At 44.5% G+C, this 144179-nt stretch overlaps 1 long non-coding RNA gene across 3 annotated transcripts; it reads right to left on the minus strand.

Moving 5' to 3' along the window:
• Positions 1–44057: 44057 nt before the first annotated feature.
• Positions 44058–90145, minus strand: LOC109286441 (uncharacterized). Of its 3 annotated transcripts, XR_002094479.2 has the most exons (6): positions 89856–90145; positions 79520–79582; positions 51454–51533; positions 46825–47063; positions 46683–46745; positions 44058–45573 (listed from the first exon to the last, which is right to left on the minus strand). It is a non-coding gene; the product is annotated as an uncharacterized LOC109286441 (long non-coding RNA). The 3 variants fall into 3 exon arrangements; XR_002094478.2 differs by lacking the exon at positions 46683–46745 and having other exon boundaries at positions 89856–90133; XR_002094477.2 differs by lacking the exons at positions 46683–46745; positions 46825–47063 and having other exon boundaries at positions 89856–90084.
• Positions 90146–144179: the final 54034 nt, after the last annotated feature.

Below are 144179 nucleotides of genomic sequence, written 5' to 3' on the forward strand. Positions count from 1 at the left end.
AATATGTCCCTATGATATGTCTCAATAATCTGAACAAGTGTCTGCTTTAGACTGTTGTCTAATTTGATTGAAACTTGGTGTATTTCACTTGTACCTGTAAAGCTAACAGCATTATGTCAAGAAAAGAGAATATTAGTAGAAAAGCCTTCTTTGCAGAGAATAACATACAAAGAATGCCTCACGACTTCTTGAAGTGCTTCAATTGTGCATTGAACTGTGATGTTTATTTGGCAAAAGCTCTGGTAGTTTTTCAACTCTAATTCTGGGTCTGGAAACTTAGACAAAGTTATTCACATGTTGACTACATAATATTACTCTAGAATTCTGCATAAGACTATATAATATAGGGGGGACAACTTCACATACAGAGAACTAACAGCCTGTAGTAGGACTTAAGTACCTGGCTCCTGTCTACTTTCCAATGCACAGAGATGAGATAGGAACCTGAAAACAGCTAGGAGGCTGAGAAGAGAGGTACTTAGAGCTAGCTAACAGGAAATGCCAAGAACAGGGGTACGCTGGATATCGACCCCATCTCTGGGGTTTTGACACCTCATCCATGGCATCAGGGAGTCACTATTGTCCACATGTGATGCAGGCCAAGAGCCTTCTCATGGACCTGGCACCTATTCTGTCAAAGAAAGGTACCTTGTATAATTTTCTTTTAAATTTGTTGCAGAGCACTTTAACTTTTCTCAGCAATCCATCACTGACCTCAGAGTGGCTGTTCTTTAACAACAAAGCTTTGAAAACCAAACTTGAAATTACAGAACAAGAAAGAACCCACAGCCTGGACTGTGTTAAGTATGGCCTTAACAAAGTTTTCTAGGATAGCTTTTATATCCCCTATGTCCCTAGGGTTTTATGCTTGGTTTATCAGCTTTACTCTCACTAGTGCCTCCCCTTCTGCATCCTTTGTATTTACAGCCTGTCCTGGCTATCTCTACTTTTATACGTTAATTTAAGGCTTCTTATCTTTGTACTAGCCAATTGTCCATCATGAATGATGGAGTGTTTCAGGGACTATTTACATGCCCCCCACCCCACCCTTTGGGGCTGGCCAGGTAAACAGTCCCTCTGGCATGGCAGCTCCCTCCCCACTGCCCACCTCCACTCCACTGTGCCTGAGGTGGTGGTGATGGCTCCCTTCCACCCACCCACCTCTGCCTTCGCCTGCCTGCGCCTCTGCTTCCATTTCCGCCTCTGCTTTCCTGCCTGAGGCAGAGGTGGTGGCATTGATAGCAATGGCTCCCCCCCGCCCACCTTCACCTCTGCCTCCTCCCTCCCTCTCTGCCTGAGGCAGCAATGACGGGGATGGCAGTGGCGGTGGCAGTGGCAGCAGAAGCTCCCTCTTTCCCCACCACCCACCTCTGCTTCCTCCCCTGCCTCCCTGCCTGAGGCAGAGGCAGTGGTAGCGGTGGTGGCGGCTCCCTGCCCGCTTGCCTGCCTCCTCCCCCAGGGCAGTGGGGCTTCCAACTGCCTCCCTGCCTGAGGAGGTGGAGCTCACTCAGCCAATAGCTGCCCGCCCTCTCAGCAGTGCATGTGCAAGTGGCCAAAAGCATTAGGAACAGACAGATATACAGACAAACACACTAAGCCCTTTATTATATTAGAATTAGAATAATAGATTTTAAAAAATGAGGGTTGGAAGGGACCTCAGTAGGTCATCTAGTCCAACCCCCTGCTCAAAGCAGGACCATCCCCCAATGAAATCACTCCAGCCAGGTCTTTGTTAAGCTGGACCTTAAAAACCTCCAAGGGTGGTGTCACTGGTAGGTGTTGTAAGGCTTCAGCCCCTTTTTGGTCGGTGCCTTGTTCCCTAGCAATGTCAGGGTGAGACCTCACCCTGGGGCCACCTAGATGGTTTCAGGTGCTGCCCCTACTCACTTGCCAAGTCTTTGATGTTAATTGATGGGGAGGCAGTTCCTTGTCGGTGGTCCCAAAGGGGCCTTGACCCTGGTCTTTCTTCATGGGGCTCCAAACCTCTCCTTTATTCCACCCTTAACACATCCATGGCCTGGGAAGACACTGCTCCCTGTAGTCTTCCCTGGGATGATCTCTTCTCATCCACGTTACCTGCCTCGACCGGGGTCGGGTCTTTCCAGCCATCAATCTCTCCCAAGTTGATCCCTGGTCTTTGGATCAACTTTTGGGCAACTAAACCTGCCCTGACTTGGGGTAACTTTAACTTAGGAAAATTCTTAACTGAAAAAGGTGTTCGGCATCTGCCAATGGGCGCCTGGGATTCTGGGTTTTGCCATCACTCATTGCCTCTCCCCGCCACAATACATGAGCTCTTCCATGCATCTTTGGCTTTGCCCATGCTTGCAAGGAAGAACTTCTCCCCACCAGGGCTCTCTGGGGATCCTTGGCTCCCAGAGTCTAGACTCCCTGTTCCAGCACCCAGGCTTCCTTTGCTGATGCTGGAGCCTCCTGCCCTGTGCTTGGTTCCACCACTGCCTGGCTCCACTGCTGCCTGGCTCCACTGCCTGCGTCTCCTGGCCGGCATGCCGCTCCTCTCCTCCCGGCCAGCTGATTCTCTCCCCAGCTGCTCTTTGAGCAGCCCGCGCTTCTCCAAGGCCCTGACCCTGGGGATCACCGATTTGCAGTCTCAGGCAGCTACAGAACTGCTGAGCCTGCGTTGGCGTTTCCCCCCAGCTGCCACTTGTCTCCTTCCCTGTGGTAAGTACCGAGTGCCACTTGTCTCCTTCCCTGTGGTAAGTACCGAGGCTCATCGGGAGGGGTCCTTGGACATTTTTTTTTTTTTGGGGGGGGGGGGGGTTTACTTCCCTCTCACAGGTGGAGATTCTACAACCTCTCCAGTTTTCCAGTGCTTCACCACTTTCCTAGTGAGAAAGATTTTTTTCTAGTATCCACCCTAAACCTCCTTTGCTGCAACTTGAGACCATTGCTACTTGTTTTGTCATCTGTCACCACTGAGAGCAGTACAGCTCCATTGTCTTTGGAACCACTCTGCAGGTAGTTGAAAGCTGCTATCAAATCCTCCCTCAGTTTCCTTTTCTGCAGACTAAATAAGCCCAGTTCCCTCAGCCTCTCCTCAAAAATCAACTGCCCCAAACTCCTAACCATTTTCATTGCCCTGTGCTGGACTCCCTTCAACTTGTCCACATCCTTTCTGTAGTGGGGTGGGAGGGGCAAAAATGGACACAGTACTCCAGATGTGGCTTCACAGGTGCCGAATAGGGGAGAAGAATCATTTCCCTTGATCCGCCGGAAATGCTCCTACTAATGCTGCACAGAATGCTGTTAACTTTCTTGGCATCAAGGGCATGCTGTTGACTCATATCCAACTTATTTTCCACTCTAACCCCCAGATCCTTTTGTGCATAACTGCTGCTTTGCCAGTTGGTCCTAAGCCTGTAGCAGTGCATGGGATCTTTCCTTCCTAAGTGGTGAACTTTGCATTTATCTGTGTTGAACCTCCTGAAATTTCTTTTGGTCCAATTCTCCAATTTGTCTAGGCCACTCTGGTCATGCCTACACAAAACACTTTACTCAGGATTAGAGCAAATTACTGTTTAGTAAGTATCACAGTCTACATGTGCAGATGCTTACTGAGCAGCAATTTACTCTAATCACATGTACATTTGTTACCTGTAAATACAAGTAACAAATCTACTCATGATTAGTTACAGTACAGTAGAGCATGTGGGCTGGAGCAAACTTGCTCCTGGTCAGCAGGGGGCAGGAGATTTCTCCCTGCCCCCAGTGTTGGCTCTGGATTTACGACCCAGATACCTTGATACACAGTGATAGCAGATATGAACAATTCAAACAATTCTTTATCTACCAGTCCTAGGATTCAAAGTACATCTGGCCAGTATGCAAGCTTCACTCTGAGGTTCTCTCTTGAATGTCAGATGTCAGCAGCCTGGAGATTAGAGGCCGAGCCTCCCCCCTGCCATGGGGTGGGTGAGACAGACTGGTGGTGTGCTCCCCTCTTGCGGGGAAACTGAGGGCACCATAGACAGAGAGCACACCACCAGCCCATTTCACCCCCGCCCCCACTTGGGAAAGGGGAGTGGGCCTTGGCCTCCAACCTCTAGGCTGCTGACATCTCACATTTAAGAGAGAACCTCAGAATGAAGCTTGCGTACTAACCACATGTACCTTGATTGTGGGAACCCTGGAACTAGTAGATATAGAATTTTTTGCATTATTCTTATCTGCTATCATTGTGTACTAGTAAAATTCACCTATTATCAAATGGAGAGGTTGTGGTAGGTCTGAGGGTTTGGGTCCACCCAGAACAAGGTATCTGGGTCATAAATCCAGTGCTAACTATGGGTGATTCTGCCAGGACTGTGATGATTACTTTGACTCAGGGACTGGGATCAGGTCCAGTGACAACATTTGGGGACTTGCACTCTGGGACTGGTACTTGAGGGCAGTAACCTAACTGATCAGGGAATTTGTTGATACAGAGTGAACATCTGTAGATGGGTCATCCAAGACTCATAGTAGGTAAGACTATGGAACTATGGGTGGAGATCTGTTTCCAATTAGGGTTGTAGTCTAAGTAACCATGTTTGTGTCATAATCTTTGGTGCAGGAGGTTGGTTTGCTGCACTGCTGACCAAGGGGACATTGTTTGTCTGGGTCAGGCAAAGTAGTGTACAGAGGTACAGGTGTGATGGTGGCAGAAGCAGCAATTTTGAAGAAGACAGATTCATAGATTCATAGACTGTAGAGTCGGAAGGGACCACAAAGGATCATTGTGTCCAACCCCCTGCCCCTGGCAGGAAAGAGGACCGAGGTCAGATAACCCCAGGCATGTGTCTGTCTATCAAGCCTCCTCTTGAAAACCTCCAAGTTAGGTGATAGTACCACCTCTCTTGGTAGCCCATTCCAGATTCCGGCCACACTTACTGTAAAAAAATTCTTCCTAATGTCTATCCTGAATCTATTCTCCACTAGTTTGCACCCATTATTCCTAGTTACTCCTAGGGGTGTTCTGGTAAACAGTGCATCCCCAATTCCCTGTTGTCCTCCCTTGATAAACTAATAGGTGGCTACAAGGTCTCCCCTCAGATGTCTCTTGTGAAGGCTGAAGAGATCCAGATCCCTCAACCTCCCCTCATAGGGTCTTTCACGGAGGCTACTAATTATGTGAATGGACCTCCTCTGAACCCTCTCCAGATTCTCTATGTCCTTCCTGAAGTGCGGTGCCCAAAACTGGACACAGTACTCCAACTGCGGCCTGACCAATGCTGTATAGAGGGAGTGCATCATCTCCCTTGATCTGTTGGTCATGCATCTGCTAATGCACGACAAGGGGCAATTGGCCTCGTTGATGACTTTGTTACACTGCCGGCTCATGTTCATTTTGGAGTCAACTATGACTCCAAGATCCCTCTCAGCCGCTGAGCTGCTGAGGAGGTGACCCCCCAACCTATAGGTGTGCTGGGGATTCCTCCTCCCTAGGTGGAATACCTTGCATTTATCTTTGTTGAATTGCAGTCTGATCTCAGAGTGTGCCTGTGGTCCATGGTTTGGACAAGGGTACATGCTGTAGTCCACTTGAGTAACTGTGTGAATGAGCAGAAAAGGAGTCCTTGGGACTCTGTGGCATTGGTTCAAGGCTGTGTTTGTGACATGAGCAGAGCCCAAAGGAGAGGGTTGCTTTACAGGGATTGTTAATGGCATGTGTAGCAGTGGTTACTGGTGTAGGTTACTGGCAAGCCAGAACATTATCCAGGCAACACAGCTTCAGGGAGAGCTTGGACACAGTTAAAGGAAAGCAGGAAGGGTCCAGCTCCACCCCAAGATTGGGGACGAGGGATGTGAAACAGATACCTTGTGATCCTGTTTGCCCCTGGGAATAGCTAGCACCACATAAATTTTATTTTTGGAGGTGTTTGATAATCCTAGAGGGCTAGGGATATGGGGGTAGACAAGCAATGTTATTGGACACCTGCTGGTTCACTTTGGTTATTGGACACCTGCTGGTTCATTCATTGTGTTAACATGTGTTTGTGTGTTGCAAAGCAGTAGCAAAGTATTTGTGCATTGGTAATAAAGATGAGGGATGTCCCTGTTGGCCCACCCCTACTCCTCACCACCACCCCAGGAATAGTGTGAAGTTCCTAAAAGGGAAAAGCATTAACAGCTTCTTAAACCAGGAAGGTGTTTACAAAACTCAGAGTACAGCTGTGTAAACAAAGGGTGTTTTTTTCTCCTGACAATTTTGAGGCAGAATTTAAAAAAAAGGGCATTATTAGAGGTTCCTGCTTTTTTGCAGACACATGGAGCACTTGTACACATGCGCTGCAGCACCAGGTGTTTTCAAAAACGCCCAGTGCATACATTTGTATAAACAGCAAAATTCACGTCAGCACTGAGAAAATGGTGGTGGCATGCTTTTGAACTAAAACACATTGAAGGTGTTTTAGTTCAAAAGTGTACCACCGCCATTTTCTGCACATTGATGCACATTTCATCATTTATACAAATGCATGCAACGCAGTGCCAGGCACATCAGCTTGCATGCTCCGCAGATTTGAGTAATTGAGACTGCTCTGATGCGCTTGATTTCTTGTGTGTTGGAGCAAATAAAGTTACATGTATAAATGCCCATGTTTTTGAAGTTCTCTTTAGAACTGCAGGGTTTTTGAAAGATTGCATGTGGTAAATGTACCCAGGCTGGAGAAGGAAAGTAGCTTTGCTGTCAGAGAGAGAAAGAGACAGAGCTTTGTTGGTTTGCATAAAGCAAGGCCAGAAGGGTCACTGACAAGCACAGATTGTGAAGTCTGTAGCCCAGGAAGGATATGGTTAAAACACTGCCATCAGAGTTATAAGGGCTGTCAAGGAAAAGAAAGACTGAAAGTTAAGGGAGACCCATAGAGTGAACCTTGAGACCCAGAAGAGAGTATAGGGACTTCAGAGATCTGATGAGAGGTCTGACAGCCTGAGAGAGGCCAAGTATCAGTAGGGCTAGAGATCCAGAGGTCTGCGGCTCAGAAGAGGCAAGTGTTAGCAGGGCCAGGTGCCAAGGTCTCACTGGTCCAGTAGGGAAGTTAGGACCCAGAGAGGGGTTAATGCCTGGGGCACAGCTGGAGACTGAAGTAGCCCAAGATCCCATAGCCTAGAGGGGTCTGGAAAAGATAGACCAAGGGATCTGGCAATCCAGAGGTGGGGCCCTAGAGAGGTCAAAAGGTTAAAAGAGACCACTGCTAAGACTGCCAAAGCTGACAGCCTTAGATCTTGAATAGCCTGAGTAGGGGCCAGGGATCCCAGAAGTGAAAGAATGTGTCCATGAGGGGTGAAGATGACCAGGGCAGGAGAGACCTAAAAACTATACCCTCCTGGGACTGGTTAATGTGGTGGAGCTACTTATAGTGGGGTAGTCTCTACAAAATGCCACATGGTGCCACCCAGGGAAAGGTAAATATAGGGTGCTTGTAAAATGTAGCTCCCACTGCCTTGTGGATCACCCTTTGATGGGAAAAGGCTAGGGGGAGCATACCCCTCCAAAAAAAAAAAATCCTTGGTGGATGCCAAGGAGAGAAGATGTGTGGCAGAGCACACCTTGGAACACCTCTGACTTTGAGAAGAAAAGACTGCTGAAGAAGCAGCCTCTGCAAGGAGCTAGGAGCTTGTCTCTAGATAAGCTCCAGTATGGCAAGGGCTAGGGCAAAGCCAGCTGATGTCAGAAGTGATTCCATGAAGTAAACTAACCTAAAGGGGATTGAACCCCTCCCTGTTTGTCTTTGTATTTTGCAGGATGTGAGCCACCACTGAATCATCAAGAAGTTTCCTTGGTATACAGAAAGGAATCGAGCTTGACTGTATTATGCATACAAATTATGTTTTGCTCTGTTTATGCAATGCTATTGATGTCAGTGATTGTGATATTAACTATGCTAAACATTGAAAATGTAAGCAAAACTTTTTGATAGGCCATGTAATATCTGTAGAGTGGATACAGGAAATGTTGCATCACATGGAGCATCACCTCCAGGGCCTCAAAGAGTACAGCCATGCCAAAGATCAAGAAGGCTGGATTCCCATTTGTTTTTATTGCCATCCTTTTGTTTGTTTGTTATTTTTTGTCTGTTTGTGATAGATATGTATTTTAAGCCTTTTATAGTAAAAATAGTAATGTAATATGGAACAAGGAGTAGAATGGTGAGATCCTGATGAAAACCAGGCATGATGTTTGCAAAGGAAGTCCTGACCCTTGGCATTTCTCCAGCTTCTTGCAGGATGGAGAGGCACTGGTAGTACTATGACAACACCAAGAGGTCCAGTTGGGATGACAAGAAAAGCGTTGCTCATTGTACAGGAAGGATAAAATTGCCAGGAATATGTCCAGTCCCCAAGGATTCTGATAAGGGGATGTCCCTCCCTCCACAGCTCTTTCCCCCCAGTTGGGGAACAGGGCTGGTACTGCCCCTGATTGGGATAGTTCCTATCCAGCCTCAGGCTGCAAAGGGAAGTCTACACATGCAGACCAGAGCTGGCTGGGGACTGCCTAAAATGGGACAATACTCAGCCACCTTCAGGCTTCACATGCAGACTTCCCTGCACAGCCCAGGGCTGCCCAAAACCCTGAGGTAAGTGGGGAAGCAGGAGACATGGAGAAAGAGCAGGCAGTGGGGAGCAACAGAGGAGGTGCGCTCATACTTCCTGAGAAATTAGGGCAATCAACTAATTACCTTAGGTGCCTGTACACAAATGCACTGACTCTGGGAAACAGGCAGGATGAATTGGAAGTCCTTGCACAGTCATGGAACTATGATGTGATTGGAAACACAGAGACTTGATGGGAGCTCGCATGACTGGAGCACTGTCATGGATGGGTATGAACTGCTCAGGAAGTACAGAAAGGGGAGAAGAGGAGGAGGAGTTGGACTTTATGTAAAAGAGCTGTATGATTGCTCAGAACTCCAGTATGAAGCTGGAGATAGTAGTAGTGTACTGTATCTATATTTATCTATACCCGATTTAGAGTGTCTGCTCCTTGCAAAGGACATCTTTTATTATGGGTGCTTACATAGGCAGAGGGAGAAAATATTATTGGGGGGGGAGGGGGAGCTGAGTAAAACTTAAACTTAAAACATACTTACACACACACACACTACCCAACAGGTAAGCCTGTGAAGGGACATGGGGAGGGCAGATCGAGGCCCCCATGGGGAAGGAGGGAGTAAGGTAGAGACAGGTGAAAAGGCTGGGGCAAATGGGGTTCTGGTGCTGGGGCAGGTTGTGGGACAGTTGCAGCCAGTGGGAGCTCATCCAGGGCCATGGGAGTCTCCTGCCACTGTGCTCACCCTGGGGGAGGCACAGGGATCACATGCTTCCCAGATTTGTGTGCAGGGCATCACAGAGGCAGACTACCACTGTGGGATGGGTTTTGCACTCCGCTGCCACCGCCTGGGAGCCACGCAGAATGCCATGTGCCTTCCACATGCTAGCTGTGCCTGCACTGTGTCCCCTGACCCCCTGGTGGTGGCAGGCATATGGCGTCATGTGCGGCCCCTAGGCAGTGGGGTACAGAGCCTGCCCACATCAGGAGCCCTCTTCCAGGATCTCCTGTGCACAAATCTAAGGGGCACATGTCCCCCGTGCCTCCCCTGGGGTGCACTCAATTGTGGGAGCCCCCCCACACCCCTGGAAAAACTGCCCATGGCTGTGACCATCCCATAACCCACCCCAGCCTTGAGGCCCCATTTGCCACAGTCCCTGCCTCTGCCCCACTCCCTCCCTCACTGAGAGGACTTTGATCTGTTCCCCCCCACTCCTCCGCCTCTTCACCTTCACTGACTTACTTGCTGACCAGTGCATTCCTGGACACCTCTGTAGGCTGCGGCTACATGTCTGTCTGTGCATGGCCCTCCCCCCACTGCTGCAGCCACCTGGAGCCTGCAGCCAGGCTGCCCTGTGGTCCTCTGTGCTGCCACCATTGCCCCACATTTGGGGGGCAGGGAGGTTAAGCCCCATTAGCCCCAGCCTTCTGCCATCTATGGGTGCTTAATACATAATAATATGCATGTGTATATGATACATAATCCATGAAGATATTTTTAATTATTGATATAGTTAACATATCATCATTTTAAAAAATGAATGTGTACTTTAGGAATAGGCAGACAAGGTTCCTTGGGTGAATTTGAATTTGATATCTTTTATTAGACCAACCCAACTTTAGGAATATTAATTCACATCTTGCCAAAAATTATCAGCCTTCAGTTTCTTCCATGACAGCTCTTCTTAGCACATAGCAAACTCAATAATTAAAACCAATGAGAAAATAGGCATTTCCCTCCTTCCTTTTTCAGGGTAAAGTTAGGACTTTCTAAATAATTTTAACTACTCCCACTAGACTTCACAGACAGAATCAATGAAAATAGGTTTTCCACCCATGTCCCCATCCATCTGTTCTTTTGTTTCCAGCTGTTCTTATTCCACTGAAATCAGCCTCTTTTGATGGTTTCTGTTAATAGATAATAAGAACCATAATTTAACTCACTGATTATTCTTCTTTGGCTTTTAAACTGCTCTAGTATATTCACGGTGAGAATAATAATTCTGGCTATAAGTATATGAGAGAGAATGGTAAAGTCACAATTTAATGCAAATTGAGTTTCTTACGTTTATATGGGTTCCAGCAGTAGGAGAAAATGAATCTAATGAGGAAACATACTATCCACTATATTATACAATGTTTCATTAAAAATTAACACTATTATTCAGATATTATTGCTGGGGAGTTTGGATTGAGGTAAAAAAAAGTCATCCCTTGGCTAAATAACTCTAAAATTAATAAATTGGGAAGCTCTGAGTTTCAGAAATTCACTCCGGTTTGCCTGTTGAAAGTTAAAAGATCTTGCTCAAACTTTGAATATTTCTTTTTAAATTGTATATTTTTCTTTTCTCTCCTCCTGTTAGGTCACAGGAAAACCTTACATTTTTAGTTTTTTGTAATTTTTTAAACTATCTTTATTATCATTTATGACTATTTGGTCTGTCTTTGGTTCACACCACAAACAAATCACAGGTGAGTACAGTCAGGAAACTCATCAGGGAATTTTGAGACAGGTTTTATAGTAAGGAGAGGGTTCAAACTTTGAGCAGAGGACTGACAGTTAGCTACATCCATAAAGAACTGTGCCTGTGTGAATTATAACTTGTTCCTGGTGTTGATGATTCCCCCATTAGGCAAGATACATCTCAGTATAAGATACGATAGTGGAAGGTGTTTTATTTTTGTGAGCTGGAGAGTGAATACATAGGGAGCATATAAGCTTTCAGTCTTGTGAGAGAGTTTCTTTCACAAGCAAGTTCTTTCAGGTTGACACATGGAAGATCTTTCTCCCGAGGGTGCATGTTACTCCCTGGGAAAACTGAATGAATGTTTGTACACTTGTAATTTCTATTAGGAGACCTGAGATGCTCCTGTAGAACTGTAACACCAACATGTGGCCCTAGTGCCTGAAACAATAGATTTTTTAAAAATCTTTAAAAAAAAATCCAGATGGATTTGTTCCCGGATGACTGAAAATAAGTTTTCTTTTCTTTTCGTTTATCAGGCCTCTCCTGAGGCAGATTTACCTTTGCTTTCTGGGGTCTGGCACAATGAACTTTTAGTTGTAATTCTATGGTTCTAGCTACAGAATCTCTGGCTTTAGGGCTTTACAGACTCCAGCTACAGGAAAACCTGTGTGATTTTTTTTCTCTTTCTTTCTTCTTCCTTCCTATCCCTTTGTAAATGAGGGTAACTCTGATGTAGTGGTATATAACTGATATCAGTAAAGGACAACCAGGATTTTGTTTTAAAACAGCCGATTAGTAATGATGGGCTACTCCTTTCCAGTTATATTTTGACAGAGATTAGCTGTCTTGCAAGGCTGATGTAGAAAGTGTTTTAAGCTATACTGTACTGCCATCAGACTCTGGTGTTAGGTAGCAACCTGAGTTTTTATTCAGAAATAGGAAGTAGCTGATTACATGAATAGCTCCTGCATCTCTAGGTACCAACACAACACAAACAGAGTAAAAAAAAATAGAAAAGAACTCACAAGATTAATAAAAGCAATTAGAGAGTAAGAGAGTGCTGCACTGTTGCCCAGTAATTATGACCAGGTAAGAAGCCAACAGTTAGAGAAAATAATCTGTTTTTTACCTTCACATTTGTTTAAAAATCTAGATTGTGGGGTTTTGTACTGCTTATTTTTTCCCTCTCTCAGCTTTATAAAAACTGAGTATTAATAGGGCTTTTTGTTTAAGAAGCCAGAAAATATTACAAATTCTATGAATTAGATATACCATGGTGAAGTCACTTCCTGCAGTTCAGTACGCATTTCCATTGCTTTAAGTTTACATTAAGAAATACCAGTGGTGTTCTCACTTTCAGAGGCTGTAATGGCAGAGAAATTGGGAGTTATTTCTGATATAAACTATCTGTAATACACTATGCTCCAACAATAGAAGGCAATTGTGACTTAATTTCATGACCCTTGACTAGCTCATCTTGAACCTCAATGAAGCAGTAACTGCTTCAAAATGAAAATTGTCCCCCCATTTTGGAAGCAGGTAAAGGTTAATATGATATCTGTAAATGAGTTCACAGTACAGTGAAACTTGACTCTCTCTCATACTATATTTGCAGTTCTCAAAGACTTGAACTTTCACATTCAAAGTTAAAAATTGCAGAACCAACTGCGTCTCAAAATGGCTAGAAAAAAAGGAGGCTTCAAATATCAAAGGAATTATTTGTATACACAGAAAGGAAATGCAAAACAGAGCAGAAACATTTTTTTTAAAGTGCAGAATAAGTTGTCCCAGTTGGAACAATAACAAAAAGTAAAGCTTCCTTGTACTTGTGGTACATTCCCCCCCCCCCCCAAAAAAACAAAACAAAACAAAACAAAACAAACTTATGCTGATACAGATTTCTGTAGATTCTTAAAATGCAATATATACATTGTTGTAACAAGGGACCTGAGCCCTGTTACCCAGACACATTGGGGCAGGGGAGTTGGGGAGAGAAAGACTTAATCAGAGCACTGGATGCCTGTACAAAAGCAGGCTATAGTCACGGGGGAGCTCTGACCTGTGGGATCAAAGGGGAAGACGGAGAGAAACTCCAGTGAGAGAGATGGTGATTGAAATCCCAATGAGAGAAACAGTCCAAGTGGAAGGGACCTGTGCCAGTTAGCATGGGACTCCTACTGATTTAAGAAGATGGAGCAGCAGGAGTGCCAGCTGCCCTTTGATTAAGAGATTAAAAATCCCTGTGCTGGACTGATGAGGCGGCAGGCAATCGGATGGCAGGAGGGATTCCCAGACACTTAAGCACCATCCCAAAGCTGGCACAGAGTCTGGCTCTGAGGGCAGCAGGAGGAGGAGTTCCCAATGAGAAGCAGATTGTGGGAAGTAGCCCTGGGGAGACAAGCCTGCTCACAGAACAGTATGCATGTGTTTTGGTTGTATGGTTAATTTTATTTGTTGTAATTAAATATGTTAATATGGCTTGTTGTATTATTGCTGGTCCAGATATGGCTATAAGGGGCGAAGCAGAGGCCACAGAAGTGCTATTGGTTCACCCAGCCTAGAGACTTACTGATATTACGGACCCAATAGGCAGTGTGGGGATGAAGCCCAACTGCAGTGGAGGGAGACAGGGCTGAAGGATGCTATGCCCTGAACCCAGGATGCCTAAGAGGACTGGGCTGAACCAAGAGCAGTCTTGCCTGGGACAGGGATGCTTGGGGGTGGAAGCAGGATGAGACAGGGCCAAAAGGTCCTGGAAAGAGACAATGAATGTTTTGGAGACTAAAAAGTCTGGGCCAGGGACAGTGGTCCTAGGCCAGCAGTCAACAGCCACGACAACCCTTAGGCTGAAACTAATAAAGTTGAGACCTGACAAGGGATCAAGAGTGGCAACGGAATAAGACCGGCAAGGCATGGGCTTGGCTATAGGAAGAGAGGAGATCACAAATTTAGCCCTTAAGGTGAGTAGGACTGTGACAACTTTGCTGAAAGTCAAACCCAATTAGCATGTTCTTCCCCAGTTACCTGGGGGATGTGGCCTGCTGTCCCAATTCCCTTCCTCTGGCTTTGCCACCTTTTTTACCTGCCATGCTTTGGTTTTTTTCTTTAGGTTTGGGAGGCAGATGGCAGGGTCAGGGGCTGCCCTTCCTGAATGTGTTGTTCACTGGGTTTTCTCTCTCAAACTTCTCCACCTTAGTGCTGGGATGTGCGTCCTGCTCTGTTACTTGTCTTCTTCTCTGCTCAGTCGCTGGGCTTTTCTGCAGAAGCCAAGCCTGGCCAGGGGCTCTTCTTATATGTATGGCTCTTTATTCTAAGGACGGAGCCTCTACTTTAAAGTCTATGAGCTCCAATCCCATAATCTGGGGCCCTTGTCCTTTTTACCACCCCTCACAGGCAATCGGGTTCGAAGTCTACACCCCTGGCTATTCTGGGACTTCCTTCCCCCCCTCACAGTCCCGCCACAAACTACTGGATTAGTCTCCAAAAATACCTGAATGAAAATGAAATAAATGTCCACTTAACAACAAAAACACTCCCATCTCCAATATGGCAGCAACAAAAAAAATTAAAAATAAATAAATAAATAAGGATTCACAAAATAGTATCCTTCTAATTAGTATCATTTCCTTCAAAATCTCCCCAGTGGCTGCTTTGCCCCTTTTTTCCTGTCTCTTCCAATTCCTCTGCACCTCTGTCCTCCCACTCTGGCATCAGGAGCTCCTTCCTGCTGCTCTGCATACCTTCATCCCTGGAAGCTAATAGTCAATCTTGAAAACTCTTCCCTCTCCCCTTCTGAGTCCTCTGGCAGGAGTTTAAGTAGTTGGATAACTCTCCCCAGCCCACTTCCCAACATCTGTGAAGGAGCCACTGATCACTTAATTGGTGAGTCATTAAACCTCTGTGACAATACCAGCCCTCTTTATTCCTACCTGTGGTTCCTTTCTATTCCTCCCTTCTCTTTAACCCCTGTCTAGTACCTGGTCCAGGGTTCTCTGTTACAAGGACCTAGGAAAGTGCATACAGAGAGAGCGAGAGACAGAACACCTGAGACTCACTGGTCTCTGAGGGCAGCCTCCCTTCATCACTTTTAAAAACAAGATGTGGCAGATGAGGAAACACAGGTCTTGCCCTGGGAGGCAAGGGCAAGAGCCAGGCAGGATAGAGCCAGCCACTAGAGGGTGTCACAGCAACCCCCAGATGCCAGACGTGTCAGAGTTGTATATAAACAAACAACAAACCTCTAATTAATTTAGATCATGATCAGAAGTAAATAGTGTGCTTTTCTGAACTGGCCTGTTTCATACTGCCTCAGCCTCTGGCTGTTTCCCTACTCCATCCAGGAAGCCCACAGAACATCTGCAGATATTTCCTCAGCCTGACAAACGGTGTTGGTGCCCAAAAGCTTGCTAAGAAGAATTTTTCCAACTATTTTAGTCTAATAAATGATATTGGATTTACCCAAAGAACCTTGTCTGTCTGGACTGGACATTAATAAGGGCTGTGCCTCTGAATACGGTCTCCTATTGATTGCATAACATATACCATTTGGGGTATTGTTCTTTCCTAGATGTATCCTGTACTGTGAGTTTCATAGTTGGTAGGTTGGAAGGGACCTGAGGAGATCATCTAGTCCGACCCCCTGCCGAGTATTTTTACACTTTTGAGTTAATAAAATTACTTCTTATTTGCACTCTGCTTCATATAATTTTGTGTGCACGCAGGACCAGAACAGAGAGGGGCACTGATCAGAGAAATGATCCGTGCATGAGAAAAAACATGTATTTTCATGAATGCTCTGCTCCCCACTCTGCTTTTTGCATCATGAAGAATAAAGTTAGAAGATAATATCAGTCTGGAAAAGTGGAAACAACCTGAACTATCCCTTTTCACTACATCAGGGAAATGACATAATAAGATAGGGGTCAAAGTAACAGGAGTGGAGGAAGCAGAGAACAATGCAACAAAGAACAAAGGCTTAAAAGAGGAGGAAGAGAAGTAACAGAAGAGAATTGCTGTTTCATATATTGTATCATCTGTTTTTCTTTAGAAGCTGAGAGATTTTCAAGTGATCACCCCAAATCCTGTGATTACCTTCAGGCATTGTACTTCCAAGCATTTCTAAAGGAGATCAAAATTCAAAACTAGACCAAAAGTTTTCTAACAAAACATTCCAGGAATGCCAAGTTGTTTAATTATAAACTTTCTGAAAAAGGCTGTTACCAACTGGACAGTAATTATATCCACAGCTGGAGGTGGTTTCTTGGTCCAGGAAGCTGTAATAATAATTTGTTTTAGAGATGTTGGCACCTCTGGCCCCCAAGAGAGAGACAGAGACAATCTCCACTAATGACCAAGTCATTTTTCCCTGCAAGTTTGCACAGGCTTGGGGGCATGAATTCAATTAGCAAGTTATCATTCTAAGTTTGCTAAGTACCTTTGGAATCTCAGCAAGACTGACCCAGGCTCAGGAATGTTGTAATACTCTTCCATCCCTCTCTCACTAGCCCACTTCCTTCTTTAGCCTATCTGTGACCTGTTATCATGGCTTCTGCCTATCTAAACTACATAGCAAATATGAATCGGTTTGTTAGTGAAATGGTTAAAAAGAATAATAACCTTCATATTAAGAAGCAAATGATTTTGCATTATCATGGACAAGTTGGATGTACTGGGAATAGTCCCTCTGTGGTACAAGCGTACCCTGCCCTACTCCCTGTAGAATTACAGATGAAAGCGGGTTGAGGATGGAGAAATGCGTAATTTCCACTCCAGCAACTGGGGAACTCATAAATTCATCCTTGCATTTGACTATCAGGTTCAAGTTTCATCTTACTGCTCCGTGCACTCCCCCAGAAGGAATGGATGAAACCTTAGCACTTCTGTTACGGTATTACACATTTCAGATGACAGTAATAAACTTGGCACACTCACAGGAAACTTCTTTCTACCTCTAACAAATAAAGAAATGCTACACACAACACACTGATGTGTCTCCAAATGTAAAGAGAAAAATGCAGTTATAACATCAACAATGTTAGCAAGTTTTCTTAATTAATATCTGTGCAGATAAAAGATGCAACATTTTATGTGTTGGTGGCAAAAATATGTAGCCATAAATAGGGGTTGTAGTACAAGAAAGATTAATCTTTGGAAGCAAAAGAAAGCTTGTATTCAGATTAATCCCTTCTTTATTCTGGATTTTTTTATATCATTTGTCCTTTTCCTATTGTTTTGTTGTCTTTTCCCTCCATTCAGTGGGTCCAGGTCTATTTGAATTATTTTTTCTGGTAGTTTGGACATTGTCTGAGATGTCATACAAAGTGTGCTGTGGTAATTTAGAAATAATATAAATTGAGAAACCATAACATTAGATTCTGTTTTTTCAAATTCTGTGACCTTGTTTTCTGTATCTTGACTCTCTTGATAAGCTGTTGTTTGCATCATCAACTCCAAGTGATCCTTTAGGAAACCTGTCTGTAAGGATTTCTACTGTCCTTTTTTATGCCGTTAAGAACTAGTTAGCTGCATCTTTTTGCATGTGTGTTGAACCAAACAAGGTATTTTCATAGCCCACAGAAATAATGTTGAGATTTTTTTTCCAAAATAGCCTGTTCAGTAATTTACTTTGAATATTGTGAATTTCTCTTTCTGGCTTCAGTTATCCAGCATATGTAATAATTGTGCCATTAAATTTTTTCCTGCTTTATAAAATTTATATCTATCTGTTCCCTATGTCGATCTATTCAGGGGCATTTATCATATGTTCCACTTCCTAAGATAATATTTCATTTTGCTTCTAGGCTAGATAGGTTACAGGATGTATTCATATCAAAGGAGTCCAGTTCTGACCTAATGGGAATAGATCCCCTTCCCAGTGAGGACCTTTTCAAGATAACAGCCAATTATCGAGATTCTTCTAAAATTCTGGTGTTGAGATGTACCAATGGGTGACTTATGGAGCAGCAAATTCCTTCTTGGCTCAACATGGTATGACATATATAATTAATAGATTTCATAGATTTCATAGACATTAGGGCTGGAAGGGACCTCGGAAGATCATCGAGTCCAGCCCCCCGCCCGAAGGGTAGGAAGTCAGCTGGGGTCATAGGATCTTGAAGGTGTTCAATGTAGGTGCTTGAACCACCTCCGATGGCAGGCTATTCCAGACCTTGGGGGCTTGGACAGTAAAGAAATTCTTCCTTATGTCCAGCCTGAAACGGTCTTGCAGTAGTTTATAACAGTTCAACCTCGTCATCCCTTGAGGCGCTCTGGTGAACAAATGTTCCCCCAGATACTGGTGGTCACCCCGATAAACTTATAGGTGGCCATCAGATCACCCCTGAGCCTGTGCTTTTCCAGGCTAAAGAGCCCCATGGCTCTCAGCCTGGCGTCGTAAGGTCTGCTTTTCTGACCTCTGATCATGCGGGTAGCTCTTCTCTGGACTCTCTCAAGCTTCTCCACATCCTTTTTGAATTGTGGAGCCCAAAACTGGACGCAGTACTCCAGCTGTGGCCTCACCAAGGCCGAGTACAAGGGGAGAATGATGTCCCGGGATTTGCTTGAGAACCATCTATGGATGTAAGCAAGCATTTTGGTCACTTTACTAGCTGCAGCATTACATTGCAGGCTCATGTTCATCTTGTGGTCAGTGATGACCCCCAAGTTTCTGTCTTCCATAGTACTAGCCAGTGTAGCACTGCCAAGCCTATAAGGATGCTGCAGGTTTTTCCTCCCAAGGTGGAGAACCTTGCATTTTTCAGTGTTAAACACCATCAGGTTCTCGTCTGCCCATTTTCTGAGCCTGTCCAGGTCAGCCTGGATCGCCCTCCTGTCTTCCGGTGTGGATGCTTTGCCTCAAAGTTTGGTGTCATCGATGAACTTGGCCAGTCCACGTCTGACTCCAATGTCCACATCATTAATGAAGATGTTGAACAATATGGGTCCAAGGACAGAGCCTTGGGAGACCCCACTGGTCACAGGGCACCATGATGATTGACTTCCATCAATTATCACCCTCTGGGTCTGACCATAGAGCCAATTTCACAGCCAGCTGATCGTGGCGGACCCAAGGCCACAATTGGTCAGTTTCGCCAAGAGGTGATCATGGGATACCAGATCAAAGGCTTTTTGCAGTCAAGATATATGACATCAATCTCTTCTCCCTTATCCAGGTGATAGGTCACCTGGTCGTAGAAGGTAATGAGATTGGTCAAGCAAGACCTACCCGCAACAAACCCATGCTAGCTATCCCTTAGGATATTGGCGTTGGCCAGGCCATTAAGGATGGCCTCTTTAATAAACTTTTCTAAGAGCTTCCCCAGGATAAAAGGCTGATGGGCCTATAGTTAGCTGGATCCACTTTCCTCCCTGTCCCAGGGGTGCCGGGATTACAGGAGAACCCCAACCCAAAATAGAAGAAAACCCCAAGTTACCATTTGCAGGGGCCAAAAGGAGTGAGAAGGTGCGTGCGGAGGAACCGCCCAAGCGGCTTGTCAGCCGCATTCATATTCAGCTGGGGCCGAGTGATGTCAGCCGGAGACACCACCTGGCAGAAACAAAAGGTGGCCCTGGAGGCACAGGAGGGAGGCCGGTGAGCGGAGGCTCAGAGGGGAAGCCCACACCCCGAAGGGCGCAGCTGCTGCGTCGGGCAGCCCAGGATGACAGGAGTGGAGCCAGCAGAGGCACCAGCAGCAGAGCCGGCAGTGGCACAGGCAGCAAAGCTGGCAGAGAAGCCAGCAGCGGAGCCAGTGAAGGCACTGGCAGAGAAGCCGGCAACAGAGCCAGCAGCGGCACAGGCAGTGAAGCCGGCAGAGGTACTGGCAGGGAAGCCAGCAGAGAAGCTGGCAGCGGCACCAGCAGGGAAGTTGGCAGCGAAGCTGGCAGAGGAACTGGCAGGGAAGCTGGCAGCGAAGCTGGCAGCAGAGCCGGCGAAGGCACCAGCAGCGGAGCTGGCAGAGAACTTGGCAATGGAGCCAGTGGAAGAGCTGGCAGGGAAGCTGATGACGGGAGTAGTGGTGAGTGGCAAGAGCAGAGGAGGAGATGAGTGCTGAGGAGGCAAGAGCAACTACAAGGAAACCTGGAGAGGAGGTAACCGGATTAGTGCAGAATATTCCTCCTTGGAGGTGACTCCCATCCTCCATCCTTTGTAGCCCTTTCTTTTTAGCCTCAGGAGGTCTGCTAGATCCCTGGAGAGCCAGGGGGGCTGCTGTGCCCTCTTGCTGCCTTTCCTCTGAGATGGAATAGAATTAGCTTGTGCATTGAGGATTGCTCCCTTGAGGAGCAGCCACTCTTCCTGAACTCCCCTCCCCTTGGGGTCATGGTCCCTTAGGGCCTCACTGACAAGCCTCTTGATCTTGTCAAAGTTGGCTTTCCTGACTTCCTGGCTTTCAAAGGACTTCAGTGTTGCTGACTGACTTGCCATTTTTACGGTGGATGGTGAAGGTGATCGGCTCATGGTCGCTGTCACCCAGCTTCCCATCAATCACTAGGTCACCGATTAGGTCATCCCCAGTAGCCAGTACCAGGTCGAGCAGCACTTTACCTGTCGTTGGCCTGTAGACTTCTTGAGTCAAGTAGAGGTCATCCATGCATGATAGGATGCTTTGCTACCTCTCGGATTTTGCTGAGTGATCCTCCCACGAGATGTCTGGGTAATTGAAGTCACCCATGACAACCATGTCCTGGAGCATGCGGCCTCAGCCAGTTCCTGGGCAAACTCCTGGTCAAGCTGTTGACTTTGGGTGGGAGGTCTGTAGTAGACTCCCACCATTGTGTCCCCTGTGCTGTGTTCCCCACAGATTTTAACCCAGAGGGTCTCCAGTTGTCTACCCTGGTTGCCAATATCAGCTTGCAAGGATGCGTAGCTTTCCTTAACATAGAGAGCTACATACCCGCCCCTTTTATCTGCTCAATCTCTCCTGTACAAGGTATAGCCATCTATGCCCATGGGCTAGTCATGCATGGAGTCATCTTTCAAGGTGAAGTAAGCTGTCATTTTCCAAAGCTTATGTCTGTCTGAATCAGATACACTCTACGGTGCCTTACCTTCTGAATGACTTCAGGTTAAAATGGACTAACCACCTCTCCACATTCTGTAGTAAGAGTCAGAGATGTGCTGTCCTGGCACTGTTTTACTGAATGTCATAGTACTTCAAGTTGGTTCAGCTAAAAGAAGAATAAAAGTGTTTAGAGTTCTGGAATTCTGGTGTCAGTGGGTGCCAAATTGGATGGGTGCTTGGGGACCTAGCCCCAGTTATGAGCAGGGCCCTACTGAATTATCATGGAGGTGGGCTGTGCAGTCTCCTGCTGCTGTTCAACCAAGAGGCCCTGGTGGCCCCACTGCCTGCTGCTAATCAGCAGGGAGGCAAAAGCACCACCATGTTTAAAACTGCGGTTTTTGCTTCCCTGCTGGTCAGGAATGAGCCACAAGTGGAGTCCCTCCACCAATCAGCAATGGCAGGGCACATGGGGAACCTGCAAGATTAAAGGAACAGCAGTGCAGCCCACTTCCGCCATGAATTTGGTAGGGCCCTAGTTAAGAGTAGAGCAGCTGACTGCGTTCCTTCCTTGGTCTTCAATGTTTTGCATAGACTTATGCTATATAGCTGGATGTCTTTTCTCTCCCCTGGTTCATAATCTTTGGGGCTGACCCATTGGTGGATCCAAAAGAAGAGTGAGGGGTGTGCAGCCACACCTGTTTCAGCTGTGCAGTGCATATGCAGTGAACTCCTGGTTGCTCAGCACAGGTTGTTACTGGAGCTCTGCCTGAACTGGGTCCTCTCTGAGCTCATTAGCTGGTTGGCTCTATCAAACTCACTGCTTTTACATGCCTCTAGAGTCCAGGGAGTGATCACCACCAACGGTCACCCCCTCTTTTCCCCTGGCCCAGGGAAAAAAGAGAGGAAACAGCAACCAAACTGACCCCTTGGGCTCCAGATCTACATGAAAGTAGTGACTCTGGCACCAGTTTGTATCAACCAGCTGATTTGCTTGGAGAGCTCCCTGCATAGGAAAACCTCTGGTAGGAGCTTGTGCTGACCAGGCAGGAGGTCAGAGAGCTCATTGTGTATGTGAAGTACAAGAGAATAGGGTTGTGACAGCACCATCAGTCATCTTCACCCTCTCCCCCAGAATCAGTCCTGGATTCACCTATTTTACCACCTTTAAAGACCCTTTCCATCTAGCTAATACTTTTGTTTTCCTGGTTTGAAAGTCTATAAGCATATGCTTTTAGGCTCACACCTAAATCTGATGGGCCTAAGACAGGCTTTTCTGTTTCCAGCACCTGGAGGTACATGACGAATTGGAATTACCTTCAGGCATTGTGTACTTCCTAGCCTTCCAAAAGGAGAGCTAATATTTCACAATGTTGTTGACTGCATAAAAATTTGACTAGGGAGAACCTGATGGAGATTTGTGGTACCTTCCTCACAGCAAGCATCATGGGAGAAGTAATAAATCCCACTGCTGGGGGTAGAGGTTTGATCAAAGGTTTGATCAAAGGTTTGTCTTAAGGTTTGATCAAATGCCTTAAATAAAGAGCCCATTTGTAGATGGTACACAGATGCTTTTAAGTATGTTTTCTCAGTAGGGTATACAGTATGTAGGACCCATGCTGCTTTGCTACATGTTCTCCCAGCCTCCCTATGCCTCCGTTACTCACCTGACATGATTTTGATGTTACTGAATATTGAGAACTGGAAGGAATTTGATGACTTTCAAGTCCTAAGACTGATAGCAGCTCTGCAGGCAGCCTGATCAGCTCCACTGGGCCCATTGCCCTACTTGGGTGCTTTTGCCTACTGAACACCCACATAGGATTCCTCATTTCATGGGACTGTCTTTGCAGATTTCTGAGGGCTTGTTGGGACTCCAGCTGTTAAAGTCTAGGCTCCTTTTTCCCCTCCAGCTATGCCCACTTTGGCCCACTAGTAAAGACCTCAGTTTCTGGGCTTTAGGCCTAGCCTCAACATCTGTCTTGCACCTTTTTAGAGTCCCATCTCCATGTGCTACTGCTAAGGTCTGCCCCTTGACTTGAGGTTGTCTTTTAGTTCTTATGACAAAATAAAAGGGGCACACCCAGGTCACCTATCCATGGCCTCCTCTACCCCTGTAGCCCCAATCTAGTCCTCTAGTTCAGAAGTCCAAATCAAACAAACAAATAAATCAAAAGGTAGAAGCTGCTTCTCCACAAAAGAAATAAGAAGTCTCCCCTTTGTAAAAGCAGCCCACAAACCTCACTTGCCTGAGAGACTTCCTCTCCCAGTTCCTTGGGATAGCTTACATGCCTGTCTACCTCCACAGCATACACCATGCTTCTCTTCCCCTGCCTCCCTGGCTGGGTTTAAATCCTCTAGTCCAGCCTACTTCCAGTCACCTGATCAGGCCTGCTGCACCTCATGGCTAGGTGCAGCTGGTCACTCATTAATCCACTGCCTCCATCAGTGCCAGGCTCAGCCCACCTGCACTGCTACCTTCAATTACCTTCCCTGTCTGGCCTCACCAGTAACAGTATCAGAGTTCCCTGTAACATAGACAAAACAGTTCTTCCATCAAACTTGAAAAAACCTGGTCTGCTAATGCATTAATATTTCATAGGTTATCCCATTCTGCACAAAAAGCTTAATGAGTCCCAAAGCAACTGTCACCACTTTCAGGAAATGTAGTAGTCTCTTCTCTTGATATCAGGTATGGTAAACCACAATTAGGAGAATGGACTGATGGTTGGAGACCCTCTTTTCCAGAGGATATGCCAAGCCCATTCCAATATACTCAAAGGGTATTTCTATTTGTGGTATAGAAATGTAGGGTTCTTTGAAGATGCCTTTTGGGGCAGTCAACTATAGCTTTGGGCAGGAAGCAAGGTCTTTTGATAGATGACAGGCCAGCATCCAGGACAGTGTCTTTTCCTGACCCAAGTATCTGAAATAAGGGGTGGAATGAGCCAGATGCATAAGCACCTGGTGGTAAAGAACTCCAGCATTTGGTGTGTCTATATAACTAATTATTTATCCTATGTAATGCAACAAAGGTACTCATTGTATTGCATAGAGTTGAGGATGCTGAAAACTGGTTATTTTAGATGGGCAATTTGGTCAAAGTATTGGCTCAGTATTGGGTCTCCCTGAAATGCTTGGACAAAAATTAGTAAGGTTGTACTGCTGGGTAGGGTAGAGGCATTGTTTCCAATAATCCAACACATTAGGGTTCTGGTAGCATATATGGAGATCCTCCCTTTAGATGTTCCATGTAACTCAGTTAGTCCCTCAGAACCTGGTTAACTCTTGTGTTGGGGAAACTACCTTAGAGCTTTGCTTCCCCAAATTTTGTGTAATTTCCTAGAATTACCTTCAATTTGCAGCCAAGCTTAGGAACACCCAAATGGCATCATTTGTCTACAAGATTATGCGTTCCTGTTGCTCTAGATATTTTGAAAACAGATTACCTATGACCTCATATCTGATCACCAGATAAATCTGTATGCTTAATCCATCAGACCTTGGGCCTTTGCCCCATTAATTGATGGTGGCTTGCCAGACTCCTTTTTGTACCTCTCCATACCTGGGCTTACTGATACAGGTTTCCCTTGGTTTATGCTGTACATATGTTCCTGGAAAATGGCCCATAACTTGAATTTGCATAAAGGGAACCCACTTTACAATGTAACAAATAGGGATACATTCCATGACCTCAACTGTACTGACCCACAACATATTTATACCACTTTTACAAGACAATTTAGGTACTCACCAACAGCAGACAATACACAGAAGCACAGGATGATGCTGAATGTTTAGCTGGTGTGAAGAGAGGATGGTGAAGGGTCTTCAGTGTCAAACTCCATATTACTGGTAGGAGGTACAGGAAGGGTAATATCCATAGGAGATAAGCTAGTGGGACATTTAGAAGCCATAATAGGGATGGCAGCTACAGAAACATGTGTTGCAGACAACAAGCGAGGAGCACAGATCCATACAGGAGAGTATATTTTAGTGTGCGTCACTCCCATAAAGCACTTCACAAAGCAGCTGACTATGGGTTTCCACCACACCAATTGCATAACAGTGAATTTACCTCACATATAATGAATTTTTGGTATAAAAAGGGTCATCGCATAAGAGTGAATTTTCACATAAGACTCTGCATAAAGTGAGGGAAACCTGTTATCTATAAAAAAGGCATGTTCATATGATGTGATTTGGCTGCCCACATGGGAAGTCACCTAACATAGTGTGGCCCATATTTCTTCCCAAAGGAAAATCTTCCTGAAGTAGAGACATGGCTTCTAAATCAGGGAGGCCCTTTAAGAGAAGGTGACTTAGTGCCAACTGGCCCACCTTGGTTAGTTCCTGGGTGCTAAAAGCTTGGTGATGAAACCCACATAATGTTGGGGTAGTCTGGCAAGGGGCATAGCAGTGAAAGTGTAAAACAGTTCAAGGTTCATGCATGCACCATATGACTAGAGATGAGAGGTTTCAGAGGGTATGAACTCTCAACCTTGATAAAGTCATGATCTACTTTTAAGTTCTGGGCATGCACAGTGTATAATGGTAATGCAACTGCTTATCAATGTTGATATGTTAATTGATAAGGCAGTTATGATAATGTTGCTTGTATTGAGTTGAAATACTTTGAACTTATTGGTCTTTTTAAGTATTGCCCAGGTTTGAATTTGATTGGGTATTGTGAAAAGGATGATGATTGGACTATTGGGTGACTGACAGGTGGCGTGATTACAAAGCTATAAATCCTGTCCAGAGCAACCAGCAGGAGGTTGGGCTCAGGCTCACTCTCACTCTGGCTGGACAGTTCTGACTGTGCTCTTGGGGTGTGGGGATTCATTGAGTACCGTATCCTTGCTGTGACCTGGTTGTTGGGAAGCTGCAGATGGGTAAAGTATCACCCTTTCCCTATTTGAGGCACTGAGTACCTAAGCCGGGAAAAGGTAGAAATCCTCAGGGACTGTCAGAGGGTTTCTCCTGTTGACTAGGCCCAGGGTGTTCTTGCTGCTATCTGTGGTTTCTGGGTTGTGAAGTTGCATAGAAGTTAACTGTGTAGTGACTGAAGATCATTGTAATGTGTAGTTGATTGGTTGTGTGACCAGGGATATTGGGTTTGGGATGTGTGTCGGGTTATTGCCCCAATGGGTGTATTTTATTGTGTTGTGGTTCAGGTATTGCAGGAATGTTGCATTGGGTAGTTGTTGCATGTGTTTTGTTGTGTAATACAGTTTATATTGCTCAACCTACCTGTGTTGTAGTGTATAACTACTCTTTCTAACTCTGAGTGGGGTTGGGTAATAGATCAATGCTCAGGGAAATTAACTTACTTTAATGCCCCGAACCTGACTACCTGTGGGACATAGAGGATTAACAACTGTGAAGAGGGACTGACTAAAACTCAAATACTTTAAACAGGGAAAGATACTGAGCGGGGAGAATGCCATTTCTGAAGGAGCTGTTCCTGTGGATTAAAAAGCCCAGGGTGGAACAGTGTGGTGAGTGGGAAGAGATTGAGGTGGAGGAAGGCTCTGAGAGAGAGAAGTTGGGTAAGACTACCAAGATCAGGGAATCAAGGGCCTAGTCATTACGAGGCTGAGCTGGGGAGCCATGGATGCTCCCCAGGCACATCACAAGTTGAGTTTATTATGTTTTTTCCTTGTGTTTATTGGACATTGACGTGGACTGACTGTGCCCTGGGGTGTTGGAGGACAGAGAGAGCCTGAGTTACAGCTACTCCCCCATACTCACAGAAAAAAGACACGGGAGTATCCAGAAGAGTTAGTGAAACAAAACCTCACCATACAAAAAAAAAGAAAGAAACTGAAAGTAAAATTTCCTGTCAAGTTAAAAATAGTTCAGTAGTTGTATTTACATTGTTGTGTATTACTTAAGATAAAGTTCTAAACAAAAATGTTTCCAAAGGGACAATTAAAAAGTATATAAACAATTTAAAATAGCCTCAATCTATCAAAACGTGAACTGGTTGTGAATATAAAAATGAAAAGAATAATAAAGACAATTGTTCAACCCATATAAGACTTGAACTGCTTTGATAACGTAAATCTTGGGTGATGGTCGAGATAGCCACCGGGGAGATTGTAACATAGATAAGAACTTAGATAGATTGCCAGTATCATACTGTGTCAGTAACACCTCCTGATTGATAACATTGAAATTAATCAAGACGTGGCAGGAGAGAGTCAGAGTATACCACAGAAGGCACTAGACTGAGCAATTGGTAGAAACTTCACAATGACCCTCTGGATTAATTAGTAAATTGGCATCCCCATGGGCAGTCCTTCAGAAGGGGAGTAGCTCTGGCAGAGGGCAGACCCAGTCCACGCTGGAACTTTAATTAGACCAGCAATTTCCTAGTTGTGGCATACAACCATTCCCCCAAACACTCCCATGTCCCTGGGACTACTTAGGTACTGTTCTTCATGAATTTCATCACTTCTGTTTATACCTGTTAATCACCCATTCTTGCCTATATCTGGGAGCTTTTATATAAACAGTTCTACCCTAAGCAACTTTGCTAATTAAATCCTGTCTTCTCCTCAGACTACAAGTGCTGCCAGGGTCATCTTCTGGCTCCACCTCTGTCAGCATCATTGGTACCAACAGGAGGACAGGTCCAGGGCTCTTCCATGGTCCCTGACAATAGGTCTTCACTTACCCTTCCTGACAGTAACCCTGTCTGCAGGTGTTGCACAAGCTATTGTTCTTGGTCATCTTCCTGGCTTACCACCTCACAAAACAGGAGCTGCTCCTAAGTACTCTGGAGTTGTGTGCCCCTTGCTGTTGGTGGTGCACTGCTTGCTGCTTCTGGCCCATTTGAGATCTGGGAGTTTCACACTGCAGTACTCCAATGACAGCACTAAGTAGCACATTTTGCAGCTTAAATTTGCTCAAGAGAAGGAAAGTTCTTGCATCCATTCATTTTATGTCTAGTAATACAAGAATATTTTGAACTAGATTCTTTTTTCTGATCATTGAGGAACAAACACTATATGCAAATTTGTAGTGTTTTATCACATCAGCACTTCACACAATATGAAGTCACTTTGATAATAAAATATTTGGATTGCAAGTCTGAACCTGTTTGAAATATATAGTTGTAATTGCTTTCTATTACTTATGAAATATTTGTACATTAAATATTTGTATATCTGTGAATTGTTTCTAAAAGCATATCTTCTAAATTTGAAATGTAGAAGCATCCAGTTTCCTTTCATTTTTCCCTAATAAAATGCTTGGCCAATTTTGGAACTCAGTCACATTACTATAGAAGTTATTTTTTCGTCATGAAATTTCTTCACAGAATTCTTTTTCAAATAATTCTTGGACAGCAGATTATTATATTATATTCAAATCCATAATTCCATTCAAATATATTATTCAAAATCCTATGTTGTACATTATTTCTTTTGGTATGAAACAGATAACCACAACATTTTTATAGTTTACAAACACAATTTTTACAATTATAAATACTATAGATAGCATTATAGTATTATAAATAAATAAATCATTATAGTATATTTTCTATTCGTATATAGTTTCACATTTGCACTGTTGGCTATTGCACATGATTCTTTCACATGGTTTACTTGTAGATTACGAATTCTACAAAGGTTGACATTTCTTAATTCAGCAATCAAATACACCGTTAAAATTCACTGCCTTCAACTATAATTCTTAATACCTAAGTTCAAATCATGCATATTTGTGGAAAGTGAACACATCGCACTCATTTAATCCAATCTAAATTCATATTCAGGTTTAAATATTCACTAACAATTTTTACCAGAATTCTCTCAGCTTTAATCTTTAATACATCTGTAACCTATAAAAGATCTAGCTGGAGATGATTAATAATGGGAGCCACAGCTCTAGTAAAGTTTATTTACTTCAACAGTAACCGCCCCAGATTCCTTACATAGCTAGAAGTAGAGTGACCATGACTGGGTCTGAATTGCTGCTCAAATCAATTGCTAGATAGGGGCACAACTTCTGGAAAGCCATTGGAAATATCAGAGTAGAGAGAGCTGGATGCTGTTTATTACCTTTTTACATAAAATAACTTTTTCATTTCTTGATCTCTAAAAAGGCCTTTAGCCCAAAAACAAGGTTCCATTTGGATAACTTTCAAATGAGCATGCAGTCCTTAGAGGTGTATCCAAACCTTTTTAGGATTGTCTGTTTATAAATGGCATGAAATGTAATCTGGCTACATTTTATGAAGAAAGAGGCATATAGTGGTTTATTATTTTAAATAACTCAGGAGTTAAATGCTGTATAGGCTATACCAGTCTTATTCTTTTTTGTCTGTATGCTGAGCAACTAATAATTTTAAAATGTTCTTGCTGGTCTCAGGTCAGATTTGCCGTCAAGTTTTTTACATACTTGTAAGCATGCCATGACTACAAAACTATGCTCTGCCTGCTTTTATGTTTGAGTGTTTTTGTTATTCATGTATACATGGTAATTCCTCAGAGAAAACTCTGCTGTTAACTACCTTATGCAACAATTCTTTTTGATTATACAATGCTTTTTTTTACTCCTTGTCAAATGAACATCTCTGCAAAATACGCTTGTTCTTGCAAATAACATTCTCTGCCTCCTTACCAGCTCACTTTAATTCTACATATTTATTTATGGCTCAGACATAAAAAAAAATATCTCTTCATTAGAATTTGACTCAGGCTTAATGATTACTGAGATCTGGAGACCATTAACCAAACCTTACCTTTTACCAGTTCTATGACATCACTTCCAATTAAACATGACCCTGTTAATGAACACTATTTTTGCCATTATATTAATTGCTCCTAGGAAGAGAAAAATACCTTTAAACTTCATTCAGAACAGCTTCTAGTACACAAATACCTCAATCAATAATTACTACATTCAAGGTGTGCATGTCTTTCAGCATCAAAGCTACTGCTCCAGGACAAGAAAGTTTCCCAAAATTTTGATAGTGAATTGCAAGCTCCCTATGGTCTAGTCCAGGGTTTGGCAACCCCCAGCATGTGTGCCGAACATGTCACATGAGGCCATTTTGCTCGGCACGCAATGACCAGCCCAGGCTTTGGGTAGCTGCTGGAGCCCAGGCTGCTCCAGCAGGGTTTGAAGCATCCCAGCTGCCTGCTGGGAGCAGCCTGGGTTCTGTGGCTGGCAGCAGCTTCCCAGAGCCAGGGCCAGCTGCAGCCAGGAGGCTCCAAACAGCTGCATCAGGCTCTGGAGCCCAGGTATGAGCTCCACACTGGCGCGTGCACCTGCGAATTGGAGAGGGCGGTGGGAGAGGGGCCTGAGGCAGGGAAGCCCCAGTCTCTCCCCCACTCCCGGCATAGAGGTGGTGACTGGACTCCAGAGCCCAGCACAGCTGTTTGTAGTGAGCCTGGGCTCTGAGCAGCTGCAGCAAGCAGTGGGCAGGCTGCGAACAGCTGTGCCGGGCTCCACGGCTCTGGCATCAGCTACATACAGGTGGTGAGTACACGCACCTCTGAGTGGGTTGCACTGCCCTGCTGTCTGTCCCGAGGTGTGCGCAGTCATCACCAGAATGGAGATGATGCCGGAGCCATGGAGCCGGCACAGATGTTTGCAGTCTGGCTACTGCTTGCTGCAGCTGCCCAGAGCCCAGGTTGGCTACAAAAAGCTGCACCGGGCTCTGGAGCCTAGTCACCTGCTCTGTGCCAGGAGCAGGGGAGAGACCGGGGTTGCACTGCCTTAGGTCCCTCCCCCACTTCCCACTCCAACACCTGGATGCATGCACTGGTACAGAGCTGACGCCTGGGATCTGGAGCCCTGTGCAGCTTTTTGGAGCCTCCTGGCTGCAGCCAGCCCCGGATCTGGGTAGCTGCTGCCAGCCGGGAGCCTGGGCTTGGGGGTAGGGGCAGCAGGGCTGGGGGCAGGGGCTTTGGGTGGGGGGCACAGGGCAGCAGGGCTGGGGGACAAGGGCTTTGGGTGGGGGGAAAGGAGCACACGCAGGGCATTCTGCCCTCATTTTATTTTCCTGGCATTCCAGAACTCCAGCACCTTCCAAGTTAGGCATTGTGGGGGGTTTCAGCACTCCAAGGAAAAAACATTGCCTACCCCTGCTCTAGTCCCTTTGTGTTTGGTTAGTAGCTAAAGATGAATTTTGTGGGCCTTTTATTATGAAGCTGTTTCTTTTTAATTATTATTATGAGAGAATGACTGTTTATTTTCTTAATTTTGCGAAGGCATTTTACATGCTCATAATTAGTATCTTGTCTCATTTATATCTAAGTACCAGCTTGAAAGCTTATGGGATCATGACTGCATAAGTCATTACAAAAAGTTCATAGGCATAATAATGTTACTTTTTTCAGAAGAAAAAACATGAAAAACTATGGTGTAGTGCAGCATTTCTCAACCCATAGATCATGACCGAAAAGTGGGTCACAAGAAAATATGAAAGGTTCATGAACAAACTTTAAAAATGGATTTCCTTTAAAGGAGAAAAATGTGGGATTACTGGCTTTCCCCTTGAAGGCTGGCAGAGTTCCAGCCTGCAAGGGGCTGCTTGGGGCCACACATGCCTGATACACACCCCACCTTGCCCCACACACTCACCCCCTGCCCCACACATTGTGGGGCAGGGGCCTAGGGGCAGGGGGCAGCAGGTCGGGAGTGAGGGGCACTGGGTCAGTACTGGCCATCAATGTTTACAAATGGATTGAAGTACAAAAATAGTTGAGAACCACTGGTCTAGCACAAGGTGGTATAGATTCTGAATGTCTAGGGGCTACATGCCACAGGGCTCCTGGTCCTCACCACCATGTGGACTGTAGTCTCCCTGAGTACCCTGGAGCCTTCCAGCTGCTCTGCTTTGTCCCCAGGGATAGGGCAGCAGGAAGCAATAGCTTGAGAAGGTGGTGGGAGCCCAGAGATCCCAGCAGCAAGAGTAGCAGTAATGGAGGGAGTGGTGCTCAGGTGGTAGCCCAGGAATTATGACCACATGCAGATTGCAGCCAGAGTTGTACAGTGCTGGTTTAGTGATTTTATGAACTAACCTACTGTTTCTTAACTTTCTAAGTTTGCCAGCCCTTTTGCATGATCCCAACACAATTCCATAAACATAGCATTACATATAATAAATATTGTATTTTTGTGTATAGTTTGTATAGCTTGAGAGAGAATTCTTGACCTTAAAGGAAAGAGATGTACAGGCAGTGGGAAAATGAGATTTTATTTGCTTTAAAAAGTAGTAAAATTTTCAGTGCCCTATGTCCCCCAAAAGAGCAGCCCCCAGTGCCAAACTGCTGCAGTGGGTAGAGGGTACAGGGAACTCTCAGGGCTGCTTCAGCAGTCCAGCTGTCACAAGGGGTAATGTCCTCAAGTACCAATTGGCTGGGCCCCAGAATCTCCTGTCTGTTTGTAACACTCTTACCACAGGCCCTAAGGCCCACTTGGCTAACTGGTAACTCTGTGGGGCTAATGAATGAGTGGTACAACTAAACTATCGGGACACCTAATGAAAAAAAAAAAAACAAGATAGGAGTGTCGTGTAGGTCAAAAGGTCAAAATCTGAAAATACATGCATCTGAGGAGGACATCGAACAAAGCCCCCCCAGGCTCCACTCACCGGTCCTCAAAGGCATCCAGAGAGCTGGTGGATGTCAGCCAGTGGTGCTCTGCCAAGAAACATGCATGAACCAGTGACAGGAAAGCATCCCCATAGTCCCTGGGCACCTTCCCAGCCAGAGCCTTCTTCCTGGTCATGTATAGGGCCCACTTAGCCAGGGGCCAGGAGGAGGTTGATCAGGAGATCCTGGGACTTGGTGGAGCCATGGAAAGGGTGCCCAAAAATAAAAAGGTGGGGGGAGAAGTTCAACCAGAACCTCAGGAGCAGGTTCTGGAGTGAAGGTAGAGGAGCTGCAGTCTGGCACACTCGAGTGTCATGTGCACCAGGGTCTCCCTCTGCCTGCAGAAGGGGCAGGAGATCAGGGTGTCTGTGAAGCTCACCACATACATGCCCATGGTGCCGGCTCCATAGAGGAGCCAACAGCTGAAGTCCCCAGTGGCTTGTGGGATGAGGGTACCACTGAAGTACCACAGCCATGTCCTCGCCAAGCAGGTCCCGCCACTTGCTGTCTGGGTGGGACATGAGGGCAGCATGATGGATTGTGTGGTGCACAAGCACGTAGAGGTGGTGGCAATGGACAGTGGAAAAGTGTACTGGTTTGGTGTCCTCCAGCTGGCTCTGGTGGTGGAGTGGGGAGGACCATGAGGCCAGGCAAGGTGCTGGCCCAATGACAAACTCCACTGGGCTGGAGAACATGGTGGGGCAGGGACCGCCACCATGCAGGAAATGGTCAACAAAGGCAAGGGTATCAGGAGGTAGGGATGATTTCACCTCCTGGACCAGATGGCAGGTTGCATGTGTCATGGGTAGACCCATGCGCTAGGCCAGTGCAGCATTGTCCACCCACTTCTGCCTATCATAGTCCAGGAGGTCTCCAATATGGGTGACACCAGCCAGGATCAAACTGTCACAACTGGGATGCCTCTGTTGTTAGCACCTCCAACTGAAGGTTCCAGGGAAGGGGCTTGACAAGAAGATGGGTGCCCTGAGGGCATGTTTTGGGGGACCTGGAGCTGGAGACTAGCCTCCAGGCCCAGAGGAGATCCTGATTGAAATCTGGCAGCTTTCACAGGTCCTGCAGGGAGAAGCCCTGTAGGCTGAGGAGCTGCCTGTTGTATTGGAGCCCCTAGAAGTGGTGGAGGATGGTGCACCATAGGTGGCCCCATGCCACATGGCTACTGACACTGTATAGCAGTCACTGCATGGCCTGAAGGCAGAATATCAGGACCTGGCTCTGGAGGCAGACCAGGCCCTGGATGCCCTCCCTCAAGGGGAGGCTCAACCCTCTGCAGCAACCTAGTGCCATCCTGGCCAGAAAATCTCCAGCGCCCACCCCTGGAGGCCTGCCAAGGGGGCACAGGCAGGGTGTATAAGCAGTGCCAAAGCATGCACAGGACCAGCTAGTTCAGCACCAGCACTCCCCCACTCAAGGAGGGACACGTCTGGGATCCCACCCATGCCCACAGCTGCTCCAACACCCTTGCCTCTAGCCAGTGCCAGTTCTCTGGCTGGGAGGGGTTTGTGCAGGACAGGTAGACCCCCAAGTAGAGCAGCGAGCCCACACTTCAGCAGATTCTGCAGAGCACAGGTGAGAGTGAACCCAACTGCCACCCGTCACCCACTGTCAGGACAAAACTCTTGACCCAGTTGAACCAGGCAGAGGAAGCCACTAAGGATAATGCCTGGCAGGCCTCCACCTGCATCAGGTGTTCTGAGTCCTTGACCGCGAGGAGTATGTCATCAGCATATGCTGACAGAACCAGCTGCACCACTGGCTCTTGGAGCATCAACCCTGCCACCCGCTTCCGCAAGAGAACGAGGAAGGGCTCCAGGACCAAGGCATACAGCTGGCCTGACAGCAGGTAGCCTTGACTCACTCCTCTCCTGAATGGGATGGGCTCTGCCAGGGTCCAATTAAACTGACCAATCACTCTGCAGAGGCATACAGCACCTGGAGAGTCTGCATAAAGTGGGGCCCAAAGGCCTGCAGACACTCTGTCAAACACCTTCTCCTGGCCCAGGGATAGGAAGGTGAAAGACAGGTCCTCCCAGTGCACTAGCTCTAGGAGGTCCTGAACCAGGTACAGGTTGTCAAAGATGGAATGTCCAGGCACTGTGTACGTCTCATTGGAATGGATCACATCCATCAGCACAGACTGCAGGCACAGCTAGACGGCCTTCACTGCCACCTTGCAGTCTGTGCAGAGGAGGGATGCGGGATGCCAGTTCCTCAGGTCATAGGACATCCTCTTTCTTCAGCAGGAGGGTCAACACGGCCTTCTAGCACAACAGAGGGAGTCCCCACTTCCCTCAGATTCAGCCCAGACTGCAGCAAAATCCAGGCTGAGGACATCCCAGAAGGCCCAGTAGAATTCCACAGTCAGCCCATCGATGCCCGGCACCTCATTTCCAGGCATCAGGTGAAGGGTGGACTAAAACTCAGCCAGAGGGAGAGGAGCCTCCAGCTGGTCCCAGTCACCTGCACTGACCTGTGGGAGTCCCTCTCACAGGCTTTGACAGGCTTCGGAGTTGGTCAGATCCAGGGAGAAGAGCTCTTCATAGAACGTCCGTGCGCACCAGCGCTGGTCACCTGGATCTGTGAAGAGGTGCCGTCACCCAGCAGAAGGTGGGTGATGTACTTCTTGGCCCCCCGCCGCCTCTCTAGGGCATAGAAGAAGCAGGAGCCATGGTCCATTTCCCGAAGGAGCTCAACATGCAAGCGGACAAATGTACTGTGAGTGCGGTGGTCGTCCAGAGCACTACGGTTTACTGCCTCTCCTGACACTCTCCCCAGAGGGATGGGTTGGTTGGGTCCATAGCCAGGCACCTCCCCAGCTCCAATGCTTCCTGCTGGAGCTGCTCCTGAACTGCCTCCTTCTGCCGGGTACACTCCTGATTGTAGCTGCAGCAAAAATGCTGGATGCATTCCTTCCCCATGTCCCACCATCTCTGAGCCAAGGGGGAAGCTGCCCATTGCTCCCGCCAGGCCAGCCAGAGCTCCTGAAAGGCCTCCCTGAAGCCCACATTCTCCAGACTGGCTTTGAAATGCCAGTAGGCTGACCCTGGATACCCAGGCCCTAGCATGGCCTGGGCCCAGAAAAGGCAGTGATCTCTGAAAGGGGTCGGCCAGATGCCAGAGGAGTGGGCCCAGGCAAAGTACAGCAAAGAGATATAAATCTGGTCCAACTGGGAGTGGCATGCCTGCTCTTCCCCCACCCTCACATAAGTGAAGGCAGGGGGGCCAGCAGGGTGACAGGCATGCCAGACATCCACCAGGGAGTCATCCATCAGGATCTCCCTGTGGATGCCCACAGAATCCTGGTTCTGCTCCTTGCCTAACCGGTTTCACATGTCTAGTGTGACGTTAAAATCCCCACCAAGGACCAGGCACTCATGAGGGGTGAGGGTGCTGATGTAAGTGGCTGCCTGGTGTAAAAATATCCACCAACTCCAGGTCCCTCACAGGGGCGTACACTTTCAGAAGGTTCAAGACCAGCCCCTGCACTTGGACTCAGTGATGCAACAGGTGGCCCGGCAACACTTCAACATCCTAGAGAACCTCCAGCTGCAGGCCTGGGAAGAACAGTGTGGCCACCCCACAAAAGGTGGCTGAAAGGTGACTAAAAAAGACCCTGCCTCCCCACTCCACCCACCAATTAGGTTCATTCTTGAGTTGGCAGGGTATCCTGTAAAAATGCCATGGGTTACCCCACGTTCTGAAGGAAGGAGAACACCCGGCATCTCCAGAGATCCGGCATCTCCTGCAGCCATGAAAATTGAGGGGCATGATCTTTAACAACCTCATGGCTGAAGGGCTGAACTAGATGGTTCAAAGGGGGCCTCAAAACTGCGGGCCCACCTATAGATCCAGGCATTGCAGCTTTTGGGCCCCTTGCCTTCCCCTGCCAGTGCCCTCACTGTGGTGAGGACACTGTCAAAATCTCCCCATCAATACAAGGTGATCTGTACCTTGCTGACAGACCACTGGGTGTACTCGTGGTCAAGGAATGCAAGTAGCTCATCCCTAGGGACCGCCAGATTTTGACTGGGTGTGGGGGGGCGGGGAGAAGAGGAGACCCATGAGGCAGTGGGGTGGCATCAGTTCTTGTCTCAGGGTCCTGGTAAAGCGGACTTCCCCCCTCAGAACTCACTGGGTTGAGCCCCAGGGCTCTTGCCTCCCCCAGACCATTGGAGGGGGAGGGCTCCACTGATGGACCTTCCATTGGGTCGGCCTCAGCCTTAGCACCCATGGTCTTGGGGGATATGCCCTGGACAGTTGAGTGAGGGGCCTCCTGCATGGGCTCCTGCTCAGGGCTGTCCAGCATCCCCAAAACCTCCTCCATGGGGATTACCCATTTGATCTTTCCCAGGGTTGGGGTGTCAGGCACAGCCAGGGAGGCCCCTGGAGTTGGGCTGCTCCTTCCGCCCATGTGGCGGTCTTGGGAAGGGGGAGGAGTCTCCCAAATCACAGGGCTCCAGCTGTGCCTGGGCTTTCCTCTTGGCTTTGCACCCAGAGGAGACCTGCACCCACTCAGACATGGGGTGGTCCTCAGGTGGACAGGCTCCAGTAGGAAAAGGTGAGGGTTGCAGAGTGGGAAAGCTACAATGGTGGCATGACTAGGGTCAGGGGGACCCTGCTCCTTCTCTCCCCTGGCTGCTGTTGCCCTTCCTGGGATCCTGCCAAATTGGTTTGGGGACAGGGTCCCCTGAGCTCACAGAGAGGATGGATGATGTGGCTCGGGTGGCAGGGGGGCCTGATGGGGGCAGTACCTTTCTAACCAGTGGTAGCCTTCTAACCAGTGGGGTGGGGGCTGCAGGGGCATGCATCCCCTTGGGGGCTTGGCTGGGATCTGCCCCCATAGTGGGGGCTGAAGGAAGCTGTGTGGGGACATTTGCTCCCATAGAAGGTTCCTTCCCTGCCATTGCTTTACATGAGGGAGGGGAAAACAATAAAGAAAACCAAAATATACACTGGGGCTGGTTAATCTAATAGGGGCAGGCTGGGGTTGTGGGGGAAATGGGGTGCAGTGGGAGGATGAAGCTCATTGAGCTACAGTCCCACAGGAAAAAAAGTGGGAGGGCTATGCTTTGGGAATGTGGGGGAGGGGAAAACACACACACAAGACCTGGGGAGACTTGAGCTGGCTTATTCAGCCACACAACAAACACCAGGGCAGGGGGAGTGGACCCTGCAGGACTTACCACACAAGGGCAAAAACCCACAGGGAAGGCTTCTGAGGCACATGTAAAAGATGGTTGCAGTGGTGGGGGTGCTTTCTTTGATGAAGATCAGTCCAGGAGCCCCTCAGGCCTCCAATCAGGCACTCAGTAACAGAATAATAGGCAGGAAAACAAGCAGGACCAGATGCAGTGAGACAGCTATGAGGGATGGCAGGAGCAATCAGTCAATTAGGGAGTAATCCAGTGCAGGTGTGGTGTTGTGTGATGCAAGGTGGTGCAGCAGGGAATCTCCCTCTCTCCTGAGAGGGGGCAGCAGCAGAACAACGGCAGCAGTGGCAGCAACAGCAGCAGTGGTGGTAGCAGCTGTCCAGTTCAGCCACTCAGGGTGTGCTTTAGGTAAAAGTGGAGGTGAAGGCAGGGGGTGGCCTGCCAAGGCAGCTGTGGCAGGCAAGGCTCTTTTAGGCTCTGGCAGGGATGGTGAGGGAGGGGCCCACAGGCAATGCAATTTCCCTCCGCAGGCTGTCCCCTGACCATGGCTTGGAAGTGGGCTGGACAGCAGGCTGGAACAGGGGTGCAGAAGCTGGAATGTGCTGCTGGGGTGTGGTGCAGTGCGGTGGGCCTCCATTGAGGGGTGGGCAGCAGCATGCGGCATGAAGCAGAGGACCTCCCCCATGGAGGGGGCAGCAACAGCAGCAGCCCAAGGCTGGAAGCGTTGCGGCCAATATACCCCCAAAAGCTCCGAGAACAAGCTAGCAGTAGCCAGAGGCAGGGAGGGGCCTCACCATCTTCTCCCCAGAAGCTCCTGAGACCAATCTTGCAGCAGCAGCAGCAGCTGGGGACAGGAAGGGGTGTGGTCAGCTACCTCCCAGACACTCCTCCCTCAGAAGCTCCTGAGAGCAAGTAGCCCAGAGCTACTTGCGAGGGCAGCTTTTTACAGTACTTGCCAGGGGAACACAGGTGCTGGCCCTGGGCTGTAGCTCCCCCTGGCTGCAGATCCGGGAGGAGCCAGGCAAGGTTATTTTTCCCCAAGTGGCACAACTTACAGCACACCAAAGTGCATGTCCGGGCACATGCACTGAGGCAAAAAGCCCTGGCTCAAATTTGCACTACTTCTATTTGAGCTGCTGCAAGCGCACATGCCTGCATGTGTGGAGATTCCCACTGAAGTCAAATAAAGTTTTACCTTTTTTATCAGTAGAAGCAGATTTCAGCCAAAATTAAGTGCTTTGAAAATCCTTCCCTATAAATGCAATTTCCTAAAAAGAGAAACATTTACACCTAATCCTAAAAAATTAGTTCAACAAGTAAAAAAAAAAAAACAAAACAAAACACCTGTGAAGACATAGGTTATACTAGTACTAGGTTTCAGGCAATAAATAGATTGTGTAGAAATAGAGAGAGTGAACTAGAAAGAGTAAGTTCTTTGTTTTCCTGTTTATATTGTGGTATAATACAGAAGTAAATTATAAGCATGTGTGTGTGGGAGGGGGCTGGATTTAAAAGTAAAATCTTAATTTTAAACTTTTGCAATTGCACTTTGTTGGGATGCTTTAAATCTGAGTATTACAAAGGCATATATATGACACAGACAGTTTGTGCTGATCTCTTAATATGTCTGCAACAGTAAATATAATATTGTGGAATACAGGAAGGTTTCAATAATCATGCAAAAGGGAGGAAATTCCTATGGATATGTGCAATATGAATGGCACTGTGATGAGGAAGACCATCTTAAATTAAATTGGATTGCCCAAAAATTCTCATCCACAGCAAATAATAGTGTAACCCAGGCAGTACTCCAAAAGGTACTCCCTCTCCAATTGAAGGGATCAAAGCAGGTGCACAAGTGCTGTGAGAGGTGTAGGGACTCTCCTCCCCCTATAGAGCAGAGCCAGACCACCACTGGGGACTTAACCATGTACCTTTTAATGAGGGAACAATACTGGGAACATAACAGGCATAATCAGGGGGTATAGTGGACACTACAGTGCCCCAAGGGGGCAGGATTCAACAAAGGTTAGACACTTACAAACATTGACAAAAGACGGGGTTAACAAAATATAAAACACAAACAGCAGAGCAAACAATACTGGTTGGTGAAGTATAAAAAGGCACAAAATACAAAATGTCAAGGAAATATAGGACTTAGGTCCCTGGAGGGGGAAAAAGGGGGAAAGCACAATGGCCCCTTTCCACTGCATGAAGGTTTGCTTCTTGTTAGTTCACTCACCCCAAGTCACCCCAACTAGAACTTGAACTGAGATTTCCACATGATAGACAGAAATGCTACCACCCAGCCACCAGGGCTCCAAGCTGCTAAGGTTTTGACCTTCCTGGAGCCCCGGACTCACGCTGAGCTTCCTGGTCTCCGATTGGAGGAGCTGGAAGCTAAGCTGGGAACCTCTCAGGTTGCTGCTCAGATCTTGCTGGAGCTCCGGGGAGCCTCTCCTACTGGCCACAGCCTCTCGTAGGGGATCCTGGAGCACAGCAGGAAGCCTCTCCTGCCGGCAACCCGCTGTGCTGCTGAGGGTCCAACTACTGCCTGCAGGTCCTACTCCTTCAGGCTCTTCTGGGGCAACTGCTCCTGCCCCACTGGCTCAGCTCTTTGAAGCTTCTTCCTCATGGTCCCTTGCTGGTCTCTTCCCTGAGTCAGCTGCGCTGCCCCTTTTATCCCCCTCCGGGTGACCCAAGGGGCCAATCAGGGGACATGGAGGGTGAGTCTCTGGGACCTGATTGGTGAGGAAAGGGAATCCTAAGTCCTCCAATCATCTTTTGCCCTTTCAAAACCCCTGGGCTAGATCACTGCCAGCCAGCCCGTCACAATAGGAATAAGGCTATTGCTATCCATCTTAAAACTTTTCCTTAAATGAGAGAAGACAAATCCATATGGGAGACTTACCTCCTTTTCTAGATTGATTGATTGGATTAAACATTGAATTGGGATATGGTTTATGGGGGACATTCTAGACTACAGCATAAAGAAGGCTTGACTGCAAGATGTTCATGGAAAAAATATACAACTGTTGGACAGAAATTAGTGCCTCATAAATTGCATGAAAGAGATATGCATGGATTTAGTAAGTCTAAGCAAACTGGGATAAATGCTAACAGTGACACTAGCAAGGTGGGAGAGTTGATGAGGCAAGGCAGATGGGCATTAGAAGGCCACACACTGCAACCACCTTCATTCATTTGGATGCTGAACTAGGATAAATGCCAAAGGTTGTCAGGGATGGAGCTGTCATCTGCGAGAAACACAGCAGTCATAAGAGGCCTGACTTCTTTTCATATAGCACCTTTTGATATATGTCCCAAAGAACTCCCATGTCTGAATAACTATACTAAATAAGAAGGACCTACCAGGCAATTTAACAACAAATGCGTTAGGATCCTAGTGTCCAAGATTTCTCCTTTTTCTGTGGGATTTTCTTTGAGCTGGCATATGAGGTGCATTTAAAAATTATTATGGTCAGTCTCAAAATTTCCTTTAGCATAGCTGTTTTTGCAAAAATGTAAACTACTGGTGCAATAACAGAGCACTCCTACACAAGAGCAGGTGGCAGCTATTTAAAAGGCAATAGGTTGTGAGATCAACATGCTTTGCATTTGCACGAATGCAAATGTATTATGGCTGTAAAATGTTTTCTATTTGATGTGTTTATCCCTAAAATGGGTTCCTGACTGAAATGCGGGTACATTTAATGTAGCTGAAAATCTAGTTAGTCAGAAAGCATACATATATTGTGCTTATCTGTGTGTGTGTGTGTGTGTGTGTGTGTGTGTGTGTGTGTGTTTGATACGATGTAACTGTTTCCCAGGTCTCAGGAAAGTGACTGTAATTTGCAGGGTGAACCAGAAGGGCCTCTACGAAGTCAAGTCAATTTTGTGATAGAAGAGACTGAGACACTAATGAGTTGGCTCCACTGACTCTCTGGAATGAGCCAGTGGCAAGAACAGACAGAGCAGCAAGGATTTCTTTGTCAGCGTGGTGCAGCGTGTGTGATGTGCCTGGCTTCCAAGCCGGGGTCTCCAAAGGATACAAAGATCCATAAAATGGCATACTGATCTTTCCAGGGGAAATCTCTGGAGGCATTTCTGATCACTCATGCCCAGTACTCAAATCCCAGGCTAACACATTCTCTTTCAAACAGTATAGCTCATGTTCGTTCTGCTCCTGCATATTCCACAGTGTATGCATGTCAGCCAGGAAGCAGTTACTGGCAGGTGTAGAATTAGTACACCAAAGGGCTTCTGGTATGCAACTGATGTGTCAGTGCATAAAGCAATGGTGTTTTAGTTCATACCCCTCCTAAGCTGCTTCCATGGCATTAATTCGCAGGCATACACTCTGCATATATGCCAGTTCTGATCTCTGAATGCATATACCAGTAACAGCTGCCATTATTATTATGCATCTAATGTCAATTACAATTTCTACACAGCAGCACATAAAGATATCAAAGATGGTTCAACATATTCTGTTGATACCTAAAATCCAGGAGACTAGTATAAAGATCAGTGTTCTCCGCAGGATAATACAAATGTGCTTCTTATCTCTTTCATGCTGCAGCCAGTTGCTAAGGCTAATCTTGCCAATATACAAATGTACAAAGCCCACAGTAATCAAAGCCTTTTCAATATCTTTAAGCAACTGTACCTTTCAAGCAAATATGTACATTTCCCCCTTCTGTCAAAGTACAATGATTCTTTCCAGTCAAGTTCGGCCACAGTTCAATTTCAACTGCTGGTCTTTTTTCCAATCATGATTACCTGCCACAGTTTTACAAGTGTACAAACGTGGTTGCACTTTGCAATCTACCTGGAGTCAGGATCACGTGCTGAACAGCACAAATGGTGCCCAGCTATTTGGGAATCAGGCAAGTAATGGCTATCCCAGATCACAGGGGACTGACTGGCAAGTACTTACATTTGAAAATGTCATGAGCACTGACCAGCTTTCAGTGATCAAAAGCATGAAAATTGCTGAGCAGCAAACAATAAATTAGGCCCAATCAAAATCAACACAGCAACTAAAATGAAATTAGGTAACAGCCAGGTGCAAAGAGAAATGGCTTCATCCAACACAGGCAATTAGAGATAAATAACCTCTGAATTCCTAATGCCGATTTTAATAAGAAGCAAATTCAGATTCGGGCAGCTAATGTATTTAGAAGCAAAAACAAGGAGTGAGGTAGGGTGGGGACAATTTTTACAGGACAAGAGATTACATTTTTAATATATTCTGAACTTTCAAGGTATGAAAAATAAAAGGATTTAAAAAGCCTGAAACTACTTGCTTCTAGAAAAAGAAAACCATCTGGTACAAGCTGACCTCTCACATCAAGGCTCTGTGGGTTAATGAATATGATGTTTAAATCCCTGAAATACAAGTGGTGGGATGTGGAAAGTGTGTGACTAGACAGTTTCTGAAAATCAAAAGAAGACCAGTGAGAACATGCGGAGAGACCCACCATGTGGGTTGTACCTGATCATATTAAGGTTCTGACACCCTCCAAAACAGATTAAATATTAATAGAAATGGGGTGCAAGAATAAATGCTTATTTTTAGGTTGTCCCATTTTATCAATATAGCAGCTAGTGACAGGCACATGTAGCCATTGTGCTTTTTGTCATTACACAAGCCCCGCAGAAACATTTAAAGAGTAGGTTTTTGAACAGAAGGAGTCACTTCAGATTCACAGAGCCTGTAGAGCCCCCACAGCTGTATCTTCTTATCACAAGAAGATAAAAAGAAGCAGGAATTTAGCCTACTTTGGCAAAGCATCCTAATAAATCACCTGAGACAAGTGTTTGGTGGGCCCCAGTAGTCTGGAAGAGTCAATGTTGATTACCATGACACTGACATGAGCAAAACAAAAAGGCCCAGATTTGCTCTAGGCTTATGCATAAGCCCTCGCTGAGAAGTCATGTGCAATATCACTGATGATTATACATTAAAGGTCAAATAGGCGTCCTGGGGCCAAGCATAATATCAGCATTGTGGCAATTGCTTGATAATAGGAGCAAATCTATAATGTCATATGAATAAGTTCATGGACTCATTGTGATGGACATGAGCAGCAGATGTTGCAGTTCTTCAGCAAGTTTCCTTTTTGAGATGTGGCCACAGAATTACGTTCAAATGGAAGAGTCAGCAGCATGCTGTCAAGTTCTATAACATGAGACATCTGTGATTAATGTAGTTTTCAGATGCATAGTATGACAAATTTAAATATAAGAGATACAGGGAATTTACTTGAATATTTTTATTAACCACCCAATATCACAGCTCTTAGGCACTAGTAGTAAACAGACCACTGTAAGGTATGCTAGACATTTGAGCAAACAGAACAGACAATACACTCATTTGTAGTGACATGGCCCTTGGCAACCCACTGAACTGTACAGTCCAGTAAATCTTCTGGTTTGATGGAACTGGCAGGTGGCACCTGCTGCTGGGAAGCAACAGTAATCTTGATTAGGACATGCACACTTCTAGATATTTGTTTTTAAGGATGAACCTGTGAATGAATGCAGCACAAGACAAGTGCACAAAGTCAGTCTGTGGACATTATGAGCCCGTTTCTTGCAGCATTGTCAATTATTTTCCATCTGCGTTATTCCCTATCATAAAATGAGTGGAGTGTCCCTTATCCATTATTTTGGATTCTTATGCAACAGATTGCATGTACTAATAAGCAGTATACAGAAGAATAATGATTTCATCATTCTGTGATGGCACATCTACATGTTGCCCCACGGTGATGTTGTTACAGCGCCATGATTTAGTACTTCCTTTTGGGAGTACTAAAGCATGGCACAGTAACCGCCTGTACTGTGCTGTAGGCACGGCACATGGTTATTTTTAGCAACTACTTTGTCATAGCGGCGCACTATAATGGGGGAGTTGCTGGTCACGTGTAGACACCCATGGACACTATGTCGCCATAGCGTGTCACAATGGTGACATAGCATCACGTGTAGGTGTGTCCAGAATGGTTCTATTCTGATATGGTCTGTTTACATTGTGTACCTACCTTGTTTTTCATTACATCAGCAGTGGTCTACTCACACAGGACATGTGGATGGATTAAATGTGTGAGTTGCATTCATTATATCTACACACATTCCCGATGAATTCATTCTTTCATTAGCTTTTTTGCCTGGTGATGACATCAGGTGATATGACAAATGTGGACAGTTGCTGTGCCTGTCAATGAGCTTAAATGCTCTTATGCTGAAGAATGATATTGTTCCTAATAGAACAAGTCAACAGCCCCTTAGGAGTGGATGTTTCTTATTTATAGCAGAGAGGAGCATACCCGTTAATTTTGCATGCAGATAGCAACATTTGCTAACCTTCACCTATTTCTCATGAGACAGGAATTCAGACTCCCTGTGCCTCATGTCAAACCTCTGAGCTTGGGGAGAGCAGCCTCCAGAACTGGACAACTTTGCTGCTTGCAGCAAGAGCTCCATTATTGCTAATTCAAAGGGTTCAGTGTGACCCCTTAATGATCCTTTGAGGATAGAGGGCATGCTGATGCTATATCAGAGTCAGAGAGGGGCAAATCTCCTGAGCCTTGTTGCTCAGCTTCCCTGATTGAGAGACATAATTAATAATCATGTGAGTAATAAGACTTCTGACATCAAACCCAGCACTTCTAATCCTACTGTAGTAACAATCCACATGCAGGCAGGCAGGCAGGCAGATCAAATATAGCTGCAAACCTCTTCTGCACCTGTTTTTCATGATCCTTCATTAATCTGAAACAAAAATAGCATGTCAGGATCATTCTCACCAGTATCTATATGTTCCTCTGAATGCATCTGTAAGGTAAGGGTAAGTTAGGCTAAAAGGATGGGTTTTTTTTAAACTAAAAACACTCCAACAAAATTGCTAGTTTGATCTGAGTTTCCTTAAAATATGTCAATTACTTACTTTACTCTTTACCAACCAATTAACTGAAACAGTGATCACTTGAGACCTTTTAATGTTAAAAAACCAAAACAAAACAAACTTTTCTCACTTTTGTTGAGAAAACTTTTCCTTCTTTTCTCATTTTCAAAGTGATTTTGCCAGTGTAATAAAAGCAATTGAGAGAACAGTGTTTGAAGATTCCCTGAAAGAACTTTGAACTCCCCCTCAATTTTGAAAAATGTATTCTTTTATATGAGCAACCTCACCTTTTTTTCACACACCAATATATTAGCTGAATGTTGGTGGATGTTTATAATCCAGTTCTGAGATATATGATCAAAGCAAACAACTAATGGGATCAACAATCATTACTGAACAGACACTCTCTGCTATCATATTTCAGCCTCTTGGCCAAGCAAGAGGCCACATGCACTTCATTTTAGACAAGTTTTAAAAATAAATTAATAAAAAATCTGTATTTTTACTTTACTTCTTAGGCTTAGTGCTGCAAGAAATTCAGGTGTCTTTCCTCAGCCAAAATTTTACAGAACAACAAGCAAATCAGACCATCAGTCCCTCTATTTTTTACTCCTGGTTTTGTTTCACAAAAATGCATGCCTTTCTTCAGCAGTCTTGGCGCATCCTTACTTTTCTCTTCCCCCTGATTCCTTTACAGAGGAGTTGCCAAGAACCTTAGATGTCCCTATTTTCTAGTGTCCTGCCATTAGCCCCTGCCATTTCTGCAGGATACTGAATAACATTTCCAAGTTAAAAAGGGAGTTCACTCTTTTTACACAGGGTGTGTACATTTATCACATCCAGAAAGTAAAGAGGAGCCTAACAGGTCTCTCACATGGCCCAGACTCACAATGAACATATAAATGCACTTGCAGTTTTTTTTCACAAACCAAAACATAAAAAAAAAAAAAAAAAAAAAAAAATCCTGATGAAATACCTTTGTTTAAGACATTGTTCCATCTAGAAACTGTTCTTCTCAAAAACTCCATGATACATTAGACTTGAAGAAACAGAAGAGTGGATGAGTATCAGTGAAATATTGGGTGCTGGATAGTTTTGGAAATATGAATGTGACTTACTACACAACTGTGGGCATCTGTGAACCGCTCTCCAGATATGAAGCTTCAGCATAGTGCTATGGCTTTAGTATCTCCCTGCAAACTCCTTGGAATTCAAAACGTACAATATGTCTCATCATTTCCACATGTCATATCCATGAAGGTAATGTTGTGAAATTCTTGTCCAACATCAAGTAATTCTTTCCTCTTTGCCTATCCATGACACTTTTATTCATTTATTTATTTAAATGTAGAAAGTTCTGCAAGTAGGACAAGCAACAGCCATATCAGAATAAATAGGTGATACTTGTGCTGCAGAGTTAAAAGTCTCATCAGGAAATTGTCACACGTTGTGTGCATTCCAGAATTGAGAACCACCTCAGACTCTCACATAGAGACAGTTTCAGATTCAAGAATGGGAACTTCTCTCAGATCAATTACAGCAGAATTAATACCATGATCACTGAATCAGTTATTTCTTGGTGTTAGTTAAATAAATGAGTTATCCTAAAACATGCTAGAGTCATTACTAACACACTATATGGTACCAAGCTAATAGAAAAGAAAAGCTATAGCAAAGAAACTTATTAGAGCAACGAGCACAGTAGTTAAGCAAAGGTTTACAGCCTTTACAACTAGCGACACAACTCATTCTCTTGAAAAAGTAGTAATTTCATGCATGGTCCACTGTGTTTATGGCTGTGAAACAAAATGATGACTTGAGCCTAATAAAAATGTTAATGTAGGCATTACATATTCATTAGTAAACTACTGTAGCTTTCCTTGGTGGTAGAATATATTGGTTTGATTTGTTCATTCCAAATGTTTGCATTCAGGAGATAAAAATATTTTCATTATTCTTCATTTGCTGTGTAAAAATATATGCAAAATCATATTCCAGGATACTAACCAATGTGTCTGCTTGCTGAGAACAACTGTATATTCCGGTCACAGTACCAAATTACCACAACGAAATGCATATCCAAATTTTTAGCAAGCAAAACAGGATTCTATCAGATGTGAGCCCCAGAAGTTGTGCAGACACCCCTGCCTATCCATCCCAACTGGCTACACTGATGAATAGTTGTAAAAAGGCTTTTTTAAAATTCCCACAATGGCTGAGTCCAGGCTTGAGAGTAAGATTTATATTCGTACATGGCTCAGGAGGGAGGGAGCATAGCTGACAGAACTAAACACTCTGTGGGAGCATCTACATGAGATGCTTAACTGCGCAGTAGCATAGTTTACTGTGCAGTAAGCAAGTCTTCACATGCCTGCTATGCAGTAAACCTCACTAATCATGAGTAAAATTGCTACCTGCAAATGCAAGTAGCAAACTTACTTTTGATTAGTAATGGTGCAGTAGCACTCATGTAGATCAGGAGCAAATCTACTCCCAAGTAGCCATCCACCAGGGGGTGGGAGATTGTTCCCTGCACCAATTTGCTGCCTGCTGCCAGGGCAGGCTCCACCACCAAAGCCCAGGTGGGAACTACGTCCCCCTGCCCCGGCAGCAGGGAGCTCCAAGCCCCCTAGCTCTGAGATCATGACTGGAGAGCAGGGGCTGAGAGATCCTTATGTCCCACCCCCACTCCACCATTGCAATTGGGGGTTCCCAGCACCAGCCCCACAACCACAGGAGATAAGGGTCTCCCAGTGTGGCCCCAAAAGTGCAGAGCTCACACTGGGAGTTCCCTGCTGGCAGGGGTTGGGGAGCTTGTTCCCCACCTAGTTCCATGAGCATGAAGCTGGGAAGGGGAGAGACTAGGGAGCTTGTTCCCCACACTGAACATGCTTCCCAGCCTCTTCCCCATCAGCTCTGCACTTCCAGAGCTGAGCGGGGAACAAGCTCCCCAGCCTTTTCACCATCCTGCTCTGCACTAGTGGAGCTGAGTGGGGAACAAGCTCCAGAGCCTCTTCCCCACTCAGCTGCCTGCTCACAGAGCTCATCAGGGAACAAGATCCCCAGCTTGTTTCCCACCCTGCCCCATGCTTGCAGAGCTGAGTGAGGAACAGACTCCTCATCCTCTACCCTGAATGTGGGGTGGAGGCTAGGAACTGTCCTGGTTTGGGGCAGGTCTCAGCCCCATGCCCCGATAGGGTGATCAAGGCATGGATCTTAGAAAGAGCTGCAGGGGTGGGGTAGATCGCGGCCCCCTACCCCAATCTGCCAGTGGGGCAGTTAGAAGTGAGCTAGTTGCTAGCTGTCCCACTGCTGGTTTGGGACAGGGGGCTGGGGCCTGCCCCTGCCCTGAAGCTCTTTCCAAATCTCCTGCCCTGGATCAGGGAGCCAGGGCCAGGAGCTCCCTGCTACTGGGACAGGGGGACATTGCCCACCCCCCAGCAGCAGGCAACCCTAGGGAACAGGGTATAATGTCCCAGCCCCAGCCAGGAGACAGCTATCTCCTGGCCCAGTGCTCCCTGCCAGGCCCTAGTGTAGCACCCCAGGGGAGCCTAGAGCTGTCCCTGGTGGTGGCAGGGGCCCATTTCAGGGCCTCAGGAAGAAGGAGCAGTTTGCTGCCATTAGAAGCAAATCTGCTCCTGCTTCCCTGCATGTGTAGATGCCTGCCCAGAAGTGGTTACTGCTGGATCCATGGTTTTATGGAAAATGTGCCTTAAGTAGAATTTGTTTTCACACAATCATTTTTTATTTGTCATGTCACTCTGCTAAACCCAGAGTATGACTTTATTTTGGTAAGGACAGAGTTAAAACTGAGTGAGAATGTCTTGCTTAGGCCAGCTCTGAAGAGTCAATGCCATCACAGGTTAGTTAAGCCAGCTAAACAAATTGCTTAGAATAGTACCAATAATTATGTTATGGCTGGCATTGATTTAGAAACCATTCTTGAAAGAGGTAGTATCTGTATTTGCCCCACAGTACAGCAAACATGGAAAGGTATGTGGCCATAAAGAATCATGCCATTGGGGAATCAATATAGCAGCCAATGTGTAATGGGTTTCATGGCCAAGGAAAGTTATGATTGTAGAGATGATATAGTTAATAACTATGCTGAGGCATCCATTTCAGAACAATTGTTTTAATTTGATTTCTCAATATTGCATAAGAATGACTATCATTGCTTTCTGACACCTGTGGATATTTAAATATATTTATCACGATTTTAAACCTTTGCTTGTCTATTTCAGAAACATAAACAGACACCAGTTTGGTTGATAAAGCAAATGCAAAATGACACAGAGACAGTTGCAAAGCACTGCATACCAAACCTGTTCCACTGATTGTCAAACTACACACACTTTCATATTAATAACAATTAATTTAAAATAATACCCAATACTGAAATCAGGAAACTCAGGGCAGAATGCCCAGAAGCTGTTAGAAGATTAGGGACTAAGAACCTGCTACACTATGCCAGATCCACGTTCTAATATCTACCCTCCCCCTGTGGCCAAAACTGAATGCTTCACAACACAGTATAAGAAACCTTCCAGTAGGAAGTATAGAATAACCTGTCCATAGAGAGCACTTCATTCTAAACCCCTTACTCTGAGGTTACTTTATTTGCATAAACATGAGCCTTCATATCCGCTCCAAACTATTTGTTTTTTAATCCAAACAAGTGTAACCCTGGATGGTTTTGTCAAAATGAATTTCTTAAGTATGAACACTCACTGTCTCATCCCTTTGTTCTTGTATTATGAAAATACTGAATATATGCGCCTAATCTATCTTTCCTCTACAATTTATTATTCTGCATACACTTGACACATCCCTTCTCTAAATAGTGCAATTATTTCAACCTTTGTCCATTTGGAAGTTTTCCCATCCTTCAGGCAAATTTTGGCACAGAATACTAAATTGGTATTTTCAGGTCCTCCTTGAAAACAAACACCCAATGTGTGGTATTGAAGCTTTTTTATACCTCTGAATATATTGCCTTCACTGCCCTTTTTTGCAGCACATCAACAAACACAGTGAGGTGATGCTGTGTGGCACTAGAACTGCAGTGGCATTTGAATGGTTGAGAATGTATGTATTTATATCCTGACTAATAGCAAAATTGGTATGCAAATCAATTTGTTACAGTTTGTTTCCTGAACACAAAGGATGTACTTTATTTAGGATAATCTGTTCTGCACTGGCAGAAAAGACTAAGATACTTACGGAACACTAGTAATGTTTAGCTGGAAACTTTTATTTGTATCTTTTGTATCATCATGCTGTTGATGTGTGTTCATTTGGAAAAAGCAATGAGTAGGTATTGTGGCCTCTTGGGTGGTTGATGGACACTGGTCATTATCATTTATGGATAATTGTGAAGCTCTTTATAGAGCTGTCCCTCTCTTTACTAGTGAAAAAGAAAACCATCAATGAAAAATGAGCTTTTCTTGACAAACAGATAAAGCCGGAATGCTTATGCTTAAAAGAGACTTTCCAGATTTGGAATAAATGGAGATGACTAATAGCACATTTAATCAAACCCCAATAGTGAAAAGTCCTAAAATGCAGCAGTCTGAGTGCATCCACATCAGCGGGCATTAAAGAATAAAAAAATAACCAAAGTCTTAAAAATTCTATTAGAAATTATATATTGAAGCAAGAACTGAAAGCAGTAAAAATCCTTTTTATGAAAATTGCATTTGCTCAAACTGTCAAAAGAAATCAGGAACAATTTAAATAAGCATTACCTCAAGAAGAAAAGCAGACAGTAATTGATGATCTCATTTCAGTAACACATCAGGCTGAGATCGGGTGAGTATTGAATTCCCTTTAAACATAAAGATATAATATTACCCTGCTGAAACCTTATTCTCATTCTTCAATAAAGAAAGTGTTTCCTCCCACATTCAGAGACATAACTATAATTGTATTAATTAATTGTGTTTTGTAAAGGTTGTTCATGCTCATGGGGCTCTGGATAAGGAACATTTTCATTTTTTGTAAATGGAAATAAATTATATTAATAATAAAAGTAGTACCACTGAAAATGTTTCTCATATTTTGCTATATAATGTTGATGACAGGATATTTGCAAAAGCCCTGGCAAACCAGATTGCCTGGTGATATGGCCCCTGATTGAGGAGAAGACTATCCGTGAACCTACGAGATGCTCTCTTTGCACAGCCTTGCTCACTGGAGCTCAAAGTAGAACAAAGACCAGTGCACAGAGTTCACTGGAGAACAGACAAAAACAATATAGTTATTTTTTCTTTTGATTTCTTTCCACCCACTGTTTAGCTTTAATGGGATTGTTATGACCCATTGTAATAGTGATCAAACATTCTGCCTTCTGAAAACAAGATGTGTGACTTACATAAGGATCTGTGGTATGCAAATACAGTAGTAATCAAGCCTGGCGTTCCAATGATTTAATAATTAACAACCGCATATTTAAGAACCCTAAATATAATGCACTAATTGTTGAGGAACAATGGTATGAACTTTCTCCTTACCATATAACTGCCAGCTTCTGGTAGGCATAGGGAAAAAAACATTTTTTTCCTTCCATGCTTCCAATTTAGGTATCACAGCACATACAAAATTGGGTTCCTGGCCCCAGGACAATGATATAAAGAAACATGGAGGGTATGTCTACACGTGCACATTTCATGCACATTACCCCTAATTAAGGCTCATTAAGGGTGCAGATCTACATGTGTGCACCTTTAGTGCACCTTAAAAATGGCTATTTAAGATGATTCAAGCCTAAATTTGATACCTGCATAAAGCAGGTAGCAAACTTATGCCCAAATAGCTAAATCACGTTAGCGAGCATGTAGATATGCTAAAGTACATTAATGCAGTGTACATTAATGTAGTGTGTCCATTTACTTGGGACTAACTTTAGTGACAAGTTGGTCCACGCACCTGAGTTAATGCGTACACATCTAGATATGCACATAAATCACCTTAATGTGCATTAAGCTAATGCACATTGAGTTTAGGCATGTGTAAACGCACATATAGACATGCCCAGAAAGCATTAGGCACTTCCAGAAGGTAATCACGAGAGCACAGACTCTGATGGTATATACAGATGTCCAGGGAGGTTAGATTGCATTAAAAATGACCACCTGATCTAACTTAGTGCACCCTGATGTGGAGCATATACTTAGTTAAGTCAGTCTCAAATGTGAAATTTACAGAAGTTCAGGAAGGTTAGAAAAATATAAAAATGGTCAACCCAGTCTAAGTAAACCCTCTAATGGACCCCAGTAGCCATCCTAATTCTGCCAAACCCTCCTGAACCCCACCAAGCCCTGCTGCAGGCCCTGCTAGCCCCCCCGCCCCCCACCCCATAGCTGGAATTTAGGTGCCTTGGTTAAGGGCTGCATATTTAGTATTCCCATCCAGATGGGATCCAGAAGATGAAGTTGTTTTGAGGGTGAGAAGCTAATGGTGGTACTCACCTTTTACATAATAGTCTAGTGGGTAATGGACTTAGCCTAGGAGAGGGAGATTCATATTCTAACTATTAGGGCTGAACAAAGTTAAGGAGTTGGGAATTGGTAGATCCCTAACAGTAGAATATCGGGGGCTTTTTTTATTTATATATAATAGTGATTTGCTTTGTATCTTAACCCAGTCAGTACTCACAAGATTAAGGAGTCTCAATAGATGAATCTGAAATCCTGTACTGTCTTAAACTCATTTTCTTGAGGTCAATGGGTAAATCAATAATAATTAATGATTAAATACTTAATTAAAAATGAAAGCAAATCCTGTCACCAAACTATCAAATGCAGTTAGACCAATAAATATTTAAACATTTGGGAACCTGAATCTCTGCCAATCTTATGGGACTACCTAAATACAAGTGTTCACTGAGACTCTAAAATGAGGCAGAGTTATTCAGACAAAATGTAATTCTTTTCATGAATACAGTGAGTGACCAGCATGAACTTCCTAATACTTTAAGAATTTTCAGGTTTTATTTCTATTTTATAAGATCCCATGAGAAGGAAAAAGGGGTATGTGTGTGAATTAGTAAATATACATATGTATACATATATTGATATCATTGTGTGTGTGGTATATGAATTAGTAATCCACGTATGTGTATTGGACGTGCAGGTGTTGAAAACTGATTCTGTCTAAATTTGGTGTGTGTAGCATGTATGGGCTTAAACTGGTGATAGGTGTGCATGTACCTAGACTAGTTATTTTGGACGTGTGTGTATCTGAGTTTCTAGTGTGAGTGTTTATGCCTAGTGGGGGTGTATGCACCTAGTAAGTGTATGTGTGCTTAATTGATTTTTATGTGTGCATGTGGAATTGTACACCACACCCTCCTAACAGCTCAATATTGAGATCCCGAGCATTGGCCTGACCCCTCAGGGCAACACAGGGAGCCAGGAGCAGTCTGATCATACAGCTCTGTGGCCCCAGCTCCACTTGCCCCAATGCCTCTGCCCTCAGCAATGCCCACAGGCCAGCTGGATTCAGCCCTGCAGCCCATGCTGCAGCCCCAGCCCCAGCCCTGGGCAAATAACAGAGCCATGTCAGCTGGCTCTGTCCAGGCCCTCAGCTGCTGAACAAGAGGAGGGAAAGCTGGATGGACCCCAACTGGGGTCCCATACCCAGAGACAGGGGAGTTTAATTCCCTCCCCTTGCCCCCAGCCTGAGGTGCTGGCCCAGCCAGTGTCTGGCCTTAGGGGCAAACCTATTAAGGGCTGCTTCTAGGGCTGTGCGAAGCTTCAGTTGCTGGTTTGATTTGGTGGAGATTCAGCCTGATTCTGGGCTGCATTTCCAGTTCTACAATGAATCAGGAGATGCTTTAATCTCTCTGAATTGAATCAGAACCCCCTGAATCAATTCGGAGAGTTTCAGAAAGATTTGATGATTCACACATAGACGCAGCTTTACATGTTTTTTTCTACATACCTCAAGGTACCAGATAGCTTGTGAATGCTGAGATGGTAGGGTGGATGGAGCTTCCCACAGGAGCAGGGGAGGAGGGTAATCCCCAGCACACTTGGCAGTGAACCTGGAAGTGAACCAGAAGCACTTCTAGTCCACCTCTAGGTCTGCTGGAGAGCGAATGGGGGACCCCCCCCCATCCGCCAGTTCAGTGACTGGTGCCTCCTGGGTCTGGGGGGGACCCAGGGTCCCCCTGCAGCTGATTGCAAAGCTGGGGGAGCATGGGGGGGGGTCCCCTGCATGCTCAGCAGTGGACCAGAAGTACTTCCAGTCCATTTCTGAGTTCGCTGCCAAGCATGCAGGGCCCACCCCCCCGCCCACTCCTGTGGGGTGCTCTATCCACCCCAGCATTGCAGCATTCATGAGCTGCACCTGGTACCTTGCGGTATGTCGAAAAAATATTTAGCTGAATCAAATTGGGACAGTCTTCCAAATCAACAAATCAAATCACTGTCTCCAATTCAGGCCAAATCTGAATCAAATATGGTCCATTTCACACACCCCTAGCTGCTTCTACCCTATACCTCAAGGCACAGCCTCGCTGGGGTCCCTACAGGCCAGGGTGGTTGTGGCAGGGCACTGTTGGTGCCTGCCACTTTAAGGACCATGTCAAGCAGCCAGCAGGTGCTTGATAGCGGTGGCTATTTTAGAACCATGGCCGCCTATATAAACAGAGCAGTTCACTGCTGGCAAGCAGGCAGAAACATTGCCTGGCTGAACTGCTGAATGAAACATCTGCAGGTAGAAGCAGGAAGCTCTTGGTCCTGGGCATGACTTAAAATTGCACCCTGCCAGGAGTAGGTAGTCTGGTGGGTGGGAGCTCCCAGGAAATACTAGGCCAGTTACCTCCCCGGTGAAAGGCGAGTCAGGGAGCCTCAATAACCCCAGCCCCCACATCCCTGGTGGGTTCAACCAGTTCAGGGGGAACCCAGCCTCATGGGAATCCTGAGGCAAGGCCCAGGTCAGCAGAGGGATCTGGAACAGCACCCAGGCTCTTCATGAGTCCTGTGGCTGCAGCAACCCTGAGAGAGGGCCAGGCATGGCTATGGCCACTTGAGCCTCACAGAGTGTAATACCCATGGCAGAGGGCCAGGCAGGGCTATGGCCATCTGAACTGAACAGAGTGGCAGACCCCAGTGAGCCCCTATGAAGGGGCAGTGTGGGGGTGTAAGACCCTAGGGCCAAGCAGGGCTGTGGCCATCTGAGCCCCAAGGGGTGGAAGTGTGGAGTCCCAGTGAGGGGGCCAAGGGCTTGGAGCCCAATATGAGGGTTTTTTTGTCTGTTGGTGTGTATGTTTTATAAAAGACCCAGTGCAAACTACTGGTGGATGCCATCTACAAGGCTTGGGCTGTGGTGTAGGGAAGGAACGGAGCTGCAGATAGTGCCCCCTGGCATCGGGGCAAGAATGGGCAGCCTCCCACCTAATTAGAACTAATTAAGAAACAACAAGACATGGCAGGTGAGTGAAGTGGGTGGTTAGCCCAGAGACAGGTGGGCAGGCCAATGGTGAACTGGTCCTGAGAAGGCCCCCTGTCACAGTTGGAGTTTAAACCCCTCCACAATCATACTTAGCTTAGGGCCTGCTTCCTTCTAGCTTTGTGGCTGCTGCAAACAGAAGGAAGGGCTACTCTAATGTCCCTTGGCTTCTAGCTTGAGCCACTGCAAGCATGTGCCTGCATTTCCAGAATTAAACATGAATGTCTGTGCACTTGTAAATTAGTTCCATCTTAGCAGGTTAGACTAACCTGCAAAGATTGAATCAACTTTAGCTCCGGCTTTTTGAATAACTGACCCTAGCCTTATTGAGCATTGTAATGAACATATTTAAGTGCTGTGGGTAAGATTTTTGTTTGGTTTATCATACCTTGGGCTTGACTTTATATCTCAGTGTTGGATTAGTCCATCTATGCTTGTGTACAGAGGAAAGGATTTTCAACACTCAGTGCTGGCTCACCTCTACCCCCGACTGAAGTCAATGAGAGTTTTGTGACAATAAGCCCTTTTAACGTTGCTCATAAAAAATGTGCTGATGGATTAAACAATCTTTTGGCATATGAAAAATGTGTTATTTATTCTTCTGTGTGACTTTCTTAGTCCCTGATATCACCTGCATTGGGTTGAAATTGGTGCTATGTGACAGAATAAATTACCTCCACAACCAAATACCAGAAACGTTTAACAAGGGAACCTGGTTACTTGTGACCAAGTAGCTGTTTGGAAAACAATTGTTATAAAAGACTTCAGCAGAGGCAAAATTGCAGATAGGTTGCAGAGAAACAGGTTCACAGAAGTTCTAAATAGTTTAGTGGAAAGGAGAAAGATTGCTAAGCAGGAAAGCAATGAAGCACCCCAGGGAAGCAGTAAAGGACAGAAAAACATTGTCCGTTACTACTTAGCAAAGGGTTCCTGGCCTGGAGACTATTGGAGAGAATTGGCCTGGGTTCCTTCAACCCATTTTTTCCTCCCCTACAGAATGGAAAGTATAGCCCTGAAGATAAATAAGCCTAGGACTAGTGAGCCCTAGGGAATGATGTATATGCTAATATATGTTTTGATAAGATGGTATTTCTTTAGAGCACCAAGAATACAAAAACTTCTGGAGAGATCTTTTGTAAGAACAAAAGCAGGAGCAGTCAAAGTCTCACCCTATATCCTTTGTCCTGGCAGAAAAATGATGACCAGAAGCTGGTAGGTCACTGCTCTAGTACATAAGTAGCACTGATAGCACATGCCAAGTACTGACACAACACAATACACACACTTTGTTAGAAACTGAATGAGGAACAGCATAGCCTATGCAGATGCTTGGGCTTCTTGGCTGCAGCCAACATGTCTGTTGGCCCATTTCACTGCACAAGTTTGATTAACCACTTCTTAGAACTCAGGATAGGTGGGATTTAGGAGATATGAATTATGAGTGTAGTAACTATAGCTGGATCACTTGTAGGTAATAAATTACATATAACAAAAGAAACATTTGGATGCTCGATAACTTTATTTTTCATCATTTCAGCAACAATGATTTTAGAACACATAAACATTTAGATGCAGCACAGCTAAGGGAGATTTAGTCATGTAAAACCTATGGCTTTTATTATTCAGAATAGCTTCTTTCTTTTCTATGCCCACATTCCCAGGGACAGCATTTCCTGGAAACAAGAGAAGTACAAAGTCTGCTTGCTGTGTATGTCCCCTTCCTTTTTAATTCAATTATTTATTTACCGATGCATCCTCTGGATGATGAACACTAAAAAAATAGATGGTCCCTCATCTGAAGAGCTGGAAAATTCAGGAATAATTTAATATGGAGGTGGTGTAGTAAAAACTTGTTGGGTATATAGTGAAGTGTAGTAAATGTTGGGTTCCCATTTTATGCAGCATTTGAGAGCTAAAAAATTCTCCATATGCTCAATGACCCTACTAGGGAAATGGCTTTGCAGTTCACAAATCTGTTCACAGTGGGCTACTTGTGCACATTATGTCCATGACAGGTATTAAATATGAACTATGCAGGAGACTGATTTTACAAAGTGTTCAGGGGACTACAAAGGTAATAAGAATACCTCACTTAGCTGCCAGCTAGATATTAGTGTTCATACCTCACATCCAACAGTGAGTACTTTCCTATGAGCAGTTGAATAACTCATGAGAACCACAACCCCTAGTGCCACAGTATTTTTTAAATGTTCCTGTGTCTACACAGCAGTGGTGCTGTATAACACAGCAGAATGTGAGTATCTAGAGTGAGCCTAATACATGCTTGTAGTCAGGAATCTAAAAATTCCCATGTGACCAAGTGAATAGGTAGAAAAGCTAGAGGGCTTAGTTTTATCTCCTTCTATAGGGCAACATCTTCCCCCTCTAAGTGGTGGACACTTGCTCATTTGGAACCAACCTTTACTACTGCTGACACTTGTTCATCTTAGACAGTATCCCTGGGCAGTGAGTGAACTGACTTTTCCGAAGAGTTACTGATATACTGGAGCTGATTTATCTTTCAACACCTTCCCCAAGCAAAAAGAGCTCCAAATGTGATCTGGGTATAAACCAATGCTGTACTGAGTCTTTCAGTTTTTAGACAGTTCAAAATCATGTGTGATATTGTGGTAGCCAGAACCAGAGGGGTTACTATCATGAGCAATAAATATATGCTGTAGAAGATATTCAGGCACTTGTTTAGCAGTTAAGATTAGCTAATGCAAAGCTTGCAAGTTTGCAACCTGCAAGTGGAATTTGTCTATCACAATTTAACCAAAGTGTTGAATCTAACTCTTTGCACTAATAACGGGCCCCCAAAATAAGCAGAACTACAAGATTAACTGATCTAACAGGTTTTTGAAAGGTCAGCCATTACAAGATCTCACCGCCTAATATAATTAGCACATTCCAAGGAATAAGAAACCAAGGGGTTGTTTTTGGGCAGAGTAATGCTAATTTCAAACCTCAAAGTAATGTGGTATAATTTGCTTATTGGGTGAACCCGAGTTTAGGTGGTAACCTTTCATGATAATTTCTAACACCTTTTGATCCCATAGGGTAACAGCTATAGGGCAAGATTGTGAGTGTCTCTAAAGCCAACAGATTAGCATAAGATAAGGCATAAAGGAACGTGCATGTCAAGTGGTCAGTTAGAAGGATGGGACAGAAGGACCATCGCTGTACCAAGCCTGGACTCTGGACTCCCAGTGTGAGTGAGGACTGGATCCTGACCAAGGGACCTTCCTGGTGACCCCTCGGATAGCATTGATCGGGGACATCTGACTTCGCTGGAACAACTTGGGGTGCACCTGGCATAGAGGGACTGCCAATAAGTTCCCAACCCCATGTGGGAACTCTTTGTCATTCTGTCTATCTGTTGTTATTATTCACTATTAGTTCTTTATTACTGTACTATCTGTTTGTCATATTAACCTTTCTGTTAACTGTTGTATGCTAAGCTATAAGTAAATTTGCCTTTACTTCACCCCCAACTTGCCTCCTTGATCCTGAACCCAGCAGCCTGACGGCTGATACACTCACAGCCCGTAGTCGGCCTGTGACAGATATACAGGGGTCAAATTCTGAAGGACATGTAGGGAAAACTTAACTTAGAATTTCTTGATTACTGAATGCTTGAATATTCAGCTTTGGAAGCCACCTATTCTGCAATGAAACAATTGGATAGCAGGAACATTAATTTTATTTTCACCCTATGAATAGACAAAGTAGGGCTTGACCCAATAGTTACTTAAATCATTGGGAATTTTTTCTTTTAACTTCAAGGGGCACTGGATTCAAAACTTAGAAGAATGCCCTCTGAAATTAAATTGAAGTGCCTTACATAAAAGTGGACGTTACCACTGTATAATGGAGCACCAAGTTGGATATAACCTGACAGAATTGTGTTAATGCAATAAATGAAGCCAACAAAAATTTGTATTCCCATACTGAAGATATAGAAAACTATAAAGAGAATCCATCTCCCAGAGAGACTAGTCTAATCTGGGCAATTTATACCTACGTGTAATATAGTCCTGACTGTTTCCTTTTCTCACCATTTGAGCACATTTCTATAGATGTCCATGGCAGTAATGGATTTAATTAAAATGAACTGAATTGACCATGGATGTTCATGGGTAATACTTTGAATGGTATGGATAGGATATAATAATGAGGTCTTGCAGAGAGGTGAAAAAAGAGGATGTCTGCTTTGGTATCATGCCCTAGTGGTGGACCTGATTAAATGCATTCTGCACGGACTTCCCTCTGGGCACATCTACATGAGATGCTACATCACTATAGTGATAAGCTGCCTTGCTATAGAACCTTGTTATGGTGACATATCTGCTAAAAATAACAATGGGCCACCAGGATGGCACAGTAATGCAGTAACTAAATGATGGCACAGTAACAACTGTGCCATGGGGGGCACATGTAGACACATCCTCTTTGTACAAAACTGCTTTCCATGTCAAATGCTTTGGAATAAATAAAATAAAGTATGATTATTCAATTTAACATTTTCATCTCTTTGTGCTGGAGCCATGACTAATGGGAAGGTGCACATGGGAAAACTAAAAGGTGTAAGTTTTAAAATCAATCAATAAATAAAAAAACAGATCTGGATGGATCTACCCAAGTGGTCAAAATCTGAAATTGGCAGATAATTGTAATTAACAATGTAGATCTTCAGTAATGGATCCTTGCTTCCAAGATGCTCTTTGAGCTCATATCTAGCACAATAATTGGTGCTCCCAGGTGCAGTGATTCTGTTTCCAGTAGTTCTAATATCAGCTGTTTATGAGGTATTGTCTGAAATACATATGGCTTGATGCATCTCAAAATCACCACTCTCTGACAGGCACCAGAACTACAATTACTATAGATGGACATCATTCCCTTAGACACAGAACTGGAAAATGCTTTGGTTGTTGAGGCTGTCACCACAAAATCAGAATGCCTGAGGACATTTTCTTTTGTTATATAAATTGGGAATAGTAACATTCAAGCCAGATGATGTATAATCTAAAGCATTTTAAAGTTCTTATTTTCCTTAGCAAGCAGAGTAAGAAATGAATGATTCACTATTCAGAGTTCAGAAGCATATTATGGCAATTACCTTATGTCTTACCTTCCACTGAACTTATCCTGATGGTCACTAAGGGGGTGTAGATTAATATATATATGGTAGGCTGGCCAGTGGGCTCCCCAGCAGCCTGGATTGGTAGAGACAGGAACAACAGTATACAGACCAGTGCATGGAGGGTCTGGGAGCAGATGGGAACCCGGCAGTTGCACAAGGCAGCATGGGTCTCTAACCCTTCTTGAGGCAGGAGCCCAACCCCTTCAGTGCACAGAGTGGTGCAAGGGCTGGTGGAGAGCTGATGGGACCCTGGCAACTGCATGAGGCTGTGCGGGTCTCTAACCCTGCATGAGGTAGGAGGTAGGCCATCAGTGCATGGATTGGTGCACAGGGCTATAGAGCTGATGGGTCACCACAGTTGCATAAGGCAGCATGCGCCTCCATCCCTGCCCTAGGCAGGGCCCTTTTGGTATGCAAGGAGGTGCACAGGACTGAGAGCTGAACAGAGCTGAAGGGACCTCGGTCATGGTACACAGCAGTGCAGGTCCCCACCCTGCATGAGGGAGGCACCCCTTGGTGCACAGGCAGTGCATGGGGCTGAAAGAGGGCTGATAGGCCCCAGTGGCTGCACCAGGTAGCTCCAACCTTCCTGCTGCGAGCAGTGACTGAACAGGTAGACCACCCCTGTGAGGGAGGATGCTGGAAGTCATGAGTTACCCAGAAAGGGGATTCCCACAGGGAAGGAGGGGCCTTCCTCATTGCAGGGGATCAAGAGGAAACCCCATGAGAAGTAAGGATGATTTGCCCCTGGGCACAGAGAGGAGTTTAGGGCCCCTGTTTTTTAGGGGTGGTGTCATGGTTATGGACTCCTCCTAGCTGAGTGATTTGGGAGGGGGTAATTATGTTCTGTTAGGTAATGGGATCTTCACTTGGGATCTTCACCATTTCTTCTTTGGGCATAGCTGCTGTGCCATTGAGTGCAGTCTGGTCATTTATGCCATTGGGATTCTGTTTGTAATATTGCGTCCTTATTGTTGCTATTTGAAAGGATTGTAAGCTGTTTATGTCTGAATCTATTATATTGGTTATTTTTGCATATGTGATATAACTTTATTGTGTTCTGTTTAATTATTGCTCTGTCACCACCAGGTATCCCTGTGTTGAATTGATGATTAACCTGTGTTTTGTTATTCAGTGCTCTTTTGTCTGTTGAGGGGCAGAAGCTGCACATTGAATGAGAGGCCACAGAGGATTACACTTTTGCCTAAGATAATGGTGAATAAGGGTTATTGTTAGTGTAAATCTATATCTGTAAATAATATATGCATATGTATACAGAGATATATTTGTATGTATGTTTATGGTTATAAGTTTTATATTATTGTGTATCACTTAGCTTGTACATAGTTAAATATCACTGTGTGTCCTTGCTGTCTGCTCTGTAGGGAAGGGAGGTGAGCTGGCCTACATATAGACAGCCACACCCCCACAGCAAACCTGCACCCACTGATTTCCCTTCAATTGGAGAGGGGGTACTTTTCCGCATACCACCTGGGTTACATATATATTTCCCATACTGAATTTCCCATGCATTGCCTCCCTTCAGACAACATCAGGAAGATCCTTGAGATTCTAAAACTGACAAGCTTTTACTAAAAATAGTATTTAAATATCTTAACACTTTTTTTGACAAGGACAGATTTTACATTTAACAGAATCTTGTAAGCTTAGCAGAATTAGTTTGAAGCCTGGAAACTTAAGCATCCAGAGATATCCACCAAGAACCCTTGAAGTATTCTGAGAAGTAGAGCTCTCTTAAATCTGGTTTTAAAGGGAAAACAAACCAGTAAAGGCCACTGTTTCCTTAGAATATAAACTTTCATTATGTTTAGAAAGGCTATTAGAAAAGATATCCACCAAAAGGTCTTGATAATTGCAAGGTCCTGTCCTTTCTCTGAAATTTTAGAATCCTCCAAACATATGCAACATCCCTACACAATTCAGGCAATGTATTTTTCTCCGGTTCTGTCAGAGACTAACAGCAACAACAAATGTTTTCTGTTTAAAATCTAGTTCCTCCATCTTATCAGAAGACAGTAAAAACCAATTGCTTCTAAGGTGTGAATGTTTATCTGGGCAGAAAGGGGGAGAGTAGTCTCTGAGGACACTGCAATCTGAAATAAGCAATTCTGTTTGCAAGATTTATTATTGGCTGACCTCCTTCCACTTCTTAGCCTATAATGTGATGCCAACTCAGCAGCAACTCAGACTCTTCCTCCTTGATGCTGACCTCAAGAATTAGGAGTGAATAATGCACCAGTCAAACAAACATGTCTTATGAAACTCTTTGGCTAGGTACAGATTGACTTTTATTAGTAGATGTTTAGGATTGTGAATCCAAAAAAGATGACAAAGCCAGTAGGGAAATACATATCGCTCCAGCGAGGGACTAACATTAGAGGGATGGGGGTAAGGAGGGGAATGCAACTAGGTTACAGGAGATACAATGTTAGCCAACTTAGCCTGGGGGTGGGGGAGAAGGGGGGTGGGGGAAGGGGAGGGAGGGGTCTCACGACGCTGAGAGAGAAAGAATATAGATACACACAAACCCGTTACAATGGTCCACAATGGTGGAAGAAGTGGTTCAAAGAAAAGTGTCTCAGTCCATATAGAGTCTCATCACGGGGGTCCTCTTCAGGTGGAGCAGGGTCGCCTGTTGCTGAAGAATTCTGTCAAAGTGAAGGTCCAACTGGTGCGGTGGGGGTGGGGGCAGGGGGTTTCAGGCGGTCCCCTCTGGGTCCAGTCCGGCGGCGGTTTGTCTGGTGGGGTCAGAGTACTGGGGGTGGCCTGTCATATGTTCCACATAGATGTTGCAGGACCAACGGATGGTGTCAGACACCATGAGGCCGTGCATCAGCTTGACATAGTGGTGGAAGACGTGGCAGGCATGCAGGATGCTCTCGTTCCTGGGGTCCCAGGCTCCAAGCGTTCCCACAATGAACACGTTGACCGTCACATCGTAGCCATGGCCCCTCAGGATGTCAGCCAGCAGGGCGTACTTCTCCCACCTGTGAACCCGGGCATCAGTGAAGGCTTGGCACCAGTTCTCGAAGGGGATGGTTACATCCACGATCATGACCTTCTTGGCCCCTTCATTAAAAACAGGGGTTTGGGGAAAGCACTACCACACAGCCACCACTACACTTTTACCGGAATAAGTGCTCAGATACTTGTCTAAACCCATAACTGTGCAGAAGTTCAGTGCACAGAGATTAGTTTAAAAATGGCAGAACTCAATTTTAAAGATGGGTTCTACCCATCTAAGATAACTCTGGATCATTGTGCATCCAAATGTAATTGATTTAGCTTAGACTGGTGCATTGAACTTCTGTACCAGATCCTCTATCGATTCAAGTGAGGTCACTGTCCACCAGCATCCCAGGCTCCTCCATGGCCCCTAGTATCCTCCCCCCATACAAGGAGGCATTCTAGCACTTGCCCTGTGCTTAGCTGCTCCAGCCGAGCACCCAGCCAGCCCTGTTTCTGGGCTTTCACAGAGCTGAGTCAGCACAGTGGCTGATGATGATTTGGCAACAGGTGGAGTTATGCTCAGCCATGGCATGCAGCCAAGTTCAGGGAACCCTGGGGCTGCGCCTGGGAGCAAGAGAATGGGGGTCCCTGGGTTAGTGTGCTGGAGCCCTCACAGGGTTCTCCATGCCCCCACAAATGGGCACAGCCCCAGGGAGCATGACCAGGCTGCAGGGTATGGGCCAGCATGGTTGCCCCTGCTGCCTGCCTGCAGTTGACAGATGCCTGTGGCTGAATATGATGGGGGGGAGGATGCTCAGCCCTGCCCAGCAGCCAATTGGGAGTGGCCCAGCTGTTCTACTGTGTTGGCAGTCTCTGGCAGCCCTGGCAGCCTGCTGGGAACCATGCAAGACCTCCCCCAACCTGCTGGCCTTGGCCAGTGCAGGCAGCCTGTGTGCCTCACCTCCCTCCCCTCACCAAAGGGTGAACATGTGTTTCATTCACTCCCAAACTAACCTGCAGTGTTTACAGTAACCCATGTAAGTTTGATCAATTCTGACATGGGCTTTTTGAACCTCTCTATTTAGCCTTCATGAAGGTTTTCATTGCTACCTTCCTTCCCACTATTTAGTGCATCAAGGGCAGTTGTCAATTCTGTAAAAATCAAAATCACATTCAAGTTCTCCTGTTGTCTTTGGGAAATCCTTGCTTCTGGGTCTCAGCCTGACACAATTTCTTCAGGGAACAGATCAAAATAAACCCCCATTGCAAATCATGAGATATCCACAGGGCAATGACTCTTGCTTTTAATGATGTTTTCAAACAGTATTATGTACCTTGTATTTTTCCTTTTGCAAGCAAAGAAATAATGAGTAGGGATATGACAGGTCCATGTGGGATTGAACTGGTATGGTTTCCTATGCCTTCAAAAAGATCAGTTCTGTGCAAGACATGTACAGTGACAATGTGCCCAGGTGCCCAGGTGGTTTTCTCTTCCATCCTACCAGTGACCGGACGAGGAAGACGGCAGGAGAACTGCATCAGAGAGACCAACTGGCGGCTTCGGCAGTGGTGTCTCGAGGCAGGCTTCGGCTTCCTGGACAATGACCCGCACATCACGACGAGGGACATGCTCAGCTGGGATGGGCTTCACCTGTCCCCCAAAGGTAAGCGTGTGTTTTCTTCTAGGTTGGCGGATCTCCTCCGGCGGGCTTTAAACTAGGCTCGTCGGGGGGAGGGGAGTACGAAGGCAGAGGAAGCTGTGGACCACCAAACCATGTGGCACCCACAAGGACAGCCCAGCCTGAAGAAGGAGAACATTGGGAACCTGAAAGCCATGGAGAGGCCAGCACTACAGAACAGGTAAGAAACAAGAAGGTAAGAAACAATGGGCCCCATGGGACTCGGAGCGGGGGGGCAGCAAAGGCACCAGTCGCAGGGCTCAAGTGCCTATATACTAATGCTAGGAGCATGGGGAACAAGCAGGATGAACTAGCGCTCCTGCTTGCACTAAACACCTATGACTTAGTGGGGCTAACAGAGACCTGGTGGGATTCATCCCATGACTGGGCGGTACATATTGAGGGCTATAGATTGTATAGAAAGGACAGGTCGGGGAAGAAAGGGGGGGGGGGGTTGCACTTTATGTCAGTGAGCAATACACATCAACCCTCATCAAGACAGAATCCGAGGTTGAGGAAGTAGAAGGATTGTGGGTTAGGCTACATGGGGGGCAAGGAGAAAGGGATTTGGTGGTAGGGGTCTGCTACAGACCCCCACATCAAGGGGAAGAAATAGATGCGGGGCTCCTGAGGCAGCTCACGGAGACCATAAAAGCTAAAGAGGCGGTAGTCATGGGGGAACTAAACTACCCAGACATCTGCTGGGAGACGCAGACAGCAAGGTCCCATCGCTCACGCAGGTTTCTAACTTGTGTACAGGACCTCTACCTGACACAGGAGGTGCATGGTCCCACTAGGGGGAATGCCATACTGGATCTGGTATTGGCAACGGGAGATGACATGATAGGGGACCTCCAGATCGGTATCTATCTGGGAGACAGTGATCACCTTATAATAGAATTCAACATAAGACGGCGAGTGGGTAAGGTAACTAGTAGGGTGAAAGTGCTAGACTTTAGGAAAGCTGATCTCAATGCACTCAGGCGATTAGTCAACGAAGCACTGCAGAGTAGGAGTTTTGATGGGATGGGTGCCCAAGAAGGGTGGCTGTGCCTAAAGGAAACGATCCTTCGGGCACAAAGCAAGACAATCCCCGAGCGAGGCAAAAGAGGGAAAGGGGCCAGGAGGCTTCCATGGCTGACCAGAGAAATCCAGGGCAGCCTAAGGGCCAAAAGGGGAGCACATAAAAAGTGGAAACAGGGTGAGATCACTAAAGATGAATATACCTCCTCTGCTCGTGCTTGTAGGGAGGCAGTTAGGCGGGCCAAAGCTACCATGGAGCTGAGGATGGCACCCCAAGTAAAGGACAACAAGAAATTGTTTTTTAGATATATTGGGAGTAAAAGGAAGGCCCAGGGAGGAATAGGACCGCTGCTAAATGGGCAGAAACAATTGGTGACAGATGGGGGGACAAGGCTGAACTCCTCAACGAGTTCTTTGCCTCAGTGTTCCTAAGTGAAGGGCACGACAAGTCTCTCACTGGGGTTGTAGAGAGGGAGCAGCAAGGTGCCAGACTACCGTGCATAGACCCTGAGATGCTGCAGAGTCACTTGGAAGAACTGGATGCCTTTAAGTTGGCAGGCCCGGATGAGCTCCATCCGAGGGTGCTGAAGGCACTGGCCGACATCATTGCAGAGTCACTGGCGGGAATATTCGAATGCTTATGGTGCACGGGCCAAGTCCTGGAGGACTGGAAAAGGGCTAACGTGGTCCCCATTTTCAAAAAGGGGAGGAAGGAGGACCCGGGCAACTATAGGCCAGTCAGTCTCACCTCCATCCTTGGTAAAGTATTTGAAAAAATTATCAAGGCTCACATTTGTGAGAGCCCAGCAGGGCAAATTATGCTGAGGGGAAACCAGCATGGGTTTGTGGCGGGCAGATCGTGCCTGACCAACCTAGTCTCTTTCTATGACCAGGTTACGAAATGCCTGGACACAGGAGGAGGGGTGGATGTCGTATACTTAGACTTCAGGAAGGCCTTCGATACGGTATCCCACCCCATACTGGTGAACAAGTTAAGAGGCTGTGATGTGGATGACTGCACAGTCCGGTGGGTGGCGAATTGGCTAGAGGGTCGCACCCAAAGAGTCGTGGTGGATGGGTCGGTCTCGACCTGGAAGGGTGTGGGCAGTGGGGTCCCGCAGGGTTCGGTCCTTGGACCGATACTCTTTAATGTCTTCATCAGCGACTTGGACGTGGGAGTGAAATGTACTCTGTCCAAGTTTGCAGATGACACAAAGCTATGGGGAGAAGTGGACACGCCGGAGGGCAGGGAACAGCTGCAGGCAGACCTGGATAGGTTGGACAAGTGGGCAGAAAACAACAGGATGCAGTTCAACAAGGAGAAATGCAAAGTGCTGCACCTAGGGAGGCAAAATGTCCACCACACCTACAGCCTAGGGAATGACCTGCTGGGTGGCACAGAGGTGGAAAGGGATCTTGGAGTCCTAGTGGACTCCAAGATGAACATGAGCCGGCAGTGTGACAAAGCCATCAGAAAAGCCAATGGCACTTTATCGTGCAGATGCATGACAAATAGGTCCAGGGAGGTGATACTTCCCCTCTATAGGGCGTTGGTCAGACCGCAGTTGGAGTACTGCGTGCAATTCTGGGCGCCAGACTTCAAGAAGGATGCGGATAACCTGGAAAGGGTACAGCGAAGGGCAACTCGTATGGTCAAGGGCCTGCAGACCAAGCCCTACGAGGAGAGACTAGAGAAACTGGACCTTTTCAGCCTCCGCAAGAGAAGGTTGAGAGGCAACCTTGTAGCTGCCTATAAGTTCATCACGGGGGCACAGAAGGGAATTGGTGAGGATTTATTCACCAAGGCGCCCCCGGGGGTTACAAGAAACAATGGCCACAAGCTAGTAGAGAGCAGATTTAGACTGGACATTAGGAAGAACTTCTTCACAGTTCGAGTGGCCAAGGTCTGGAACGGGCTCCCAAGGGAGGTGGTGCTCTCCCCTACCCTGGGGGTCTTCAAGAGGAGGTTAGATGAGTATCTAGCTGGGGTCATCTAGACCCAGCACTCTTTCCTGCTTATGCAGGGGGTCGGACTTGATGATCTATTGAGGTCCCTTCCGACCCTAACATCTATGAATGGTAAGAAAATGATCCTTCTACTGCCAGGCCAAACTAGTTCTAAACTAACTGAAAATATAGCTGAGTCAAAGGACATGTACAAATGGATTTAATCAGAAATCAGGAACAAAGAAGAGAAAGTTCCCCCTACCTTCTTTCTAAGCTGCCTAAGGTTCACTCTTCCTCCTCTCCCTCTAGGATGTGGGATTTTGATAATTTATCACAATCAAATGTGTGTACAGGCACTGATTCTCTTTCCGCTTACACTGGAAAACAGACAGCCAAAAGTTTCTTTGTGTCTTTGTACCACCCTTTCGTAAGGACACTCAGCTGTGACCTTCCTTGTGGACAGTTAGCTCTTTCCCTACTTGGGCATAGAACAGGCCCCATTAAAAAAAAGGCACATTTACATCACCAAATACAAACTACTGCATCTGTGACCCTGATATTCAAAAGTACTAGCAAAACCTAGTTTTAATACTGTAGATAGGGCTGCATGAATGATGGATTTTCCAGTTTGGTGGCCTAATATTTATTTTTTTTTAAATGGGTAAACCAAAACTGGAAGGAAGTATTTCATTTTGGTTTAAGATTATTTAAACCTTTTTTAGCCTTCGTTTCCATGATTTCATTTTTGGAATAAAAGACAATTTTGAAAATAAAAATTGCAAAGTTTCATTTAGAAAATGTCAAGATGAAACATTTAGACTGTTCTGAATTTTTTTTCACCATAATTTTGTTGATATCAAGGAATAGGTTTTTTTTAAAAAGTGGGAATTATTGGCAAAAGTATTATTCCCTCCAAAAAAATTCAACTCGGCTGTTTAAGGAACTAACTCAGGCTTACATTCTATTGACTATCGAATACTTTTTCAAGTCCTCTGAGTGCAGGTTCTGATTTATTCTGTTAGTCCATTAGTGTTACCAGCTAGGAACATTGCTGGCAAAAACATCTATTTTAAACCTTTGTCTTCATGGGGGGAAAAAGTGTTCCAGGTTCAGTTCTCCTTGGGAAAGTTAAAACATAATGAAAAAATAAAAATGATGTGTCAAAAGCAGGTGCTGGAATACTGACCATGTGCATGAATGGAGGCTGAAATTAAAGAAAACAAAACCAGACTGGCAGAGAACCAACTGGGGATAATCTGACTGGCAATCAGGATATTAAATGATTTTGAAAAACATAAAATTTGTTTAGTATCACTAAGTACAAATTGACAGTTACCCAATCAAGTATATTGCCTAATATAAGGGTTAAAATTCCTCTATACATCAATTAAATCTCTGGCTTGCACAATAAAAATACAGATAATGGGTGAGAATCCAGATGACTTCTATCTGTAACTTCATCAATTCCACAATTAAAATCTCCCCTATAATCAGAACATCTTCACTGATCAATTGCTGCTAACTTATTGCTAGACAATTATTACTACTAAAAGATCAACCAGCATTTTAAAAAAACACACTTTCTTAAAAGTGGTCTAAACTATCAATAATGTCTTTCTTAGCAGCTTGTGTAACAGCAATTAAATGGGTAAGTGAGGAAGCTACTAGTCTCTTTGTGTCTCTGAATTGTTCCAAAATCCATATGAGAGCCCACTCAGAATATCAGATTAGCTAGCATCTTGGGAGGATTCCAAAGTTCCTGTAAAAACCTGCATCTTTATACATAAATTATTCCCTGAGCCATCCAGTCACAGGCTAACAAATGTATACACGGTTTAGTAATACTTTACAAATTCTCTCTCTTGCACATTATCATTTTGGTATTATTTTTATCCCTTATTACCTTGTCAACTTCTAAGTCAACCAAAAAGGTATACCCTGCCTGAATTCGTTTTATATGACATAAATAAGAAAATAGAAGATATATACATTAATAAATTCTTAACCACTTTATTCTTTCAGGGAACTCCCAGCTTTTGTAGGTTATTTGCTACATTCCAATGCAGTCCTAGTTTGCGGGGAATTTTAAGGGTAGGAAGTATAACCCATTAATATGGAAACCCTAACATAAAATGAATAAATAAATAAGAATATCCACATTTGCTATCTTTAAAAAAATATCTTGACTGGCAGGGAACAGTTGAACTCCTGGGTTTTCAACATTTGAGGAACAGTGAAACTGGAATTAGAGAGGCTGAATTGCTGTTTTAATAGCAGAATTAATTTGTCTTTACTGGGAACAGCAGTGATGGTTTCTGGGGAAGAAGCAGGATGTGATGGATGGAGGGAAAGATTTTAATAGGAAATAAAAACAAAATAATACAAAACAAAAAAAGGAAAAAGGCAACTATACAACCTTTATTTGTGTTGTATCAAAATGAATGAATTCAATGTTGTATTTCCAGTCTGTGCATAAACTACAATGATCAGTGACTATAAGAAGGCAGAAATATTAATTTTTATATCTTTAATATAGAATATTTCCCTGTCACAAATAGCACTTTCATGCAGTTTTGGTTTTTAGTATTTACTATGTCTATATTTTCTATTCCTAAGATTATTTCCTGCAGAGGGAATTCTGTACTTCTCATTCCAATAATATTTTTGGTAACAGTTATTGTTTTCTGTCAGAATTTCTGTATTTTGAGCCAGAATCAAATTGTCTCTTTTAAATTCCCATTTTCATTACATTTTCTCCAGCACTGCTTATGAGACAGTAATTTCACAGCACATAATCTGAAAGGAGTATAATAGAATCTACATAAGATTTTATACTGCATTTATATCAAATTACAGGTGATAAAATTGTTTCTTGTAGATAGTATAATCATCTGGCACCCTGAGAGCCTTCTGCTTTCAAAGGGATGCATGATTTCACTGGCAAAACTCAGTTTTGCAACCTGAGCTACGAAGTCAACGCTTCTAGCTTCCTGCTCCATTTCTTGATCGGAGTCTATTCTTAGTGTCATGATCCAAAGCACAGAGTATTATAGAGCTATAGGACACTTTTACATGTGATTTGGAGGTGGAGGTGGGGGTGGGGGGGGGGTAATTAAAGTAGCTCTGAGAGCTGCTTTAAAGTGTCACCACATCTCCCATATCAGCATCTATGCACTTAAAAATGGCAGTGGGGGCACCAGCTTTTTGAACGAGCTTTAGTTCAAGCACCCTGAAGCCATTTTTAAGCACAGGGACACTGATACATGAGATGCAGGAAGCTGCTAGTGCAGCAATTGCCATGATCCAGCAGACTCGTCTGCTCCAACACATTGGAATTCCAGCACATCCAAGCAGCCTTGGTGCTCGTGTATAGGCTGCCATAGTTGCCACAAGCCCAAACATTTTTGCAAGTTCAGATGTAAACCAAGACCAATACTCCAGTTTCTTTTCATTTTGCCATGCAACAACACCCCAGTATTGTACCCATGTACAGTTCAATGTCATCCCTCAGATCAAATGAAGTAATCGTGTTTGTTTGTTTTTTTAATATATTTTTGTATATGCTGTCACATATAGGATCTTGTAAAAGCAGGGCTGGAAGAGACTTTGCTCCATCATTTCTTAATTTAGTCTAGCCCCTGGCTCAACACAGGATCATTCCTGACTGAACTAGCCTAATCAACTGTCAATCTTACCTCCTCTTGAAAATTTCCAGGGATGGAGAGTCCAGAATTTCTCTAGGTAGCCTGTTCTGATGCTTAACCACCCTCCTATTCAGAAAGTTCTTTTGCATCGCCAACCTAAGTTTCTTCTAATGTATCTTGAGCCCCTTCTTTCTAGTCCTGTTTCCTACAGTCACAAAGAATATTGTATCTCCATCCTCTGTAATCACCCTTTAGGCATTTGAAGACCTATCAAATCCCTTGCTTAGTCTTCTCTCCTCCAAATTAAATAACCTTAATTCTTTTAGCCCTTCCTCACAAGTCATGTTTCCTAGGACTCTAATAATGTTTGTCCCTGCCTATGAGACTTTTCTAATCTGTCCACATCCTTCTTGAAGTGTGTCGCCCAAACCGGGCACAGTACTCCAAATGAAGCCTCACAAGTTCTGAACAGGATGATAGAATCATTTCCCTTGGTTTGCAAATAATACTCTTGTTAATCTAATCCAGTATGCTGTTAGCTTTTTCTGCACAAAGAGTACACTGTTGGGTCATATTCATCTTATGGTCTACTGTAACCCCCAGGTCCTTCTCTGTGCTGCTGCAGCCCATCCAGTCATTCCCCAATCTGTATTTCTGCGTGCAATTATTCCATCCCAAGTGCAGGACTTTGCAATCATCCTTGCTGAATTTAATTTAGTTGATTGAAGATCCTTTCTCCAGTCTATCCATGTCGTTCTGGATCCTAGTCCTGCCTTTCAGAGTAGCTACAACTCCACCGAACTTGGTGCCATCTGCAAATTCACTAAGCATGCTCTTGATCCCATCATTCAAATCATTAATGAAGATATTTAAGTATCCTGGACCTAGGACAGACTTGTGGGGAACCCACTCTATACGTCCTCCCAGCTAGATATTGTGCCCTCATTCAGTGTGATGATCCAACCAGTTATGTAGCTACTTTACAAGTACTTTCATTTAGTCTGTATTTTCTTAGCTTGTTAATGAAAATGCCAGGTGACTTCACCTAGATAAAGTCAAGGTATATCACATCCACTGCTTTCCCTCCATCCACAGAGCCTGTCATCCTATCATAGAAGGAAATCAGTTTGGTTAGGCATGACTTCCTCCTGACAAACCCATGCTGGCTGTTCCTGAATGCCTTGTTCTCCTCTAGGTGCTTCACAGTAGATTCCTTGAGGACCTGATCTTTCCAGGTATTGAGGTCAGACTGACCTCATAGTGCCCTCCACCCTCCTCCAGACCCTCCCCCCCACTTACCAGCAGGAGCCCAGTCCAGCTCCCTGCAGCTGGCACCAGGGTGAGGGCCAGCCATAGAGATGCTCTAGCTGCTACCAGAGCATCTCTGTGGAGGACCCAGCCTCTGGCTGCCTCAGGGCAGGGTCCACGGCTGTGCCCTGCCCCACTTTTTTCCGCCGTAGTTCCCCAAGTTGATTGAAGTCTGCTTTTCTGAAGTTTCCCAAGTTTCCACCAGTTCCCCGAGTTGGTTGAAGTCTGCTTTTTTGAAGTCCAGTGTCTTTTTCTGTTGTTACTGCTCTCCTTCATTCCTGCCCTGAGGATCTTAAACTCTCTCATTTTGTGGTCACTGTCACCTAAGTTACCTTTGAGCAGTAGGTGGAAAAGGGTCCCCCTTAGTTGGCCTCTCTATCATGTATGTCAAATATCATTCACAGCACACTCCAATAATTTGCTGGACTGCTTGTGCACTGCAGTATTTCCCTCCCATCAGATGTCCCTTTAAAAAAGTCTTAATTCACCTCTTTCTCCTGGTTTGGTGGCATATAGCAGAAACCCACCCTGATATCCCCCATGCAGCTCTCTCCTCTGATGCTTCCTCAGGCCTTTCAACAAGTCTATCTTTCACTTTTTACTTCATGTTGCATACTGCAACCTTTTTCTCTTTGTGACAAAACTCCATTATGTTTCACAATACAGAGGCTGTAAGGTTTGCCTAACCTGCCATTTAAAATACCCTAAAAATCAACCATTGCTTTTCCAAAACCCTATGTTAGCTGAGGAGGGATTATTTCAGATGTCACCCTCCCTATCTCAGAATACAGTCTATTATTCTGAAGATTTTACATCAAAAGCTATTTAAGGTCTTAACAGAGTCAAACCAGAGTCAGTGTCTCATCTGGTGTAAATAAATAGAGTTCCATTGAACCTAATCTTACCTTAAAGGAGTAAAAGCAAACATGCTAGCACTGTAAGGAACTTTAAGGCATGTCCAGATGAGCAGGAATGTAAGTTTCCCTGGGGACAAGTAGCAGCGGCCCACCTTGTGCACTGCTGCTACTTGTCTCCAAGGAATGCCCATTCCACACGCACTCTGATGCATGGCAGATGACTCTGGGTGGAGTAGCGGAGCTTCTTGCTGCACAGTAGCATTGGTGTCATAATTCCTGCCCACCGATGCTACTTTGCCGTAGCTCATAGCTATGGCAACACAGCGTCCCATGTAGATGCTCCCATTGTGTACTAGATGTAAGTTAGAGTTCTTCTCTGAGCTCTGGTGAACCAGACTTGGCAGATTTACAAAGGAAAAATAGTATAATCACAGTCCTTTCAATGGTTTAGAAACATTATTCATTTGCAGAAAGACAGTTTTCTAAAGAATATAACATGCATCACATCAGATGCTTTACAGCCTGACTATATATCTTATTTGAATTGATGAGATACTCTAAACTAGTCAGCCACGCCATTTTCCTAAATGGTAGCACAATGGAAATAAGTTTCTTGGGAGCTGGTTCTGAGAGAAATTAAGCTGGAGTAAAAATGTCATTCAGAAGAATGGCCTCGTTGATTATTTTGCTAGCTCAGTCAGAAACAAAGAGAAGAAACAGCTCAAATTATTTGAGGAGTATATTTTTTTCCAGACAAACTTTCTAGAGATAGCCACAGACCTTCACAGAATTGTGCTCTAGAGTTATCCATGGCTGTAAACAAAAACCCTGTAGATGAAATCTTGATTCAACTAAAGTCACTAGAGTCAGGATTTTACTTAGGGCTTTTACTCCGATTTGGAAGCTGCACTGATTGAGGCTTATAGGCAAAGTTAATCAAAATTAGACCTCTAAAAGTAACTAAGAAACAATACAATTGTGAAAAAAAATGAAGATCAAAATACTTCTCCAAACAAACATACTCAAAACTTTATCAAAATAAGTTTAAGAATATATCAAAAGTTTAAGAATACATTTTCATTATGCCTCTCAGTTATAAAAGGATTTGTAGCTCAGCAGCTGTATTATGTCATTTTTCTTAAAATTCGGGCTTGAGAGAAGACAAAAGAGGCATTACCTGAACAAAGAACAATCTACAAAGCACAGTGTACATCAATACACATACAGAATGGTGTATAGCATTGTAGTTTGCAAGTAGGTAACTGCACATGGCCTTTGGATTCTGCATTTGAATAGGAAGGAAATGATTCTATATTAAATTAGAAGTAGAGTGAACAATTTGGGGAGAATGAATATAGTTACCCATGCTGGAACACTTAAGGAAAGTAGATGGACTCTTAAAGACCAAAAATGGTCTGCTTTATCTCCCTTCTGAAAACTGACAGACAGTGACCTCTAAAGCCATGGAGGCATTGTTGCAGGATTATCTCTGATACAATAGGATAGGTTTCCCTTGCTTTATGCTGTAAATGTGTTCCTGGAAAATGGTGCATAACTCAAATTCACATAAAGGGAACCCACTGTACAATGTAAGAAATAGGGATATGTTCCAAGACCTTGACTGTACTGACCCCCAGACCCATTTCTACCACTTTTACAAGACAATTTTGGTATTCACCAACAGCAGACAGGACACACAAGCACAGGGTGGTAGAGAGGGTGGTGAAGGGTGTTCAGTGTCAAACTCCACATCACTGGTAGGAGGTACAGGCAGGGTAACATCCATAGGAGATAAGCGAGAGGGATGCTAAGAAGACAGGGATGGCAACCACAGAAACACATGTTGCAGACAACGAGAGAGGAGCACAGAGCCACACAGCAGACAATATTTTGGTGCACATCACTCCCACAATGCACTGCACAAAACAGCTGACTGCGGGCTTCCACTGCACTGATCGCATAAGAGTGAATTTACCTCACATATAATGAATTTTTGGTATAAACATGGTCATCGTGTAAGAGCAAATTCACAAATACAGAACCTGCATAAAGTGAGGAAAACCTGTATTGCCTATTGAGAATCACAAGGACTATTTATTTCCCTCAACACTTGTTGCCTTTTCTACAGCAGTTGGGTTCCTCCTGTCCAATAGTGAACCACTCAGCTCTACTTGGCTTTGAGATTTGATGGGTCATAGTTTCTTTCGTATCCCATTTTGAAGGATTCATGAGTAACAATACCCATAACATTTACTCTCAGGAAGATGGGGTATTAAATGTGTGCATGTGTATAGTTTTCCTTCTCTCCCATAGATCATTAACGTGTCATTGATGAAAATATATTACAATGCAGTGTTGGCCATTAATGCTTCCTTTTGAATTTGACTGTATTTTCTTTGTAATTTATGTTTTTATTCTAAAATATGCTTAAAGCACATTTCAATTTCATTTTTTTGGCAAATTAGGCTACATAAGTGCTGGACCACAAATATATTTTAAAGTGGTCTTTACTATAGAAAATGACCACCTTATAAATGATGGTGGCTTTACCAGTTTGTACTTTTAACAGAGCTAATACTAATAGAGGAGGAAAAATGAATGACACTTTAGTATCTACCTCAGAGAAGTTACATTATCAATATGTGCTCCTACTTCAGATTCTGGGTTTTTTAATATTATGGGAGATTATAGAGCTTTATTTTAAAGTGAATTGTAGAGAGATTTAAAAAATAGGTACTTTTCTCAATCTGCCATCACTTTGTGCCTTTCTGATAGCTTGCCTTTTCTCTGTCTCTCTCCTTGCATTTTCTTTGGGTGTTTAACAGTTCCCTCAGGATAAGACCAATTATTTATGACATACTTCTCCTTGTAAGATTTATTTGGGAAAACTGTTCCTATGGAAACTGCTGTTTTCAAACAGGGTTGTACTAACTTCAAACAATAGGACTGAATACACAATAGAAGAAACATCTTTTGTTAGCAGGCATATTCTAATGACTTTGACAACTACACTAAACTGCCCAGAAAGGAACAAAATAAGGTGTATTCTGTAATATGATCAAGGAGGTGTTCAGCCGTCAGCTGATAACTACAGGGAATTAGACTAGCTCTGTTCATTTAAGAAAGTTGAGTTTGAAGCTCTCTCAAAACTTCAAAACAAAGCTTTAAAAGACATCAGTCAGAAATCTGCACTGGTAAGTTTGGGACGCAATGTCTTGAAAGACATCATGTGTATTAATTACAGAAAGACTCCTGGAGGGGTCTGTTTCAGGAATGTCAAACTAAATGTTCATGAAATGCATGCTCTGTAAGGCCTTTGCACAAAAATAAATATACAGGTCTGGCCTCTACCTTCATTGGAGTTCTGCAGCAGCAGAGTCAAATTTCTAACAATTACATTTGCTATACACCGTGTTTTGTTGATTGCTCTCTGTTCCAATCATGTTTCCTTTGTCTTCTCTTCAAGGTAGCACTCTAAGCTAAATGGTGCACAGTGCAGCTGCTGAACTACAATGCCTTTCTAATCAGGTTATTAAGGCAAATTCATTCCTTTATCTGTTTGTTTTAAGAACAGAGAAAATATTTCCCTTTAAAAAAATTCAGCCATTGCTCTCAGAACAAAATGTCATTAATTACCATGGCAATATTTTTTGAGTTTGTAGAGCTGTGATATCTTGCCTTTAGTCAGGAACAGATGTGGATAGTAGCCTGCAGCCTGGAAGGAGAGCTACTGCCCTAATGCTTCAATCTGCAATTCCCCTTTGGGTAAGTGAGGAAGCTATTGATTTGAGTACAAAGGCATCCAGAGTCATCATGTATCAGAGATTCAGAAGAAATGCATCCTATGCCTTTCCACACTGGAAATGTATTCTCAACCAACAGGCTTGTTTTTATCATTTAAATAATAACTTGAGGGCTCCTCATTTTCAGAATCAATGAATTCTACCAAGGATTAAAATCCAGACTAAAATAAATTGCAAAGAAATTAGGAAGTGAGATGTGGAAAAGAACTACATGATGACGACTAGATCCTGGGGTAGCAGGAAACACCCTCAGTTTCTAATTACCACATTTTAAATGCAAGAAGAAAAAAGCATAAAAAGTGCCTTTAAACTGCTGAAATCCAAGCCCAAGCAGTCAAAATCATGAGACAGGCTTGACAATCATTAGCAGTTAAAAAATGTATATTTTTTAAAAATTGAGATTGGGATTTTGGACCCTGTAGGAGGTAATGTATTCAGGCTGCTCTCTGCTATCATGAGAGCTATAGATTTTAATGTAAATCACATAACTCAAGCTTTCCAGGCTTGATTGACAGTTCCCTCTACATTTGCCCAAATTTCACATTTAGGACTCAGATAAAGGGTATATTTCACAGTCCTGAAACTTCCCCTGTTCTTTGAAATGCAGGGGACCCCTGCATCAAGTATCAGCCAGCATAGGAAAACTACTACACAGGGCAGAGGGACACCAGAGTAAATCATGACCTGTAAATGACTGAAGTAACTGTCTTCTCTCCTGGATTAATGAAGACCAGGGAGGGATTGGTACAAGAAAGGATCAACCTAGTGATAGCCTTCTGGGATATCTACTGTTTTTTTTAGCCTGGTATGTGTGAAGCCTCAGACTGACTATAGCTTGCACGTGCACTGAATAGGTCACTATCACTCCATTATCCAGTGGCAGTGATTTCTCTCCTTTTGGACCAGATTCCACTCTCCTTACTCATGCTAAGTCATGCTTATTCCTGCCTACTTCCAGGTTAGAGAAAGTATTTCCTTTACCTTCAAAGGGCTATCCTCAGTTGTGAGGACCCATGGGAGGAGAAGAGGTTGCTGGTCATTTGTCTGGAGAAAGAGGAGAAAATAAATCATCCATCATCATCTCCTTAATCCAAACAATAGATAAGAGAATTTAGCAAGGAGAACCCTGGGAATTCCTTTCCTCATTCCTGTGGATATTCAACCTGCACTTGCTCAGGTTATAAAAATACATAAAAATCTCAGTTTCCATATTTGGAATAAGTTTCTATTGCTCATGGCTGTACAGAACCAAATATGAGGGTATAGGATTGGCTGAAAGTAATTTTATCCATTTTAATCATTGTGATCCAAACCCAAGAGTTAAATAGACTCTAGACACTTTCTGATATTAATAGTTATGCTGAAAGAAGATTTAGCCAAACAGTAGTAAGAAATTAAGAATCTAGAAAATGGTATTTTGTCTGGAAAAATGTCACTGTCAGCATTAATTAATTTACCAAGTATTTCAAGGTTAATTTTAAATTCAAGGAAATGAGGTGTTACAGGAAAGAAGCTTTCCTTTTATGGGGAACAATTGAGAAGATAGGAATAAGCTAACATGTTGAGGTAACACATCGGGTAGCTGAAAATTGTATGATAGTACAATAAAAATTAAAAATTAACAAACAAAAATTCATTCTTATGATTTGCAGTATTTTAATCAGAACTAAACTTGGTGTAAGTATAATACACACTGCTGAAGTTATTATTCTTTCTGTGTAGATAATTAATCTTTTGCATTTGTGTTTCAGAATTACAGTTTTTTCTTTTCTTCTTCCAAGTTGAGTTCATATGCGTTATAAAATTCTTAATTTACAAAATTCTCTATAATATTTGTATATACTTTATGTGGTCTTTATTTGTTATCTGTCTTCTGATCAGCTCCAAAGTAATGGTAAAAATTTCATTGAGCCAGTTCCCATGAGATTTCTAGATCATTTTGGCCAGCCAGTTTTGAAGGCTTTACTTTCATTGAAAATGCACATTTTAGAAGTTTGTCTGCTGCAGCAAGAGATTATACTTCAAAATATCATATCATGTTGATAGGTGTTTTCTTTATGACATTCCCCAAGGAACAGACTGTATCTCTCCTTCATTAGTAATAAAGTGTAGTTTCATGAGAGTAAGTGTCTATGGATGCCATACCTTAACAGTGCCAATGGAGTTATATTCTTACATGATTTAAAATTTCTATCTTATCAAGGAACAAAGATATTCACAACTTTCCTACCATCATTTTGATGTTCTTGAACCTTGGTTCACATAACAGTTCTCACTTATTTAGTTTGAGGCAATTATTTCCAGTTTCCTCTGATTCTACAAAAAGGTTGTCGGAAAAAAAAAAATGTTTTGAGGACTAGCCGGAAAGGCTACCCATGGGCTGCATCTAGAGCAATATTTATGAATCCCTTTCCTTGGCAGAGACTAACCAGAATAAACTTATGATGCCAGTGCTCTACTCTAGGTCTTGGCTGCCAATTCAAATCTAAATTCTGTATGCCCAATTTGGTCTGATCTTCAGATTCCAATGTAAATTAGGATGAGTTACTTTAAGAACCGTTCTTTTATTTTTTCCACCAAATTTGTAATCCTTAAAATGGACATTGACTGATGGGAGTCAAGTCATCTCTTGCATTTGTGGCATTCCCCTTACCATGGCACCCTGGGTGGTTGCCCATATCACCCACCCCTAAGGCCCTCTCTGTCAGCGGAAATAAACATTTCTCTGAACAGTCATGTAGTAACAAAATGTAACATAATAGAATAAGACAGCAGCCCATTTTATTGGAACAAACTGGATTAAAGAGAGAAGGGAAGAAGATCTACCTTCTAGCAGTTCATTTGATGTATCTTTAAATATCATGAAATGCTTAGATGTTTGTCATAAAAAAATACCAATAAAGAAGTAAATGTCCCTTTGTGGTTGAGCTGCAATGTAACGAAAAGGACCAGTTCTGAAGCCAGCAATGTCTGGAGTCCCTGCAGTAGCCAATAAATTCCCCCTACCCCCTCTGGGGAGAGCACAAATAAATGCGTAGGTTTCTGATAACACCTCACCCAGCACAGATTCAAGATGTGTAACATCTGTGCCCTGTTAGCTGGAAGAATCATGTCCAGATTGTGAGGACTAAAAAATAGGGATGGAGGATTGAGGGACCATGGGGGATCATTAGGCAGTGTATTGTGCTGTACAAGGGAGTGGATAAAGGCGAGTGGATAAAGGCATGACCCAGCTGCTGACAGAATGCCATTCCTCAGGAAACAAACAGCAGATAAGAAGAGACTTTACCTTTTCCTCAACAAATCCTCCCCATTTCAAATACAGTTGAAGCAAGCAGCTTGGTTTACAAAAATAATAATTAGAGTTGCCTGTTATTCATTTTTTTGCTGCAGTTGTTCAACTCACTAGTTAATTGAGCTATGCTTCAGCCTTTTGATGTTTTCCCTCATGTACAGGCAAGCATTGAAACATGGAGAATTTTAACACTCAGGTTCAAGATAGCAAGTGGATTCAGAAATATAAAAAAGTCTTGGAGTGAGTTCAAACCTGTAATAAGAAAATTAGGTCCATTTTTGTTCACGTTAGATAAATTAGCCTTCAGTAGAATCCACAAACAACATAAATATTTCCATTTTTTTTAACTTCCAGAGGAAACAGAATTAAAAAAAATGTAAATCTCCTGAAATTTAACCTGAAATTACATAATTGTATGAATGAATGAAGATATGAACGCAAAATTCATTTAAAACTAAGTAGTTTACTAGTTTATGTCATTGATCAAGCCAAGAGAAATGTAAAATGTACTCACAGGAGAGAAGTAAATTACAGGTAAATTTTTGCCATTATTGAAACCCATACACTTCACTGACCATAATGAGGATGGAGGATGCTAAATTTTTTTAAAGTTGACATTTTAATACTAGAAGGTATTAATCTTATAATAAATGAGAATATGATTTTAAAATATTATTTTAACATGAAAGTATGTTTTTAAAACATCAGTAAATTCCTTTACCAAATGAGCCTATTTGCTGATGAAATTGTGCAGAATATCACAATAGTTTGATGTAATTTTTAAAAATATATTTATGCATATGCCCTAAAGAAGGTGTATAGAAATTTCTAAATATAAAACTTTCTCTAAGGGACAATTTTACAGTTAATTATCAGGCTGGGTAAAGCTCTTCTAATGAGGCCTGAGAACGATGAGTTTATGTAAAATCCATTCATTGTTATTGAAAGTCTCCATATGAAAATATTTCTTGTTATCCATATTTATTCAGGCAAATACTGCATAAGCAAGAAAACAGTAGTTATGTTTACAGCAGATTAGTCTCCATTGTTGTTGTAGTTATTATCATCCTTGATAAATTCCAGATATTCTGCAGTTTAGGCAGAACAGGGATTCAGAATTGTAATCTAAACACTGTGGGGACCTCTACACAATACACATGCTTCAAGGTAGAGGCAGAGGAGGGGGGCATTTTTATTAGAGCAGTTCCCACAATCTCATGTATTCAGCATCCTGCATTTCAAAATATCAGCAGGAGCGTTTTAACTAAAGCTCATTAAAGCACTCCTGCCACCATTTTCAAATGCGGGGATGCTGCGTACATGAGGTGCTGCAGGACACTGGAGCATTCTGATTAGAATGCTCCAGCAGACTCGATTAATCATTTCCAAATTGTGTGGCACAACATGATTAATTAAGTCTGCACCAATGTGTTCTTATCAGAATGTATCAGAACACATATAAAAGTGCCCTGTGAACAGAACTTATGTGGACTAACAAGTGGATAAATGGGGTATTCTGTAGTGTGTCAGCTGGGGAAAAATAATACTTGAGAAATGGTTGTAAAAGTGCCAGCTGAAGAAGAGTTAAAAGTATTAAGAGTTCAGTGAGGAAATGCTCACAAGTATACTATAGCTGTACTCTGATATGCATTATGGTCATTGCATTAGACAGTTAGGGTACACGCAGGCATTATACTTTGATCAGTCCAACTAGGGTTAGGTAGATCTAAGTGCAGATCTGTGCATATGTTCAGGGAAGTTGAACAAAAGCAAATAAATAAATAAATGGCTGGTCCAATCTAAATTAGGTCACCTGAGGAGGTGAACTAAATTAGGCTGGGAACAGATTAGCCCAATCTGCTGAACATCGGCACACATTCTGAGCTCAGATCCTGTCAGGATCAATGAGGCCATAGGTGGTCACTCAACAAATTACCTTAAGCAGGCCAGAATCACACCAGGTATGAGTCAAGCTCTGGGTCTTCAGGCCAAGGGTTGAGTCAGTATCATGCTCTCTGAGGAAGGTAGATCAGAGCCAAAAGGTCCAAACAGAGCAGGGGCAGGAACTGTGGTGAGGCTGGGATCAGGCAGGAGCAACAAAAACAAACCAGAAGCAGGGCAGAGAACCAAGGACACAAACAGGCAAGGAAATAGGAGGGGTTTTATAGCCTTCCTATCAGGGCCTTACAGTGCCTATTGGTTCCCCCTCATCACCTGATTCCTTGTTAATATCCTTATGAGAGGAACCAGGTTGGGTTGGGGCTCACATATGACCAGTTGCATGGTGGAGTTAAGGCCTAGCCACCCTGCTTTTCAAATCCCCATGATTCTAACACTACCCTGTCCCCTAGGGCAACCCTTGAGTGCTCCAAGGCCTGGTTTCCTGGAATGGGCCTGATGGAAGGCTCAGACCAATTCTGGGTCACACATGTTTTCTGCTGGTTCCCAGGAGCAATCATTTGCCCCATAGCCCTCCCAATCAATAAGGTAATGGAACTTCCCCTGTACCCTTTTTCTGTCAAGGACCTACTTCACTATAAATTCTTCCTCATCCTGGGTTCTCTCTGTAATGTTTTAATAATAAGACATGAAAAACAGGATGGACCCATGAAAACTCAGGTAGCTGCAACTGGAAGGCCACCAGACTGACCTGCACTGAGATGCAGTGTGGGCCTAAGTATCAGTGATCGAGCTGGGCAGAAAGATGGGTGGATCTCAGATGCTGCACAGATAGCCACGCTTAGTCCCCTACCTTGCATAAGGGGACTTCCTCACAATGCTAGTCCACAGAGCATGTATACACCTCTTTGTCCCATTTCAAATGCCATTTTAGAACTACCCAGACCTTTTGCAGGTGATTCACAAGCTCTGCTGCAGCAGGGGTTGGTGAAGAAACAGGCAGGGATGATTGAAAACATGGGTAGAACCCATAATTGGTATAGAATGAACTGTGTTGTGGCAGGTATGATCCAAGCTGTATAGACAAATTCTTCAAATGGCAGGAGGGCTACCCAGTCATCCTGATGGTAGTTCAAAAAGCAGTGAAGGTGTTTTACTCCTTCACTGGAGTAAAATCAAACTGGGAAAATAGAAAGTGAAGCAGTGAACCTGATTTACTCACTCTGGCCATCAGATTGTGCATGGTAAGTGGAGGAGCAATGCTGTTGTATTTTCAGTAGTCACAGAAATTCTCACCATAAGTGGGATATAAACTGGAGGCCTCAGGCTTACACAAAGCTACTAGGTATCCCATGGAGTTGGAAGATGTTCGCTAGGAAGAGCTGGGCTGTGTCTTGAGTAGTATGCTTGCCCTGATTGAGAATGAAGCAAGCCATTTTTGTTAGCAAGTCCACCACCACCAGAACTGTGGTGTACCCCTGGGAGGCAGGAAGGTCCATGATAAAATCTAGGGAAACTGTTGTCCCGGGTGGGGACTGGTGGGGAGGGAGTGAGCAGAGGCCAGAGAAGACTGAAGGATTTGGTTCATTGAGACTTGGCATGAGAGAAGGTATCACAGGAATTAACATAGGCCTTAATGTCAGATTGCCTCTGGGGACACCAAAAACATTGAGCGAGGAACTTCCTTATTTTGGTGTGGCCAAAATGTCCAATCATTGAGATGCTGTGGCCCAGCTGGAGTACTTGAAGTTGGGGTTGCCCTTAGGGAACACAGATATGCTGCCAGTGATAGAGTATACACTCTTGTAGATAGTAGTCCTGGTCAGGGTGAGTTCTCAGATTCTGTAATAGGGCAGCCACTTTAGCTAGCAAAGTGTTTTAGTTAAGGGTGGTCTGGAAGAGTCCAAGTAAGTTTCTTGTCCTGGTACTGTTTATGACATTTGTGGATACCAGGATCAGGGGTGTCTATCTGAGGGGAACTCTCTCTGTATTTTCCCGTCTGGAACAGGGTGTCCACTTTGCCCTTGTGACTCCCAGATCAGAATGTAATTATAAAATCAAACTGGGAAAATAACAGGGGCCACCAAGCTTATTGTTGGTTCAAGGCTTCTTGCTGAGTGAAGGTAATTTAGGTTATTATGTTTTGTCAAAAGTTGTATCTAATGCCAGGCCCCCTCTAAAAGACAGTGCCATTCTGTGGTAGCTTCCTTGCTTGCCAGTAGCTCCTTATCTAAAATGTCTTTGTTGCATTACCTGGGGGTCATGTTTAGGGAATAGAAAAAACAATATAAAGTGATGGTTCATGGGCACCACAGCACTGGGGCAGCACTCCTCCAATGGCATAATTAGATGAGTCTGCCTCAACTAGAAAAGGAAGGGCTGGGGTGTGGGGAGGGGCTCAGAATGGGAGCAGAGGTGAGTACTTGCTTCAAGGAATCAAAAGGTGCTTGGGCTTCAGGGGACCAGTGAAATGGAACCCCCTTTTTGAGATGGGCACTTGTGCTGCCAGTTTGGAGAAATACCAGATAGAAATCTCTGGACCTCATGCACTTCCTTGGGACCCCATTCCAGTACTGCAGCTATCTTGTGGGGGTATATCCATAGCCCTTCTGGGATGATAGTATACCCTAGAAATTCCACTAAGTTCTCGTCATATTGACGTTTCTCAGGTTTAGCACACAGGTGGTTTTGGCAGTGATCTCAGGACCAGGCAGACATGCCTGTCATGCTTTTCCTGGATTTCTGAGAAAATGGTCATCCAAATATATGACCACAAACTGGTCCAGTACATCCAGGAAAATAGCATTTATGAAATGTTGGAAGGTAACTGGAGCATTTCATAGGCTGAAAGGCATCACCAGATATTTGAAATAGCCATACCATCCAGGATGTAATCTTTCCACTGGTGACCCTCACAGATGAGAACTAGATTATAGGCCCCATAGGTCCAGCTTGGTGAAAACTGGTGCTTATCCCAATCTCTCAAAGATGTCATTAATGAGAGGGATACGGTACCGGTTACACAAAGTGACTTTGTTTTAGGCATGGTAGTCCATGCACAGATGAAGGGACCCATCTTCTTTCTTTACAAAGAGGATGGGGGCCCCAGATGGGGAGGTCATATGTTGGATGGATCCCTTGGCAAGGTTTTTATGCAGGTAGTCCCACAGAGCTATTTACAGCTCCAAGAGTGAATACAGATGGGCAAAACAAACCACAGCCCCTGGAGTAAAATGGCCTGTGGGGTGGTAAGACACCAGCATATTTCATGCTGAAGACATATGCCAGGTCCCGATATTTAGCTGAGAGGGTAACTTAGAAGCTTTCCTCCCTGTTGGAAGGCACTAGCCTCCAATTAGTGAGCCTCAACTACTTGAACATGAGTAGGCCCCATCCTTGCAGAAAGTCACTGACTGGGTAGCCACAGCATCCAAGTGTTTGTGCATATATGTTTCCCTACAGGAGCGCTTTGCAGCCAATCAGTGCATTAACAGCCTCTATGGGTGTTAGAAAAACCGTCTGGCAGGAGGCTGAACTGGAATGAATGTTTTCAGATAGCCAGAGGATTTGAAGGCTGTGAAGGGGACCTCAGGTCATTCTCAGTACCCTGGGGGCATGGGCCAAATGAATCAAGCCAAATTGCAATACTTTGTGGTGACCCTGGTAAGCAAAACAGGAGAGGAGCTGTCTCTAGGGTGATGGGCCACAAAATGAGTGGGGAGCTGTCAATTGATTCAATGGTCATGGGGTTGGCCCTGCACACAATAGGGATGTAGTTTGCTCCAGCAAAGTACTGGTCCATAAAATTGTCAGACATCAGAGTCTACCAGAGCAATCTTCTGGACCTTAGCCACAGCAAGATGAGAAAAGTACAAGGCTAACAGAAGTGGTGATGGCCAGGGGCACTTTGTACTCTTCCTTTTTATGGACAAGATGTCCAGTGGTAAAAGTTGTTGAGGGCATAGTACCTCTTTCAGACAGGACCCCTCTATTCCAGGCAAGCAGTTTCCTGCTGGCACGGGTCCCCAGTGTTTGATAGGGCAAGCTTGTCCCACCACAGTATAGGCAGAGGCCTAAGTACCATTGCCTTCTTCTTTCTGTCTGAGATAGCCACTGTCACCTACAATTGACTTTCAGGGATTCCTCCTCCAGCCCTCTACCCCCCACCAAGGACTGTGGAGCATGAATCATACACAGAGGATCCTTCCTTGCGGCTTAAGACCTTTCTATCCTTCTTTCTAAGAAGTGGTGGTCTATGTGGTCACACAGATCAAAGAGTGGAACCAGGCAGGTGGGAGCTTCCACTCAGGCTAGCTCATCCATCATGTTTTCATTAAGCCCCTGACAGAAGTGGAAGAGCTGTGCAGCCTTGTTCCAGTCTCTGTCTCCAGCTAATTGCTGGAACTCAGCTACATAGTGGCTGACCATTTGAAGACCTTGCCTTAGGATGTTCAGGACTATTTCAGCAGTGTATGACCAGAAGGGGCCAGCTTACATAGCCTTAAGAAACCTCTTGAGGTCCTCCAGAAGGGAACTAGTGCCTTACAACAGAGAGGAGACCCAGGCCAGGACCCCACTAATAGGCTAATTACAAGCTCTACCTTGACCTTGTCAGTTGGATAGGACAAATGGAATAGAAGCACAGGACAAATAGTAATTGACATAGTTTGACAACCCCCTCCCCCCCCCACCCAGAATTGTTGAGGGTCCCCAAGGAAGCATTATGGCAGGGGCACTTTAGGTTCGGGGAAATCTAGAGTGGTGGCTACAGGTGGGGCCATGGCTGGTGCAGGTGAGCCAGGCTGTAGCTTCAAGGTAGCATTTTCTTGTTGTAGTGTGGCCACCTGAGTTTGTAGAGACTAATTCTGGGCCTGCAGAGATCTCATTCAGGGGCACAGAGCAGGTAAAATGGCCATGAAATCCTCCATGGATCAGGGCACTTTGGTGGGATCCACAGCCCCAGGGAGTCATGGCCCTAGGATGTCTTGGGGGTCCCAGAAAATTGTTAGGATCAACCAGGCTGTTGCTGGTTACTCAGGCTGCTTACAGACATGGAAAAAAAAAATCTGGCACTTTACTTTCAGCTCAGAGCACCCTCACTCTGAGCACAGTATATGCCCAGAAAATGCATCGTGTTAGTTTGACCTGCCCAACATTTGTATAGATCAGGCACTTCAGTGGGACTTTCTGGTGCTTTTATCTAATAGATGATTGAATCAGCTTTAGAAAAAAAGTGACAAAAAGTCCTACTGAAGCCCCCAATCTTTATACAATGCAGGGGACCCAGGTCAAACTAAAGTGCTTCCTCTTCTGGTAATGAGCTGTTTTGTTTTGTTTTTTCACATCTAACAGGAGCCTCAGTGAATTACCATAAGCCAGCCAAGGTCACACCAGGTATGAGTCAAGGTCTAGGTCTTACTGTCAAAGGTTAAGGCAGTATTGTATCCAAGGAGGAAGATAAATCAGAGCTAGGAGTTCCAAAAAAGCAGGAGCAAGGATTGTGCAGAGGCTGGGATCAGGCAGGAGCAACAGGAAGAAGGCAAGAGCAGGGCTGGAATAGGGAAGAGATCCAAGGAGCACATACAGAAGTAATGTTGCTGGAACAAGTCCTACAGGAAGTAGGAGGGGTTTTATAGCCCTCTAATCAGGGGTTCATGGTTCCCCCTGGTCACCTGACTCTGCATTACTATCTTCAGGTTATGAACCAAGTTGGGCTGGGGTTTATGTCTGACCAGTGGTGTGGTGGTGTTGAGGATCCAGCCTGTATCTTCTGGTCATCCTGGCTTCAAATCCCCATTGTCTTAGCTGGGAAAGCCCAGCTGCTCACTCTAATTCTGGGGCTGTGTTTTTCCAGCCCCTATTCTGATCAGGGTATTTTTAGTTCTCTGCCCCTTCCCCACCCTGCAGACCTCCCCACCCAGATTTGCCAATCCTCCCCAATCCTAAAAATCTCCCTGGACTCACCAACATCACTGTGGTTTTGCTTGTCACCCCCACCCAGCCCAATCCCACCCACTTATCCCTCCACAGTTACTTAGTCTGGTTTCTATACATGGCTCTTGGCACTGGTGAATGTGTGTACCAGACACTCCTGAACTACAATCACAATATGTCTGCACCTACCTTTAATGAGAAATGAGGGATCCAGCCTGAAGTAGGGACAGGCAATTTAAGGTATTATGATGCATCTACTACCGAAGTTCTGGTCATTGTGCCAAGGGCAAAGCCAGGGACAATAGCCTTCATAAATTGAGATCACTCCATTCTGGTGTAAGTTCTGATACAAACATGACATAGTGCCCAAGAACCTGCAGAGTAATGGAAGGGAAATGGAAATGACAGTTTGAAAACAAGGGAGAGAAATTTTACATGCTGCTTGCACTGAAACATAAATTATTCTCCATGTCATTAATGATTTCCAGTTCTCACAGACTGGCAGCCCTTCTCTGCCTTCCTTGCAGTAGTGCAGTTTCATCATCAACTCATCTTAGTTCTTTTGTCAGAGGGTATCTATTTCTTGTCTCTCTGGAATGTCTACCACCTCAAAAATGACCAAAAATAGCAGGACTTGTTTTCTCCTGAAAACCCTCAGCTGTGGATCTTCTTGTCTTCTTCTTCAAAATGTATCTGATATCATGTATCTTATCTGCATTTCCACAGGTGATTCAAGGATATCACAAAAAATCATGTGTTCTCTGGATCCTGTAAATCAGTACCTTAATTAATGATCAACAGATAACACTATGCTCCTCTAGGACAGTGGTTTTCAACCTATGGTCCACAGACCCCTGGGGCTTTGCAGACTATATGGAATGGGTCCACAAAAGATGACTATGATCAATCAAAAGTATGTGAATACCCATACCTACAATTCAAAGGGGTCTGCACCTCCATTTGAAATTGTTTAGGGATCCGTAAATGAAAAAAGGTTGAAAAACATTGCTTTAAAACAATGCAAATAATTTCACTCAGGATAAAATTCATGTGAGCCAGAGACAAATTAAATTTCAATGAACAGGCCTAGCTGTGGAATAAATCTCCACAGGAAATTAGACTATTTGGGGCTCTGATGACTCACCTTTGGCTGTTTTGCTTTCTGGGTGCCTTTTCTTATTCTTGAAATCAAATGAAACATGCTGTTAAACAGACAACTGCCTTGGTTTTGGCATATTTATTATTGTCTCCTAAAGTCAAGATTCAAAATGGCCAGCTTCCTCACAACTGTGCTGCCTCTTGTCATCTCTTTCAAAAAAAGAAGGGAACCAGTAGATTTCCCACATTGTCCATGTTTGTACTTCTGCATGGGGAGATCAGTATGCTTAAGTAGAATGTGGCACAAACACACAACTGAAGGGGAGAATCTGCAATTTGAACATCAGTAGATATAAGATTGTGACCACAAATGCGTACCTCCAAATTACTGGAGTATAATTACATCTGAATTTTTATATTTGTAGTGCTACATAAATTGGGAAAAATAATGATAATGACAATTTAGTGTTTGGTTATATGTGCCATAGACACTGTAGTGTCTGAACTAATTACAGTGTAACGTAGAGTTGTTAGTGAGTAAATAATAATTAATGGATTGGTTTAAAACTGTATAACAGTTTCGAAGTCAATGTGGAGCGGGGCATAATGGAGTGATATTTAAGGTTTTACTGAGCGTGTACCATTCTTGTTTGCAATGGTAAACCATCCAAATGTGAATCCAGTCATAGAGAAATATCTAAGAGATGATGCTAAGAATTCTGTTCAATAAAATGTATTATCTGTGACTATCTTAATTCATGTGTTCTCTGGATCCTGCATAATTAAGAAAATATGAGTTACAAAGGAGCATCAATTTCTAAATAATCCACCCTTTCAGAGGCAGTTTTCCCCAGGGAGTTATACAAACAACTGCTTTTTAAAAGAATAAACACAATTCCTCCATTTTTATTTGTGTGTGTGTTTATGTATAAAAGAAAAGAATAAGATACAGTACTTATTGAGAGCTTTTTTGTGGTTAAGCAGTATGAAGAAAACAAATAATTTATTATCCTTCAGGCAATTACTAAATGAAAGTTAAAATATATTAAGTGTAAAAGGAACAATTATGGGAAAATTTAAAAGTGATAAAGAGAAATACTTTTTTCATGCAACCCATAGTTAAGCATGTAGAGCTCATTTTTTTAACCACAACAGTATTACTAATGCTCAGATTTTAAGAGAGTATCCAGAATTGTTAAAATAAGGATTTTAAAATACTAGTAATTTTAGATAGGAATGTAACCTTCGTGTTTCCAACTAGGACAGCCAAACAAAGACTGGGAAGTTTTCTTCCAGGCAAGTTATCCTATAACTGGATGTTTCAGACTGTCTTCTGCTTTTGAGGGTAGCAGGTGTTAGCCATAGCAGCAAACAGGATATGCACTTGCATAAGCTGTGTTCATGCCCATGAGTATTTCCTCAAAAGTACAGTCAAGCTGGATCAAAGAAATAGCTTCTTGCAAGTTGCTCAACTTGGTGAGGAAGGGTTCCACAGTTGGGTCTTTAACATTTAACCTTCATTAATGTTGATATTCTCTTGTCTTCCTTCCTTTGGCTGTAGAAAAGGGAAGGGAAGAAAAGCAAACAGACAAAAAACAAACAGATATGGTAATGCTTCCTGAAGAAACTGAACTGTTTTTAGAAGCTCCTAAGAACCTATATATCTATTGACTCTCAGTGGGACTTTACCAACTAACGCAGTGCTCTTGTAATTTTGATTCTTTTTTTCCCTATAACATTTCTCAGTTAAACCTCATATACTAAGAGAAGACAAACATATTTATTCTTTATTAGATTTATGCTGATAATCTGTAAACTGATAAAAATATAATATGACTATACCATAATTATCATGTTTATCTTGATTCATAATATTTGATGCTCTCCCTTGATTTATTTCATGGCTAAATATAAAATATCTTTTTTTCTGTGGGTTGTTGTAACACCAGGGAGTGTTGTCAAATCTCTTGTCCCTGAAATTCGACTGTTATGGCCTTTGGTACCAATTTTAAATGTTCTCATGACTCCACTGTCTGTTATATTTTGTTTTGCTTCTAATTGACCTTAGCACATCACAGTGTCTCAAACCTCAATGCTGGAGATGTGCAAGGTCTCCTTCATTGTCCCCTCAAACCTACCCCCATGATCCATTTTTCACTTTCACTCTGTCCTTGAACTGCCCAGGAATCAAATTCTCCCCTCAGCCTCCTGAAGGTTTAGACAGTAGGGGAATTATAATTTTCAAATTATCACCTGTACAAGTGAGCCTTAGCATTTGATGGTCTCTCCTACAGTCATTCACACTTCCCACATCTATCTGTCCCATGTGTATACTAAAGACAGACAAAGGTATCCAATTATTTCCACTGCAAAATTCTGACCATCTGGTTAACCTATGTCTCACTCCTCTATACTGAACATGTATACGTGTCATTTTCACTGGTTCATTTGAGATGCTGAGCTGATTTTTAATTCAGAATCCTCTTTTCCTCTCTCTGACATCAAATTGGTAGGGTTTTTTTTTTAATGCCAAGCATTTCTATTTCAGATAAAAATATCATCCAGGCATTGAGGATTTTGTGTTACCTGTATACTAAATTTGTCTGAGGTTCACCTACCAGTAAAAATGCTTTGGTATGAACAAGTGTCTCCAGTAGGCCAACTCACTTTGCAAAATGCATAGGTAGTCTCTTCATGTGGGCTTGCTGATAGGTATTATGTATCAAAAGCTCTTAAAAATATTTTGTCAGAAGAAGGGCTGTTACCATTTAACAGCTTTATAGAAATTATGTTCCATACACTGACCCTGGAGATTTTACTTTTGTGAAATCCTGAATACACAGGGGAGATTTTCTACAATAGTTTGTTGTTGGAGCTTCCAAGGATTTACAATGTTGGTATGAGAGCATTCTGATTTGCAGAGAAAGCCATCAATGTTAGCTCTGTTTATCTGGGAGTAATGTATATCAGTGCAAAAATGTTTAATGTCTGCTTTAATTTCTGTGAGTTTGGTCAGTTTTTCTGTGAGTTCACTTTCTGAACTGACAGGATATTATCCTATCAGGTTTATGGCCCTTCTCATTGAATCTCCACCTTGCACTTTTCATTAAGAACAAGTGTTGTTTAAAATGCTGCACGTTAAGCTCTCGTTTTAAAGCAACCAGGTCTTTCTGTTGGCCTTTATCTATTTTCTTTTTATAAAAGGTTTTAAGTTTAATAATGTCATTTTCCAAGCTGCCTGGTTTGTCAGTCCTCTTTCTTCTTTTGGGGATGCAGGTTTGAAATGTTTATTTCATCATTATCATTTAAAAGCCAGGTATTCAGTTCATTTTCTCTTGGGAGGGATACAGATTCCTGCTTTTGTGAAAAATAATCAGATAATGTATGTTGGCAGTATCCACTTGAAAACTTTGTTTCAGTGTGTCAGATGCACCAGGCATAACTGGAGACTGATCCCTTTTTTATTTTTTGTCATATTCCAAAGAATAGTGAGGTGTAGCCTAGAAAACAAGATCCTCCTATGTGACTAGAACAGATGATCCTGATCAAGCCAAAGTGGTTTCTCCATTTTCATGTTTGTACTAGTTTAAGGATAACATATTGTTTAATGATCTTTTCTATTCCTTCAGACATACATTCCCTCTTTATAATACAAGAGATCTAATTATTTATGTATTTACTTTGTAACTTCTTGCAGTCACCTGGCGATGATGTGCAAGGACTTGCATGATTCTGTAAGCTTATAACATGGTCACCCATGTTATTAATTTTACTGGAGCTGCTCTTGAGTGTGACCTTATTCAAAAGCTTCACTTGTTGAAGAATGGAGATCTTCATTAATGTCTACATATTTTCTGCCAGTTTGGAATAGATGTTAAAGTCAGAAAACACAATACAAATGCTTTGTACAGTGCATATTATGGTTGAAATATAATACCCAAACTCCCTTTCTCAGGCATGACCCATTTTAAAATGTTCTCCAGTGGAAGACCTATTTAAACTTCCTTTAAAAAGTCTGTAATTTTTAAACAGCAGTCATTTCCCTATGCTGGTTGAAATACTGTGAAATGAGAGATGCTGTTCTTACAGTATTTTTAGCCTGACCAATACCAAGAGAATCTAGATAGGGACAGGCATAATTTTTCTAGATCTAACAGGGGAAGTTGTTGCTATTTCATCCTCAAGTAACATGGGCCTTGCACATACAAACTGATAAACATGAAAAAAAGAAAAAATAAGACAAAGTTTTAACAATATCACATTAGGAAGGAAAGGGTAGATTATCTGTTATGTAGAAACCAGGCCCCATTGTGCTGGGTATTATATAAACACAGAACCAAGGGAAGGTCCCTGAATAATTAAAAAAATATATTTAAAAATAATTTTAAAATTTTAACATCATCTAGGAAGTAAGTGAACATGACAAACCAACAAGAATAAGAACCATCAGGTAAGAACACTATAATAAGCACCTCGGAGAGCACATTAATTGCTTCCCCATTGCCACGTGTTCTCCGATTGGCTTTACTTAGTTAAAACAAGATGGCTGAATGACACGTTGGCTTTTTTCTATTCTGGTTGATGCATGGCATGCCCACCTCACCCCTTTTGCCCAGTCCAACCAATGGGAATTTATACTGCTTTTTTTCTCTCTTTTTTTACCATGATTTTCTGATGAGTTATCAGATATAAGATAGGAAATTCTATTGAAATCCAACCCATGATAGTAATATGCTATGTGTGCTTACTTGATCTTTGCTAGACTGCTACCTGACTGTGTGAGATTTTCTATGCACTTGTTGCACATTGGTAAAGAAGGCAGTAAGCTTTATAGTGTTTCTTGGGTAGCAGGGAGCATACCCAATGCCCTAAGGTTGCTTTAGACAAAATGCAATGTAACATCTTTAATCAGAAATTGTAATTCTTCTAAGAAAAAAAAAGCAAGTAAATCTTTCCAGCTAGATAGGCAATTTGAAACTTGACTGGTAACTTCAGATAAATGACTGAATAAAAACTATTTATTGTAAAAACAAGTGTTGATACCTTGATTAGATCTGAAAAAAAATAGTAGAACTCTTCTCATTTTATAGTTTGAAAACTTATAAAGTCAAAATATTTCTCAGTTAAATCAGCAAGATCCCTGGAACATATATTTTAAAGTATGTAATAGAGGTTTTAAGACTCTTACAGATGGAAACCTTTCTCTATTGCTAAAGCTGTATTTCCTAGTTGACAAGTGGAGAGTGTCATCACCTGCGGAGTCAGCAGCTGGGGCAAGATTAATTAGAGATGCTGAGAAGGTGACTATGCCTGAAACCATGAAACAAAAAATTCTTGTCTTTAGACCAGATTTCAAAAGGCACATTAATAACATTTTTTTTTTCCTTTTTTGACTGAGCCTAGAGTCTCCCACTCACCCATAGAAAGGAACAGCTGACTACAAGTGATGTTAAACTGCCTAAACATAAGAGAAAATCTACAATAAATGCTTGTACAGGAGAGAATTTATCACATTTGGTGATATAATAGAGCTCCTCTAGCCAGAAATCTGTTGTTGTTACACTGTTTGTAGTTCTGTCAATGGGGTATACTTAATTTAGGAACTGAGTTCTCTTTCATTATTTTTCCTATATAGAACTGAATCTCACCTTTTGTTAAGGAGCTATCTAATCAGATAAAGCCAAAGAATTCTTAAACCTCTATCAAGGTAGGTCTGGATTAAGAAATCCACATTAACAAAGAAATCCAACATCACTTTAAAAGTGCAAGTGCAGCCTTCAGATGCCTGAGGAAATGTATGTTTGCAGATCACAACGTCAGAAATCAAGCTCATGGTTTATCAAGCAGTGGTGATCCCCACCTTACTGTGTGGAGATGAGATGTGGACAACATACAGGGGACACCTTAAGTCACTAGGGAAGTACCATCAATGCTACCTATGGAAGATCCTCCAAATCCAGTGGAAAGACAGATACACCAACATTATCATCCTCTTGCAAAGCAAATACCATGAGCATTGAGGCTATGATCATATGACATCAACTTCGCTGGGCCAGCCACATCATCTGACTCCAGATTCCTGAAGCAAGGTTTATTCTCCTAGCACAGTCAAGGCATATGCTAAAGAAGAGAGCAGAGAAAGTTCTTCAAGGATGTCCTCAAGGACAACTTGAAAAAAAATGTTACATCAACATTAACTCATGGGAGACTATTGCTCAGGACCACCCTAAATGGAGGAAGGATCTCTGTATTTTGTAACAGGACATGACAACAGGCGATGGAAAAGCAAGAGTGGCAGAAACTGTGCGCCATGGACTGAATCAAGAATCCAGAGCCACTTACCCTGCACAGAAACATGTGCCTGAGTTGCAACAGAGTCTGTCGATCCCCAATTGGCTTTGTCAGCCATCTTCAGACCCACAGAAAAAGCAATCATAAAAGACAGTCATCCTCAACTGTGAGGGATTGCCAATGAACATGGGTTAAATTATCAGGGTCTATATGGATGTTCGTCTATCATTTTGCATCACTCTGATGATGTAGTCTGATCCTAAACCTGGTTAGACCTTATCCAGTCAGATTGTACTTAATCAGTAAAAGGGTGAATATCCAGGTGTGCAGAGTCACTTTGGAGAAGTTTTTCTTTTCTATGTGGCTGGAGAATAGGGGATGTAGCAGAGATGCCCCTACAATATGCTCTCTTGCATTTTTGGTATATACGGGATTTAGCTGTGAATGAAAATTTTGGAGCAAATTTCAGGAGTTCTGAAGTTCCCCTAGAACAGCCCAGGGAGTCCATATTTTCTATAATACAATATGCCCACAGATAACATAAACACTGGGTTTTTGAAAGGCAGAATGAAGGATGAAAATACTAGTAAATAGCAGTGAGTAGCTGAGTAACAGCAACTGGGGAGACCAGTATGCAGCATTACTTTTGCTCCCTCCTCCTCTGCAGCGACACTTATACTCTGTGGAAACTGATATTGCCATATTCCCTCATAACATGCACCCAATTTCCAGCAGCTGATTTTTGGAAAAAAGATTCATGAAGTTTGCTAGAAAATATGGTATGTAGGACTGGATTTAAAATCTTACAGTCTAAATAATTTTTCCATTTCACTCTCCAGTGCTACCCTTTAGAAGCATTTCTATATTATACAGTTTCTACAAAACATGCTATAATAGTGAGCAGAAGGTTATGGCAAAGTTTCCTCTAAACCACCTTTAAACCACCTTTAAATTCTATGCACCACTGGGCTATACAGAAGCCTCTTGACCCTCTTGCATAAACCAGAACAATCTCAAGGCTGCTTATAATAATATAATTACTGTGTGGGAGACTAATGGAAGGCCCTGTATTCATATGGGTCAGTTAGCTGAGAGGAGAAATGATTTTACTCAAATATTGTCCCATAATCAGCACTGAATTAGTTAACTGTATTAACATTTACATTGTCATCAGCACATTCCAGAGTTCACATCACACTAAGACAAATGGAGCTGTTCACATATCCTTAGCCCCTCTTTAAAACTAGGATGCACTGGGACACATTTGAAATGATAGTGTATGAGTACCAGTGTGCTTCTGGAATCCCCTAACTTTAACTAGTATCTGAGATACCCAGAACAGATATAAAGATGAAATCAAGCACAGAGCAAGCTCTGTGAGTAATCTCTTCAATTATCTTGGTAAAATTCAAATTTTCATCACTGTTGACCCAACTCCCACTATGCATAATAGATTTTCCTAAACTACTGCCAACATTTCCAATACATCTCCAGTTGGAGCTGGCCTTAAACACACTGGCCGTGGGCACTGCAACATCTATGCCTAGATAAATCACTGGAGGCTTGATTCTTACAGTCAGAGGGTAGAATAAACTTTAAGAGGAGGAAGAAAGAGAGGATCAGAAAATAAAAAAGCCTAGATCATTTTAAAAATTGCATACTTAGTGAATTAGACAGCTCTCCTTAATAAGAAAAGTCTTTCCTCAGTAGATATAAGGAAAAATCTACACTGGGCTGCAAAATAATTTCTCAAGGGAAGGATTAGAAATCCCACTGCTGGAGACAATTTTAAATTAAACTGAACCAAGCACTTGCAAATGTCCTATAAGGAACAGTTCTGCACTGACAGTGGGATAAATAGAATGAATGAAAAGGTCTTTTCAGTCTCTGATTTCAAAGATTTTATGAAAGAAGGAGTTTGAAAGGTGACTTAATAATGGTATACAAATACAGTACATATGGCAGTCACACTGTGAATTGGGAAATGAACGTGTTTTCAATACCAGATTATATAATGAAAAAGAATAGATTTAGACTGGATGTTGAGATTTTTTTTCCTGTAAAGAGTAATATGCATGTGAAATGGGCTGCCACAGGAAATAGATATTAGACAGGGGTGGGCAAAATAGAACTCATGGGCTGGATCTGTCTCATGGAGGAGCTTTGTCCGGCCTGTGGCGGGTCTCAGGAGGCCCAGGCATCAATCTGCCGCCCCCTGTGCATGCACTGGGGCTGGGGCAGCTCCACACTGGACTGCCTTTCTAGGCAGCCCAGGAGGTGGCAGCTGCTGGCTCAAGCCCCATGGTATTGGCAGGGACCCACACGCAGCCCCACCCTACCCCATGCCTGCTGTGGGCTCGCCTGCTCATGTTGAACAGCTGCAACAACCACAGCATTGGCGGGGCAGTGTGTGCTCTGCACGGGGAAAAAGTGGCCCTTCCCTCTCAGCACTGCCCAGCACTTCCTGAAGCAGCCACCAGGAGCCCATGCCAGGCTGCCCTGCACTGTCACCGCCATCTCCAGGCTGCTCTGCAGGGCAGTGGGGGCAGCACAGAGGAGCCACAGAGCAGCCCAGTGTGGGCTCCAGGTGGCTGATGCAGGAAGCGCTGGGCAGTGCTGAGAGGGAAAGGCCACTTTTCTCCCATGCCAAGCACACTCTGCCCCACTGGTGCTGCAGTTGTTTAGCATGAGCAGGTGATCCCACATCACATGCAGGGTAGGTTGGGGCTGTGTGCAGGTCTCCAGTACTGCAGGGCTGGGACTAGAAGCTCTCTAGAAAGGCAGTCTACTGTGGAGATGTCCCAGCCCAGGTGCATGTCCAGGGGGTGGCATGACATGCCATGATCAAGCAGTGCAGAGCAGGCACAGGGGCTGGGTCAGGGCTATGTGTGCGTCTAGCTGATCTACTTCTGCTGGGGTCAGTCTAGAGTGGGTGCAGGCTGTGCGGGGGCTGTGGGCTGCTGGGAGTGTTGGGGAGGCACCTAGGGCTTGCAGGCCCTAGGCTGTTGTGGGGTGGGGGCAGGAGCTGACTGGCTCAGGGAGGCATGCATAGGGGGCTCCCATGCACATGCTACTATACCCACAAACCCTCACCCACAAAACCCACAACCACAACCTCCCCCACACACAATTACACCCCCCACAAACAATGCATCCCCCACATCCCTCCCCGCCCATGCTCCTCCCCACATACACCCATGGGTCTCTGGAGGGAGCCATGCTCACTATTACCCACACACACCTGCACACACACCCTCAGCCTCCCCCTCCACACACCCCACAAATCCCATAACCATCCACACACACCCATCCACGTAGCCCCACAAACACCCCTCCACAAGCCCCCAATACATACCCGTAGCCACACATACCTCCACACCCTCCTCCACACCCCACATATGACCACAAGCCCCCCACAAACCCCATCTCCCCCACAATATAGAAGAGTAAGACTTCATTTTTAGCTATCATGCAAGCACACCTCTATATAAACATGCAAACACACACAAAAATCAGGACAAAAAAATTAAAATATGTTATTAAACATAAAATTAAAAATTAAAATATGTTATTGTGGATGTTAGATTTTTAATATATAATTTGTTTGCTTGTTTCTGGTTCCAGGATGGCAAACCCCCTTTCCAAAAGGAGTACTTCTGGCATGAGGGCAGAGATGAATGATGACATAAGTCAGGGGTTAGAGGGTGAGATTTCTGCGACCAAGATGGCAACTGGGGGCAGGACACCTGTCCAGGGGTGGGGCTACCCTTGCGGCTCTCAACAGCTCACCAAAACTCATGAAGCAATCCTCCATTATTTATTACTTGAAATAATTGCTCACCCCTGTACTACGAGCATCAAAGGATTTAAGACTGAAATGGATGAGTATTGAGTGAGTTAGCATTTAGGGGCCTGCTTGCTTCAAAATGCCTTAGTTCCATCGAAGGGTGGGATATGAGTTACTACTGTCAGTCCCACATCATTGCACTCAAACATTACCTACCACAAAATTTTTAATGGGTTATTATTAGTAAGCTTGTGTATGCATTAGGTTTAAACAAGAGGCAAGCAAAATTGTGTGTCAAGAACTACAGTTGTATGAGAGATACAATATTAGATGCCAGTTTCCTGAAGTAATCTGCAATCTGAGTATACATGCAGAGGTGGATTTAAGTTACAGGATGCTGAATATAACAGCACTGACTCAAACACCACTGTAATGATTGTATTTTGCTTTTTGTGTATGCTTTGGACAAAACAGATGACGGCTGCCCCCTACTAATGTCCTTTTGGCTTTTTTCTTGCTATGTTTCCTTTTATCACCCCCCTGATGTGTTAGTTATGTCACCTTAGGCTCAGTGTGCCAAATTCAGAGCTGATGTGAAAGTAAGGGGGTGTAAATTGCATATCGGTAAGTGGCTGTTGGTTTAATAGAATTTGAGACGAGGAGAGTCTAGCTAAGCTGGAGTAATTTACATGCCAAGTAGCCCAGAAGAGAAATATAAATTGTACCAAATCTGTTTCTTTTTTTAAGTTTGGTCTTCTGACTCACTAATGTTGAATTCAAAGCTTAACATTTCTGTTGCACTTAGGGCTGTATATATAACTAAGCCACCTGAGCAAATTCTCTACTGTGGATAGTATTACTCATCTTTAAAGAACATGGGATGGTATTTTTCTCTAGAACTCTTGCACAGGTCTACAAGAACCTTTCTGTAATATTACTCCATAAACAGAACCAGGCTTTACCTAAAATCCACTGAAATTGATGGAAATATTCCTATCAGCTTTAGCTTTATCAGATCTTAAAGCAGACTAAAAAAAAAATCAATAAATTCCACACAAGATTAAGAAGGTTTTACCATTAGGAAGGTTAAGCTGCACATACCTGTGATACTATATTAATAAAACATTTGATGTATGCATACAAAATGTCCAAAAAAGCATTGTCAAAAGAGTGTTCAATATAAAGCATCATCCACAGTATGCTTTGTGAATAATCTATTACAAATTAGTTAACTTTAACATTGGTAAAGGCTGTAGAATGTTCCATTCCCTCAAGTTTAGAGTTCTACTGTTGCTTTTTATACAGAATAAAAAAAGTAATTACTGGAGATGGCCCTTTACCAGACAAGTGCTATGGACTGTACAACCACTCACAATGTTATCCCCAGATCCCTTCTGAAATTGGTTCAGATACCAATGGGAGGCTCATAAAATACTTATTTAAATTCATTGCTTTAGAAAATATGTTTATTTTTATATTTAAATTCACCTGGTATGATTGGAGCTTTTATTCCTGGAAGAGAAAAAAAAATGAAGAGAACAGTATAGCTGGGTTGTTTTATTTTTTCATGACTGCTTCTAGAATCGCTGCAAACTGTATTTGTTTCTTAACTTGTAGTCAAGCTGAGCAATTTGATTCAGTATGATAATACTACTTAGTGTTTCATCAGCCATAACATATGAAGCCTTCAGCCAATGAAGCAATATGTATATATTTTTTCTTTTATGTTTTTTAAAAGGCTCTTTTAAAGATAAGTCAGCTGCTTAACACAGCAGGTGCAAAGAATTCTTACTACATGGACATGATACATCTCTGTTTGCAGATTTAATTTCTACATTACAGTTTGAAAACAGGTAGTGATACAGTGAGAAGTGTATTCTTTATATGAAATATGGCATACGCTATAAATGAATATGGAAACTGGAAAATAATCACTTGTTTTTCACTCTCATTCTGAATGTTGAGCAAAAGTATGCTCTGTGTTGTATTTAAAAACACACAGTCAATGTTTAGAAGGCTGAATTTTCAGCTGGTGGAATTGTCTGAATTGAGAATAGCTGAACCACACCAGCTGAGACTCTAGCTCAGAGAGTTTAATTATAATAAATCAGCAGAATGTTTTTTCACTTTTCCTTTCCTTCCATTCAAGTAGCATTTCTGAGTAGATGTTTAAAGATACACAGGCGCTAAGGCACAGAGTGAAATTTAAATTTAATATTGCTGCCTAAAGTCCTTTGGGAAAAGAGACGAGGAAAGAACATTGCAGAATTCTTGGAAAATATTTTATTTCTTGTGGGTCTACCTTCCTGATATTTTTCATATGCCTGAAATATTGTACAATAACAAGGAATGCCCATACGATTCTTCTCCATTACTGGCAAAGAATCCAGTAGCATGACTCCATTGGAAATGCAAGTTTTCCTTGCCTGGACTATTATATGTAATCTTTGGCCACATCAACATGAGATGCTGACTGCGCAGTAGCCCATGACTACTGCTCAGTAGCGTTGCATGGCAAGAAGTATCGCAGGGTAGTCATGAGCTACTGAGCAGTCAACATCATGAAAAAGCCATTTGGCAACACTACTGTGCAGTAACTCTGATTACTGCATAGTCATTTAGTATTTGTTTATACAATTACTGCTGACAAGCAAAACTCGTGACATAGGTGACACTGTATGTGTGTTAAGGCACAGGGGGGTGAAAACTACAGGCCTGCTATGTCCTGCTGCAGCCATGAAGCCTGCCAGCTGTCAAGGAGATAGGTGCAGGGGGAGTCTGGGTTCTGGGGCCCTGCACCTCTGGCTGCAGACAGGCAAAACTTGTGATATGGGTGGGTGACAGAGTGTGTGTGTCCAGGTGCATCCTTCCTGGTGCTGGGGCCTCTGCACAACATGGCAGCGTGCCCCAATGAGGCCTCCTCCTCCCCTACTGTCTCATCCCGGTCCACCACTGTAAATGATGGCAGGTCAAAATAGCTTAGCTGGCTCAATACCAGTAACATTAGCAGCAGCATCAAAGGCACCCAAATGGAACTGTCACAGAGCCTTTCTTTTTATAAAGGAATTGACAGTAAGAAGTAAAAATGCTGTGTTGTGTTGGACATGTGATGTTACTCATGGTGTGTGATGGCTTATCTTGTGTTTTTATGTCTATAGGTTTATTATGAAAAAAAGGAATACTTAAAAATATATATCTTAGAAAGCTTTCAGGTTGAAAAACCCTTTGTCAGGCTGAGGAAGTACCTGCAGTTGGTGTGTCTCCTGGTCCTGGATGGAAGGAATAGTGAGGAAGCTAGAGGCTGGCCTGGCATGAAATGCAGGCAAGAAAGCCACTCAGTGAAAATGGAAATGGAGGCATCAGGGGGTGAGGGACAGGCTGGAGTGGGGAGAAAAGTGGGATGTAGCAGCGCAGATAAAGGTGCAGGGGTACCTGGGGAGTCAGATGTCTGGCAGGTTGCAGTTTGTCAGAATTTCACTGTGTATATTGAGTCCATGAGTTTCTGTACCTACTACCTAGGAGGTTGATGTAGTGCAGTTCTTAGGCCCAGCTCTGAAAAGTGGTTTGTACATTCAAACAAGCACCTAACCTCATCACCAAAACTGAAGCCAACTTCCTACAGCTCAAAACGCAAAACCTGCCAACTATCTCCAAACTGTACACCAGAATCTATCAAAGACAACAATACGCAACTACCTGTGGGGGCACATTCCTCACCAAAAAAAACAATCTGCCTCCAGTCTCTTAGGCCTGATCCTGAGAGGGAACAAATTACAAACCTCTTTTCACAGCCAGGCCTATGAACTTCTCTTTATCAGCTTCCTAAGTACAGAAACTCATGGATTCAATATAGGCAGTGAAATTCTGACACACTGCAACCTGCTGGACACCTGATTTCCCAGCTACCTCTGCACTTTTTCCTTTTCCTGCCCTTTTCCCCCCACCTCCCACTCCAGCCTATCCCTCACCCCCTGACGCCTCCATTTCCATTTTCACTGACTGGCTTTCTTGCCTGCATTGCAGGCCAAGCCAGCCTCTGGCTTCTTTACTATTCCTTCCATCCAGACACATCAACTGCAGGTACTTCCTCAGCCTGACAAAGGGTTTTTCAATGCAAAAGCTGGCATCCCAGGCAGCTAAGCTGAGCTCACCAGGAGCCTCACAACTGCACTGCAACCAGCAAGTGTCAGGCTTGTCAAAGACAAGACAAGTCTGGTCTTTCCCCAGTCAGGACTGTGTGTGTGCATGTGTTAGCTGGAGGTTATGGTGCCTCCTACCCACCTTTCACCAAGGGATCTTTGGTCCTGGCATTTATGGGGCTGCAGCACCACCAGCAGTCCCACCAGGCCTCCCTACTCTGACAGGGTGTAGTTTTAGTGGTCATGCCAAGGACCTGGGGCCTCCTCCTTCCCCATAGCCCCATCCCATACCTCCAAGTTTGTCCTGGCAGGGGAGCGAGCTCAGCAGGGACACATTCTTCCCCTGCTAGCCCCCTCCAGCTGAAAGGGGGGCATTAACTGGTTTTTAAAGAAAATGAAAACAGGAAATTGGTGCAGACGGAATGAGGAGGGTGGCACTCAGTCCATCTGCAGGTGGAGCTTGGGGAACCCCAGCAGCGAGAGCTTCACCTTCAAGAACACCAGCTGCTTCACCAAAGCAGGATCCAAGCAGGTGCAGTGGGGTGTCACTACATCCCCAGCAATGCTGAACACCCTCTCTTTTGGAACACTGGTTGGTGGACAGGACAGGTGTTGCCAGGAAACCATGGCCAGATCCTGCCACATCTGCCTGCGGTTTGCCCAGTAGGCCAACAGGTTGCAGTGCAGTGGCTCCACATCCTCGGAGAGATATGTAGCCACTGAAGCCTCGGCGCTACCTGCCTGAGGCTTGGGTCTGATGCGTTTGGACCCCAGCATTGAAGCCATGGCCTTGGCTCAGATTGGTGGTGGCTGGCATGGAGGGGACTGACTAGTGCTGGTACTGGTGCCAAAGGTGGTGCTGATTCTGGGGGTGCTTGCACAAGAAAGTGGATCCCTTCACCTCTGCCCTTCAGCCTCCCTGACTTTCTTCAGCAGCACCTGCATCCAGTGATCGAGGGTTTTGGTGCTGCCAGTGAATGTGCTCCCCTTCACCTTTGGGTCCACAAGGGATCCAGCCATCTCTTGATACCCTCCTTCAGCAGCCTCACCAGTGGCTGCACACCTGGTGACAGTGGCCTGCGCCAGCCAGGAACAGCGATGCCCTAGAACTTCTCCATTTGGTTCTCCAGTTCCCTCACTATGGGGATCACCTGGATAAGGAGGGCATCGCCAGCACTAAGGGTCTCAGTGGCCTTGAGGAAGAGCTTGAGGACCACCAAGATCTGGGAGATGGTACCCCACTCAGCTCTATTCAAGGGGCCACTGATCCCGATCTTCCACACAAGGCATCTCATGGGTGGTCTTCTGTTGCTCCACCAGCCTTTCAGGCATCAGGTATGTGGAGTTCCACCGAGTCTCCACATCCTGTATGATTTTGTGCTGTGGGATGCTCAGATCTGTCTGTTTCTCCCACAGCATCTTGCCCCACTTAACGTTGTGGTGAAAGTAGCTTGCCACCTTCCTACATTTTGAAATCAGCTGGCTTGTAGCAGTAGTGGTGGTGGCACCATCACTGGCAGCCCTGTCCCCCTCCAAAGCATCCCTGACTATGAGGTGCAGCCTGTGCGCAACACAGTGGATGCTAGCAAAGTTGGCATCACAGACAGCCTTGACCATATTGGCCCCATTATCAGTGACCATGAACCCATGGATGAGTTTGGCCTGCCCAATGAGCCACCCATTTACCATGTGATTCATGGTCACTATGATCTCCCTTGCTGTGTGGGACTCATCCAGCACCTCAGCTTGGAGAAGAGCCCAATGGCCTGACTGATCACACCAGTGCCCTGTGAGGGAGAGATAGGTGTGATTGCCACCCGAGCTGCTCCAGAAGTTCGAGGTGAACTGCATGTTTACCTGTGGCCCTGCCTTGTGCAGCTTCTCCCTCAAGTACTCCCTGTATGTCTCATACAGGGAGGGCACCACCGTCCTGATAAGGGTGATGCATATGGGCACTTGGTAACACGGGGCCACAAGTGCCATGAGCTGCCTGTACCCTGGCCTCTCAACTAGGGAGAAGGGCTGGCTATCCAGAGCAAGCATCTCTCCAATGCTCTGGGTAATCTCACTCACCTTTGCAATTCACCCCCGTTTCTTTCCACCTGTCCCCCACTGTTCCAGGGTGACCCGCCTCTGCTTTGGGGGCATGGGGGCTTTGGAGTGAGCAGGGGACTTCCCTTTGGGCATGCTTGCACTGGTGCCAGGCTGAGCAGGAAGAAGGGCAAGGGAGTTCTGCCTTCTAAGCTGTATCAGCATTGCCATGGTGGCAAAGTGTTTCACATCCTTGCCCTGGCTGATCTGCAGTCAGCAGTGCTGGTAGATAGCAAACCTGGGATCATCTGCCAGCTCAAAATGCCCTCACACTACACTAGTCACCCACTTCTGTGTTGAGGGTGGGGATGCTTCTTTATCCCCCTCCTCAGCAGGCTGAGGCACAACAGCAGGAGGAGCTACCTGAGGTGAGCCACTTGCCTTAACCTCCACAACCTCAACCTCCTCCGAGATGCTGCTTTCCGTAGAAGAATACCTGGGTGTAAGGGAACTTTGAGGGGTATAGAGCACAAACTCTGATTCTCCCTTTGTCCCCAGAATTGCTTGAGCCAGGGTGCTCAGGTCCCCTGGTTCCAGCTCCAGCTCCTGCTCTGGCAGTGGGAGGCTTATGCTAGGAGATGACACTGAGATGGAGAAGACAGTGATTCTGCTGCTGGTGCCTATTTCTGGAGTTAGGGGAAGTGGTGTAGGTTCAGGGATGTCAGATACAGGTACCGCTCCTACTGGCAGCAGAAGCCTCATGGCTGCTTGGGAAGAGAATGCATCTATGTTTGCGGGGGGGAAGGAACTTGCAGCTCTAGCTCTCCCCCTACCCACTCTCCCTCCCCTGACAGAAGACCTGGCACCTGCCTTTCCAGCATGCTTCGTATTAATCTTTCCTGTGCTGCAAAAGGTGTTTCTGACTTTTCTAGCTTGACTGCTTTGTTTGCTTCACTTTGTGTAGACTGCAGCTTGATTCTTGCTTGCTTATTAATAAAGTATATGGTGTGTGTTTGTGTTGTTTTTTGGTTGTGTGGTCTCTGCCCTGACTCTGAATGGATGACTTTAGGACTTCTTCTTCCCTTCTTGCTTGTCTGAATTGTTTGCTTCACTTTGTGTAGACTGTGGCTTGATTCTTGCTTGCTTGTTAATAAAGTATATGGTGTGTGTTGTTCAGTGATGTGCTCTCTGCCCTTACTCTGAATGGGTGACTGTCTGACTTCTCCCTCTTCTTCTTCTGGGTTGTGGTTCTTTACTGTATTGTTCTGTGTTGTATAGTGTACCTAAAATATCTTCTTTTTCTTTCTGAATCACTATCTGACTTCTTCTGTGTTGTCTTTAGTCTGTATGTAAACTATTAAAACTAACTATAACTAATAATATTAATAGCTAATGTAATAGCTATACAATCTCTTCTATGAATATCTGATTTTTCTTCGCGCGCGCGCGCACGCGCATGTCTGTGTGTGTGTGTGTGTGTGTGCGCGCGCGCAATGTGTGCTTCCTTGTACAGTAATGTACCACACTACCAGGGAAAACACAGGTTTCTTTTTTAAAAGTTTGCAAAAATAAATAAATAAAAGACAACAAATATAAATTGAAAGAAATGAATTGGAATGGATAATTATTAAGTAGAGAGATTCTAAAATAAACTAAGCTAAGCTAAGCTAAGCTAAATCCTATCCAATCCTTTCTAAGAAAAAAAAGGAGCAGGCAACTGACTGACTATGAAGCAAGCCAGGCAGTCCAGTACCTTTCTGACACTGTTGCTCACTCAGAACCAGCTCAAAAAGGCACAGCAAACCTGCAGACAGAGGCTTTTGTTCTATTTCTATGTCCCTCCCCCAGAAACTGTAGTTGGAAGGGCAGTCAGAAAGAAATCATGCTCACTGGCCAGCTAGACGTGTCAGTCCTTCCCCTCTGTTCCCCCCCCCCTCCCCCGCGCTCCTCCTCCCTCTTCTAAGTTTCTGTTTCCCCAGAAAGATTGCCCTCTGAATCTCTGAATCACTGAAACTTTTTTGGATCAATTCAGAAACTTTAAGCTTCTAGTGATTCAATTCTGATTCAGAGATTCAGCCTCCAAATCGGTCTGAATCATCTCCGAATTGAATCGCTATCTGAAGCTTCGCACATCCCTACTTCATATTGTGGTGATGACAGAATGAAATACTGTACTATAGAATTTAAAAGAGTTTACCTGAGATATTTAAAATAAGGTATCAACAGCACAGCATTTACTTAGCTCAAAATTTAGGAATTTACAATCCTAATGCACAGAAGCTGTGATTTTAAAGACCCCCAAGGGACTTTCAGCTTTTGTGTACATGAGAGGGAAAAAGAAGCACAACATGGACCACATCATGCAAATCTGAAAAATAAATCAATTTAAACATTTATTATGGCTTACCTACATAGATGATTGAAAAGTATCATACACTGTCAGCATAGATAGCATAGGAATTAGTCATAAGATTCTTGCTACTTCCCAGTAATTTAATATTTATATACTCCAGGGTAATATTATCACCCTTGTATAAACTCTTATTTATAAGGTCTTTGTAAGAAAATTTTATCTCTATGGCATGAAAAAGAGATAAAATCTCTATGGCAGATGAAAAAGATAACTTGTACAACTCACAATACAACACTACTAAAATCATTGTTTCATTTTTTAGCCAATCACTTGCAGAGAGCTGTGATACTCAGCATGCTACATAGAATCTGTCCATAACATCAATGTTCTAACAGCATGAAGCAAAACAGAAAAGTGCAAGGCAAAATTCATGTATGGTGTAAGCATGCAGAAGTCTCATTGACTTCAATAAAACCATCACTCAAGTAAAAAAGGTTCAAATTTGGCATCCTGATTTTATTTTTTTTAATAAGTACCAGGTGCAGGAAGCAGGGTGCTCGAAAATAATATTGCAAGAGGGATAAGTACCCATAAGCAACACCATGACATCTGCCACTGGGGTCCAATGCAAAGTTTGATTTATGCCAGTAAAAAATCTTTCAGTTGAGTTCAATAAATAGTGAACAAGATTCAAATGATGGTAGCTAGGTTTGCATCACACCTTGTCCATGGAAAGGATTAGTTATTTTTTCAGGGAAATGTTTTGCTTTATTTTTCCAACAATTTTAGAGGAAATCTAGGTGTTTATGTCAATGTTTGACTCTTGCTCCAGACGTTCAAGATTTTAACAGATAAAGGTGTTCAGGTTCTGAGTATGGCACTGTTGTCAACCACTCAGCAGCAGATAGTGGAACTTGACTCTTTCAGTTTTCTGGCCATATTTTTTGAGCAGATACAAGGGCATTTCTTCTGAAGACTGTAGTTAGATTGTGGCCAGTATGGATGGATGGCTTTTTTTTTTTTTTTTGCTTCTTATCTAAAATATCAAAATGTTTAGTTATTTAAAATCCAGTTGCTATATTTTTTGCTAAATGATAAATTTACCATGCACTGATTTCATTTTGCCATTATCTAGAAAAATAAGCTATAAAACTGTGTTCATAGAGGATTCAAATTAATATAATCTAAAACAAGCAAACAAAAAGAGAAAACCCCAGAATATTCTTATTTTGGGGTAGAAGTATCCAAACTGGAAGTTATACCAGAATAGCTATGCCAGGTTATTTTGTTACAATACTTGCCCTGGAACCTGACTTCTAAGTCCCATCTCACTCAGGGGGGTTGTGTGTGTGTCTCGTGTACAAGGGAGGGGGACAGGGAGCTGAGCAGGGTGACCACCCCTGGTGCTGAAGCAAAGGGTCACCAACAGGCCCTGCCCAGCTGGGGTGGGGCACAGGACAGAGCCATGAGAGGCTCATTTGGGGAGGTGTGGAGATGGGGAAAGGGAGCTCCTGCTTCTGTGTGTACTCCCGGGCAAGCATGAGTCAGGGCGTGTCCCCCAGATCTGTGCATGGGGCTAGGGCAGGCTGCCACTGCAGGCTTTGCCACAGGCAACAAACTTCATTGCTATGGAATTGCTCCTGTGCCTCAGCCCCTGCTCCTGCTTGCATGATCTAAACCTGTACAAACATTGTTCAAGCTAATACATTACTACCACTTTCAAGACCTTGGTTTCCAATATGCCTCTTATCAGTCACAAGAGGGACAGTCCAAAATGGTCTCACTAGTGCAGTTATGGGTTTAGAACATTTTAGCAGGAGCGGAAGCAAATTCTGCCAGCTGGCATCTGTGCTGGGACTCATCACCCCTGCAGTGCAGATCTACCTTTCAAATCCTTTATAGAAGGAAAATAAATGTATCCATTTATCTAAAACAATTTTAAATCAGTCTACTTAAACTCATGTTACCCTGTTTTAGACTTATGTAAACTGCTCACATCTACTTAGTTGAATCTAGTCATCTACTGATGCAAACAAACACGTTCAAGCACATAGTAAGCTGGTTTAAGAGTCTAGTAGTGTCTACTAGTAAGTAGCTGCACCTGATCAGCATAAAATCAGTTCAGTTAAAATGTCACAAGCTCACAGTAGCCAGATTTTAGTTTCAAAAGTAGCTGTTAACATAACATAACATGGTAACAGTTGTAAACACACACACAAAACCTGATGAAGGGAATGTCTGTGAGAGTGTATATAATTTCTTTTAATCTATTGAAGGAAACTAGGCAAGACTGGCACCAGGGAAGCCGACTTAAGGCAGAAACTGTACTGTAAAAGGAAGAGGCACAGGTTTTAAAGATAATGATGTTTTCATTAGTTTAACAACATTACTCTTACAGTGAGACACTTGCTGTAATTTTTGTCATTGTTACATGAGAGTCTTAGCTTTCAGATAGGTACTTTATCATTTTAAGTGTAGCTGAAACTAAAAGAACAACGGCCACCTAATTTTTTTCCTAAAAAGTCATGAAGCTAATTTTCCCACACCATCCCCAATTGAAATTGGCTTAAAATCATACATTATTTTAAAATGGAGTAGGGGTTCTCTGCTTTTTGTTTTCTGCATCTTTTAGGTGTCCTTTGTTTATACTTTCAAACTTTCTTCCATAACCATGAGAACTAAAATTTCATTTTCTTCCTTTTCCCCCCTTTTTCGTAAAAAAACAAACAAACAAACAAAAAACAAACAAACAAACAAACAAAAGAAACCTGTTACTCTTCCCTACTATGATGTCTTCTGTTCTGGGCTTTAAGAAAAAACACAATACCATGAGATTTACCAACCCTGTCGAAGTTCCATTTCAATAGACAAGCAGCACCCAATATACCTTGGGAGGAGGAGGGGTGCCAAACTGACGTAAACTGTGTCTCACACTAATTTCCCCCTAGGTAAGGTAGAGCAGACTGACAGTTTTCCTAACATGTACTCGTTGCTAATGGCATTGTGAGTCCATTTATGGCAGCTTGGGAACATTTGTGGGTTATTTCACAGCTAATCTGAGAGGACTGCTAAAAAAGTGCTTGACTTCCCTTCTGCTTGAAAGCTGGTAACAAAAATGGCTGTTTCATTTTAAAACTTGAGATCTTCTTTCTTGTGTTAAACTTTTTATTACCTGGTTTTTCTTGGCATCAGCAGTAGGCAGTCTCAGCCACGTACTCCCCTCCCCAGCCACACCCTATGTTCCAGACACAGAGTGAACACAGCATAGAAAGTATTGAACACCCTCTGTGCCAGCTGTGCATCCTAGAGATGGATATCTTTTATTTTAAACCACACTGGCTTAGGCTTAGAATGACCTTCTGTGCTGACTGCCATCTGTGTGCCACAGTTTGGTGCTATGGATTTGCACAACAATATAACTGAGCTAATAAAAGATTAAAATGCTCTTGCCTATACCACAGGTCTTAATTAAGGATCCCTTTGTTGGCTGTGTTCCTATTGACTAGAAATGTCTGGAAATGGTCAAAAAGGTGAAACATTGCATTAATTGTTGTGTCCTTTGACTACAGAATGTAATTAAATTTAATGAAATCAGGATGCATCTGCAGACTCATGTTGGACCTAACCTGAGAAGACTACTAAAAATGAGCTATCTTCTAACCTGTGAACAAGCCAGTAACAAACATTTTCTTTTTTTTCTGCTAAATCTTACTAGTAGGTCTTCTTAGTATCATGATTCTTCAACACACTGGGGATGTGTAGGAGGTGCACATGGGTGCACATGCACCCCCCAAGCATGGCGGTGGACCCCCTATGAAAAGGTGCTGCTCGCCGCCACCCCCATTGCCACCAACACTGCTGGTGGTTTCTGTGGGTGTCCAGTGATCACCGCTGGCCATTGCTGACACTGCCAACAGCACCTGCAGGTAGTTGCCAACCCCTGGTCACTGCTTGCCAGTCCGTCCCCCTGCCCTGCCACTGACAGTGTGGGAGCTCCCCGCTTACCACTACTGCACTCCAGCCACCATGCTGCTGCCACTGCCAGCACCACCATGCCCCCCCCCCCAGCTACCAGAGACACGTATCATTCATGCTTCAACATGATAAGTTCTAAAGATCTCCTTCTCTTCTTCCTATTCACTCTGGGCTTTGTACTTTGATACAATGGACTTATTTTAATCACCTTGCTGTATTTTTATTTTGAGGCCAAGTAATAACTTTCCACAAAATTTTAAGAAAATCATAAGTGATAGGAGTACCCAACATGAGATCTTCAAAGAAGCTGGCTTTTCAGAAGGTCTGAAGAAACAGCTAAAAAGCTTTCCTTACAGACAACAAAAAATTGTGAGGTTTCCAGAATTACTAGCCACTTTTGAAAACATAGGCTCTTATCTCTGTGCTTATCAACTGGGCAACCTTTTGACAGTAAAAAAAAAAAAATATTCAAAGACAAATATTCAAAGACAATGAGCAAACTACCTTGGACATGAAACAACTTCTAAAAAATAATTTAGCCATAATCAATACAACATTTATACAAAGATGTAACTGCTGCTCCATTTGGTTAAACAAGTGGTGGGATTATATATAAAACTACCTTCTGGTTACTTCAAAAAATGATCCACTTGAGGTAATTTCATTTGTCATATTAAGGCAAAATTTTGCTGATACACAGAGGAAGGCTGTAACACATCAGCTTCCATCATTTAATCCATAACAGGAACAATAACTCATTCAGAATTTTTCACTAGACTAATGAACAGTTCAGATTATATTTAGCTAAGAGATCTCAAATATGCTGTTTGCTAGGGCTGCGTGAAGCTTTGGTCACTGATTTGATTCAGAGGAGATTTAGTAGCTGAGTCTCCAATTCTGAATTGAATCAGGAGACGTATTAAAAGGTCCAAATTGAATCTGAAGCTTCCAAATCAATTTGGAAAAGATTCAGAGAGATTCGGAAATTCAGATCCAAAGGCAGAAATAGCAAGGTGGCTTCAGGTTCTCGCATGGCTCCTCTGGCTGTGTCCTCCTCTCCCTGGGTGGGAGGAGCCATGGGACAAGCCCCCATGGCTGCCCTGCCTGCCCCATCCCCCACCCAGTTCAGCCTCCCAGCACTTAAAAAAAAAGTCCCGCACTCACCAGTTGCAGCAGGGGCTGTGGAGACTTTGGGGCCTCCTGGCAGAGCCCACCCCCCATGCAGCCCCTGTTCCCCAGTTTCCCCCCTTTTCAGCCCTGAACCTGATGCCTCCCCCCACCCCACGCCTGGCCCCAGCACTCCAGGAATAAAACAAACAAACAACCCCCCCCCAAAAAAAACCCAAACTCAGCAGCAGTAGCAGTGCTTGTGGAGGCTCTGGGGCCATGTGGCAGAGTCCCCCCTCACCCCCACAAAGCCCCTCTCCCTGTTGCAGTCAGAGAGTGCAGGACCTTTTTTTTTTTTTTAAGTGCAGGGAGGCTGGAGCCAGGCAGGGGTTGGGGCTGGGCAGGGTAGCCATGGGGGCTTCTCCTGTGGTTCCCCCCACACAGTGAGAGGCAGGCACAGATGGTGGAGAAGCCTCCTGGCTGTGCCTGCCTCTCCCCAGTGGATCTCAATCTCTGAATCAGCATTGAATCAGCACCAAATCTCCGATTCTGATTCTGCCGAATCGAATGGAGACAGTGACTCAAATCACTGATTCAAATCACTGTCCACCGAATTGGCGAGTCTGAATCTGAATCGAATACTTCCCTACATTTGCGATGCGTAGGGGGTGCACGTGGGTACATGTGCTCCCCCTGAGATTGGCGGTACACTCCTGAAAGAAGCACTGCTGATGCTGCTGGCAGTGCCTGCAGGCAGTCACCCCTTGCCACCCCCCACTTCCCCTGCCAACACTGCCACCACCACCACCACCTGCGGGCAGTTGTCATGCCCCCCCCCCCCCAACCTCCAGAGGCACATGTCATTCATGCTTCCCTATTCACACAGGCCTGCTGTTTGCCACAAGCAATAATTTTACAAAACCAATAGCCCGTTGTATTTGATACAATAGAATTTGTAATTCTGTGTTCCTTCTATTTCTCTTAGAAATATTATCTTCCTGGTTGTGGGAGAACTAAATTAAATTGTTTTAAATGAAAAAAAAGATATAGGATTTTTAGTTTGGTAACATATTAATATATTGTCTCAACGTTACATTATTCCCCCTTCATTAGGAAATGGCTATATAAGGCAAAATAATATTGTAAATATCTGAATTATTTCTTCATTTTGTTTCTCTGCTGAGTAGGAATTTGAAACTTTAGCAGCAAAGGCAGTTGTGAATTTTTCAATGAATCATTTTCCTGTCAGAATGCTGAGTAATCAAAATCAAATCTATTTGTGAGAAAGGGTCAGTTTCAACAAAGTTCTTAATTTTAAAAGTTTGGCTAAAGGTTCTGAAATTGTCAGAAGTCCTGTTTCAACATTTACAAAATGAATGAAATTCTGCTTTGACCTAAACTTAAAGTATCATAAACCAAATTGCCCTCCCTGACCCAACAGTCATTTACTTATTGGGTCAGGGAGGATTGAGCCTTCCTGCACCAGCCCACCTGGCCAGCAGGCAGGGATGATTCAGAAGCCTCTTAGGAGGCTGCTGAACTGGCCCTTTCTTCATCCTCACCCCCTTTCCCAACACTGACACTGTCAGGAGGGGAAGGGGGACAGAGGGAGCAGCACTAAGCTGCTGGCTGGGCTTTGCTGCCTGGCTGGAGCTGGTGGGGGAAGGTGAAATGGATCCCCCTTGCCTTGAGTCTTTATAAGCCAGATGCATGCCTATAGTTGGCATTAAATAACTGTTTCCCATGAGACTGTCTACCAAGTTAGTCATAGTGGGTAAGCTAGGCAGAAGTCTGGACAAGGTGGCACCTTAGGGTGCAAACAAGCATTTGCTGCATCTGTTTTCATTTTAGATGGCTTAAGCGAGGAAGTGGCTGATAGGTCGGGGAGTAGAGGGTGGTGAATCCAGGGAGGGCTGGTAGGTATGTATAGGGATGGGAATGGGAATAGAAGGAGAGGTCAGTGGGTCCAGACAAGGGATAATCAAGCAACTAAAATAGCCTGGTTGGGGTCAGAGGGAAAGGCGGATATGAACAGCCTACTCCTGGGGCTGGGGCAAGTGGATGGACTTTCCCAATCCTGAGGTTGTGCTATGAATATTTGCAGGCATTCACTAGACTGAGTTAACCCAGTTTAGATGGGGTTACTCAGGCTGATATAATGTTAGTTCACCCCCTGAGGTGAACTAACTTTAGAATAGGTGCACCATTTTTTAGGGTAATTTAAACCCTGTGAATGCCTGCATACCCAGCCATTTTGAGCAACCTAACCTTGATTAGTTTGATCTCAATCTAATGCTTGTCTGTACTCTTAAAAACGAATTGGTTCAGAGAGGCTTTATATTTCATAGGTGTCAGATGCTATGAATGGACTTTAGGGTTTCTAAACAGAAGGAATCTAAATATCATAGATTTAGTCCCTAAAGTGCTACCCTGCCCTGGATGCTACTAAGAATTTAGGCAACAAGAAAAGTCAAGCTGAGAAGATTACACTGATATCCTCCCTGGGGAACACAATGCAGGTTGGTTGGCAGGCAATCAATTCCAGGAACTAAATTTTGGAATATCTTGTAAGAAAAACAGCCCAGGGAGTCTGAAGATTCTTTTAATCTGGAGTCAGGCCACAGAAGTATGGTGGGAATAAACCCAATACAGAAACAGCAGCATTGGTGATGCATAAGGGGTGCACACAGGTGCACGTGCACCCCCTGGAAGTGCCAGCAGAAGTGAACTTCTGGTTTTGCTGCTGGCTTAGTGATTGGATGCTGGGGGGGAAGGGGACACTCCCTCCTAGTCAGTGATTGGCCACTAGGGACCTCCCCCCCGCAACTCGGGAAACATTAGTTGCCCATGAGCAGCAGTTTCCCAATTTTTTAAGGAGTATGAACACCAGAACAAGGAAGGCAAACAAGCTAATGGTGACTCAGAGAAAGGTCACAACAGCTTGTCCAGATTAATTAAAAATTTGGTTTACTCTATTGACAAAATAATCCAATAGGTCTTTTTCTCTCTGATTTCTCTGAATTTGTTATTTACAAGTATAACTTACTCTGTCAACAGGGTACACTTGTGTGGTTTATAGACTTAATAAATTAAAAAAAAATTATGTTGCGATTTGTTACGCCACAGCTCTGTATTCTTGGGCAACCCTGGCACAGGATGCAGTCTGTCTGACTCACAAAGGACTCCCCCCCTCCCCGCTCTCCCCTCCTCTACCTAAATGAAACTGATTAAGATGCAGTGAGAGACGCACCTAAAACTCTCCAGATAAGGGTGATAAGAGTGAAACAACTGCCCTAGGTCTCATTTGCATCCAAGATGGAACCAGATGACCATTCATTTACATGAGAGATGGAGAACAGAAAGCCTGAAGCAGAGACTGCAGTGAATTCTGGGACCAGAGAAGCAGGAGAGCACTGCATGATGGGGAATCTGTGCTTCCAATGTTAATCAACCCATGTTCACACACACCCAGCTCAGCATTTATCAGACCAGTTCTAATCTGGATTTGCTAAGGACTTTCCCCCCCCCCAGACACACACACACAGCTCTAAGTTTAATAGGCATCTCGGGCCGTACATTCCCCGGTCCCACTATGGGAGGCCTATTTAAACTTGATTGACTAAAACTTGGTTGCTGGGTTAGGGAATGCTGAGGCAAGAGACTGAGTCAGAGGGGGTATGGGCAACATTTGAACAATGGTTAAGGGTTCATCACAGCATCCAGCCTGCTGGAGCCCTAATCCCAGGTGTTGTCATATCTTTCCCGAGACGACTGGTGGGAGTCCTCTCCACAAAAGGTTATGAGCACCCCAATAATTGCTTTAAATCTGGAAAAGTCATGCTAAGCTGAGGCTTGTGCACAACAAGTAAAAATCCCGAATCCTGATGCTGCAAGCTATCTATTGTTCCTGAAGAAACCATGAGATATCCCATCAGTATATCTGCCATCCATAGGAATCTCAAGCTGGCTCCCAAGTATTTGGGTTACTCCCTAATCTTAAGTGTTTCCTGATTATCAATCAGTTTCCTGAGATGGTCCAAACCAGATAACCCCTTGTCAATAGAAAAGACAATGATTTACACTACTGAGGGTGCTTCAAAGCAGTTGAACTGAGGGTATAAAAATCTGTAAGTGTGTGTGCTGCAAAAGGAGAAAGAAAGAAAAAGAAGAAGCAGGAGGAAAGAAGGAGAAAAGAAAAGAAGAAGAAAACTCCTGTGCTGACACCATCCCCTGTCATTCTTGGGACGCTGGAAGAACAGATCATCTCTCTCTTCAAGGATTGTGCTACGGACTGTGCCTGTCAGCTTTGCAGCCTGAGTACCGTGGACTAGGTGAGACCCCAGAGTTCTCTCTCTTCTGTCTAGGCATAAACTTCTGAACCTGAACTGTATTAGTTAAGCTTGAGCTAAGTTTCCCCAAATACTTAGTGAAACCAGGGTAGTATTGTCATTGTTTGTGTTTGTTTTTCTTTTGCATGTCTATTACTACTAGTACTATTATACATTTCATATGCTTAGCAATAAATAACTTTTATAGACAAACTGGTAGTACTTGGGTATATTTTTCCTTCTCTGCTTCTTTTTCCTCCCATGCTCTGCAGCAACGCTTCTTTTACCTATGCTAAAGATCCCTGTGAAGCCTAAATTATTGTGGGGTCTGCTCATCAAGAGGCCAAAGATTGGGACGTGCTGAGTTTGAAACACATAAGGGGATCAGCTTGTACAGGCTGATTGACCCAGTTTGACTCAGACGTGCCCTTATGAACTGAATGCTGGCCCATGAGGGTGTCAGCTGGACACCCAGCCAGATTCAGAGGGATTCTGTTCACCTGTGTGCTTGTGTTTGACTGCATTTTATTGTTGCTCTTATGAACTGATTCTTGGCATATGAGGGTGTCAGCCTGTCCATGCTGATCAGCCCAGCCAGGTCAGGCGTGTCACGTTAATTTGTGTGTGTTTGTGTGTATGACTGATTTGGTGACTGGAGGAACCCAGTCCCATTGAGATTGAGTCCTGCAAGATAGCTCCACTGGGGGTGAGGGGTTGCAGAAGGGAGAAATACAGCTCCATATAGTAACACAAGCAGCACATTGACAGAATCACCAAGACCCTAGAAACTATCCCTAATAAATGAGCACACCCCAAAGTAATGGGCAAATTTGGTAACAGATTATTCTGGATGTTCCACCCTGCCTCTCCAACTTGTCATTTCTATTTCAAGCATATATTTATTTGCAGATAGTTTCAAAAAAATATTTTCATCTGCAGTGCAGCTTACCCTTTTTTGTGTTATATCATATTTTTATACCATACGTTATTCATCTAACCACGATTTAAAAAATCTATTACAATATTTACTTGTATTGATCTCAATCTCCCTTGGTGGGTCTTCCTCTTTCCCTCTTCCATTCTGTCCCTGGTACAATTCTCCTTTGTATTTGTATCTTCTTTTCAGATGAGCTAATCCTCTTACAACCTCAGCTACTGCTTTTCCAACTACAAATGACAAAATTATGTTTGATTGCTAACCTATCTTCATGTATCCAGCTTTATTTCTGTCCCTTGCTGCCATCTTCACTTGGGTGTCTTGCAGTCACCTTAAACTGTACATGGGTAAAACAGAGCTGCTTGTCTTTCCTCTCAAAGCACATCCAATGCTTACATAGGTGGATCTAGGATTTGGAAAAGAGAGGTGAAGATGACATGGTGCATCACATATACACATTTTTCTCCAGAAAAAAAAGAAACTAGAAGCTTTACTAATAAGCTAGAGGCCTAAGGCTATATTATTCAATATAAATTCCATCCAAAAAGAAAAAAAAACTTTATTAAAATATGCATTAATTTGCTATATCATCTGTTATGTATAAAACAGCAAACCAGGAAAAATAATCAAAAGATGCTGTTTAATTAGATCAGTACTCACTAGAACTAAAAGTACATCTCTCTCAGATTCATAAAACAAACTCTAGCCTTCACAAGCATTTTGACAGTGCATCCAATGCTTCACTGAAAGTTATTTCCACACCTGAGTTAATATTTCTTGATAAAGTTGAAAACATCCTGCAGGACTGTGAAATAGGAGCTACATTACCAGGAGCAGCTACCAGGCAGCAGAATTGCAGGTGAAAGGATAGCTTGATTAGTGGAACCATTAAAAGCCATTCAAAAAAGGAGAGAGGGTCATTAATAGTTGTGGAATGAAGATTTTAGAAATAATCCAGTCAATTAAAATGAGCCATGAAGTCAAGTGACTTCCTCACTGCTTCCTGAAGAGAAAATCTGTTGGCACCTCCAGGCAGTTGGTTTTAAAGTTTTGGGTGGACTGGGAATCAAAGGAGGATGTGACTGCACCACTATACCCACCCTGGATCTGTCCCCAAGTGCTTAACGTTGCCATCAGGGTAGTCTAATACCCTTCTGGCTACTAATCTGAAAGAATGGACATTCAAACAAGTTATGGGGAGATAAACTACAGTGTGAGCTTGCTCTGGGTCAGCTATTGTAAGGTCACTGTCCAGGGGCTCTTATCCCCATTATTAAATAGAAGGTGGCTGGCTTCATTTCTATTGATGTGCGAGCTGTCTCACATTTACCATAAGATACCAGCATGGTATTTTATCAATCCACTAGGCTGTGGATTTAGCACAAATTATATGTCTAAAAAGGAGTTCTCCACTTAAATATTTTTGAATCTCTCTACTCTATGTCTTCCCATATGTTTTTTTTCATATTTACTTTTGTCACAAATCTAAAAGTATTTTTTTCTATATTTAAGGTTCTATCTTTTGGATAAAAAGCTGCTTTTAAGATATTTTCCCTGATCCCATACACAATTATCCTTATCTACATAATGAAATGCTTTAAATTTGAAACAATTATTGTCTGCAGAAGGATATTTAAATCTACAAAATCTTACCTGATTCTATGTATAGTCTAGAAAATTAATTTGTAATTAGATTCTAGGCTTTAATCACTTTCAAATGTATTTTGATGAAAGGTAAAGAAGGGTGTATGGGGAATAAATCAAAAGTATGACACTCTTCATAAGCCAAAGGTGAAAGGATGGAGATCCTTTCTTTCTCTCTCTCTCTGATTTGAGAAACAATTGGGACACAGGGAATGTATGGCAAAGGAAGAACAGAACAGTTGAAATTTTACATACAGAAAAGTTAAGGTTGGTTGGCATTTTTTTTCCTTTTTAAATAGACTGGATTCAGTCTATTAGCCTTCAGGACAATATTGAAATAATGATGGTACAGTATCTTTCCATCCACAACAAAATAACCTATGAATAGTCTATTAAAACAGAACATTTTTCCTACCCATAAAAGAGTACTCAAGAAAGCATATACATGCTAAATAAAGATACCTAAGAGCAAGTACATAAATCAAACAGAATTAATAAAGAAAACCAAATGTCAGAGGATGTAGCCTTGAGGTAAAACTTTTTATCCTAGAATGAAAAATGAAGCAACTTTGAAATTTTCTTAATAATGCCCTTGACTGCTCAATGTTACATCACAAGGTCAATCTCTCTGAAATTTCTGTTTAAGGATACACCATATACATTCATTAATTTTTGTCTATGTATGCTAGTCAAAGGCATCCTTGTTTACCCAAAACTCCCATTGATTCCAATAAGAATTTGATGAGCACAAGAACTGTGTGGCTGCATCTACATGAGTGAGCACATGTCTGTTGCAGTGTCTCAAAGCAGTTTGAGATGCCTCAGGAGACACACCACAAATGAAAAAAAAAACATTTCTTGCACTGCAAATATGTAGTGCAGACTCTAAATTTGATACCAGATATCAAAAGAAAATACACCAGAAAAAGTGGCACAGGGCATGATCCTGGAGCATGCTCTGAAGCATCTGGAGGCTGGAGTCTCCAAAGAGATGCTCTAGCACCTGGACAGAGTGTCTTTATGCCTGCTGCATGCCCTTGCTGCTTCAGCACACTGCCTTAGCATGCTGGAGGGAATAGAAGTAGGGCATGGCTGGCAGCAGTGGCTCAGACATGTCTGGGACCCAGGCTCTGTCCCTAATAAGCAGGGATGTGAAGGTGGGGTGGACACTGAGAGTAGGAGGACTGTGGGGTTGAGGGGCTGTGGGGGTGGGGGGGAAACTGTGTCAGAGGGGTGGGTCCCCCTCACCCCCCTCCCATGGTGCACAGCCCTTGCCACTGATGGCAGCAGCAGCAGCCAGCAGGAGGCCCTCAGTGTGTTCAAGGCCAGCTGGAGGCAGAGCCCCTAGTGGGGCACAGTGTCACCTGAGACCCTGGGGCTACACATGATACGCTGAGAAAGCCTGGGCCACTGGCACATGCCTTCAGGCAGCACTGACCTGGCTCCTGCCACCACCCAGGGCTCCTGACACTGCATTTAGGAGCCATGTGCCATTGGGCTGGCTCAGCTCCTGCCTCCACGTGGTCTGCATATCATTGGGCTGGGCTGACTCTGGCCCCCACATGGCAGGCACATGGAGGCAGAAGCCAGGCTGGCCCAATGGTTCACAGATACTGCATACAGTGTGGGGAGCCCAGGTGGTGGCAGGAGCCACTCTGGTCCTGCTTGAAGGTGTGCACCAGCAGACCAGGCCAGCTCCATTTGCCATGTGTAGTTCTGGGTCTCAGGTGGTGCCATGCATTGTCTGCGGGCTCTGCCTTCAGCAGGCCACAAGCACCCTGAGGGCCTGTGGCTGGCGGCTGCCACCAGCAGCAGGGACTGTGCACAGTGAGTGAGTGGGCTGGCAGGCATGTGGCAGACCCCCAAACCCCTACAAACCCCACACCCACAAACTCTCCCATGAGCCCTCCAAAATCCATGAATCACCTCACAATCCAACCACAAACCCCAACCCCCCCTACCTCTTCCCACACAAATATCACATCTTGAGTGCCAAGCTGCCACATGGGATGGGACCTGCTATGGCTGCAGGGGCAACTGATGCACTGCAGCCCTGCTCCATGCCTACACCAGTGCTGGGACATGTGGCCCCGGCCTGGGGGTGGCTCCTGGTCCCAGGAACCACTTGGGGTGTGTGATGGAGTGGGGAGGAGGGTTGGGGGTGGCGGTAGGCATAGGTGATGGGCAGGGGGGTGAGGAAGGTAGCAGCAGGGTCTATGGGTGCATGTGATGGGCCACGGGTAGCAGCAGGAGTGTGTGTGAAAGAGAGAAAGATGTGGATGGGGGATGGGGGAGTGGTCCAGGTAGAAGAAACCACCAGACTGGGCTTGGAGCCCCGCTTCCTCCCTAGAGCAGCCTGTGTAGTGGGAGGCCAGCCTGGAAGGGAAGGGAGGAGCCCCAGTCAAGGGCTCCCAGGAAGGGCGTGGGGATCACTGAGGCCTGGGCACAGATGCAGAGAGAAGAACAGCAGGGGCTAACACTGCTCAGAGTCACAAAGCAGCAGGTGAAACAGCTGTAGCTGGGCCTATGTCCTTGTGCTGGGAGGGAGCTGCTGCTGGGAGGCAGCAGATGTGGGGCAGGCAGAAGCTGCGGGTCAGAAGCGAAGGGAACTGGTGGGGCTGTGGGTTAGAAGGCAGGGGTATGGTCATGGGGAGGGACAAGGCACCAGCATATCAGTGCTGCCCAGCAACACAAAGTAGCTGTGGATCCAGTTACAGCTGTCTCCACAACCTGGTATGTGAAGGGGGCAGGGGCAGCTCTGACTTTTTTTATATAATAAAAAAAAAACAATGCAGATGTTAAAATGTATAGATATTTAGAATTAATTTTATTATGATGATAGAGGCACTGGTAGGCTTCCAAATTGCTTTAAAATTGTAAATATATCAATAAAACACAGTGGTGATGCCTAGGGGGTGCACAGGGGTGCACATGCAACCCCTGAGAGCACTAGTGCTCCCCTGAGAGCCAGTGTTCTCCACTTAGGTGATTGACGGGGGGGGGGGGGGCAGGCAAGAATGCTGGTGCCCCCCTGAGAGCACCAGCTGCAGAGTGGGAGTGCCGGGAGAAGTGATCCCTGCAGTCTCCCCATGGCCAATTGCACCAAGTCAGATGGCCCTGGTCAGCCACAGGGGGACCGCTCCCCCCTCCCCCAGTTGGTGTGATTGGCCATGAGGCAACCTCTCGGTTGCTGACTGGCTGCTGGCAGGGAAAGTGCACCCCACTAACTTAGGAGGCACTAGTCGCCCATGATAAAACATTGCCAAACTGATCTCTCTTTCTATATAGAGAGACATTGCATTATAATTGTGGAAGAACATGGATTTTGAGTATTTTAATGAGAGAATTTGGGGGGGTTTATAAGAGAATTTGCCATTTTTCAACAGGGAATACCAGGATCCCTACTGGTGAGGTAAGTGGCAAGACCCAGGCAGAGAAGCCTGTCCAGGGCCAGCATTGGGGATGCTGGAGGGCAGATAGGGTGGCTGACCTCCTGGCCATTTGGGGCCAGGATGACATGCTTTGACAATTCAAAGTAGGTCACCACAATGAGCACATCTTCTAGGTGATAGCTGCCCACATGGCAAATCAGGGACACCAGAAGACATGGCAGCAATGCTGCACAAAGGCCAACTGTTCAGCCACAGCCCACTGACAGCTGGCCCAGAGGTGCAGGCAGCTCTGCTGCAATGCCTGTACCACAGCCCAGGGGGCCATGTGATCCCTGCCTGGGTCTTGCAGGCACACAACCATGGAGCCACAGGTCCAAGGGTGTGGATGTTGTCACAGGTGGCAGCAGGTCACAGGCAGACAGCAGCCCCCACTGCCAGACTGCTGCAATGGGTACAGGGTGCAGGGGCCACTCTAGGTTAGGGCTGCTTCAGCAGTCCAGCTGCATAAGGGGTAGTGTACCAAGATAACAACAGGCCTCAGAAGCTCCTGAGGGCAAGTAGCCCTGAGCTGCTCACCAAGAGAGGTTTTTATACTGCTGAGGCCAGCACAGGGCAGGTTTCTATATTGCTGAGGCCAGCACAGATGCTGGCCCCAGGCTCTAGCTCCCCCTGGCTGAAGATCCGCAAGGATCTGGGCAGGGTCAGTTTGCCCCAAGTGGCACAATTTGCCCCACACCAAAGTGCATGTTCAGGCACATGTGCTGAGGCAAAAATATTTGGCATAAATTTGTGCCTCTCCTATTTGAACTGCTGCAAGCACATGTGCCTTCATCTGTGGATGCACCCTGATGTAACTGCCCCATGCAATTCTCAAGTGTAGCAATGGTTCATGTCAGAATAGCATGATTTGTCTGATAGGGTAAAGTTCATTGGTGTGATATGTCTACGCTAGGGGTTTGGTGTAAATCAGTTTCTGAAATGCCAGTGCAGATGAAAGGGTGCTTTTGAGGGCACTGATGCTAGAATTAGCTGAAGCTAACAAAAAAATCAAAGTCTAGTGTCCCCAGATACCAACTGGCCAGGCCTCAGAAGCTCCTATCTATTTGTATCTTTGAGAGATCATGGACCTTAAGGCCCACCTAGTTAATTAATAGCCCCACTGTGTGGTGCCAAAGGTTGAAAGATACAATTAAATTTTTTGTGAGACCACTAAGAAAGAAATGGGTAGGAGTGATATGGGGGTCAAAGGTTCAAAATGTGAAAATAAGATCTCCAGAGGGGAACACTGAGCAGAGCCGCCCAGACTGCACCTACTGGTCCTCAAAGCTGTCCAAGGAGCCAGTGGATGCTACCCATTGGTTCTATGCACAGACATGTGCATGGATGAGTGCCAGGAAAGTGGCTCCACAGTCCCTGGGCACTTTCCCAACCAAAGCCTCCTTCCTGGTTATGTACATGACCCACTTGACCAGTGCCAGGATGAGGATGACCAGGAAGCCCTGGGACTTGGTGGAACCACAGATGGGGTTCTGAAAAATAAAAAGGTGGGAAGTTAAGTTCAACCAGAACCTCAGGAGGAGGTGTGGAGGTGGAGGGGCTGCAGCCTGGCACACTAGAGGACCATGTGTCCCAGTGTTTCCCTTTGTCCCCAGAAGGGGCAGGAGACTGGGATGCCCATGAAGCTCACATGCCCATGGTGACGGCTCCATGGAGAAGCCACCAGTTGAGGTCTCCAGTGGCTCATGGGATGAGGATGGAGTATAGACTCAGCCACTGGGATGACCCAGCCATGTCCTCTCTGAGCGGGTCCCACCACCTGGTATCTGGGCGGGACGTGAAGATGGCATGATGGATTGTGTGGTGCATGAGTGAGTAGACATGGCAGCAATGGACGGTAGAACAGTGGACTGGTTTGGTGCCCTCCAGCCAGCTCAGGTAGTCGAGTGGGGAGTGCTGCCCTCCTATGACAAACTCCAGTGGGCTGGAGGACATGGGGGTGTGGGGACTGCGACCACACAGGACCTGGTCAACAAAGGCAAGGGTATCAGGAGGTCGCACATGTCATGGGTAGACCCATGTGCCGGGCCAGCACAGCAGGGTCCACTCACTCTTGCCTATCATAGTCAAAAAGGTCTCTGATATGGGTGACACCAGCCAAGATCAACCTTTATTGCAACCAGGGATCCTCTGCTATTGGCACCTCCAGCTGGGAGTTCCAGAGGAGGGGCTCAATGAGCAGGTTGGTGCACTGGATAAGTGTCACAGGGGAGCTGGAGGTGGATGGCAGCCTCCAGGCCCAGAGGAGGTCATGGTAGAACTCTGGCCCTTGCAGGTCCTGTAGGGAGAGCCCCTGGAAGTGGCAGTAGAAGGCACGCCCCAGGTGGCCTCATGTCACGTGGCTACAATCACTGTATAGCAGTCGCTGCAGGGCCTGAATGTGGAATGTCAGGACCTGTCTGCACAGCCAAACCAGGCCCTGGCTTCCCTCCCACAAGTGGAGGCTTAGGACCTCTGAAGCAGTGCCATCCTGTCCAGAAAAACTCAAGTGCCCATCTCTGGAGCCCCACCAGGACCTCAGGGGGCAGAGGCAGGGTGTGTAAGTGGTGCCAGAGCCTGGACAGGACCAGCTGGTTCAGCACCAGCATTCTCCCAAATAGGGAGAGACACCTCAGGAGCCCTGCCCATGCCCAGAGCCACTCTACCACCCTTGCCTCCAGCTGCCTACTGTGGGAATGAGCCCACCGTGAGGAGTACACTGTCAGCATACACTGACAGGAAGAGCCAGATTGACAGCTCCTGGAGCATCAACCCCACCATGCGCCATCCACCTCTGCAGAAGGATAAGAAAGGGCTCCAGGACCAAGGTGTACAGCTAGCATGACAGTGGGCAGCCTTGATGCACCCCACTCCTGAATGGGATGGGCTCCATCAGGGTCCAGTTGAGCTTGACCAAACACTCTGCAGGGTTCCCCCCCACACACACACACCTCCCACCATGGCCTGGGTTCAGACAAGGTGGTGATTGCTGAAAGAGGTTGACTGGATGCCAGAGGAGTGGTCCTAGGCAAAGTGTGGCAAACAGATATAAATCCGGACCAACTGGGAGGGGAATGCCTGCACCCTCCCCCCTCCCCGACACCCTGACCCCCTCTGGTGTGGGACCATAGGAGCAGCCTCTCTCCCCTTGGCAGCTACTACCCTCCCCAGGACCCTACCAAACTTGGTTTGGGAGTTGGGTCCCCTGAGCTCACAGGGGGGATGGATGATGTGGCTGGGGTGCCGGAGGGGGGGGGGGCTGAGTGGGGAGGGGTACCAGTGGCAGGGGCACCTCTCTTGCCAGGGGACATGTGGATGCCCTCTCCTCCTGGCCCATGAGACACTCATGTTACAAGTGCCTCAGGGTGTGCCACTGGAAGCATTGCAGGTCCCCCAGTGTATAGAAAACCCTCACTAGGGCCCTCTGAAAAGGAGTGGTGAGGCACCCCTCAGTGTCCATCCATGTTCCCACTGCCAGCTGGATCATAACCTGGTGATGGAAAGAGTGCATATGGCAGAGGCCAGGGTCTCATTACCCCAGTGAAAGGGCCACCACCAAGGAGGTAACTCTCCCCAGGGTTTGAAGCTGGGGCTGTAGGGCCCAATTAGAGATATAGGGAGGGACAGAGCTGAGGACCACCCTCAGGGTGGTCAAGAGGCTCGAGGGGGGCATATTCTCCCTCCACCATGAGCCCACTCTTCACCACCTTTTGTGTGGCAGCCTCTAAGGCAAGGAAAAAGACACCCTCACCATGAAAGCGGGAGGCTGCCATGATCTTGGGGGCCCCCAGTACCTGAGCCAGGGCCTGCACCAAGTCTCAAAGTACAAGTTTTTCCATTTGGGCAGTTGGCACTTCACCCCATGCCTGCAGGTGAGTGTCAGAAAGGGGGCCCTGCCACCTGTACTGCAAAGGCCCACGATGGAGGGTCCAGGCCCCATGGCTTCATGTCACCCTGCGGCTGCCTGTGCATAGCTGTGGTTCTCCTGCTGGAAGGCCGCATTGGTGGGGCCAGTGCTAGGTCCAGGGACAGGCTGAGTGGGGGTGCTTGCTGGTGTAGCGCACCTGGTCCCTCTCAGGTGCTAGTGGTCTAGGCTGGGGGTGGGGCCCTTGCCTTTCCCACCCCCAGCTGTGGAGGAGGCTGAAGAGGAGCTCTTCCCACTGCCCTTGCCTTTGGTCCCTGATGGTGGGGGAGGGTCTTGGGAACCCCTCCAGGGGGGAGGCATGGCCATGGGAGACCCCTTGGCCCTGTTGGCTCCCTGCCAGAGTCCCACCTGCCCCTGCAGCAGAGGTTGCAATTTTCTCTACCCCCAGAGGAGGTTGACTGGACTCTGCCTCAGGGATAGGGACTGCAAGGGCATGCATCACCTTGGGGGGTGGCTGGGATCTGCCCCCAGAGTGGGGGCTGCAGGAAGCTCTGTGGTGGCATCTGCACTCCCCCCACCCCCACCCCACTGCAAAGATTCCTGCCCTGCCCTTGTTTCACATGAGGGAAGAAAAAACAATAAAGAAAACAAAAGTATACAGTGGGGCTGGTGAATCTAATAGGGGCAGGCTGGTTTTGTGGGGGAAATGGGTGGAAGGGGAAGCTCACTGAGCTACACCTGCACGAGAAAAAGACTGGGAGGGCTATGCTTGGGGAATATGGGGGAGGGGGAACACAGACACACAAGGGCTGGAGAGACTCAAGCTGGCTTACTCAGCCCCCAACAAACACCAGGGCAGGGGGAGTGGACCACAGGACTTACCACAAAAGGGCAAAACCACACAGGGAAGGCTGCTGAGGCACATGTAAAAGATGGCTGGAGCAGTGGAGGGGCTTTTTTTGTTGAAGATCGGTCCAGGAGCCCCTCAGGCCTCCAGTCAGGCACTCAGCAGCAGAGCAATAGGCAGGAAAACAAAGCAGGATTAGATGCAGTGAGGCAGCTGTGGGGGAGTACAGGAGCAAATCAGTCAATTAGGGAGTAATCCAGTGCAAGGTGTTGCAGTACAGAATCTCCCTCTCTCCTGAGAGGGGGCAGCAGCAGAACAGATGGCAGCAGTAGCAGCAACCGCAGTAGCGGTGGTAGTCACCATCTAGTTCAGCCACTCAGGGTGTGCTTCAGGTGAAAGTGGAGGTGAAGGCAGGGGGTGGCCTGCCAAAACAGCTTGGTCAGATAAGGCACCTTTAGGCTCTGGCAGTGATGGTTGGGGGGGGTCCACAAGTAGTGCAAGCTCCGTCCCCAGGCTGTCCCCTGATGGAAGCATGGTGGAGGGCTGAGCAGCAGGCCAGAAAAGGTGCGCAGAAGCTGGGTTGTAGTGCTGGGGTGCAGTCCTGGGTTGCGGTGCAGTGTGATGCCCCCGCCCCCCTCCCAAGGTAGGGCAGTAGCATGCAGCTGAGGAGTTCCCCATGTGGGGTGGGCAGCAACAACAGCAGCCCAAGGCAGAAAGGGGTGCAGCCAGCTTACCCGCAAAACAAGCTAGCAGTAGCCAGAAGCAGGAAGGGACCTGACCATCTTCTCCCCAGAAGCTCTGACAGCAAGCTTGCAGCAGCAGCCTGGGACAGGAAGTAGTGTGGCCAATTTCCTCCCAGAGGCTCCTCCCCTAGACGGTTCTGTCTATTTGTATCCTTCAAGTACCGTGGGCCCTAAGGCCCACCTGGCTAACTAATAGCCCCTACTGTGTGGAGCCAATGGGTGAATGACACAACAGAATTCTTGGGACAACAAGGGCAGAAAACATGACAGGAGTGACGTGAGGGTCAAAGGGTCAAAATGTGAAAATGAGTGTACCTGAGGGGAACACCAAGCAAAGCTCCCCAGGCTGCACCCACCAGTCCTCAAAGGCATCCAAGGAGCCCCAGAAGCTCCTGAGGGCAAGTAGCCCTGAGCTGCTTGCAAGGACAGATTTTTATACTGCTGAGGCTAGCACAGGTGCTGGCCCCAGTCTGTAGCTCCCCCATGGCTGGGAGGAGCTGAGCAGGGCCTGTTTGTCCCAAGTGGCACAACTTGCCCCACACCAAAGTTCATGTTCTGGCATGTGCTGAGGCACAAATCTCCAGCACAAATTTGTGATGCTGTTACTTGAGCTACTGCAAGCTCACATGCCTCCATGTGTGGACATGCCCCATGTCTTGGTTAACAGTGAAGAGAAGTCTCTAAAAATAGGGACAGAGTAGGTGTGTCCACACAAGATGCTAGAAGCACAGTATACTAATTCTATTGCACATTAGTGCATCATGGCGAAAGCTGTGCTAATGTGCAAATGCACAGTAGAATTAGTCTACTGGGCATTAGCATCACATAAAAAGATGTGTGCCAGTGGTACTGCACAGGAGTGCCCATTACAGCACATAAAGTTAGTACCTGTTTTAGGTACTAAACTTAACGCACTGTAATTATGGTACACTAATGCACATGTAGACATGTCCAGTGTAAATCAGTGAGGCTTTACCAGTAAAACTGTGGCTTGAGAATCTGGCCCTGAGTCTCATTTTCATCAAAAAGTATATAGTTCAACTTCATGGCTTCCTCTGTGTTAATAGAATTCATGTATTCAATGATTACCAGAAAACATGCCTTTTGCTAACCTGACCTATTGTGTGTTCCACATGTCATAAGTGGCTCCTGAGTAGATGGACAGACTGTGATATTTTGGAATATAAGGACAATTCTTAAGTACATAAAATTCTCTTTGGGATCCAGCTTTGAAGAAAACAAACAACTCTGAAACTGGAATTAAGGCAAGCTGCCACTGGTTGTGAAGCCTACTCCATGCATTCTTTGAGCTTCTGATCAAACTGAATCTATTCCCACAGGTTACTCATTTCCCTCCCTTGTATTTATGTATGCCCCCCCCCCAACCTATATATTTTAGCCAGCATGTACCTGGCACAATTTCAGCTAGGAAGGCGGTTACTGTTTGTTTTCGCTTGCTTTGGGGGAAAAAAAAATGTTTGAGCAGCACCAGACAGGGGAGTTTTATGGCTTTGATGCTGATTTCCAACTTGAAAAGGATCTTTTTGGCCTTTTCTAAAGTATCAGACATGCCTTTCATCTTCCTAGAAGTGGTTAATATGCAGTTTATTTGTCACTTGAAAAGCAATTCTCTATCATTATCTAATTCACTGATTCTTTCAAAAGCTCTTAGGAATGGGTAGCACACTGCCTGAAGATAGAGTAGGTCACCTAGAATAAATTTTGCATGATCCACCTTTCCAGAGATATAAATTAGAACTTGATTCTGTGAGGTGTTGAACTTCTCTCCTAGCACTCTTAGTAGAGCTTCAATAGCTTTATTAGCTTTAATGTGATTTGTACCTCTCAAGATGTAGGCTCCTTAATTCTTCACTTCAGCTTCCTTCGGCATCTGTAGAGATCATTTTTATAAAGCCTTAGTTCATTTAATATAGAATTTTTATACCCAACTTCTCTTTTATGGCTCCAATTCAGAAAAAGCACTTGTGCCTGTGAGTAATTAAGTTAAACATCCAAATCGTCCATTGACATCAGTGGAGGTATTCACAGGCTGAAAATTAATTATATGCATAATTGCTTTGCAGGATCAGGGTCTAAATCTCTTTGGACAGAAAAGCATTTTGTGTGGTAAAGTAGTCTAACTACAAATAACTGAACAAACAAGAGGATATTTTTTCTGTGTTTTATCATGAGAAATGGAGGCACTCTTAATTATCAAATATGCAGTAGATCCAGCATTACCTCCTACTAAAAAACTGTCCATGAAAATGTCTCAGAAAACAATGAATTGTGGATAAAAATATATCATGGAATACGTTGGCTGTTTCACAGAAGTAACATTTCTGATTAAAAGGAAGACAATGCTGTTTACTGGGGATTGGTTCCTATGGGCTTTTTTTTGTGTGCATATTTTGCATATTTTTTTACCAGAGTGAAAGCATGTTGAACTTGAGAGAGGAAGAGACTCTCATTGACTTCAATAAATTTGCCATTGGACCCTAAATGGATATAATTTTAGATAGTACATAGTATCTTTGAATTTCCACAATACTGGCTGTTCTTAAACTGATTATAACATCTGTACATTCTGAATTAATACAATAATTTAAGTACCATATTATTAGAATCTGTGTGTGATGATTGAGCTGTGAATAGATTGAATGGATTTTTTTTTGTATCAAAAGAACGCTTGTCATTTGGCCAAAATGACTTTTTTTTCTTCAAGCTTGAAAAGAAAATTAGATCCTTTGTATACACTGGGAATATAAAAACCTCTCACAAGTGCCCAACTCCAGAACTACTCTCATTTCCATAACCAGAAGCTGGTAAACAAAGTTTTAGTGAATAAATTAAATGCTGAGTTTATTTCTGTTTGTTTAGACATTCAAATCATCACAAAGCACCATGGTACGGTACAGTATAACAACTATTCAGTTAAAAAAACTCGAAAACCTTTACCATACCTGTCAAGTACCTACACATTTTATAGATATGTAATAATATATATGAAACAATATCATATATATGAACTGTACAATGAATCTTGTAATACAAAACTAATTATTTTAATGTGGTTTGGTACCAGATAGCATATGTACATGATCTATACAATTTCCCTTTGGACTGAACCTACACCACAAAAGTTTTAATCAGAAAAGAATTTGAAATAGGGAATTTTTATTCCACATCTTTATCTTCTTTTGCATGCCCATTTACTTATGCACATTTACATAAACACCTTTAGACACAACAATCTAGCTCTAAAGGAAAAAAAAAAAGTTTGTTCTTACCATTAATTGTTGCTAATTTTTTGTTAGAAAAAGTAGAGAGAAAAATGCATGCAATCAGCCTCAGCTTGGAAACAAATTGGAAGTTCACACCTAACCATGTAATGGAAACTGATGTCCCTACACTTTGTGTAAATTCAGATGCACACCTGAATTTCAAATCTGCCAAGTTCATGAGGGCAAATTTGGGTTTTGATGATTTGTTTCTATTATATTACAGAAATGTAAAGTTTAGACCAGCATCCAGAGTTTAGATTTTATATCTTGTGTTCGTACCCATTTCTTATTCAAACTGGCCAGTTTGGCTTGAGACAAAAATATTATAGGTTTAGATCTATTTACCTATGTTTTAGATTATGTGGGATCCCAGTTAATCTTATAGAGGGGAAGATTTTTTTTTTTTTACTAATTACAAATTATAGATAAATATTTCTGCAACCTTGAGTTCCAACATTTTTTCTCCCTTACTAACCAAAGATTATACTCTGTCTGAAAAGCTATGCAACACAAAGACATTTGAGGCTAAATCCTACTTTGCATTTTTGTCCCTAAATGGAACATATACAGCCATAGTTTTGGGCACTTACATACTATTTCCAATTCAGCTTGGCGTACACAAGTCCATGTGTACCCTCTGAGAATGGTCAATAGGGTAGCACTCCAGCTGGGCAGCTAAATGGCAAAACTAAGATTTCTCAGTTATACTCATACACAGCTGAGTAGGGACAAAGGAGGGTCCCCGAGACACAGGCGCAGCAGTGACTTCTGGTTGCCCCTTCAATCATGTTTGTGATCATGTGACTGTCATCAGCAGCCAGTTATTTTCACCTCCCCTCCCCCACCACATCCCAAGTTGGCAACCAGGTTACTTGCCCAGTTTGCCCTGCCCTAGTTACACTTATCCAGCTCATAAGTCTAGGTAAGTCCAAACATTTATTTGCAGAAAAAAACACAATTACTGTATATGAGGTGGGAACTTTAAGCCAAGTAACTTCACAGTTAGTGTTCTTACACAGGGAGCAGGAGAGAAGCCTCATCCCTTAGCAAGTAAGTCCTCTTCACTCACGAAGGTGGTTGCATTTGTATCTCCTGCTTCCTAGCCACATACTATAAACCCTAGACCTCAAGTTAGGCATTACGCAGTACTGTCTTCAGTATTCCTCTTGAAGTGGCTTGCTAGGCAGTCAAGAAAGGGAGATATGGAGGTCCAGGAGAAGTAGACCATGCCATAGTATGTGTGGCTCAGTGATTCCCTGGAAATACTGGAATCATGGGCTTTACCCTGGTTCTCTGCTCTGAATAGGGAAGAAATATATTTTAGCCAATGATTACTATATGCAAGGTACAGGAAGGCTGTTTCAAGAGGGGAGCTGGAAAAGGCACTGCAAAATGGCTACCATGTGTTCTGGTGGCTAGTACACTTGTTGAGAAACTAGAGACACAAATCAATATACTCTCTGGGCATGGAGTTTAGCACCTGACTGTCTTGCTCCATGGGAAAATGGTTCCATAACCACTAACGGTATGTAGAAAAGTTACAATTAGATTGATTTTACTAGGGCTAGGTCTATCAAAATGCCTTATCATACCCGTATTCAGGGGCGTTAAATCAGACAAAAAATACCAAGCCCAATATAAATTAGTTAACCTGAGGAGGGAGCGGGTTAGCATATGGAGCACCAACCACTTACCTGAGCCCCAGGGCTATGGTCTTCCTACCTTCTTAACCCTAACTGGCCTATATTTTAGCCCCTGGACTCCCCACCCCCACTTCCAAACAGGCAACTTCCCTGGACCTACCGAAGCTTCCCCTCAATCCTGCAACCCCCCACTCCCATGGACCCCCTAACTCACCTGATCACACCCATCCCTCACTCCATGCAGGATGAGTTATTCTGGTTTCCCCTTACAGCTCCTGGGACTGGCAAATGACTGTACATGCTCCTCCTGGTCTATGTTGACATGGTTTAAAGTGAGTCACGTGAATGTACACTGGGTGCAGCCAACTTTAAACTAGGTTCTCCAGGGGATGGAGACAAAAGCCCCGAAGTAAGTGGGGAAGTGGGGAAGTATGAAAGTGTGGACAGGCCTGTTAAAAGTCTCTGGGTTAGTGTCAGAGGAGAGAGCAAAAAGAGTGATGTTATGGTGAGTATCTACTATAGCCCACCAGACCAGAAGGATGAGGTAGATGAGGCTTTCTTCAAACAGCTAGCAGAAGTTTCCCCATCACAGGCCATTTCTCATGAGGGACTTCAATCCCCTTGAAATCTGCTGGGAGGACAATACAGCAGTGCACAGTCAATCCAGGAAATTTCTGGAGAATGTTGTGGACAACTTCTTGGTTCAAGTGTTAGAGGCCAATTAGGGAATGTTCTCTTGAACTGCTGCTCACAAACAGGGAGCAATTGGTGGGGAATGGAGAAGTAGGGAATGAGCTAAAACACAGAAAGGAAGCTTACAAGAAGTGAAAAGTTAGAAAATGACTATGGAGGAGTATAAGAGTATTGCCTAAGCATGCAGGGACGAGATCAGGCAGGCCAAAGTGAAATTGGAGTTGCAGATAGCAAGGGAGGTGAAGGGTAACAAGAAGGGAAGGTCATGGAAAGTGTGGGTATGTTACTGAATAGGGGAGACAACCTAGTGACAGATGTGGAGGAAAAGGCTGAAGTACTCAGTGCCTTTTTTACCTCTGTCTTCACAGGCATGTCAGGTCCCAGGCTACTGCGCTGGGCAGCATAGTTTGGGGAGAAGGAAAGCAGTCCTCAGTGCTGAAAGAACAGATTAGGGACTATTTAGAAAAGCTGGATGTGTACAAGTCCATGGGGCCAAATGCAATGCTTCTGAGGGTGTTGAGGCACTTGGCTGGTGTGATTGTAAAGCCTTTCTTTGGAAACTTGAGGTGATCAGGGGAGATCATAGATGATCGAAAAGGGCAAAGATAGTGCCCATTTTTTAAGAAAACAAAGAAGGAGGTTCCAGCAAACTACACACTCATCAGCCTCACCTCAGTCCCTGGAAAATCATGGAGCTCAAGGAATCCATTTCTAAGTTGGAGGAGAAGAAGGTGATTAGCAATAGTCAGCATGGATTTACTCAGTGCAAGCCATGCCTGATCAACCTGATTTCCTTCTATGATGAGGTGACTGGCTCTGTAGATGTGGGAAAAGCAGTGGATGTGATCTACCTTGACTTTAGCAAAAAACAATCTAAAAAAGCATGGGTTGGATGAATGGACTGTAAGGGGGATAGAAAACTAGCTGGATAATTGGGCTCAAAAGGTAGTAATCAAAGGCTTGATGTCTAGTTAGCAGCCAGTATTAAGTGGAGTGCCTCAGGGGTCAGTCCTGGGGCCAGTTTTGTTGAATATCTTCCACAACAACCTGGAAGTGATGGAGTGCACCCTCAGCAAGTTTGCAGATGACACCAAGCTGTGGGCAGTTGTAGATGCACTGGAGGGTAGGTCTAGGATTCAGAGAGACCTATACAAATTGCAGAATTGAAACCAAAAGAAATCTCATGAGGATCAATAAGGACAAATTCAGTCCTATATTTAGCATGGAACAATCACATCCATGGGTACAGGCTTGGGACCAATTGGATAAGCAGCAGCTCTGCAGAAAGGGACCTGGGGGTTACAGAGAACAATCAATTGAATATGAACTGACAGCGTACCCTTGTTATGAAGAAGGCTAACTGCATACTGGGCTTCATTAGGAGGAGCATTGCCAACAGATCAAGGGAAATGATTCTTTCTTTCTATTCAGCACTGGTTAGGCCACATCTGGAATAGTGTATCCAGTTTTGGACTCCCTACTACAGAAGGGATGTGGACAGATTGGAGAGAGTCCAGCAGAGGATAACAAAAATGGTTAGGGTGCTGAGGCATGTGACTTCTGAAGAGAGGTGAGGTACCTGGATTTATTTAGTCTGCAGTAGAAAAGACTCAGGGGGGGATTTAATAACAGCCTTCAACTACATGAGGGTGATTATAAAGAAGATGGACCTAGACTATTCTTAGTGGTGGCAGATGGCAGAACAAAGAACAACAGCATCAAATTGAAGCAAGGAAATTTTTACATTAAATATTAGGAAAAACTCATTAGAAGATAGTAAAGCACTGGAACAGGTTACCCAGAGAAATTGTGAAATCTCTATCCTTGGAGGTTTTTAAGACCTGACTAGACAAAGCCTTGGTTGGGATGATCTAGTTGGGGATGGTCCTGGTTTGAGCAGGGGGTTGGACTAGATGTGTTCCCTTCCAACCCTAATTTTCTATGATTCTATGAATGAGTGTAATCACTGTAAGCTAAAAGGTTGAAGGGCCCTTCACCTCCTCCATTTCACTTCTAGCAGTTCCACTTCGCAGTGTGGAAAAGAATCCTAAACTGTGTGTAAGTGCCACAAACTGGCAGTACATAAGCTGAAATAGGATAGGCCTTAGAGTATGACTGCCATACTGTGCATAAACCTACCATTATAATATAGAACCGAGCACTGAAACCTGTTTATCTGCCAAAAAAGATTCCTTACCCATGGATCATCATCCAAATCTAGTGATACCCTAAATCAGTGGTCACCAACTGGGACGTGTGTGTGAATGCATGCGTATGCCTGCCCCTCTCCACCAACCCAGTAGGCCAGTCTATGGGGGAGGGAAGGGGCCAGACTGAGGCCCCTGCAGTGAGGAACAGAGTGCTGCAGAGGCAGGAGCAGGGGTAAGGTGAGTGGGGCCCCGGCCAGGTGGGTGGTGTGAGGATCAAGTCCATGTGGCTCATATAGGGGCACAGGAGAATCCCACTGCTCTGTGCACCCCAGCAGAGGCCACATGGGGCATGTGCATTCCCATCTGTGCATGGTGGCAGCAGCTGCATTGTGGGCTGGGCTTTGTACCCTGAGCTCCGCTGCAGCTAGCCCAGGAGTGGCCTGATGCCACGTGCACTCACTGACAGATGGGCAGCGGATGAGGCTCAGCCCAGCAGTGGGATGCACATAGGGTTGAGCTGCTCTTGGGCCAGCTTCAGGGGGGCTCGAGGAGCAAAGCTCAGCCCACAATGGCAGCTGCCTCTGCTGCACACAGATGAGGAACATGATCCCCAAACTCAGGGCAGCATGGGTGGCTGCAGCAGCTGTAAGGCAGGGCTGGGTCAGGCCATGCACAGCTGGGGCAGGGCATGGGATGGAGCCATGAGCAGCTTGCCCGGAGGGTGCAGGGGGGTGGGGGGCATGCAGCCTGGGAGGGCATGGGGGGTATGTGCCCCTGGATCTGCACAAATGGTGGGGTGGACTGGGTCCAGGACAGTTCTGGGCTCTTTCCAACAGGGGTGTTGGGCCTGGCTGTGCTTGGGCTGGGCTGGGCAGTGGCAGCACTGAGAGTGGGACTATGCTGGGGGGAGGGGTGCTTCAGGCACCCAAAAATTCACCATAGCCCCCCTCCAAGCCCCCATCCCAGTGCCACCACCACCTGCCCTGAGTGCAGTGCAGCCCAACCCCTCCGGCAGGAAGAGCCAGGCACAGACTTCCCTTTCCCTGACTCCTTTCTCCCCAAGGGCATGGGGGCCATGTGCCTGGGATCTGTGCAGGGTGGAGGATGGGCTGTTGCTGTGGGCTGGAGCTTGGAGGCTGCTGGGAAGCTCTTCCTGGCAAGGGGGTTGGGCCACACTGTGCTTGGGGAGGGCAGAAGCAGTGCTGGGAGGAGGATTTGGGGCACTACAGAGAATTTTCAGGTGGCTTCAGCCCCACCCCCCATAGCTCGGCTTCCAGCGCTGCTGCCAGCACCCAGCCCAAGTGCAGCCCAGTGCAACACTCACTCTGGGAAGAGCCTGGTGCTGCACCAGCGCCAGGCCACCCTGCCCTGTGTACAGATCTGAGGGCACACACCCCTCATGCCCTCCCAGGCTGTGTGGCCCCCCTATCCCTATGTCCCCTGGATGAGTGTCTCACAGCTTTGACCTGCTCCCTTCCCCAGCCCCAATCCCTCCCCCTCATCGCCATGGAGTGGGGGTAGATTGAGTCCCTAGCAGTAAGGGAGGGAGCAGGGCACAGGCAGGAGCAGAGACTGGAGGGAGTGGGGGACAAGCGGAGGCCTGGGGGGCATGTGCTCCCCGGGCCTCCCCTTGTCTCACCATCTGGCCTGGCCAGGGCCCCACTCCCCCCAGCCCCTGCTCCTGCCTGTGCCCTGCTCCCTGCCTTCCTGCTGGGGCCTCCATCTGTCCTGCCCCACCATGGCCCTTTTCCCTTCCCCCTACCCCTTCTCCCACAGACTTACCTGCTGGGGAGGCACGCCCCCAAATATTTTTTTTCTCCCTCCACCTTGATCTGCCCCCCCTTCCATCCTCACAAACTGACCTGCAAAGAGGAAGCGGGGAGTGGCACACGGTAGATCTTGGGTTTCTTTTTAAATAAAAAAAGAGATCACCTACGTAAAAAGGTTGGAGACCACTGCCCTAAATTATGGGAGCAACATACACACCTGAACATAATGTGGCAAAATCATAACTACTGCCATTATACATTTTAATTCTAATGGTAGTTAGAGGTTCCAAGCAGGAATCAGAAACCTGCTTTTTTCCATTAGATAAACATACAGTAAAAGACAGTCCCCATTCCAGTGAGCTTAAAATATTGGCTAATAACATAATGCAATGAATTGGTGTAAAATGTGAATGAAGATGAGAGCAGAGAGAGGATAAGGAAACAAACATACTTGAATTCTTTAATTTGGCTCCAATGGACTGAAATAAAAGACAAACTAATATTTGGACCCAATCAACTCTCTCCTCAAATTTTATCTTCTTATTCTGTTCTTTTAAAGATGTTCAGTGTCATGAGTGATGGCAACTTTTATGTTTGTTACTTCTACATTACAGTCTGGTGATGAATGGTGTCCTGAGGAAACAGGTAAGGTAAGAGCCTTCGTTTCTGTCTTCTCTGGAACTGACATTATTAAATAATTTCATTGCCAATGATTCATGCACTATACCAGCAAAAATCTTCTTTGGAATCACGGTGTGAAAAAAGGTGATGTGAGTAGGTGGGGGGTCTGTGGGAGATGAGAGAGAACACTATGCATTGCTCACTTATAAAGCAGCAGAGAAGATAACATTTAAATGCAGGGGATGTTAGCAGGAATAGGAACATCTAATTTTATCAGTATGGTCCCTGCTACCAAGTAAAGTGAATTAAAGAGATCCCTTATTTTTAACCAGTTGGCATATCAAATATATACAAAAGGAACAAAATAACTAGGCAGCCTACATAGCCTTTTTAAATGCAACAAAAATAAGATAAAACAAAATGGTATTAGTTTTTATCAGATGCCAGTGATTAGTCTCCCACACAAACATCTTTTCCATTTCTTTTTATTTTGGCTTTTAGAACTGGACGGACAGAGACTTCAGAGCTAAATTGGGCTTCCTAGGTAGAAGGCTGCACTGGGGGTAATGTGAAGTTCTTCCCAGAAAAGCACTGAGGTTACTGTTCCTCAGAGAGGCACAGGCACCTTTAAAACATCTCAAAGGGAAACATCAAAGTTGCTAAACCACTTTAAAGGATACAGCATGCTCCCTTCTGCACAGCTGGAATATTGAAAGTGAAGCTTGGTGCTGTCCCTTTTCCATCTCTTCCTTTGAAGCTCTAGGGATAAATGATCTTTCCTTGAGAAAGACTGGGTCAAAGGTAGAATGGAAACAGGTTTCTTACTCCTTGTTTCACCATGCTTGTTCACATGAAGGCTTTTCAAAATTAGTGACAATAATAAACACTGTTCTACATAAATGATTTTATTTCAAATAGTCTGCAACAGCTCAGTGAAACTGTTCATCAACTCAGAACAAAGTCAAAGGAGATGGAAATCCCATATTAGTACATTGATTGGCACAGAGATGTGATTGTGACATACATTGTAAACAGTATGTAATGGTAATAGTCGCTCTCTCTTTTTTTTCTTTTCTTTTCTTTCTTTTCTTTTCTTTTCTTTTTTTTTTTTTTTTGGAGATATTTTACATTTTTAGGAGACTTCTCTCTGCCAAAGGCAAACACTGTGGGTTATGGAAGGGAAAGGGATTGTTTTTCAGTTGGGATGATTCCTATGACAGAAGTGGCGCTCTGGAGACTTCTAATGACTTCAGTGGACCTTATAACCTCATGAATTTTCTCAAATCAGGGCTATATGAGCGTGTCCAGATGAGCATGGTCATGCAGTATATGGTGCCACAAACACATTTGCAGTGTCAAATACCACACAGTCCAGTGTTTTCCACACTGCCTGAGTGTGTGCTGTGCCAGGTTTTTTTTACCATGGGTTTTTTTGACCCATATAGGTTCAGCATGGCAAAATAGCCATGGCTACAGCCCCAGAGTGCCCCCTGAAACCCAGGTAAGGCTTCTGGAGCCAGCTCAGTGCTGGCTCCAGCCTCCCCTACCCTACCCAAGGCAACTTGCCGTGTGCTAAATGCACAGGCATTCCCTGGGGACAAGTAACTACGGTGCAAGGTACACTGCTGCTAGTTGTCCCCAAGGAACCAAAAATCCACCCGTGTCTGGATGTGCCCCATGATTCCACTGAGGAAAACCACCTTGCTAAGGATGTGTACGTGTAGTAGATAATGTCCTTTCCTTCAGCAAGAATGTTTATAGTAAGTAAAAGGTACAGAGTGACTGTAAAGCTGCTCTACAGCATGACTCTGGATTAGAAGGATCATGTTTTTTTTTCACCTTCCTTTGCCTGCTCAACATAGATTCCTTGTGAAATTGTCACTTACTCAGATTTTATGCAAGGAATGATAGTTTGGCTCCATAATCATGGTACTGGATTTGAGGTGTTGTTCTTTCTCAAAGATGACAAATGTTTTATTTCTGAACTCAGGGGCTAGGTACAGACATTCCCAAAGCCCAAGGCACAATGATCCACATGACATGGTTTTCTATAAGCAGTACAGTTTAAATCAGTCACAAACATACATTCATCCTTTGGGGTAGGGGAGAGGCAAATCTTAAACCAGGTTCCAACATTTTTAAACCAAACTGTGCGTGTCAAACTTCTGTTCTGTTATGAATATAGACCAGTTTCCCATCACTTATACTGGTAAAACTATATTGTCTGTACCTGGTCAGGTGGTTTAGTCAGAAATTTAGAATGATGATTCAGGCCTGGCTTCTGAAGCAAGATGACAGAACAGTTTCAAGAAAGTCTCCCTTTTCTCTAGTTTTGTGACAATATCTCTTGTGCCAAGAGTTCTGTAAAACTACCTACAGTGTACATGTCCTTATAATGATTACAGGTTTTCAGATTCTATAAAGACTTCTCTGTTGATGTTGCTGTGACATATTTGGATTGAGTTCTAGCAGCTAATGAATAATGAGTCTATACAAGCTGCTTCCTCACCTTATCTCATCTCATGAATCTCTTTTATGCATGACAAAATAAATCCTGCTCCAGCTTCTGGAAAAAGTACCCTACCTACACAGTTGAAGCAGTGTCATTCATCTGCATGGGTGGAAGGAGGCAGGGGGTGAAACATTATCAAAAAGCCCATTTAAGGGTACATACAGACATTTGGGAGACTAGATGGTGTAAAAAATAGCCACCTGATCTAATTTAGTTCACCCACATGTTTAGGACTTTGTTACACCTTAATTTTAGGTGGCTCCTGGAGCTCTTAACCCCTGGATTGCCCACACATTAACACGTGAAACTAGTTTTGGAACACTTTAGGCATTGTAAAGTTATGCCACTCCAGGGCAGTTTTATGTAGGATGTAGTGTTCCTCTTTCACCCTACTGTTCTGTGTGGACAAACTTTCCACTCCCTGAACCCTACTACCCAGGAAGACAGTTCTGGCACCAAGCTAAATGCTGCTTCCACCCCCAGGGATGTGACCTTCCCACCCATACAGGTGCAACTCCATGCAAACAGCCTGAAGAGAACATGATAGCCAGCCAGGTTGCAAGGCACAGATGGGTCCAGAGGTCTAAGGAGGGGTGAGGGAGTTGAAAAGGTAGGGAGCTAGCTCGAGTCCCCATGAGCTGGGGCTTCCTTCCTGGGGTCTGGGCAGTAGCTCCCCAAAAAGTACCTTCCTTCACTGCTTCCAGCTCCCAGTCACACTGGGAAGCATGATTAGTCCCTCCCCCCCCCCCCCATATCCTTAAGTGACTGACTACTTTCATTTCACCACCTTTCCTCCACTTCCATTTTCTTTCCACCCCACTTCCCATTTCATTAACCACCCCCACCCCATTAACTGTCTGCCTCCCAGCTTCATGTGCCTGTCTCCCCCAAACCATCATTGCAACACACCCCCACCTAGCGAGATCTAGCCACCTAGAGCAGGGAAAGAAGACTATCCTTGCTCACCAGCCCTGTAGCAGCAACTCACAGCTATAGCTCTTAGTCCATCCCTTGCTCACCAGACCGCTAGTGGGAAGTAACAGGTGTGCAGGTTGAAGGCCATCAGAGAAGGTTTTTAGCTTTAAGGTATGACTGGCCCAAATCTGAGCTAGAACTAACACTGATCAATATCAGTAGCTCAAAGTGCAACGTGTAAGAAAACACTTACACTTAAATCCCTCATTAAGTCAATCTAAGTGCCAAAATGTACTAATGTTCCCTGAAAATTAGATTAGTCAAAAAATGACCAGCCTGATCTAACTTTAGTT

Source organism: Alligator mississippiensis, chromosome 1 (genome assembly GCF_030867095.1).
Source record: "Alligator mississippiensis isolate rAllMis1 chromosome 1, rAllMis1, whole genome shotgun sequence".
Lineage (NCBI taxonomy): Eukaryota > Metazoa > Chordata > Crocodylia > Alligatoridae > Alligator > Alligator mississippiensis.